At 40.7% G+C, this 114,438-nt stretch overlaps 1 protein-coding gene across 3 annotated transcripts; it reads left to right on the forward strand.

The window, feature by feature from the left end:
• Positions 1-21,918: 21,918 nt before the first annotated feature.
• On the forward strand, positions 21,919-113,432 carry RNF17 (ring finger protein 17). 3 transcript variants are annotated; one of them, XM_070749759.1, is made up of 35 exons: positions 21,919-22,347; positions 23,137-23,295; positions 29,269-29,349; positions 30,870-30,970; positions 31,548-31,719; positions 33,656-33,732; positions 36,056-36,130; positions 39,699-39,940; positions 52,153-52,233; positions 55,422-55,577; positions 56,735-56,924; positions 57,971-58,163; positions 61,203-61,393; positions 62,705-62,843; positions 64,952-65,111; positions 66,081-66,196; positions 67,674-67,794; positions 69,143-69,263; positions 69,458-69,682; positions 69,907-70,057; positions 72,653-72,771; positions 74,697-74,787; positions 77,064-77,170; positions 80,156-80,436; positions 87,528-87,691; positions 88,668-88,787; positions 93,026-93,106; positions 97,264-97,392; positions 102,144-102,203; positions 103,540-103,656; positions 106,597-106,741; positions 108,788-108,923; positions 109,082-109,271; positions 111,833-111,931; positions 113,267-113,432. In XM_070749759.1, exons 2-34 carry the CDS (start codon positions 23,293-23,295, stop codon positions 111,926-111,928), a joined length of 4,431 nt encoding a protein of 1,476 aa, XP_070605860.1. In that variant the 5' UTR covers positions 21,919-22,347; positions 23,137-23,292; the 3' UTR covers positions 111,929-111,931; positions 113,267-113,432. The 3 variants fall into 3 exon arrangements, with proteins under 3 accessions (XP_070605860.1, XP_070605861.1, XP_070605862.1); XM_070749760.1 differs by having other exon boundaries at positions 57,992-58,163; XM_070749761.1 differs by lacking the exon at positions 21,919-22,347 and adding an exon at positions 22,435-22,552 and having other exon boundaries at positions 57,992-58,163.
• The last annotated feature ends 1,006 nt before the right edge of the window (positions 113,433-114,438 follow it).

Raw genomic sequence — 114,438 nt, forward strand, 5'->3', positions numbered from 1 at the left:
ACTCCCTAGATCCGCTCCCCAGCTGGGGAGCGGATATAGGGAGTCCCCAAACGCGCGCGCTTTCCCCAGCAACGCGCGCGCGGTGGGGACTCCCTAGATCCGCTCCCCAGCTGGGGAGCGGATATAGGGAGTCCCCAAACGCGCGCGCTTTCCCCAGCAACGCGCGCGCGGTGGGGACTCCCTAGATCCGCTCCCCAGCTGGGGAGCGGATCTAGGGAGTCCCCAAACGCGCGCGCTTTCCCCAGCAACGCGCGCGCTTTCCCCAGCAACGCGCGCGCGGTGGGGACTCCCTAGATCCGCTCCCCAGCTGGGGAGCGGATCTAGGGAGTCCCCAAACGCGCGCGCACCCCAGGCGCGAGCAACGGGGTGGGCGGGCGAAGGGCGGGCGGCAGTGGAAGCAAAAACACCATCTGCGCACGCGCAGATGGTGTTTTTACTTCCGCACCGCTACTTCGCTAAAAATCGATCATCGCGTGGGGTCCTGGAACGGAACCCTCGCGATGATCGAGGGTTCACTGTATATAAATGTGATATATATATATTGTATATATATAATTTTTGAAGAGTACATAGTCCTACTAAATATAGTAGCTTCAATCTGAAAAACATGTGACCATTTAGTATGAACATAACACTTTTTATGTGCTAATTATCTGAGCTGTAGGAGTACTGCAGGTGGTCTGTGTGTGGGCCAGAGATGAGGGAAATAATATAACATAATTCAATGGTACTGATTATGTATTATATGCACATTATGTTACATTATTATTGGCAATGTAGCTTATTTCATGAACTTTCTTATGCAATATAATAGTCTATAAATTAAACCAGTGTACTGTTCTTTAAGATTAAAATGAACCTATTTTTGCACATCCAAAGGTCAAATGAGGATATACAAAAATGTATTGGTTGTCTATGCTTAAATATTCTACAGAGTAGGAATACTTACAATAGTTTCATTACCCAATGATCCATAAACCTTTCAATCGCTATGTATTAATTTCCACATGGGAAATATTGGAAATCAGTCATTTGGTCAAGGATGGTCACACAATGACTATGCCCATAAAACAATCTGAGCCAAAACAAACAAATTGAATTTCAACTTAACCTGATGGCCTTCTTCACACATGTTATAGTATTAATTGTTTGGATTTGATTTGTTTCGTCTTTTGGTTTGTCATATTCTTGGTAATCTTTGTGATCAATCAGTTTGGGGCCATGGTAAGCAATCTGAGATTAAATATTATCTGGACATCCTCATTAATAGAATCAGCCAAATGTCAGAACATTGCCAGATTGTTCTGGCAATCTCACACTACTTATCAGAGCTTACAAAACTTTTGCCAGACCCATCCTTGAATACAGCTCATCTGTTTGGAACCCATATCGCATCTCAGACATTAACACCCTTGAAAATGTCCCAAGATACTTCACCAGAAGATCCCTTCACTCTTCCACTCGAAACAGAACACCCTATGAGACTAGACTTTCAATCCTGGGCCTAGAAAGTTTAGAACTAAGACGCCTTAAACACGATCTAAGTATTGCCCACAAGATCATATGCTGCAATGTTCTGCCTGTCGGCAACTACTTCAGCTTCAACCACAACAACACAAGAGCACACAACAGATTTAAACTTAATATTAACTGCTCCAAACGTGACTGTAAAAAATATGACTTCAGTAACCGAGTTGTCGAAGCATGGAACTCATTACCGGACTCCATAGTGTCATCCCCAAACCCCCAACACTTTACCCTTAGATTATCTACGGTTGACCTATCCAGATTCCTAACAGGTCAGTAAGGGGCGAGTACAAGTGCACTAGAGTGCCTTCCGTCCCCTGTCCTATTGCTCTCCTATATCTCCTATACCTTTCTTCTATTCCTATATCTCTTATTCTTTCATTGATATATTCTATTACTATACCTTCTTTTCTATTCTTTCTTAGATATATTTTACTATGAGTATCTCCTCTATAACCTTCATCATGTATTTACTATGTGTATATAGATATATACCCACTAAAACCCTCATTGTGTATTGGACTAAGTAAGTAAGTAGGTAGGTAGGTAGGTAGGTAGGTAGGTAGGTAGGTAGATAGATAGATAGATAGATAGATAGATAGATAGATAGATAGATAGATAGATAGATAAATGAGGAAACAGGCCAAAACTGAGGACCAGAGAACAATCAAAACTGCTATAAAATAAAAATCAAATTTTACTGATTTTATTTGTAGCAATAACTTGAAAATAAAATAGCATAGCAAATAATCAAATCAATATATAATAAGACCAGGAAAGTGATTCCTTGGTAGCATGATAGCATTGTTCCAATATCTTAGGGGCTGCCACAAAGAAGAGGGAGTCAAGCTATTCTCCAAAGAACCTGATGGCAGGAGAAGAAGCAATGGATGGAAAATAATTATCAAGGAGAGAAGCAATCTAGAACTAAGGAGAAATTTCCTAACAGAACAATTAATCAGTTGAACAACTTCCCTCCAGAAGTTGTGAATGCTCCAACACTGGAATTTTTAAAGAAGATGTTGGATTTCTCTAAGAGATGTCATTTCCTGCCTAAGCAGGGGGTTGGACCAGAAGACCTCCAAAAATAATACCAAAAATAATTAGTGTAAAATTACGGTAATTCTAATTTCCCCTGGAATTTTCTATCATTGGTTTATGGAATTCACTTCCAGAAGAGGTCATGACAGCTGTCAGCCTGGATAGTTTCAAGGCAGGATTAGACAGATTTATGGATGCCAAGTGTATCGGTGGTTATTGAAACAGATGTCCATGTGCTGCCTCTATGTTGATTGAGGCAGGCAGGATTCTCTTGAGTACCATTTGTTGGGAGTTAAGGGAAAGGGAGGGTTTTGCTTTCTCTTTCTACTCGAGATCCCCACGTACAATTGGTGGGCCACGGTGTGACACAGAATGCTGGACTCGATGGGCTTTGGCCTGATTCAGCCTGGCTCTTCTTATGTTCTATAATTGGTGCAGTATTACCTTCTTCAAACTTCCCTTCCACACTAGACGGCAGCTGTCCAAAAAGCTGGATCCAGAAATGATTTTGTCACGTATGCCCATGTGTGCCCGTGCAAGATTCGGCTTCTGCCCATGCGCAGAAAGGAAAATCTCATTTGAGGATGGGCGCATGCACAAGATTTCACCATTTTTTTTGCGTTTATTTGCTTCCACAATAAAATCAGCAAAATCTCATGCACGTGAGCGTCTTTGCGCAAGATTTCATTTCCTGCACATGCGCAGAAGTTTTGCAGTGCATGCATGTACACAAGCCGGACGTGCGCATGCCCACACCAGTCACCGGGAACACACTGGGAGCACCAGCAATGTGGAGGCCTTTACTGGTGCTAACCTCCTACACCAGTGTTTCCCAACCTTGGCAACTTGGAGATATTTGGACTTCAACTCCCAGAATCCCCCAGCCAGCAAATGCTCGCTGGGGAATTCTGGGAGTTGAAGTCCAAATACCTTCAAGTTGCCAAGGTTGGGAAACACTGTCCTACACTATAATGTGGGTAGCAGTTTCTCTTTGTGATTTAGAATATTGTATGCACTTAAACCCATGTACTTTATTCATGAAAAAACAGTTAGACAAACATAATTTAGCACAAACTCAGTTTATATATTAGCTCTGTATGTGGATGCCAAAACTTCATGGTCCAATTATATTTATGCAGCATGTTTATATTCTATTGTTTCATTCGGCCTTAGAATAATGGGCAGTATACTCTCAATGGATCTGGAGGGCTGAACAATTTCAAGGGGACATAATGCCTGACTAGGCAGATTTTTATTTTGCCTGATCCAGCACAGTCCTTATCGTTTTTTAATTTATTGCACTACTCCTTCGCACTATACATCAGTTTGTCAGGCAAGAGCATTCGGAAAGGCTGTGGCAATTTTCCACAAAGATGTGATGGAGACATTCTTTTCAGATCTGCAGCATTCTATGATGGAGCACCGAATACCTTTTTTCCCCCCAGCCTGATGCCTTCCATATGCGCTGGTGTGCTAGCTAGTAAAACCAAAAGGGATGGAAACATTTGAAAAATTCAGCCATCCGAAGGGCGCCATACTGAAAAAGGGTTATGCAGATGTTGTTTTGAATATCCAAAAGCCTTAAATTGTCTCCTTTTCTTCAGGAGAAGGGGGGAAAAAGGGCGTCCTCAGTTATGTTCTGTATATTTATTTATTTATTAGATTTGTACGCTGCCCCTCTCCGTGGACTCGGGGCGGCTCACAACACAATAAAAACAATTCCTGACAAATCTAATAATTTACAATTTAAAATTTAAAATAGTTAAAAAACCTAATTTTTAAGCAGACATACCTACAAACATACCATACATAAATTATATAGGCCCGGGGGAGATATCTCAGTTCCCCCATGCCTGACGACAAAGGGGGGTTTTAAGGAGTTTGTGAAAGGCAAGGAGGGTAGGGGCAATTCTAATCTCTGGGGGGAGCTGGTTCCAGAGAGTCGGGGCCGCCACAGAGAAGGCTCTTCCCCTGGGGCCCGCCAACCTACTATATATTTCACCTACTTCAGAATTATTTATTTATTTATTTATTCATTCATTCATTCATTCATTCATTCATTCATTCATTCAATCCTATTTCTATGCCGCCCTTGTCCTGAGACTCAGGGCGGCTTACAACAAATATACACATGATAGAAATCTATATAAAATTACAGCTAAAAATCTCCATAGTTTAAAAAAAAAAAAACAGATTTAGACATCATGCATCAGACATTCATTCATTGGGCGGGGCAAGGTATAAAAATTTCAATGGCCCCAGGCTTGCCGGCTAAGATAGGTTTTTCAAACTTCACAAAAGGCAGGGAGAGTGGGGGCAGTATGGATCTCTGGGAGGAGTTCGTTCCATAGGGCTGGGGCCGCTACAGAGAAGGCTCTTTCCCTGGCTGACAGTTGGACAAGGCCCGCCTTACTTGCAGAACCGCCTTCTGCCGTATGAGTCCCAGCGACTGAATAGGTCTCACAAAGTTGGCCTTCTCCATGTCCCGTCAGCCAGACAATGTCGCTTGGCGGGGCCTAGGGGAAGAGCCTTCTCTGTGTGGGCCCCGGCCCTCTGGAATCAGCTCCCCCCAGAGATTTGCACTGCCCCTACTCTCCTTGCCTTCCGTAAGAGTCTTAAGACTCACCTATGTCACCAGGCTTGGGGCAATTAGGTCTCAACCCGCTGGCCAATGAAATGAGATACATGTTGTAGGATTGAGTTGGTATGATTGTTTTTAAACATTGGATTTTTAGACTATAATTTTTAATTTAATTAGATTTGCCTTCTGTGCTGTATTGTTATATTATATGCTGTGAGCTGCCCCGAGTCCTCGGAGAGGGGCAGTATACAAATCTAATAAATAAATGAATAAATAAATAAATAACTCTGTGGGACCTGACCTGTCGCTGGGATGTATGAGGCAGAAGACGGTCCCGTAAGTAATCTGGTCCCTTGCTATGTAGGGCAGAATTAGAAAGAACATCTTTATTAGAAATGATACCGTTACTCACCACATCAACCACTTGAGGTTCTCCATTATTATATAGTACAGAATTATTATTTTATTGTCTGCAGTTATCAGAACAATTTGCCAGGTACTAAAAAGCATCTTAAGTGTAGGAATTCAGCAAGCTGCTTAGACCCTGGCTATTATTGTTCCTAGCCAAGAAAATGTCCATCTTAATTGGCTGAAAGAAACCAGGACACTCACTAGCTCTATCAAGGTTATTCCTAACAGCTGCTTTCTACTATGACCCCAAATACGGACCAATAATTTTCTGACTTAGCCTGATAGACCTCTCTTCATTTGTATATCTCCATTGCAGGTAATTATGTACATTTTTCCATAATCTCAGCCTGCAGTAAAAATCACAGTTTTGTTGGGGTTCTATGTATTCATTATACACATGGTGGGAAAGCACATTCTTCACTTACACATACAGAAGAGAATTGCACAGTATTCAGAGTCGCAGAGAAGTGAGCCTGCTGTGCAAAGCATTATCCCCTATTTTAAATGTGCTAAATCTGAAACAGGCGTTCAAGCAAATTACAAAGTCATCCATTTCAAGGAGTTGTTTTGTTTGGCCATCAGGAAGATTACCCCCACCCCACCCCCAGCCAAAGATGGCTTAGAATAAAGAAAACTCACTGGAAAGGAGCCATTTCAAATGCATCAAAACTCTTATCTGAGCAGCTGTTAGCAGGTAATCCGAAGTAAAATGCGGATGCCTTGATGGCTTAAATGGTGTGATTTTGCTCAATTACAAATGTCTGTTTATTACAGAACTTTCAGGCAAAGCAATTATGGGGAAGCTTATAGCTATTACATTGAACATCTTTTGTCGTTATTTCATTCTACCTCCTCCCACTTTGAGCAGATAACAACAATAAATCAGTAGTTGGGGGAATGATCAAAGGCAACATGAGAAAATATTATTTTACTGAAAGAGTAGTAGATCATTGGAACAAACTTCCAGCAGACGTGGTTGGTAAATCCACAGTAACTGAATTTAAACATGCCTGGGATAAACATAGATCCATTGTAAGATAAAATACAGGAAATAGTATAAGGGCAGACTAGATGGACCATGAGGTCTTTTTCTGCCGTCAGTATTCTATGTTTCTATATTTCTAGTAACATGTGGGTTGGCTCTTTACAAATGTCTAACTTGGTTACTCAATCCATTTCTAAATTTCACATGTGTCAAATTATAAACTAACCAAGTATACGGGTTTGCTCAGAAGTCTGGGCTAAAAAACTCCAAGAACCCTAGATGGCAGTAAAGAGATCCAGTAAGCTAGTCTTCCTTTCCTGCCATCTCGTGGTCATCAGTATTTTTGCATTTTCAAAACCATCTCATGCTTACAATATACCATGTTTTCCCGAAAATAAGACCATCTTATGCTTTTTGAACCTTGAATAAGTGTTTGGCCTTATTTTTGGAGAGGTATTATTATTTGGGGGTGCATGGAGCAAGATTGGGCTTTTATTGTTGTCTTACCTGATTTCCAGCTCTGTTCCCTAACCTTTATCAGAGGAAATGGTATTTTCAACGGAGGACTTAGTTTCGAGGGAGGTCTTATACAGTATTCTGGAAAATTGTATATAAGACCATGTCTTACATACATACATACATACATACATACATACATACATACATACATACTGTTTATATTACATGCTGTAAGCCGTCCCAAGTCCTTGGAGAGGGGCAACATACAAATCTACATAATAATAATAGTAATGGTAATAGTAGTAATAATAATAATAATAATAATAATAATAATAATAATAATAATAATAATACGGTACATACATGCATGCATACTGAGAATTGATAAGTTTTAACACAATAAGGTGAATTTGACCGTAACAGTTCTATATCCACATCTACCCTCCTCAATTTCTCAAAACAGCTTGACGGCTGGATTCTCCTGACTTATTTTGTCTCCCACGAAGTGTCACCTTCTGCTAGGAGAAATAGCCAATCAATTTCCTGGGGTGAGAACAAGCTAGCATAGCAACTTAGAACTGCTGTGTTAGCTCCCTTTCAAATTACCTGTTTAACAGATTGCAGGTGGGCAGTTCTTCAATGGGGTTCTTTCTAAGCATGATCTACAGTTCGGCTAAAAAAAGAGCCTTGTTAAAGTCACAGTGCACAAGGAGCATAACTGAGCAATTGGTAGTAGGTTCTAGCTTCAGCAAGCATAGTAGATAGTTGTTGATTTTGAGTAGTAGACAGTTCTTAACAAGGGAACAACAGTGCTTGCATGTATTCATGGATGGCAGTTATAGCAAGTATTTGTGAAGTAGACTAAATTATGCTTCCATAGCCATAAGACTGGAAGGGACCTCAAAGGTCTTCTACTCCAACCCCCTCCCAGGGCAGGAGACCTCATTCCATCCCAGACAAATGATTGTCCCATCTCTTCTTAAAAACTTCCAGTGATGGAGTACCCATAATTTCTTAAGACAAGCCGTTCTACTGGTTACTTGTTCTCATTGTTAGAAAGATTTTTCTTAATTCTAAATTGCTTCTCTCCTTGATTAGTTTCCATCCATTGTTTCTTGCCTTGCTTTGAAAAATAGCTTTGACAGTGGAAGATATATAGAATAGGGATGGTTGGGAGAGATTATCACACTGGAAATGACAGTGAAACCAAATAGATTAGGGAAGATTATTACCTGGGAATGACAGTGAAAATATATAGATTAGGGAAGATTATTACACTGGGAATGACAGTGAAAATATATAGATTAGGGAAGATTATTACACTGGGAATGACAGTGAAAAACATATAGACTAAGGAAAATTATTATAGTGTTCCCTCGATTTTTGCGGGTTCAAACTTCGCAAATAGCCTATACCACGGTTTTTCAAAATGTATTAGTTAAAAAATACTTCGCGGTTTTTTTTCCTATACCACGTTTTTTCAAAAAATATTAATTAAAAAATACTTCACGTTTTTTTTCTATACCATGGTTTTTCCCACCCAATGACATCATATGTCATCGCCAAACTAATTTTTGCAAATAAATAACAAAAAAAAATATTGTTAATAAATAATTATGTTTATAAATATCAGGATCACTAAGTGTCTTATTCAATGGTGAGTACCAGTAATAATGGTGAGTAAATGGTTGTTAAGGGAATGGGAAATGGTAATTTAGGGGTTTAAAGTGTTAAGGGATGGCTTGTGATACTGTCCATAGCCAAAAATGGTGTATTTACTTCCGCATCTCTACTTTGCAGAAATTTGACTTTCGCGGGCGGTCTCGGAACGCATCCCCCGCGGAAATCGAGGAAACACTGTACTGAGATTAACAGTGAAAATTAAATATATTAGAGAATATTATTCTACTGGGATTAACAATGGAAGATACTTTCAGTTAAAAAAAATAGAAAAATATGTTACACTATAATTATGATTTGCTAAATTAGAAATGATATATTTGTAAAATGAAAGAAATTATATAATGTTTAAGCACAGAAAGAAGATAATGTAATTTAAATTCTTAATGATAATTTTTTCCCCTGTATGGCTTTTCTTATAATTAGATTTAAGGCATGATATGAACCAATATTTTTTCTTTTTTCTTATTGTATGAAGAGAAGTAAATTTGGAACTTTCCTCTTAAAGGGCAGTTATATTAAAATGAGGGTTAAAAAACATGAATGGGATAAGTAAGAATATAAGAAATGGACTGAAGCCCTATGGCATAGTTTTAGTAGAAAAAGGCAAATAACCAAGAAAATTTTTGATAGCTAATAGCATTTTTAACCCAAATGAGAACAGAAAACAATCTTTGAAATCCGGATGACAAAATTAGAAAAGGAGGTAGCACGAGATAAATGATGTATACCGAAATAAAATAGATAAACAATTAAGAATTTTGATTAAGAATTTGTTAATTGATATTATATTGCATTGTATTGCAATTTTAAGGTATGTGAATTTCTATTTCTGTATGGTGTGGAGGAAAAAAATAAAAAATTTATACACCCCCCTTTAAAAAAAATAATAATAAGTTGATCCCCACTTCATTGTGACAGGCCCTCAAATATTGGAACACTGCGTGAAATACCCAATGCATGCTTCAATAAAAAGCACATGTGTCTATGTTTGTGTGTTTAAAAAGCACTGGCAAAGCTAATATTATGAAGAGAAAAGCTCCTTTCCTGTTAGTAAAAAGAAGTTTAAAAGATTATTAATCCACTCTGACCTTAGTAGATTAAAAATAAATTTAAAACAGGCTCAGGCTTCTTCCAAGAGGCTTCATATTAATTTTAATTAAACACTTACCCTAGATGTATGGGTGTTTCTTAGTAGTGTTTCTTGCCTGTGGCAATACTTTTGTTTACCTGCATAAACAGAGCAAACAAAATTTATGTTAATCTTTTACAAATTTTGAAAATGTTAGAAAAGTAATGTTTTCCAAAAATGCTTCATGTTTTTAATATAATTGATTTCCCTGGCTGAAAATTTAGATGTTACTGATCTTGAAGGATTTATCTTACTTTCCTTTCTGTCCATATGAAATAGTATATGCCATCTTGAAAAGGGACCAATATTTTACCTAATTGCATAAGGAATCATGTTTGGGTCGCACTTGCTAATTTTATTCTTTTTTGTTTCATCAGACAATCCATTTTTCAGCATCATTAGGCCAATAATTCTTTTTCTTTCACTTCAACAAGAGGTTTCACTGAGACTGAAATTAGTTATGATTAATGATCAAAACTCAAACCCTAATGTGATTTAGGAGACTACATAGAAACAAATCAGAAGAAACCTCATCAGAAACTAATCCCTTCCTTGAGAGTATTTTAATGTTGAAAAAAGAAGATAGAAATATATAGATAAAATATAATAGCTCTTTCGGATCTGACAGAACCTCATTTATTGGATCATTCAGAGCTAGTTGTAAACATTTCAGCTTGTTCTCTAGTGGCTTCCAGCAACTAGAATTTAAGACTCCCCACCTTGATTTTGTAAATAATTTTTAAAAATCTACCAATACTGGTAACAGTTGATAGATTTGATGATCCATGAATCATCTAATAGTTTTTAAACTACTGAAATTAGCTGCTGTTACAACTGCCAGCAGCAAACTCTGCTATGTAAAAATTATATTCCTCTTCATTTAATGTTATTAGTTGTTCACACATTTTAATATTGTGACAAGAGAGAAAAGACTTCACTATCCATTTGAACTATGCAATGCCTAATATTATATACGGGTGACACTCAAAAAATTAGAATATTGTGCAAAACTTCCTTTATTTCAGTAATGTAACTTAAAAGGTGAAACTTAATACATGAGAGATACTCATAACATGCAAGGCAAGATAGTTCAAACCGTGATTAGTCATAATTGTGATGATTATGGGGTACAGCTCATGAAAACCCCAAATCCCCCATCTAAGAAAATTAGAATATTCCATGTGATCAATAAAAAAAGGATTGTACATAGAACAATATCAGACCTCTGTAAAGTATAAACATGCATATGTACTTAGTACAGTGGTACCTCTACCTAAAAACGCCTCTACTTAAGAACTTTTCTAGACAAGAACTGGGTGTTCAAGATTTTTTTGCCTCTTCTTAAGAACCATTTTCTACTTAAGAGCCCAAGCCTGGAAAAATTTCCCAGGAAATTTGAGAGTGGCATGAAGGCCGCTCCCTCGGGCTTTTCTGGGCTGCCAGAGGAGCCTTTCAGTGGCGCTTAAGGAGGCTTTGGCAGTCTAGAGTGAACGAAGTGTTTTCCTTTCTCTGAGCACTTGGAGAGGGAATAAACCACTTCACTGTGGTGACTCCTTCATGCTGCCTCCCATACACCCAGCATGAAGTTGCCTCCCGGAGCATTTGGACGTGGAAAGGCAAAAGGGGGCGCTTCATCCCGGTGGGATCAACTTGGCTTCAGACAAACTGAAGAGTCACCACAGTGAAGGAAAGGCGCCAGCTACAAAGCGAGCGAGAGGAGAGCCCTTCAGCATGGGAAGGAAGAGGAAGCAGGTAGCAGCAGCAGCCGCCTTTCGGTCAAAGGAATGAGGTTCCCCACTCTCTCCTGCCTGGGTTTCTCTCCCTGGCGCAGTGTATTGGAGGCAGCCTCGCGCCAGGTGTATGGAAGGCATGTGCTCCTCCTCACTGCCTCAGGGTCCCTCTTTTTTAAAAAAAAAAGTCTTAAAATTTTGGATTTTTTTGATTCCCCTCACCTCACCTTCTTCCTTTGGCAGCGACTGTCCTCCTCCTCTTCTTCTTCCTCCTCCTCCCACCCAAATTCCGAGCTTTTATTTCTTTCATTATTTGCTTTTACATTGATTCCTATGAGAAAAATTGCTTCTACTTACAAACTTTTCTACTTAAGAACCTGGTCACGTAACGAATTAAGTTCTGAAGTAGAGGTACCACTGTACTTTGTTTGGACCCCTTTTGCAGCAATTACTGCCTCAATGTGGCGTGGCATGGACCATAACACCTGATGAGGCGCTATGGAAGACCAAGATGCTTCAATAGCGGCTGTCATCTCTTGTGCATTGTTCGGTCTCATGTCTCTCATCTTTCTCCTGGCAATGCCCCACAGATTTTCTATAGGGTTCAGGTCAGGCTAGATTGCTGGCCAATCAAGGACGTGGTCATTGAAGCAGCAAGATCTTAAACTTTTTCTCAACCTTAAGGAGAAGGCATAGCAAAATACTTCTAACAAAGAAAAAGTGCAGGGAATTGTCCCAGAATGTGGCAGGAGTCAAAACTGATTTTTAATAAAATAAAATCATATAGTGCTGCTAAAGAAATACAGTACTTGCATTTTATTTATTTTTTTATTTTTTTATTTTTTTATTTTTTTTATTTTCTATCTATCTATCTATCTATCTATCTATCTATCTATCTATCTATCTATCTATCTATCTATCTATTTATTGGATTTGTATGCCACCCCTCTCCAAGGACTTTGGGCAGCATACAAATTTTAATATAAAGATGCCTGGATTTCAACTTAGACCTACATGAACCATGGCTTGCTTTAAATCTCTTGCTGAGTAAGCCACAGTGCCTGGATTCACGTAAGCGAAAAATCAAGATCAAATAAACTACGTTATGATATTCATTCCATAATATACTAAATATAAGAAAAATAATTGGATTTAAGCTGTCTAACTGATCAGCTAGTGCTGTACTTTAGATAAAATAAGGTGGGTTCACCCAACATACGGAGTCATAGTGGGGCAGGGGTAAAATTCAGCAGGTTCCGGAGAACCGGTAGTGGAAATTTTGAATAGTTTGGAGAATCGACAAATACCACCTCTGGCTGGCCCCAGAATGGGGTGGGAATAGAGATTTTGCAAAATCCTTCCACTGCCACACCCACCAAGCCATGCCCATAGAACTGGTAGGGAAAAGTTTTGAATTTCATCTATCTATCTATCTATCTATCTATCCCATCTATCTATCGCTATCTATCTATCTATCTATCCCATCTATCTATATCTATCTATCTATCTATCTATCTATCTATCTATCTATCCCATCTATCTATCTCTATCTATCTATCTATCTATCCCATCTATCTCTATCTCTCTCTCTCTCTCTATCTATCTATCCCATCTATATCTATCTATCTATCTATCTATCTATCTATCTATCTATCTATCTATCTATCTATCTATCTATCCCACCTATCTATCTATCTATCTATCTATCTATCTATCTATCTATCATATTTGTCAAACAAGTATAGAATTATAGTTTGTATTAACATAACAAAGTATAAAGAAGTGATAAAAAAGGATAATAGGGCAGAAGGACAGGTAGGCACAATAGTGTGCTTATGCATGCCCCTAATTTCACCCTGGTTTGGGGTCTGTTTTAGCTCTCAGCAAAGATGGACAACTTTGGTATGAACAAGGGCTACCCTTTTAATTTTTTAAGCTTAGATTTTGAAAGATATGCCAGTGAAAAGACTGTTACCCGATGAAGTAAAGTTTGGTGTTTTTTAAAATAATTATTGAACTGTAGGATATAGTATCTGTAACAGAGGTACAGGAAATTGAGGGAAGCTGTCAAAATTTATCTCTATCACTGACTTACCCCAGAAAGGAAATGGAGATGATTTTTCCAAACATATCAAGAGAAAAAAAGTCACTAAGCAACGAATGAAGGCTAAAAATTAAGCATTTGCTTTTTGCCATTCCTGATCAATATAGATTTATGTAGCTGAAAATGTTGACATTTAATTCTTGGTAATAAGCATGACATTTTCAGAATTATGGTGACATAATTAAATGTCAGAATACAGTGCCACTATCACATCAATCACAGCGAAAGTGCTACCAGGCATCACCAGTTTATGTTCATCCATCTTTTGTCTCAATCCTTCCATTAACTACTCAAGACTCATTTATACCGCCAGGCATGGGGGAGTTGAGATAGCTCTTCCCCCTAGGCCATTACAAGTTATGCATGGTATGTTTATGTGTATGTTTGGTTTTATAATAGGGGTTTTTAGTTGTTTTTATTATTGGATTGTACATGTTGTGTTTATTATTGTTGTTAGCCGCCCCGAGTCTGCGGAGAGGGGCGGCATACAAATGCAATAAATAATAATAATAATAATAATTATAATTATTATTATTATTATTATTATTATTATTATAGTCAATCCTGAATATCGATAGACTTCTCACATGGTTATCGTGTGTGAAGCTGTCTAAAATACAACGTATCATGGTTTCTAATAATTAAACTTATCCTATCAAACAAGAAAATAATTACAGTATTGAACATGCACGGAAGTGTCTTATGAATCTTGGTGTTCCATAGGACAAGAGAAAGAACTATTATACCATGATTAGATATACACTTCAGTATGTCATCAGGTGGTTAATTGACATTTTGAAGAATTCAGAAGAAGGCATGTATTAAAAAACTAATCAAGTTGCAGTTCATTACAGATAGATTCTTATTTATATAGTGCTTGAAACTCGAGTCCTGTAGTCTATATAACAAGCACTTTGCGACTGATTTGTCGATACTGCTGTATGCTATGACATTTTCAAAAAAAACATCTGAAGCTTTGAAAAGGTCACCTTCTTCGAAGTAACACCAGAAAAGAATTATCTTTCCGAGGAAATGTAAAATTACCACTTTTGATCAGGATGTCAAACCCGCTCCAATAGTAACATGCATGAGAGCCAGTCTGCTACTAACTTGTAGGCACATTTTAAAAATCCCACAAACACATCCCTGGGGGCTTGGTGGAAAAACAATCCAGAGATTGATTGATTGATTGGTTGGTTGGTTTTATTTATGTATGTATTTATTTATTTATTTACTTACTTACTTACTTACTTACTTACTTACTTACTTACTTACTTACTTACTTATTGGATTTGTATGCCACCCTTCTCCGTAGACTCGTAGAGATAATGTGTTTACTGAGCTCAACTACAGTTCAGAATTTTTCCTAAGACAATTTGTTATTAAAAAGGGGGGATGCAGAAGAAATAATACAATATTTACCTTTGCTACCGGTTCGGAAATGTGAGCACGCAGCTTCTGAGCATGTGCAGATCTTCTGTGATAATGTCTGGGTAGGTGAGCGGAGCCTCCAGCTGCTGCCAGTACCAATTTGCCCGAACCGGGACGAACCGGTAGCAACCCACCACTGAAACAATAGCTTATGAGCAACAAACACACTGTGATACAGATTATGGATCTTACTTATAAAGCTTACAAAAGTATTTACAAAAAGCCATATGTTAGTCTTCTATTAAATTAGTAATTTTTTTTTCATGTTATTGAACAGATTTGACGAAGCTGATCAATATATACTCAAAATAATGATTATCTTGTCTTGAGCTGCATTTCAGGTTCTTGAGGGAAAAAATCAGGGAATTAATCATAGGCAGAAGGATGAATATGTTAGAGTCCTGGTAATATTCAATAGTGGATTTACCTCAGCTAAGAAATAAGGGCTGGCTTCGCTCACCGTACTAGGTAATAATAGCTGGTAAACTGAGCCATTGTTCAAAAATCATATTTTATGGATTAGCATAAGTATGAACCTGGCCTATTGTGGTTTATTTGGGGGAAAAAAAGTTAGGCAAATCATGAATTTCAATTCAATCAGTTTCTGAAAATCCACTGAAACTTCATTTCTAACAGCTATGTGAAAAAGTGAAATAGTTTTGCGGAAAAAGTATTGCTTTCTGGAAATTTTCTTAACCAGACTAGACATACCAAATTCCTGAATTTCTCCAGAAGAGAATAAAAAAATAATTTAACTTTAAACTATTTTTAAAAATATTTTTAATATTTTATAATAAATATTTTTAAATACAGTACTTTTATTAGTAATCTAGCTACGGAGAAGCAAATTCATTTCTCTGGGATGTAATACGTTAGCCAATGATCTAAAATAAGTGTAATATAAAGCATAAATGTTTCTAAATATTACCAATATTAATTTTTGCCATAAATCTCAAATCACATTGCCAATGTGAAAGTGCTTTTCCCACAAGGTACAGTACTAATAAGAAAAACACTAAGATTTTGAAAGGATCAGATATAGAACTGTAAAAATCAGTATATAAGCTATCTGGAGAAACAAAACTCATTTGTAGTCTATCAAATTTCCTGTCTGCTTTGTGTGTTATACCTCAAAGAATCTTGACAGTTAATTACAGACATGCAATTATGCAAAGATTCAAAAGAAAATTAACAAGCAATCCCCCTCTCTCCTCATTTAAGTGACAGCCATATTGGTTAAGCTGATTTGTAGGGCTATATTAATATTATTCTGGCATCAGTATGCATACTTAAAATTTTGTAGATACAGTACATGGAGTTTTATTACACTGTTATTCTTTCCATGTCGAGATCATCCCCAATGTGCTCCATTGCTACCCTGTCTTTGGCCTCAATCTGCATGAATTCAAATACATTCAGCATCTGGTTGTACAGCTCAGGGTTTGCTAAGGGCCTTCAGGAAATCACAATACAATGCATGCCAACCAGTGATATGATAGCGTCATCTGTCTGAACAATCAGATTGCTGCTCTCCAGTCTCAAGATAACCATGCTTGGTGTCATGCATTTTCATTACAAATCCAAATAAGGTTTTGGTATGATGTGACAAAGCTCCCATAGAAATTGAATGAATAAATTAATTAACATTTGGTTAGCTTAAAAGGTCTGCCTTTTGTAATCCCATTTAGACAGCAATTTAACAAGAAAAAAAAATTGAACAGTAAGTTTATAATTCCCTCAAACATTGGGCTAGGATGGGGATTGAATTATTTATTATTATTACTATTTATTAGATTTGTATGCCGCACCTCTCCGTAGACTCGGGGCGGCTCACAGCAATAACAAAGACAATGTAAGAACAAATCTAATAATTTAAAAAACCCTAAAACCCCCATTGTTAAAAGCAAGCATACACACAAACGTACCATGTATAAACTGTGTAGGCCCGGGGGAGATGTCTCAGTTCCCCCATGCCTGACGGCAGAGATGGGTCTTAAGAACTTTACGAAAGGCAAGGAGGGTGGGGGCAGTTCTGCTCTCCGAGGGGAGCTATTTCCAGAGGGTCGGGGCCGCCACAGAGAAGGCTCTTCTCCTGGGTCCTGCCAAACGACATTGTTTAGTCGACGGGACCCAGAGAAGGCCAACTCTGTGGGACCTAACCGGTCGCTGGGATTCGTGCGGCACAAGGCGGTCCCGGAGATATGCAAGGGGATTTGGCCTAGTATTAGGAAGCCTATCTTTGTTTTTGTTTTGTAAGGTTTTTGAGTGCAGCTCAGAATCTGGTAAATCCAATTAAACTCTGAACATGAGGCAATCTGATATTCAGGTTTATTTTTGGCCAAAGCAAAACTGGGTGACCTTTTATCTTCTATCTTAAACAGAGCAGGCAGAGAAAGAAAAAGCTGTGCAATAAAACTTTTTCTCAAACTTCTTATAGTTTACACAGCTTTCACCAATCGGCATAGTGTTAGAAACATAATTTCATATCCATTAGTTCATGCAAACCGCATGATTTTCTTAACGCTCTAAAAACAAAGGACCTCAGAATTGGAAAAGACTACATTTTCTGGCATATAGCCCAGAGCTTTGTTAGGGGGTGCTATCTCACATTAGGTTGCTGAGAATACATATTTTGCATTTCACAAGTTACTTTGCTAGGCTACTTGGCAGCCTGGAGGCTTTATCTATGCAGATAGAGCATTGGGTCACAATGAAGCTTCTCTCAGCAGCGCTGAATATCAAACTTTGCATCATATATACTCTGTACATGCTCTAATCCTTTCAGTTTCATGCATTATGAGCCCACCTAGAGTCATAGTATGATATTGATGGCAATGTACATCAAGTCCTGTAAATAAACACAATACAGTGTTCCCTCGATTTTCGCGGGGGATGCGTTCCGAGACTGCCCGCAAAAGTCAAATTTCCGCGAAGTAGAGATGCAGAAGTAAATACACTATTTTTGGCTATGAACAGTATCACAAGCCTTCCCTTAACACTTTAAACCCCTAAATTACAATTTCCCATTCCCTTAGCAACTATTTAGATTATTACTCACCATGTTTATTTATGAAAGTTTATTTAAAAAAATATTTATTAAAGGCGGACGAATGTTTGCCGTTGACATATAACGTCATTGGGTGGGGAAAACAATGGTACAGTGGCACCTCATGATACGAACCCCTCGTCTTACGAACAACCCGAGATATGAACCTGGGATTCAGAAATTTTTTGCCTCTTCTTACGAACTTTTTTCTTCTTACGAACCCACCGCCACCGCCGCCGAGAAGCCCTGCCGCCCGGCTGTCACTTTTTGAAACAGCCGGGGGGCTTCCCAGCGTCCTCCTGTACCTGAACGCCAAACCCGAACTTCCAGGTTCGGCGTTCGGGAGGCCGCTGAGAAGCCCCCCGGCTGTTTCAAAAAGCGACAGCCGGGCGGCGGGGCTTCCCAGCGGCCTCCCGAACGCCGAACCCGGAAGTTCGTCAAAAGTTCAGGTTCGGGAGGCCGCTGGGAAGCCCCGCCGCCTGGCTGTTTTAAAAGGTGACAGCCGAGCGGCGGAGCTTCCCAGTGGCCTCCCGAATGCCGAACCTGGAAGTTCGGCAAAAGTTTGGGTTCGGGAGGCCGCTGGGAAGCCCCGCCGCCCGGCTGTCACCTTTTAAAGCAGCCGGGGGGCTTCCCAGCGGCCTCCTGAACCCGAACGCCCAACCCGAACTGGGTTTTTTGCCTCTTAAGAACCATTTTCTACTTAAGAACCTGAGCCCGGAAAAATTTCCCAGATTTGAGAGCGGCATGAAGGCCCGGCCAGTTTCCTCCCATTCCCCCTTTAATCCCAGCCATCTCGGGCTTTTCTGGGCTGCCAGAGGAGCCTTTCGGTGGCGCTTAAAGAGGCTTTGGCAGCCAGAGGCAATGGAGGGAGGGGCGTGCTCCTCCTTGCCGCCTCAGAGTCCCTCTTTTTTTTCTTTTAATCCTTAAAGTTTTGGATTTTTTTGATTCCCCTCACCTCACCTTCTTCCTTCGGCAGCAACTGTCCTCCTCCTCTTCTTTCTCCTCCTCCTCCCACCCAAATTCAGAGTTTTATTTCTTTCCTAATGGGTTTGCATGCATTACTTGCTTTTACATTGATTCCCATTGGAAAAATTGCTTCTACTTACAAACTTTTATATTTAAGAACCTGGTCACGGAACGAATTAAGTGCCACAAAATTTGAGTAGGCAATGTCATGGGGGGAGGGGGGAATGCCATGCGACTCGATGGGAGTGAGTGACATCGAGTTGGACATACACACCCAGGTTTTGTCTTTTTTTTTCTGTGGGAAACTGGTCCAAATGGCTCTTAAGTGTTTACAGTTGGAAATCTCTGGTATTCACACAAACCATTGCTACAAATTACCCAACAATTTTAGCCTACAAAATTGGGTCAACTGCATTGAGCAACCATTATCAACTATGGTTTAGAATGTAGCACAAGCACACATTGAAAAGTTAAACTGCCCCCTTTTCTGTCATACACCTTTTAATCAGTGGTCTTTTCTGTAAAGGAGTAAGCTTTCTACATTTTTACAGAAACATTCTGTAAAAGAAATTTTAAAAACTTAAGAGGAGCATGTTTATATCACATGCAAGCTGCTGCGTGGGAGCTGAAACTTCAGCATATTTTAGAAGGCATTTGATTTGGGAATGAGATGCACCATGCTCTTCAATGAATGTTAAAGTGAGAGGACTCATCCTAGCTCTTTTCAAAAAAGCAGTGTTGTCCGCTACAGGTTTTGCTGTCTTTTCAGAAGTCCAGCTTTGGAGAGAAAAGCAAGCGTTTTTATGTTTTAAGTCAAGATACTGAGAGCTGCATTCAGAGCACAAAGCACAGGGGGTCCTTGTGTTAAATTGAAACTAAGCATCTTTATGCAACATACTTAAAGGGCCAAGAATGGTGGAAGGTCTTAAGCATAAAACGTATCAGGAAAGACTTAATGAACTCAATCTGTATAGTCTGGAGGACAGAAGGAAAAGGAGGGACATGATCGAAACATTTAAATATGTTAAAGGGTTAAATAAGGTCCAGGAGGGAAGTATTTTTAATAGGAAAGTGAACACAAGAACAAGGGGACACAATCTGAAGTTAGTTGGGAGAAAGATCAAAAGCAACATGAGAAAATATTCTTTTACTGAAAGAGTAGTAGATCCTTGGAACAAACTTCCAGCAGACGTGGTAGATAAATCCACAGTAACTGAATTTAAACATGCCTGGGATAAACATATATCCATCCTAAGATAAAATACAGAAAATAGTATAAGGGCAGACTAGATGGACCATGAGGTCTTTTTCTGCCGTCAGACTTGTTTCTATTTCTATTTAAGGTTTATAAAAATGCTTTACTAATTTGAAGGTTGAGGGTTTTTTTTTACTTTAGGTGGCTTTATATTTTTTTAAAAAGTATATCTTAGTTTATATTAACATAAAAGTCAGATTTATGTGGAAAACAAAACACACAAGTTAGATTTATGTGAGGAAATAATTGACATGGACTGGAATAAATGCTAGAAAAATGAAAAGTCCTTATAATATAGGAGCAGTGAACTCTCGCTTGGAGTTTTGTAGGCTATATTAAAGTTTGATGAATGCAGGGCTTACTATGCCATTGCGCCCCACCACGAAGCGCGCGTCCCACCTGACACCATAGTTCCAGCTGAGCAGTGAGCAATCGCTCACTTAAAAATCATCAACTCAGTTTTCCAAACCTGCCCAGAAGCCGAGGGAAAGAGTGAGAGGGAAGGAGAGAGAGAGGAAGAGTGGAAGAGAGAAACAGATAGAAAAAAGAGAGGAAGGAAAAGAGAAAGAAAAAGAATGGGAGTAAGGAAGAGAGAAAGAAAATCAAAATCTAGTTTGAAATTAGCTCAACTATTTAAGTGGCATTTTGATATTGATAGTTGCCCTATTATGAGCTCACTGTTATAGAAACACAGTACAGTATTTTATTTTGAAATTCTCTGAGGCAAAACAGGGTGTGTTTTTTATTTATTTGTCTGTTTATTTATTTATTATTTCTGTGCCGCCCAGTCCTGAAGGGACTGCCGCTCAGACACTATACTTTTCCGCCCACCCCCCACCCCCCAAAAAAAAAATTAGAGGGAACACTGCCTGACACTTGCAGCTCCGTCACGTTCCTCGGCGTTTGTTCAGAGAAACCTATTGTAAAAAGTCAACTTATCGCGAGTTCAACCGAACTTTTCGAACTCGCGAGTTTTCTTTTTACAATGCGCTTCTCTAGACACGAGGAACGCACGCGTCAGGTAGGACGCGCGCCTCGCGGTGTGGCGCAATTTGGGGTTGGCAGGTCAGGCGAAGCGAGAAAACGCGCGTCTTGCCGAGTTGTAGCTCAGTCACGTTCCTTGGAGACACGAGGAACGCGACGGAGCTACAAGTCCTAAGTAGGACGCTCCATCTCGTGGCTCGTCCAGCCCCGCCTGCCCCTCCCCAAATTGCGCCTCACCGCGAGACGCGCGCCCAAACCTCACACGTGTAGCTCCGTCGCGCTCCTCAGTGTTGCGTCCACTGATCCTCCCGCTCTCTCAAGCGAAGCGGAAGGGGGGGAAAGAAACTCTTGCGGGGGGGGCTGCCTGAGGAAGCCGAGCTGACAGGCAAACTTCGAAGCCGAGCTCGGCGGTAGAAGCAGGCGAGCGGCCGCTTCCTTGTCTCTTCCAAAACGCATTCCTCTCACGCAATACATTTTTCTCCCTTTTCGCTCCAAAAGGTTGCGCAAGCGCAATGAGTCCAACAAAGACGGAGTCGAAAGATTTCTTGCGCGAAGGCTAAAAAGTTCTTCCAGCCCAATCACCCCCAACCTAGAGAGGGGAGCGCGTTTAGAACAGACAAGGAAGCGCGCGCCCGGTTGCTTCTTTGCCGCTGAGCCCGGCTTAGAAGTTGGCCTCTCGGCTTCCTCAGGCAGCCCCCGCCAAGTTTCTTCCCTTTCCCGCTTCGCTCGAGAGCCGGAGGCGGGCCAGTGGACGCAACACCGAGGAACGCCACAGAGCTACAAGTGAAAGACATGGAAGCGCGTGCCCGGTTGCTTCTTTGCCGCTAAGCCCGGCTTAGAAGTTTGCCGGTCGGCTTGGCTTCCTCAGGCAGCGGACGCAACACCGAGGAACGCCACAAGCGCCGGGTGGGACGCTCGTCTCGCGGCGGGGCGCAATTGGAGGGGGGGCAGGTTCGCCCAGGACTAACTAGGACTTGTAGCTCCATCGCGTTCCTCGGAGGAAGAGACCAAGCAGGTGCGTCGGGTGGCTGTTACTAGGGGCCGAGGGTTTCCCACGCACCGCCCTCGCCTGTAAACCCCCCCCCCCCAACGTCTGAAGGACGCGGAGGAGGCAGGTGGAAGAGGAGCAGTTCGAGGCGGGGGCGTGAGGGAGACCCGCGGCCCGGTTATCTCTACTTGAGCGCCGGGCTCTGTAACGTCCGTAGTAGCAGAGGCACAGGGCAAGCAATTGCGACGGCAGCTCCCGGCTCCCTCGGCAAGTGCGTGGAAAGCCTCGGTCGCTGCAGGGACGGGCTGGATGCGCCCGTCTGTTGCTTGTGAGCCCGCTGTAGTAGCCGATCGGTCTCCTTTAAGGAAACGCGAAGAAGAGGCGAGCCTCGGACCCTGTCTTAACGCCGCCTCGCAGACGGGCCGAGCAAAGCCCCGCGGGTTGCGCGCGCATCCGCCTCTTGCTTGCGCGCCCTCCCTCCCCCCCCAACAAAGTGTGCCGGCCGCAAAAAGAGCGGCTCCCGACAGGTCCCCCCCTTACTCATTCCTTTTCCCCTTACTCATTCCTTTTCCCTTTACTCATTCTTAATCTTCTCTTCATATTTTCTATAAATATATACTTTCAAGAATACCACCGGCTGACAATGAACATTTCCCACTTTTACCTCTCTGTGACATAAGCGAGCAGAAGCATTGTTTTATGTAAGGTGTCCTGCCTTGTTGACCGATACTTAGTTTGTTGCAATTGTTGGCGTGCTCCTACTTTCTTTGAAATTACTTTGCCTGCCTTAACATTTCTCCATTTCTCCATTTTTAGAAAGCATTCGGTCAAGTGCGGCCATTCCAGAAAATGAAAATATAGCTTGATTTGACTTTGTAGGATTAAAACAGCTATAGTTGCAGCATTAAGAAATTGCCCAACCCAGTTGGGCTGCAATTTATCAATTTACTTTTGAAGACATTTACAGTCAATATGGTATGTGAACAATCTAACTTTGCTTTATTATTATTATTTATTAAAGAGCATGTTAACCAGCAAGTAGAAATGCTGATTTTATAAAATACCAAGATTTTGTCTTTAGGATTTAGGTGCAAATAATGAATCACAGTTTTAAAATGAATATTATGAAGGTGTCTTAGAGCATATTTGAAAGATACTTTGATTCTGGATAGTGTAGGACCTGTCATATTTATTATTTGAAAATGTGATTATATTTTACTAATCCTCATTTAATGGACTTTAGATACCAAAGGAAAATGTATATAATGTGATTTTACATACATTTTAATATATGGCAATTATATAAATATGGGTTTAATGGTCATAGGGCTTTTGTCTTTAGTTTTACTATAGTTCCATTTTAAATAGAATAAGGCTTCTCCCTAGAGTAGCTTAATAATGTGTTTTGAGTCAAACCTGTGGAAAATGTAATTACAGTATTAATAGGCCATCGTAAGTATTGTCTTTTAAACATGTGCTAATATTAGCGTATAATAATATGTTGAACAATTAAAATGCTTATTGTTACTAGAAGGCCAAGATCTGATGTTAGGGTGCCATGCTTTCTTATGGGATGAGAAAGATAGAACCCACAAATATTTTAGACACCATATTATCAGAAATTCAATATATGAGGTATGGACCAAAATTAAAAGAGCTCACTACCCACAAATGGTTCTCCAGCATGGAAGTCACTATGCATCCAAACACTAAAGATTTAAATAGGCTGGTTAATTATTACCAACTACTGGACGAGAGAGGTGAATTGACGACTAGGGAACAATTAGAATAAAATGAGATAAGAATGGATTGGTGGCCATGTGCCCAGATAAAATCAAGATACCAAGAAGATAAAAGAAAAATAGGGATACCAAAGGGTGAAACAGAACTTGATAAAATAATCCTGGGACAAGAGGAAAAAATGATCTCTAAAATTTATAAATATTTATTGAACTATAAAATGGAGGATTATACAGTTAAAAATAATATTCATAGTTGGAATAGAAATTTTGGTTATAGTGTAAATTTAGATAAGTGGGATATGATTTGGTCCAAAATTATAAACTAACAAAATCAGTGGCATACAGGGAAAACTTATAGAAAATGTAATATAGATGGCACCTCCCCCTGGCAAGATTAGCTCATATGTACAGTATATTGGAATAAAGCCACAGTGCTGGAGATGCAATGAACTCATGGGGACTTACTATCATATCTGGTGGACCTGCCCAAAGATAAAGGAATTTTGGATTAAGATACAAAAACGGATAATGGATATACAGTACTAAAAATTAAAATAAATAGAAGACCAGAAGCTTTCCTCTTAGGAATTATAGATCAGAAAATAGATAAAAATAAATATTATTTAATTATACATATATTGATAGCTACTAGAATAGCGATAGCTCAATGCTGGAAGCAACTTAACTTGCCAGACAACTCGATTGCGCAGAAGCAGACGCATTAACTCTTATATTAAATAATAAAGAAGACTCCATTTACTATAAAATCTGGAACTCTTTTTATGATTGGTTCAAGAGAAGGAAAGAAAGTTTAAATTAAACTACGACAATAACAATTCATTTGCTTATTTTTTTTATTGGTATAATAATATTGGTATGATATAGGTGTAATAGGTATATGGAAATAAAGATCTTTAGGAAATTAAATACTTAACCAAGAGTGTATAGAAGGCGGCTAGAAAATAAACTGTTATTAATAGAATATGGATAACCAAAATGATTAATAATGGATACTGGATATATATACAGTATATATTTACCAGAACAGGAAATATTTAATTACGGTACATTTTCCCTCCTCACACGATGATGTAATGTATACATTGATTGTTATTTGTTATGGTGATGTTGTTTTTGTTCCTTTTCCCCCCTTTTTCTTCTTTTTCTTTTTGTATTCTGTAAATGTATGTTTGTTTATTTTTGTTATATTTTTAAAGAATTTAAATAAAAACTATTTAAAAAAATAATAAAATGCTTAAGAAAAAGTACTCGTTTTCAGTTTTAGTGAAATGCTCCCTATAGGAAAAAAACCCCTGCAGTCTATTTTTTCAATAACTTCAATATTACTTGATACCATGTCATTTAAATATGGAGGATAAGATTATGGAACAATTCTTTTGGTAATAATTTGGGTGTTTATGGCCTTAAAATTATGATAAAATCAGATTTGATAAATATAATTATATTTTTGTGAAAAAATGGTATATTCACAGTTATTCCTTATGGATGTTTTATTTTTGTTTTAATAATTACACTCTTTGGCTATGCATTACATAGTTGGTTTGCTTACATATCTATCTTATTGTAATATGTGATTGCAGGATTTTCCTTTTTCTAAAGTTCTCTTCCCTTAACACAAGAGTGTTTTAGTATAAAAATTGAGGTCATTGATCACCGTTGGAGAACAAAAGCTATCTACCCATTTTAAAAGTCAGTCAGTATTCATAATGTTGTCTAAGAATTTCCTGGGTCCAAATGATCCCAATAGAAAATAAAAACAATGGGAATAGTAGCTAGCTACTTTATTTAGAAGTCTGTATAAAGCCAAAGCTTAGTTAAACATACAGTGTGAGGGGAAAGTAGAAAGGTAGGCAGGTAGAGTTGTGGTGAATTAGTGATTTGTAACCAGTGTTCCCTCTAATTTTTTGGGGGGGTGGGCGGAAAAGTATAGTGTCTGAGCGACAGTCCCTTCGGGACTGGGCGGCACAGAAATAATAAACAAGCAAACAAACAAATAAAAAACCCACCCTCTTTTGCCTCAGAGAATTTCAAAATAAAATACTGTACTTTGTGTCTATAACAGTGAGCTCATAATAGGGAAATTCTATCAATATCAAAATGCCACTTAAATAGTTGAGCTAGTTTCAAACTAGATTTTGATTTTCTTTCTCTCTTCCTTACTCCCATTCTTTTTCTTTCTCTTTTCCTTCCTCTCTTTTTTCTATCTGTTTCTCTCTCTTCCTCTCTCTCTCCTTCCCTCTCACTCTTTCCCTCTCGGCTTCTGGGCAGGTTTGGAAAACTCTGAGTTGATGATGATTTTTAAGTGAGCGATTGCTCACTGCTCAGCTTAGAGGGAACTATGTTTGTAACTGCTTATTTCTTTGTGTGAATAAAGGACCCCACCCAAAGCATTGGTTCTGAAAGCATGCCCATAAGCTAGCTTAACATTTTCAATAAATGCCCTTTGTCTATAAATGGCTTATGAATGAAGGCGGCTATATATGTCCCAGGATAGTGTTGCAGGATCCAATCTGGGTTGATCACTGGAACCAGGTTTTTGTCTTCCATATTAGAAATTCAGTCTCTCTGATTAGTCCAAGAACTTGGAAGACAAAAATATTTGGTCCAAGTGACTGACCCAGATTAGATTTCTGCTCTAATGCATTTAATAGTTCTGTAATGTACAGTTTGATATAGTTTTCCAGTTGTCAGTGAAGATTCTTAGTCATCCAGGTAGAGTTGTCTGACAGTTAAGTTATGGTAACGGGTCATCTTATTATTTGTTTTATTTGTTTTATTTATGTATTTATTTTATTTATTATTTTATTTATTTATTTAATTTGTATGCCGCCCCTCTCCGTAGACTCGGGGCAGCTCACAACAGTAATAGAAGAAAAAACCCAATGTAGAATACAAATCTAATAATTAAAACTAAAAACCCATAATTTTAAAAAAACATGCATACAACATACCATACATAAACAATATAGGCCTGGGGAAGTTATATCAGTTCCCCCGTGCCTGACGACAGAGGTGGGTTTTATGGAGTTTACGAAAGGCAAGGAGGGTGGGGGCAGTTCTAATCTCAGGGGGGAGCTGGTTCCAGAGGGTCGGGGCCGCCACAGAGAAGGCTCTTCCCCTGGGACCCGCCAAACGACATTGTTTAGTCGACGGGACCCGGAGAAGGCCAACTCTGTGGGACCTAACCGGTCGCTGGGATTCGTGCGGCAGAAGGCGGTCCCGGAGGTATTCTGGTCCGATGCCATGAAGTTCAATTTGGTTCAATTTTTAGTTTCATATTTCTCTGATGTTATGTTCCCTTCTCATTAAATCTAGCAGAGAAAGCATATTGCAGATACAATCCGCCAGGGACTTATATTTGGTAGGACCTAAATTGCAAGCCTTCTCTGCCATGGTGGCCACCTTATGGAACATCCCCCCGCCCTCCCTCCCTCCCCCCTGCCCAAATTAGATTAACTCATTCCCTCTTGATGTTCCAGAAATCCTTTATCATCTGGTTATGTTACCAGGGTTCCACTGTTGAGCTGGATTATACTCATTCTCCCTCCCCCTTCCCATATTTAAAAATGTTTAATTAACTTCTGATTTTTTTAATGTTGACTTTTTTTATTTATTTATTTATTTTGTCCAATACACAATGCGGGTTTTAGTGGGTATATATACAGTATATATATGTTAAATGTTTTTTTTAGCTGGAATTTTAAAATTAAGGGAGACTAGGATGGACCCATTTCGGCCTTGTTCTGGCCTCATCAGCTAGCCACACCCTTTCCTTACTGGGATTCCTTACTGGTATATATACACATACATACATACATACATACATACATACACATAGTAAAATACATGATGAAGGTTATAGAGGAGATACTCATAGTAAAATATATCTATGAAAGAATAGAAAAGAAGTTATAGGAATAGAACATATTAATGAAAGAATAGAAGAAGAGATACAGTCAACGAAGCAGTGGAAGTGATGTGCCGGTGTCTGGAGGCTGTTGGGGCCTGGATGGGTGTCAACAGACTCAAACTCAACCCGGATAAGACGGAGTGGCTGTGGGTTTTGCCTCCCAAGGACAATTCCATCTGTCCTTCCATTACCCTGTGGGGGGAATTATTGACCCCCTCGGAGAGGGTCCGCAACTTGGGCATCCTCCTCGATCCACAGCTCACATTAGAGAACCATCTTTCAGCTGTGGCGAGGGGGGCATTTGCCCAGGTTCGCCTGGTGTACCAGTTGCGGCCCTATCTGGACCGGGACTCACTGCTCACAGTCACTCATGCCCTCATCACCTCAAGGTTCGACTACTGTAAAGCTCTCTACATGGGGCTACCTTTGAAAAGTGTTCGGAAACTCCAAATCGTGCAGAATGCAGCTGCGAGAGCAGTCATGGGCTTACCTAGGTATGCCCATGTTTCACCAACACTCTGCAGTCTGCATTGGTTGCCGATCAATTTCCGGTCACGATTCAAAGTGTTGGTTATGACCTTTAAAGCCCTTCATGGCACTGGACCAGAATATCTCCGAGACCGTCTGCTGCCGCACGAATCCCAGCGACCGATTAGGTCCCACAGAGTGGGCCTTCTCCGGGTCCCGTCAACTAAACAATGTCGGTTGGCGGGCCCCAGGGGAAGATCCTTCTCTGTGGCGGCCCCGACCCTCTGGAACCAACTCCCCCCGGAGATTAGAACTGCCCCTACTCTCCTTGCCTTTCGTAAGCTCCTTAAGACCCACCTTTGTCGTCAGGCATGCGGGAACTGAGACATTTCCCCCGGGCATATACAATTTATGAATGGTATGTCTGTCTGTATGTTTGTTTAGAAAATGGGTTTTTTTTAAAAAATATTTTTAAACTGTAATTTAGATTTGTTGTAAATTGTTTCACTTTGTTGTGAGCCGCCCCGAGTCTGCGGAGAGGGGAGGCATACAAATCTAAATAATAAATAAATAAATAATAAATATAGGAATAGAAGAAAGGTATAGGAGATATAGGAGAGCATTAGGACAGGGAACGGAAGGCACTCTAGTGCACTTGTACTAATATATTTTGTTATATGTTTTGTTTTTATTTAATAAGTGTATGCTATTGTCATTTGTCAGATAGAAACTATATAAATTTGATGGATGTATGGATAGAGGTCTAGAATAGCACACTTCTAACTCTTTCCTTTTGACTCCTCTTAGGACAGCAAAATTCTGCAAGACGTAGAAAAAGCCCTCAACAAGGCTAAAAACAACCTTGAGAATTTAAAGGATTTAGAGGAGGTAGGTGGGCCAACTAAACTTTGTATGAGTTGTTATTCTCTCCCATAACTCATATTCTGGGAATTGAAAATTTCCTTGTTAAAAAAGAATTGAAAATACTACTTCAACATTTGATGGTAATTAAACTTCAGAAGTGATAATACTAGTGATGGCGAACCTATGGCACAGGTGCCAGAGGTGGTACATGGAGCCTTATCTGCTGTCATACAAGCCGTTGCCCTAGCTCAGCTCCAGTGTGCATGTGTGTGCCGGCCAGATGATTTTTGGCTTTCATAGAGGCTCTGGGTGGGTGTTTTACACTACTGAAAATGCATTGGAAGAAGTGCCTTATGTGCGTGTTTACATATACAGTGATACCTCATCTTTCAAACGCCTCGCCATACAAACTTTTCGAGATACAAACCCGGGGTTTAAGATTTTTTTGCCTCTTCTTACAAACTATTTTCACCTTACAAACCCACCGCCACCACTGGGATGCCCCGCCTCCGGACTTCCGTTGCCAGCGAAGCGCCCATTTTTGCGCTGCTGGGAATCCCCTGAGGCTGCCCTCTATGGGAAACCCCACCTCTGGACTTCTGTATTTTTGTGATGCTGCAGGGAAATCCCAGCAGGGGGATCCCAGCAGCGCAAAAACAGGCACTTCGCTGGCAACGGAAGTCCGGAGGTAGGATTTCCCATGGAGGGGAGCCTCAGAGGAATCCCAGCAGAGCAAAAACGGGGGGTTTGGCTGGCAAAAGGGGTGAATTTAGGGCTTGCACACATTAATCGCTTTTCCATTGATTCCTATGGAAAACATTGTTTCATCTTACAAACTTTTCACCTTAAGAACCTCGTCCCGGAACCAATTAAGTTTGTAAGACAAGGTATCACTGTACATGATTATATTTCTTTAAAGCACCACACTGAGCTTTTCAACTATGATAATCCGTTCCGAGTCTATGGAGAGGGACTGCATACAAATCTAATAAATTATTATTATTATTATTATTATTATTATTATTATTATCATTATCATTATTATTATTATCATCATTATTATCATTATTATTATCACAAGTGGTGACTAAATTTCAATGGCATTCCTATTGACTTCTCGTTCCATTCCTATTGGCCATATTCTATGGTTAAAGAAAAGTCAACAGGAATGCTAATGACTTCTCTTTGACCATAGGATATTTTTCCAAATTCAAATTCATCTTGAAAACATGTGGGACTTTTTAATTGTATTTAGCTATCTCTTCATTTTATTTAGAATATTTAATTACCAGTACAGTTTAAGCAGCATTGGATAAATCATATCAAACAAAATTCTGTTATTAAAATCTATGTCCAAAGTGTTTGGAAGAAAAGAACAGAAATATTAATTTTGTATTGCTTTTGTTATTTTAGTCAAATAGTCCTTATGTTGCTTTTAAATTCTATTGACAATGTGTGCAAGTGTGGATATATTTTTAATTATTATTATTTAAATGAATTATTTTAAATGAATTATAAATTAATTATTTGTTTTAATGTATAAGCTACTTCAACAGTTGATCACCGAAACAAAACAGGAAGAAAGCAAGATTGTGGATGTTATCACTGCCAAGTTTACAGATTGTTTGGCTTCTCTGAACTCAAGGTAACATGATTAAAAATATAATATTGATTTTGTCTGAATTCTACAGTACATATTTCTGTATGAATTAACTTTATGGCAAATTTTGGCAAAGGACAATTTCTTCAAATTATTTACTCATTGGGAAACAAATATTACAAAATAACTACCTTCCATTTTTCCATTTCCTTTTCTACTATTTCTACTGTTACTTCCTTTATTTCTTGCACCTTGATTTGTTTAGGTTATAATTCTTATTCTAATACTGTACTATGGCTTGTTAGTTTGGAGAAATTGTTATGCTGTCACCTAATTTAAAAGTGACTTTTAAATTTTTTATCAAAATGCTAGTTTTTGAAGCATTCCATCAAATGTTAAACTACTGTATTTCAGAGTCAGTTTTATTTATCTTTCAGAGAAATGTGAGTTTATGATGATAAACAGATTTATGATGTAATTATTTTGTGACCATTAATTTATAACTTTGTTTTTAAATGGGATAATATGTGTTTTTCTATGTTATAAGTTATCTACTGAGATGCCCAAATTATGTGGTACTTTTGTAGGATATGACCATTTTTAATAATGTATTTCTAATCAGGAAAAGGAAGATTGAGGCAGAATTGGTAATGAACACCAGTTACTATGTAACTGATATACATAGCATTCAGGTTGCTGTTATACAGAAAAGAAGCAATTTGATTGATGCAATAAAGAAAGCAAAGGAACTGAAAACAACTCATTCATTAGAATCCTGCCACAACTTCAATCAGGTAAGATAAACTCTGTATTGCATTTCTTGGCTTTTTGGTTGGGGTTTTAATTATGTAATCTATGTAATTTATTGACCCCCTCGGAGACGGTCCGCAACTTGGGCGTCCTCCTCGATCCACAGCTCACATTAGAGAAATATCTTTCAGCTGTGGCGAGGGGGGCGTTCGCCCAGGTTCGCCTGGTGCACCAGTTGCGGCCCTACTTGGACCGGGAGTCACTGCTCACAGTCACTCATGCCCTCATCACCTTGAGGCTCGACTACTGTAACGCTCTCTACATGGGGCTCCCTTTGAAAAGTGTTCGGAAACTTCAGATCGTGCAGAATGCAGCTGCGAGAGCTATAATGAGCTTTCCCAAAAATGCCCATGTAACACCAACACTCCGCAGTCTGCATTGGTTGCTGATCATTTTCCGGGCACAATTCAAAGTGTTGGTCATCACCTATAAAGCCCTTCATGGCACCGGACCAGGGTATCTACGAGACCGCCTTCTGCCGCACGAATCCCAGCGACCGGTTAGATCCCACAGAGTGGGCCTTCTCCGGGTCCCGTCAACAAAACAATGTCATTTGGCAGGGCCCAGGGGAAAAGCCTTCTCTGTGGCGGCCCCGGCCCTCTGGAACCAACTCCCCCCGGAGATTAGAATTGCCCCCACCCTCCTTGCCTTTTGTAAGCTCCTTAAAACCCACCTCTGCCATCAGGCATGGGGGAATTGTGATATTCTTTCCCCCTAGGCCTTTACAATTTATGCATGTTATGTTTTGTTTGTAGCGATGTTTTTTACTTGTTATAATATTGGATTTATATGATGTTTTTTATTACTGTTGTTAGCCGCCCCGAGTCTACGGAGAGGGGTGGCATACAAATCCAATAAATAAATAAATAAATAAATAAAATGCCTTCAGTAATCAGAAATGCATTTTAAGAGTTTCTGTAAAGCAGTAGTGGGTTGCTGGTCACTGTAGGTTGCAAAAAAAAACACCTTTGCACATGTGTAGAGTCATTTCCATGAAGTGATATGTGAATGAAGCAAGCGCACAAAATGTGCACTTCCATCGCAATGCGAACAGGTGGAAAAGGTAAGTAGAACCAACCCCTGCTGTAAAGGTAATTTCAACAGTAAAAAATCCTCTATAACATAAAACAAAATAATACAATTAAAATAAACATCAGAACTAGTTTTATTGATCTTATTGTTTTAGAATTCCAACCTGAGGGGTAAAATACAAATGTTTCTAAATTTAATTAATTAAAATTGGTCATAAAAATAAATGCATGTATGTTCTGTACTAATCAAGTAATTCCAATAACAAAAATGAATTTATTTTTAATTCTATAAAACTATGTTGGCTCAGACACCATTATGATCCTGAATACCCCGTTACATATACAGTGTTCCCTCAATTTTTGTGGGTTCGAACTTCGCGAAAAGTCTATACCACGGTTTTTCAAAAATATTAATTAAAAAAATACTTCGTGGGTTTTTTCCCTATACCACGGTTTTTCCCGCCCGATGACGTCATATGTCATCGCCAAACTTTCATCCGCCTTTAATAAATATATATTTTAATAAACTTTAATAAATAAACATGGTGAGTAATAATCTAAATGGTTGCTAAAGGAATAGGAAATTGTAATTTAGGGGTTTAAAGTGTTAAGGGAAGGCTTGTGATACTGTTCATAGCCGAAAATAGTGTATTTACTTCCGCATCTCTACTTTGTGGAAATTTGACTTTCGTGGGCGGTCTCGGAACGCATCCCCCGCAAAAATCGAGGGAACACTGTATTCTTTGTATTTGTGTGTATGCATTATCAGTGTAAAACAAATATAAGGCAAAATATGAATTGTGGCAATCTTATTCTAAATCATGTACTGTCTACATAATTGCTTGCTGTAGTGTATTGAAATTTGAATAAGGACTCATTATTCTTTTAGGCTCTTTGCAACTTAAATGTATCAGTTGAAGAAGAAGTCTTAAAACTAGATAATCTGAAAAAAAGAACACTTCCAAGGTATGTTTCTGGAAAACTAAGAGTTTAAGTACATTCATTTTTGTGCATAAGCAGTATTAAAACAAAATGTAAGTTGCTAGTTATTTATTGAAAACTTATTTATTGAAAATAAGCTCAGATGATTTTAGATGTGCAGTCTTCCGAATAAACCAAAATTGCACACTAAGAATGGTAAAGATTCTACATTTAAAATAAAGTCTATCATACCAACATAGCCAAATTAAAATCATTGAAATCGTAAAAGATATTTCAAAAATTGTAGTCATATCTATTGTTTAACAGCAGATGATTTAATAAATCAGGGACCGTCTTCTGCTGCATGAATCCCAGCGACCGGTTAGGTCCCACAGAGTGGGTCTTCTCCGGGTCCCGTCAACTAAACAATGTCGTTTGGCGGGACCCAGGGGAAGAGCCTTCCCTGTGGCAACCCCAGCCCTTTGGAACCAACTCCCCCCAGAGATTAGAACTGCCCCCACCCTCCTCGCCTTTCGTAAACTTCTTAAAACCCACCTCTGCCGTCAGGCATGGGGGAACTGAGATATTCTTTGCCCCTAGGCCTTTACAATTTACGCATGGTATATCTGTATGTATGTTTGGTTTTTATAATAAGGTTTTTTAAAAGTTATTTTAGTATTGGATTGGATTGTTACATGCTGTTTTTATCATTGTTGTTAGCCGCCCCGAGTCTACGGAAAGGATACAAATCGGAAAGCATACAAATCCAATAAATAAATAATTAATAAATAAATAAATCACAAATTAGGTTTTAATGATAAATATAATTCATGATTAACTAACTGAATTCAATATTTGCTAATTTATCATGTGCCATTAAGTCATTTTCATCTTCAAATGACCCAATAGACATATTTTCTCCATGATGACTATTACTAACTTGTTCTTATAATGGTGTATTCACCTGCCACTCTGAGTTCAACCATCTTACTGCTAATCAATCTCTTCCCTTCCTCAGCATTTTTGAGAGAGAGCTAGGTCTATATATTATGTATGTGAAGTACAGATTAAATTGAGATTGGTTATTTGTGCCTTGAGTGAAAACTCTGGATTGATTTGTCTAATAATCTATCAGTTTGGGGTTTTTTGGCTGTCTGTGGTTTACTCAGGACACTGGTCGGCTGCTGCCGGAATGGCTAATTGCGCGTAGTCCCGTGGTTCTGGCGCACGAGTGCAGGATTGAACGCAATTTTGCTTCCTGCACCTGTGCAGGTAGCGAGATCTTGCACGGGGATTTACGAGCCTGCACGTTTTGGTGAGTTTGTTGCTTCCCTATAAGCAAAAAAACTCACCATAACGCACACGCTCGTGCATTCCCGTGCTGTGGCGGCAAGCCCAATTTGGCGTTCCGGCTAGCAGCCCACCCCTGTGGTTGATCTTAAAAGATAAAAGTTACAACACCAATTCAATATCTTCATTGCCAGTTCTAAGACGGTTGTTCTACCTGTTGTCATTAGTTTTGTGGCCTTATGCAGCTGCGAGAGCAGTCATGGGCCTACCTAGGTATGCCCATGTTTCACCAACACTCCGCAGTCTGCATTGGTTGCCGATCAACTTCCGGTCACAATTCAAAGTGTTGGTTATGACCTTTAAAGCCCTTCATGGCACTGGACCAGAATATCTCCGAGACCGCCTGCTGCCGCATGAATCCCAGCAACCGATTAGGTCCCACAGAGTGGGCCTTCTCCACGTCCCGTCAACTAAACAATGTCGGTTGGCGGGCCCCAGGGGAAGAGCCTTCTCTGTGGCGGCCCCGACCCTCTGGAACCAACTCCCCCCGGAGATTAGAACTGCCCCTACCCTCCTTGCCTTCCGTAAGCTCCTTAAGACCCACCTGTGTCGTCAGGCATGGGGGAACTGAGACATCTCCCCCGGGCATATACAATTTATGAATGGTATGTGTGTATGTATGTCAGTTTAGAAAATGGGGTTTTTAAAAATATTTTTTAGTAAAAATTTAGATTTGTTATAAATTGTTTTTTGCACTTGTTGTGAGCTGCCCCGAGTCTGCGGAGATGGGCGGCATACAAATCTAAATAAACATAAACATAAACATAATTTTAGTCCCATTTTTAACTGTACTTTTTGACTTTTAATGCAGTCAAAATGTGATATTAGCATAAAACATGCTATTGATGTTTTTCCCCAGTTTTAAAACCACTTAATATATATTCTCATACAACTGATGAAACTTACTCTGTTGTGTATCAGTTTGGAATAATCAATTAAGTGCTAAAAACTCACCTATATGCTTAAAACTGTGTCCAGAAAATATATTTGTAATATGGATAATATATTCCTAATACAGGTTTTACATGGACTGTGATGAGATAAGCCATCTATTTGAAAACATAGGTAAACTTTCCTATGATGCCTCAAATGTGTAAGTATTTTGTGTGTATTTGAAACAAGTGGTTTTGTTCAGCCACCTTAGAATACCTTCTTTGAGATATTCATGGGTATAAAGAACAAACAATACCAAGAAAAGCAAATTAACTGGAAACAACCCCTATGCAAACATGGCTGATTTAAAAAAAATAAAAGATAACTAGGATTAATTTTTTGTTTGAAGAACATAGGAAAATTCCAAGGCTTTAGGTATTAAAGTTGTGCAAATAAATAAATTGGTTAAAAAAAAACCTTGGAAGAAAGGAATGGAAACTACCCCTATTTGTTGAAAAAAGAAACATTGAAATTCAACTTGAGAGAAATTTTATCTAATGTGAAAAGAGCCAATTGGGGCAGTAATTACAAGTTGCATTTGTATTTTCGATCATGCTGTCTGTCAATGAACTTTATTTAGAAATGTTTCCATTATTAAATACTGTGCAGAAGCAACTGGAATGAAATGAACAGTTTGGTTGACAGATAGAAAGAAGCAATTGAAATTTTCTGTTAGGATCAGTATATGTATCTATTTGTTGATTTTCATTGGTAATTCCTATGAATAGCTATTATGAGATTGTTGATATTTTCGGACCAGCAACAGAAAGATTCAGTCTGTGGCTCCTTAAAATCTTGGTTGTATTATACTCAACAAAATATTCTCCACACTGTAATTTTTAGTTGAATGGGGAAAAATATTAAATATGTGAGATTCAGTTATGTTTTAAATTAAATAATATTGAATAATGTTTATTATACAGTTAGGGCATTGTTTTTCAACCAGTGTGCCGTGGCACACTAGTGTGCCGCGAGACATGGTCAGGTGTGCCGCGAAGCTTAGAGAGAAAGAAAGCAAGAGAGAGAGAAAGAGAGAAAGAAAGAAAGAGAAAGAAAGAGAGTGAAAAAGGGAGAGAGAGAAAGGGAACAAGAGAGAGAAAGAAAGGAAGAGAGAGAGAGAAAACAAAAGAAAGAGAGATAAAGAGATAGAGAGAAAGAGAGAGAAAGAAAGCAAGAGAGAGGGGGGGAGGGAAGGAGAGAGAGAGAAAGACATAGAGGGAGGTAGTGAGGGAGAGAGAAAGAGAGCAAAAAAGAGGAAGGAAGGGAGAGAAAGAGGGAGGGAGAAAGAAATAGAGTGAAGGGGAGGAAGAGAGAGAGAGAATTTTTTGTCCAAACTTTTTTTAGCCCCCTCCCCCCCGCTCAATGTGCCCCAGGGTTTCGCAAATGTAAAAAATGTGCCGCGGCTCAAAAAAGGTTGAAAATCACTGAGTTAGGGAGTGAAGCCTCCATCAAGCATTTGTGATCAAATGCAATCCCTGCAGAGTTATATGCTTCTATTCAATAAAATGGGCTTTGTATGAAAAGCCAAGGTTTGTTTTAATGAGCCATTAAAAATGTCTTGGTCACATAGAGTAAAAAATCTATAAATTATTATTTACAAATTACAGTGCCTAGGATGCAAATTTAAATATGAAGAAATTATAGTTTTATGTAATACAGTGAACCCTCGAGTTTCGCGTCCTCAAGCATCGCGAAAGGGCTATTTCGCGAGTTTTCAACCCGGAAGTAAACTCCACCATCTGCGCATGTGTGCCTTTTTTTCTATGGCCACGCATGCGTAGATGGTGGAGTTCCCCAGCTGGGAAGCTGGGCGGCTTCCCTGGGTCTTCCCCCTCTTGCCCCGTAAGACCCCAGCGGCGGCGCGAGCAACGGCGTGGGCGGGCGGGCAGCACGCGCGGGGACACCCCAGCTCCGCTGCCCAGCTGGGGAGCGGAGCTGGGGTTTCCCCAAGCGCGCGCGCGTTGCTGGGGCCGCTCCCCAGCTGGGGAGCGGAGCCGGGGTTTCTCCAAGCGCGCGCGCGTTGCTGGGGCCGCTCCCCAGCTGGGGAGCGGATCTGGGGTTTCCCCAAGCGCGCGCGCGTTGAGCGGATCTGGGGTTTCCCCAAGCGCGCGTGCGTTGCTGGGGCCGCTCCCCAGCTGGGGAGCGGAGCCGGGGTTTCTCCAAGCGCGCGCGCGTTGCTGGGGCCGCTCCCCAGCTGGGGAGCGGAGCCGGGGTTTCTCCAAGCGCGCGCGCGTTGCTGGGGCCGCTCCCCAGCTGGGGAGCGGATCTGGGGTTTCCCCAAGCACGCGCGCGTTGAGCGGATCTGGGGTTTCCCCAAGCGCGCGCGCGTTGCTGGGGCCGCTCCCCAGCTGGGGAGCGGAGCCGGGGTTTCTCCAAGCGCGCGCGCGTTGCTGCGGCCGCTCCCCAGCTGGGAAGCGGCCCCAGCAACGCGCGCGCGCTTGGGGAAACCCCGGCTCCGCTCTCCAGCTGGGAAGCGGCCCCAGCAACGTGCGCGCTTGGGGACACCCCGGCTCCGCTCCCCAGGAAACCCCAGGCGCGAGCAACGGGGTGGGCGGGCGAAGGGCGGGCGGCGGTGGAAGTAAAAACACCATCTGCGCATGCGCAGATGGTGTTTTTACTTCCGCACCGCTACTTCGCGAAAAATCGATCATCGCTTGGGGTCCTGGAACGGAACCCTCGCGATGATCGAGGGTTCACTGTATATAAATCAAGCTTTATATGCTATGTACATTAGTTTTCTATTCTTGTCCATGGATGGGGCAGCTGTAATAAAATTAGATTTTTTTAAAAAAAAATGTTGAATCTGAAATTGTTACAACCACAGTTAGACTTAATATAGATTACTATATTAAAGTAAATTCAGACCATGAAAAGCTGCCTATAATGTGTCAAGGTATATAGAGATGATACATCAAATTAAGTTTCTTTTTCTGACTCTCTGGTTATGTAAGAGAAGTAGGATATTTAAGGAACAAAGGACATATTTATATAACACTGGAATTTATGCTATCACGTAGCTGAAACTGAAAGTTAAAGGTTTTGTGATAAAAGATAATCCATAGAAAATAGTCCATAAGAAGCGCTACACAAAATTAAACTTTGATATATGTTTTTGAAATTGTACTGTATAAGAAGTATAACATTAAATCGACTAATGTTACCATTCATTTCTACTTTGAGTACATATTTCTTTAGACTACTATCTTTGAAAAGATGGGAATTTGGTTCAAAAAGGGAAGATAGTATTGAGGTTTTTAAAAATCAAGTTGAATATACTGTAGATTTATCTTAGTCACTTGTTAACCGTACTGACGATTTTTTCTGAAGTGATTTCTTCGTGTTGTACAGATTTCTTCCTGGATAGACACATTCAATACAAGTGAATAAGTTTTATACCGAGATACATGGATACCATACCTCATTTGTTTAGCTTTTTTAAAAAAAAATCTTTGTGGGGGAATTTTCTGTTTTTTATATACTTTTTCTTCTGATAAAAGAAGTTTAAAAAATTAAAACATGTTGAAAAATTAGTTATTTTGCTGTAAGAGTTTGGTGAAGAAATCTGAAAGCGTTCTGTGATTGAAAAAAATTATTAGAAGATGTATTTAGCCTTAAAGATGGTTCTTAAAGTCAAAAGCCTTTTTTCATTATGTGTTGTTTTATTTGATCTTTTGTACTAATATGTTTAATGAACAAACAGTATTCAGTGAATAATTGGTCGATTTTAGGTACAACTTTGAAGAGAATTCTCTAAAAATGAATAACCTTGGTACTCTACATCAAGTAAATGTAAATCTTGTTAAAGAAGTTGATGTAGTTCCTCCTTCGGAAGAATCTGATATATGTTCTGAAGGCGCCCACCTGCGAGCAATGAGTCTGTTATCCATTCAGAAACACACTGCTGCATTATCTCAGGCCACATCTACACCAGATGTTATCATTGAAGAAATAATTGAAGATGATCAAGATAGTGAGTAAGGGGCTTTAAAGCCCTCTAAAGCTCTTTATGTAATTCCTTATATTACAGCTATAATATCCTTTCTCTTTCAAAGTGTTCATAGTGTTTTAAAAAATACACTGCTCAAAAAAAATAAAGGGAACGCTCAAATAACACACCCTAGATCTGAATGAATGAAATATTCTCATTGAATAATTTGTTCTGTACAAAGACGAATGTGCACAACAGCATGTGAAATCAGTGTTGCTTCCTAAGTGGACAGTTTGATTTCACAGAAGTTTGATTGGGGTTATATTGTGTTGTTTAAGTGTTCCCTTTATTTTTTTGAGCAGTGTTCATAGGACACACACCCAAAAGAGCTTTGCAGTAGCAGAGCAAACACCAGATGCTGAACTATAGTTCTGAGCATCCCGTCACCAATGAGTATGATGAGCAGAGTTCCTGGGAACTGTGGTTGACCAATCAAGAACAACAAATTGTCCACTTCTTTTAATTTAAGAATTGCATATAAGCTCATTCTAAGATTGAGAATGCTTTTCCCTGGTAAATAGCAACTCATGGACACCTTTTGTTATGTTGATATGTTGTACCCCTGTTTGTAATATGCTATATTTATTATTTATTATATTTATTATTTGTTTGTTTGTTTATTTGTTTGTTTATTTATTAGATTTGTGTGCCGCCCCTCTCCGGAGACTCGGAGCGGCTCAAAACAATTATAATTATATTTATATGTCTGCCCATTCCACAAGAAGCACTCTTAGACATCGGTGTTGAAGTTTCTATAAATAGTAGTATTTATTATTATTATTTAATATTTATTAGATTTGTATGCCGCCCCTCTCCGGAGACTCGGAGACTTATATTCAATTTAAATCGAATATAAGTAAATCTATATGATGTAAGTAAGTGAGGCTAACGTAATCAAAACAGGATTAAAAACATGACCATAACTGTCTTCTAAAAATCGTGTGGATTAGCCACTCAGCCTTGAAAGTGTGTTAAACTCTGTGGATTGTGATTGCCACTGCTGCTCTGGTTTCCAAAGCTGGGCCAGCTTAACCGAGGTCCCTATGATCAGCATTCATTCTCTGAAAGCTTCCTTGCCTCACTTTCCAGTGCCTGCCTAAAACACATTCTTCTTTGCGCATGCCCGCCCTGAGTCCCACAGGATTGGGCAGCATAGAAGTCAAATAAATTAATAAAATAATAAAATAATTAAGTTTAAGTTTAATCAGATTTGTATGCCGCCCCTCTCCGCGGACTCGGGGCGGCTCACAGCAATAGCAATACAATGTAAGACAAATCCAATATTTAAATTAATTTAAAAAACACCAAAAGTTAAAAACCAATCATACACACTAGCGTACCATGCATACATTTTAAAGCCTAGGGGGAAGGAACATGTCAATTCCCCCATGCCTGACGACAGAGGTGGGTTTTAAGGAGCTTACGAAAGGCTAGGAGGGTGGGGGCAACTCTGATATCTGGGGGGAGTTGGTTCCAAAGGGTCGGGGCCGCCACAGAGAAGGCTCTTCCCCTGGGTCCCGCCAAACGACATTGTTTAGTTGACGGGACCCGGAGAAGGCCAACTCTGTGGGACCTAACTGGTCGCTGGGATTCGTGCGGCAGAAGGCGGTCCCAGTTAGATAGTCCTAATCTAACTAATCTAACTAATAGAAATTTACAACTACACTTAAAAAAAAAGGGAACGACACTCCAACGATAAATGTGAATTTTATGTCGTAAGGATACGATACACCAGCCGTATATTCTCTATATGCTCTCGTCCTTTCTTCTCTTAGCTATTTTATTTCTCTCCCTTCTTCATTTCTTGCTTTATGCTCTTCTCTCTTCTCTTTTTCTTTCTACCCCTCTTTTTTCTTTTTCCCTGCTCTTACTTTTTATTTCCCTTTCTCCGTACTGAAGGAGCGGGTCCAGCAGTCACATGGGTTGCTCATGTCCAATCCGGTGGAACTGAGCCTAGTGTTAAAAAAGCTTGCCGGATCCGCCCCTTCCCCAGAATTCGCTCAGTTCGCATATCCTGCGGTTGTATTGTGATAGCTCGTTCAACATTCTAACACCTTCCCTTCGATCTTTTTCTTCAAAAGTAGTAAGAATTGTTTTATCATTATTATTTACTTGCACTAATAGCGCCAGCCGTTTGCGGCTCGGCTTTTTTCCTTTGGAGAAGTTGCGGTTTCGTTTTCCCCCGGCGGTTTTGCCGTGTACGATCCCCGCGGCCGCTTGTGGATTCTTTTAATCCTTTGGCCTGGAGGTTCTGGTGCAAGTATTAATCTATTGATTTATTGATTCTTTACTGTATATATAAATATTAAAGGGCTTAAGAATACCTCCTGCGGAGTGAGACGCCTCTATAGTCTCCTGGACTTAGTCGATCGCTTCCCCTTTAAGAGAATTTTACGGAGCGATTTTTCGGCGCGAAGGCCTTCGCGCCCTTTTTAAATCTAGGCCTCTCGTGTTGGCCTCCTGCCAGCCGCGTAGGCCTCAGTCCACCGCGTGGATCCCGGAGCGGGCCTTGGGGGTCCCAGGCTAAATTCTCCACCGGCTAAGCCTCCAACCAGAGTGCCTTGGTTTACTTAATTAATAAGTTTAGGGAGGCTGGCCCCGCTGGATCTGGGGACACGAACTCTGGGTTTGCCCAGATTGTCCTCAAGTCTCAGCAGCTTCGAGGCCTCGAAGCAGGATCCATTCCTCTTGGGAAGTCCTTGAAACTCTTCTCCTTATTTATTCAGTTATTGGCTCAGCCTTGTCTTCTGTTAATTGTCAGACTATGGCTACCTTTCCCAAGAGAGGCACAACTAAAGGTCCCAGAGAGGCCAGGCCTACAGGCGATGAGATTACTAGTATCCCCCAGGCCTCTTCCTCCTCTTCTCCAGGGGCCCGCCCCTCGACCAAGGTCACCAGGGCCGAGAAGAGAAGGGACCTAGCCCTTCAAAGAATCCATGACAAATCAGCTAAACGTTTGAAAGTGCAGGCCCAAGTAATCAGTAGTCAAGACCCCCCAGAGGCTGCTAGTCTACCTCCTTCTGGGGTCCCTGTGTTATCTCTGGATGAGCCTAACCTAGACAGACCCCAACCTAACCTATGGGGCATAGGTCCAGAGGAACCAGATATTATGGAAGATTCCCCCCAGCCAGGATCCTCCCAGGCCTTTAGGGATTCTTCTGCCATCCCTGCTGATATTTCCAGTTTACCTCCTGAGTTCCAATCTATTTTTGCTGTGTTGTCCAAGGCCATTGATGCCAAACTCTCCACCATCAATGAGCTTCCCTTACCTCCTCCTCCTTCTCGTCCCTCCCGCCCCTTGGGTTCTTCCCCAGCGGTTAGAGCTCCTATTCAGGATGATTCAGATTCCTCTCAGGACGAATATGAGGATATGGAGGATGATGAGGATCCTTTTCAGGGCCTATCAGATGATGAGGAATCCCAAATAAAGGTTCCTTCTCCAATTACCATTTTTCCTTCTCAATTATTCAAATCTCTCCTCCTCAAAGCTAGAATTTCTACGGGATTAGCGGCCCAGGAGAAACAAGCCTCCACTTCCACTGATCCCCCGGAGGAGAATTTACCTTACTTCACAGAGGAACAGGAGGATAACGAGGTAATTCCTATGCCAAAATTGTTTAAAGATGCTTTACTCAAACAGTGGGATTTCCCAGCCTCTGGCCTTAATCCCTCCACCAAGGACAGAAAGTTGTACAAACTTTCCTCTTCCTATGAAGAGCTTCTATCCTTTCCCAAACCGGATGAACCTGTCAAGATCCTTCACTCGGCAGCGGCTGTGCCAGGCGAGGCGGAGGAAGTCCTCCGCCCAGAGGACAAGCGCATTGAACAAATGCTCAAAAGAGGATTCACCGCAGATTCCTGGGCCATTAAAAGTTCTGCAGCGGCCTCCTTTTTCTCCAGAGCCATGCTGCTGTGGCTTCGCCAACTTCAACAGCATATTCCTCCCGATGACTTGAGAGGTCAACAAGACTTCAACAAGGTCTTTGCAGCTGCCCAGTACGTGGCTGATGCCACCTTGCAATCTACTAGATTTTCTGCTAAGTCTATTGCAGCTTCTACAACGGCAAGAAGACTCCTATGGATTCGCCCTTGGCAAGCGGGAGTACGCCAGAAGTGGCAGTTATCCCAGGGACCCTTAAAGCGCGACCTTCTCTTCGGTGATCTTCTGGATCCACTCCTTACGGAAACCACGGACAAGAAGAAGGTTTTGGGTCCAACCACAAAAAAGGCTACCAAAACGCAGTCCTTTCGTCGCCCAGGGCGCCAGCAAGATCAAACGGCTTCCTATCAGAGATCTCCAGGTCAGTATTCCCCCCGCTTTCGTTCCCAAGGTAGGAACTCCAGGGGTAGAGGTTTTCGCTTCCAAAGGGGAGCTTCCTCTAACAGGGCTTCAAAAAAACCTAGATGGTAATCTCTCCTCTATTCCCATAGGGGGTCGCCTAGCCCATTTCGCCTCTAATTGGCGTCTCACCTCCAAGGACCCCTGGGTCATTGACACGGTTCAAACAGGCCTTCTTTTAGAATTTATTTCTCCTCCCCCTAAACGTTTTATTTCCTGCCCTTCTCCCAGGTCCTCCTCAGATTGTAACCGTATGGAGGAGGCCATTTCTCATCTATTGTCCATCAGAGCCATTCAACCGGTTCCTTCCGGTCAGAAGGGCCAAGGTTTTTACTCCATCCTATTTATGGTTCCAAAGTCATCCGGAGGTTGGAGAGCTATTTTGGATTTAAAGAAACTAAACCTATTCATCAAATATAGGAAGTTTAAGATGCACTCCTTATCTTCTATTCTGGCCGCCATTCACACGAGAGATTTCATGGTCTCCTTAGACCTCACTGAGGCCTACCTCCACATTCCTATAGCCAAATGCCACAGAAAATTTTTACGTTTTTCCTTTCAAGGCAGGCACTTCCAGTATAGGGCGATGCCATTTGGCCTTTCCTCGGCCCCTCGGGTCTTTACAAAGCTCTTGGGGTCCCTGGCGGCCTATATCCGGGCGTCTCCCATTCACATTTTATGTTATCTTGATGATATTTTGATTCATGGGAACTCCCTACAGAAAGTGAAAACAGACCTTTCTATCACCATGTCAGTCCTTCAGGACCATGGCTTTTCCATCAACTTTGAAAAAAGCCACCTCCAACCTTCCACATCCATTTCTCACCTGGGTTCCATTATCGATTCAGAATCCTCCCAGGTTTTTCTCTCTCCCGAGAGAAAACTCAGTATAGGGGAGTTAATTTCTAACATTTTATCTAATTCTTCAGTATCCATAGTAACTCTGTCTTCCCTTTTGGGGAAGATGGTGTCATGCATAGGCATTATTCCCTGGGCTCGCCTTCATGCTAGGGAACTCCAGTGGCTCCTATTACCCTTTCAGAGATCGGGGCACAGCAACTCAAATCGGCGCATTGTCATCCCGCCAAGTGTTCGCAGATCCTTCAAGTGGTGGAAGTCTCCGGCCATGGACAAAGGATCCCCGTTCAGGTGCCCGGATCAATTTGTCATCACCACAGATGCCAGTCTATCGGGATGGGGCGCCCACGCCCAGGGGATGATAGCCCAGGGCACGTGGTCCCCGGAGGAAGCTTCCAGGCCAATCAATTGGCTAGAGTTAAGAGCCGTTTCCCTGGCTCTGAAGCATTTCTCTCCTCGCATTCCCAACCGGCACGTTCTCATTCTCACCGACAACATTGCCACAAAAAGCCATATCTGCAGACAGGGGGGCACGAGATCCAAGGCTCTCATGAGGGAGGCCCTCAAGTTAGGCCTTTGGGCGGAAAAACATCTTCGGTCGCTCCTAGCCGACCACATCTCGGGGAGCCTCAACGTCCAGGCGGACTGGCTATCTCGAGCAACGATAGACCCAGGAGAGTGGAACCTCCATCAGGACCTGTTCCATCAAATCAGCCTCAGATTCGGCCTACCAGTCCTGGATCTCTTCGCGACCAATGCGAACGCCCAACTCCCTCGCTTCTTTTCCAGATTTCCATCCCCGGGAGCGGAAGCAATCAATGCCCTCCGGAGTCCATGGCCCCCAGGCCTACTCTACGCATTTCCTCCAATTCCAATTCTCCCGGACGTGATTCACAAGGTCCTCACCGAGAGGGCCCGAGTAATCTTAATCGCCCCTCATTGGCCCCGCCGGCCCTGGTTTGCGGATCTCCAACAGCTGTCCGTCCAGGACCCTTGGCGACTCCCCGTTTCGGGGGATATGCTGCGGCAGGGGGCCTCATTCCATCCAGACCCGGAGTGGTTCCACCTCACCGCCTGGCTGTTATCAGGAGAGACTTAGAACTGCGTGGTCATGACCCCGATTCAGTGGAGGTCATTTTAAAGGCCAGAAGGGGTTCGACCAATCGAATCTACGACCACACGTGGTCCAAGTTTCACCAGTGGTGTCTACAGGAAGGTCTCTCCCCTCTGTGCATCCCCATACACAGAATTATTTCCTTCCTTATGCAAGGCTTCCATAAAGGTCTTTCCACCAGCACCCTCCGGCGTCATCTGGCAGCCATTTCATCTGTCCTAGGGGGTCCCCGCAGACAGCCTCTCCGATCCTTCCCTGAAGTTCAGGAATTCCTCAAAGGCATAGCCAACCTCAGACCTTCCAAGGTCCACAGGTATCCATCCTGGGATTTGCCACGGGTTCTCCATTCCCTCACGCAGGCACCATACGAACCCCTAAAATCGGCGTCCCTCAGGTACCTATCCTTTAAGGTAGCATTCCTGGTGGCTATTACCTCTGCCCGACGCATTTCGGAGCTGGCTGCCCTCTCAATCAGGCAGGACCTTTGTCAATTCCATCAGGACAAGGTAGTCTTGCGACTGGACCCCACCTTCTTACCCAAGGTCAGTTCCATGTTCCACAGATCTCAGGATATTGTCCTACCTTCCTTCTGCCTCCAACGAGACCATCCCTTGGCAATTAGATGGCACACCCTGGATCTCATCAGAGCGCTGAGAATCTATATCCAACGCACAGGACCCTTTCGGAGGTCAGAAGCACTTTTTATAGCCTATCACCCCAGAGTCATGGGGGCCAAAGTGTCTTCAACAGTAATAGGCCGTTGGATCAGAGGGACTATATCTAAGGCCTATGAGTCGGCCTCCCTCTCAGTTCCAAGGAACATCACAGCGCATTCCACCAGGAGCGCAGCCACCTCGGCCGCTTGGGCGACTCAAGCCCCGTTGGAGGAGGTCTGCAAAGCAGCCACTTGGGCCTCGCCAAATTCCTTCATCAGGCACTACAAGATTGATTCTTACGCTTCAGCGGACGCTGCCTTCGGCAGAAGGGTACTCCAATCCGTTATCTCACACGATAGCAATCTAATCCCACCCTAGGGACCATCTATTGGGTATGTCCCATGTGACTGCTGGACCCGCTCCTTCAGTACGGAGAATAGGCGTTGATTGCTTACCTGAACGCCTCTTCTCGTACGGTGAGCGGGTACAGCAGTCACTTCCCGCCCTTGTATGTGTCTTCTTTACCTTTCTATATCTTCTTTCTCTAACAATGAGAGTTGAACACTACAGAGCTTCACAGCTGAGCCTAGTCTATGGATTCGCGAATTCTGGGGAAGGGGCGGATCCGGCAAGCTTTTTTAACACTAGGCTCAGTTCCACCGGATTGGACATGAGCAACCCATGTGACTGCTGTACCCGCTCACCGTACGAGAAGAGGCGTTCAGGTAAGCAATCAACGCCTATTTTCTCCCCTATGTAAATATGTATACTATTTTAGAATTGCATACTTTAAAACTGCACGAATTTATGCCAATGTCTAAATAGACCTTTTGTTTTTTGTATTCACTTCCCACATTTATTTGTAATAAAGATTATATTTAAAAATAATAATAATAATAAACCCAGTAGTGGGTTCTAAAGCTCTTTACTACCGTGTACCATCTCAGGTGGGTGGGCAGAGCCTCCGGCTGCCAGCACTACCGGCTCTAAGAACCAGTCCAAACCAGGAGCAACACACCGCACCTGCGCGCGCCACACACACACACACACACAGACTGAGACAGACATCCCAGCACACCATTCTGAGCTTCGGGACTTTTATTTGTAATCAAGCTGGCAGGCTGCTAGCCCCCGCCCAGGTTTAGGGAGAAGAACCGCCTTCAGCATATTGTGCTGGATCCTTACAGCTCCCAGAGGGAGAGAAATGCAAGCAGGGATGATGACAGACGCGAGGTGACTCACTCCTGTTGGCCATTGCCGTAAGGGTTGTCCCCACTGAATCTCCCAGCCCAGAACAGTAATTCCAGCATAGCCCACCTGCACTCCTTTTCCAAAGGCTTCCTCACCTTGTTTTCCAGTCCACGTCCACCCCCCCAATACACACACACACACACATGTAAAAGGTGGACTAATATGGAGTTCTTGTCCAGGTTGGGTCACCTTGTACCGCCCCTGCTTTCTCCTCTCCCCGCCCCGGAGCCATCAAGGTTCAATGTAGCACACCGAAGAAGTAGTCCTTCTCCCTAGGCCCAGGCACAATTGGCAGCTTACTGGCTCAGGTTTATTTATATATATATTTATTTGCATTTATATGCCGCCCCTCCCCGAAGACTCAGGGTGGCTTACAACACATAAAAAAGAACAATACAATATGATGAGCTGGGGTGGCGCAGCAGGTAGAGTGCTGTACTGCAGGCCACTGAAGCTGACTTGTAGATCTGAAGGTCAGCGGTTCAAATCTCATCACCGGCTCAAGGTTGACTCAGCCTTCCATCCTTCCGAGGTGGGTAAAATGAGGACCCGGATTGTGGGGGCAATAGCCTAGCTCTGTTAAAAAAGTGCTATTGCTAACATGTTGTAAGCCGCCCTGAGTCTAAGGAGAAGGGCAGCATAAAACTCAAATAAATAAATAAATAAATAAAATTGCCTAAATCCAATTAATTTTAAAACTAAATGTACTAGTCTATAAAACCCAGTATTATTAAAAAACCAATCATACCCATTCAAACAAGATGTGGAAAAATGTCCCTAAACCTTTGTGCGTATGTGTAAAATCTAATTGTCAATCTAATCTTGCGTAGCAGCTTCTACATAACATACAACTATGTAACATACAACTGCTAACCAGAACTCTAAAATACTGCTCACCTGTATTGAACCCGCACTGCATATCAGACAATACAACTGAGAGAGACCAGAAATATTTCACAAGAAGAGTCCTTCACTCCTCCTCCCGTAACAAAATACCTTACTCCGCTAGACTTGAAATACTGAAAATAGACAATTTACAACTACGCCGCCTCCGAACTGATCTAACCATGTGAGTATTCCCTGTCAGCCTCAGGAAGTGCCAGATTCGGAGGAGGACAAAGAGAGAGAAGCTTTAATGTACCCTGATTTAAGAGAGTTGTCAGAGAGCAGTGGGGATGAGGACGAAGGAGAAAATGAATTAGACGTTAGCATGGAAAGCAGTTCATCTTCCGAGAGTGGGTGGGTAGCTGACAATCCCCGGGTGAACCTGAAATTTAGGAGATTTGCAAAAAAAAAAGGGAGGAGGTGTTTGGGTAAAAGTTTTGAATCTGCAATTTAGAACTGTGTAAATCAACCAATATGTCATTTCCTGCAAGGTAGCGAAAATGAAGCCGCTTTCATGCAAACTGCGTGTTGAAATATGGTCGACATTACTCGCTTCTGAGAAGTAAGCTTTTGATAATAATTATGATAAACTCTGCAAATTTAGACTTGAAATGACTCATAGATAAACCGCTAGCAAGGAGGTTCTCCTCTGCTCACTAGAAAGGATTTATAGCTTTGCAAACTCAGCTCGTTAAATTTGGAATGTGCCTTTGCATAGCGGCATTGTAACCATGACAATCTTCCCAGTGTAAGAAGAGAAATAAAAGATTTACTAGTTTGAAAACCAAAGCCTTGAAAAGAGAGTTTTTGGAGTCGCTTCAGCTTGACCAGAATGCAAAATCATATATCAAAATGTCCTTCCTGTTAATAACTACTTCACCCTCAACCACAACAACACAGAAGCAGGTAATAGATTCAAACTAAATTTAAACCGCTCCAAACTAGACTGCAGAAAATATGACTTCAGCAATAGAGTGATCAGTGCTTGGAATTCACTACCTGACTCTGTTGTTTCTTTCCCAAACCCCCAAATCTTCAACCTTAGATTGTCTACAGTTAATTTCTCCCCTTTTCTAAGAGGTTTGTAAGGGGTGGGCATAAGCGCTCCATTGTGCCTACCATACCTGTCCTACTGTCCTATTGTTTTCTTTTATCATTACTTTCTATGTTATGCTTATATAAACTACTATCTTATACAGTGATACCCTGTCTTACAAACTTAATTGGTTCCAGGACGAGGTTCTTAAGGTGAAAAGTTTGTAAGACGAAACAATGTTTCCCATAGGAATCAATGGAAAAGCGCTTAATGCGTGCAAGCCCAAAATTCACCCCTTTTGCCAGTCGAAGCGTCCGTTTTTGTTCTGCTGGGATTTCCCTGAGGCTCCCCTCCATGGAAAACCCCACCTCCGGACTTCTGTGTTTTTGTGATGCTGCAGGGGAATCCTAGCAGGGGATTCCCAGCATCGCAAAAATGAGCGATTTGCTAGCAACGGAAGTCCGGAGGTGGGGTTTCCCAGCAAAGAGAGCATCAATAAAATCGCTCCATCGCAAAAACACCGAAGTCCTCGAAACCCCACCTTCGGACCTCTGTGTTTTTGCGATGCTGTGATTTCACTGAGGCTCCCCTCGCTGGGAAACCCCACCTCCGAACTTCCGTTGCCAACGAAGCGCCCGTTTTTATTTATTTATTTATTTATTTATTCATTCATTCATTCAATTTTTATGCCGCCCTTTTCCTTAGACTCAGGGCGGCTTACAACATGTTAGCAACAGCACTTTTTAACAGAGCCAGCCTATTGCCCCCACAATCTGGGTCCTCATTTTAGCCACCTCGGAAGGATGGAAGGCTGAGTCAATCTTGAGCCGGTGATGAGATTTGAACCACTGACCTACAAATCTACAGTCAGCTTCAGTGGCCTGCAGTACAGCACTCTACCTGCTGCACCACCGGCTCTCTAGGATTCCCCTGCAGCATCACAAAAACACAGAAGTCCAGAGGTGGGGTTTCCCATGGAGGGGAGCCTCAGGGGAATCCCAGCAGTGCAAAAATGGGTGCTTCACTGGCAATGGAAGTCCAGAGGCAGGGCATCCCAGCAGCGGCGGTGGGTTTGTAAGGTGAAAATAATTTGTAAGAAGAGGCAAAAAAATCATAAACCCTGGGTTTGTATCTCGAAAAGTTTGTAGGACGAGGTATCACTGTACTTGATTGACAAACAAATAAATAAGTAGATGATTCCAGCTAGCACGAATTTCATGGGGGGTTGGGACAGCAATGGGGGACTGGGTTAGCAAGGTAAGGAAGCCTTCCTCCCTTAAGTTGACCTGACTTTGGAAACCAACGCAGAAGGCCCAGCTTATGGTTATTTATATCCACAGCAAGTTAGCCAGAGCAAGGTGGTGGCAGTAAGGAGCGAATTGTCTCTTTCTGCCCCTTCCATACAATGAAGATACAGTGTTCCCTCGATTTTTGCCAGGAATGCGTTCCGAGACCGCCCGTGAAAGTCAAATTTCCGCAAAGTAGAGATGCGGAAGTAAACACACTATTTTTGGCTATGAACAGTATCACAAGCCTTCCCTTAACACTTTAAACCCCTAAACTGCAATTTCTCATTCCCTTAGCAACCATTTAGATTATTACTCACCATGTTTATTTATTAAAGTTTATTAAAAAAAATATTTATTAAAGGCGGACGAAAGTTGGCGATGATGTATGACGTCATCGGGCGGGAAAAACCATGGTATAGGGGAAAAAACAGCAAAGTATTTTTTAATTAATATTTTTGAAAAACCGTGGTATAGCCGTTTCGCGAAGTTCGAACCCGCGAAAATCGAGGGACCGCTGTACTGTCAAAAAAGGCCAGGTGGCATCTCCTACTATCTTGCTGGTCTTAATATACACAATCTCCCCAAGATGCCCATTGCTTGTGACTCCTGGGATTTCTCAGAATAGACTTCTTGGGCAATAAGATTGACACCTGAACTTGGCTTTAAAAGACTATAAGTTTCAGTTTTTTATAGTCAGTCCTTCAATTTGTTCCAAGTGAATAATATTCACATATGGAGTTGATATATCCTTGTTTTTCCCCCCAAGCATTTTCCGCAGAAGGTGGCAAATCTACATATCAGAAGAGTTTTTTTGAAGCACAGCAGGTCCCGTTTGAGTTAAAGGCTGGTATGTAGCTGTGATATGGCAAAATAAAATGTCACAATGATTGATTTAATAGTTTGGTTTTTGAAATGTAGAAAGAAGTGCTACCATCTCTCTCTTTTAAATATTAACTTTGAAGATAAAGATCAAGTGTATAAGAGGAAGTTTATTGAATAGACATGCATTTTTTTTCACAATAAATGGTTGTAAAGCAAAAAAAAATGCTTGATTTGGAATAATCAAGTGTTTGACTTAATATTTCAAATGTTAAATAACTATTGAGAGATGAAAGTAGATTATGATTGATGCTAAAACAGTTAACTGTTGAGCCAGATGTTGCTATTTTGAAGTAAATGTTTTGCAATTTCATTCATTCTGTGTAGAAACCTAGTTGGCTAATTGCTTATGAATATCATGTTGATATATTCATGTTATTTACTTTTCCATTGTTTATTTTATTCTATTATTTTGCTTCTGTTTTGTTTCATTTCTTTGTTTTTATTATTGTAAGCAACCTAACCCAAGGTAAGAGAGATGGCAAATAAAATAAATTTCTGTACAAATAATTTGATTTTTCATGTACAGTGATACCTTGTTTTACAAACTTAACCCTGCTGTTCTGTTCGGGTCGTATGTGACCCGAAGCCAAGTTTGAGTCCCTGTAAAAAATTTTCCCTGCATATCTGAAACTTGAAATTTCATGACTTTTCATCATTTCAGGGGTTCTCTCTATGAGAATTTTTTTGGGGGGGTGGGGGGCTTAGTTTTTGCTGAGCAAAAAAAGTTCCTAATGTTATGTTCGGGTCACATACGACCCGGACCGAAAACACTTCATTTGAAGTGCTTATGTTTGGTCAATTTGAAAACTTTTTTCACTTGGAAAGTAGTCTGAACATTTCTGCACACAATGATATGAAAATTGAAATGAAAAAATTAATCCTTATTGGTTTATTTTGCACATAAATGTGCCCCCCCCCCCCGTTTTTGTGATTTTTTTTTCAATTTATGGATAGTTTTGCTTGCAAAATCCATTCTATTTTACTGGAGTTGGTGTGGGATTGGTAGCTTGAACATTTCTGAATATAAGAAAAATATAAAGGAACTGAAAAAAATGATTCTTACTGGTTTTTTAACATCAGAAATAAGGCCTCCCCCCCCCTCGGCTGCTTGCAATCATTTTCACTTTTTATTTTTTTATGCTCCAAATCCGAAATATTCTTTAAAATCTTAGGCATTCATTTACTCAATTTAACAATGCTGGTCATCAAAAAATATTTTTGGGGTGGTGGCTAATTGTTTTCTGGGCAAAAAAAAATCATAACTTCAAATCTGTTTCTGTTCGTATATGACAGGACCAAAAATATTTTTTTTAGGTACTTGAATTTAATCTTTTTGAAAACTTTTTCAACTGGAAAACTAGTTTGAACATTTATGAACATAATGATATGAAAATTGAACTGGAAAAATTGAGACTTATATTTTTATTTTGATCAAAAAGCCCCTCCCCCCATCCTTTTTGAATTTCGTGTCAATTTATATTTTTTAAGGCTACAAATCCCTAAGGAATTTTCCCCCAAAAGGTTTGATATACTAAATTGAACAATCCTGAACATAAGAAAAATATAAATGAACTGAAAAAAATGACTCTTATTGGTTTATTGTTTTATACTCGAGTATAAGCCTACTCGAGTATAAGCCTATTTGAGTATAAGCATGGGGGCCCATTTATGAGCAAAATAAACCAATAAGGATCATTTTTTCAGTTTAATTTTCATATCATTATGTTCAGAAAGGTTCAAGCTACCAATCCCACACCAAAATAGAATAGTAAAATAGAATGCATTTTGCAGGCAAAATTATCAATAAACTCAAAAGTTTTGATATACTAAATTGAACAATCCTAAACATAAGAAAAATAGAAATGAACTGAAAAAAAATTATTCTTATTGGTTTATTTTTGAATATAAGACCATATCATTTTATACTCGAGTATAAGCCTACTCGAGTATAAGCCTATTTGAGTATAAGCATGGGGGCCCATTTATGAGCAAAATAAACCAATAAGGATTAATTTTCTCAGTTCAATTTTCATATCATTGTGTGCAGAAATGTTCAAGCTACCAATCCCACACCAACTTTAGTAAAATAGAATGGATTTTGCAAGCAAAACTATCCATAAATTGAAAAAACTTTCACAAAAACGGGGGGGGGAGGCACATTTATGTGCAAAATAAACCAATAAGGATTAATTTTTTCAGTTCAATTTTCATTCCATTGTGTGCAGAAATGTTCAAACATGTTTCCAGGTGAAAAAAGCTTTCAAAAAGACCAAACATAAGCACTGCAAATGAAGAGTTTTCGGTCCGGGTCAAGGTGACCCGGGAACATAACATTAGGAACTTTTTTCGAACAGAACAGCTTAATTGGTTCCGAGACAAGGTTCTTAAGGTGAAAAGTTTGTAAGACGAAACAATGTTTCCCATAGGAATCAATGGAAAAGCGATTAATGCGTGCAAGCCCAAAATTCACCCCTTTTGCCAGCCGAAGCGCCCGTTTTTGTGCTGCTGGGATTCCCTTAAGGCTCCCCTCCATGGGAAACCCCACCTCCGGACTTCTGTGTTTTTGCAATACTGCAGGGGAATCTCAGCAGGAGAATCCCAGCATCGCAAAAACAAGCGCTTCGCTGGCAACGGAAGTCCAGAGGTGGGGTTTCCCAGCAAAGGGAGCATCAGTGAAATAACAGCATCGCAAAAACACCGAAGTCCTCGAAACCCCACCTCCGGACCTCTGTTTTTGCAATGCTGCAATTTCACTGAGGCTCCCCTTGCTGGGAAACCCCACCTCCGGACTTCCGTTGCCAGCGAAGCGCCCGTTTTTGCGCTGCTGGGATTCCCTTGCTGGGATTCTCCTGCAGCATCACAAAAACATGGAAGTCCAGAGGTGGGGTTTCCCATAGAGGAGAGCCTCAGGGGAATCCCAGCAGCGCAAAAACGGGCACTTCGCTGGCAATGGAAGTCCAGAGGTGGGGCATCCCAGTGGCAGCGGTGGGTTTGTAAGGTGAAAATAGTTTGTAAGAAGAGGCAAAAAAATCTTAAACCCCGGGTTTGTATCTTGAAAAGTTTGTATGACGAGGTATCACTGTATAAGGTATAAAACCTTGCTTATTACTGTATTTGACTTTATTCATTCATTTTATATTCTATCTTACACAGACGTTCCTGAATATGTTATTGTCAGTTCTGTAATAAATCCATGTCATTTCTATGTTCGGAAAGTTTCCCAAAAGAAAGCTGCAATCTATTTGGAAAAAATGTTGAAACACTATTGTAGGAGTAGCCATTTGTCTCCTACTGACATTTTGGAATTAGGTAATATTTCAGATAGGTTATAATTTCAGAATCTTTTAAACTTCTGTGGAAATGATAAAGGTTTTCCCTGTCCACCATGTTGGTTCTCATCTCTGCTTCTTATCTGTGATCATGTGGCCACAGGCTGAGGCACATGAAACATTATCTTCCATTGGAGTGGTACCTATTTATCTACTCGCATTTGCATGCTGTTGAACTGCCAGGTGGGCAGGAGCTGGGCAAGTAACGGGAGCTCACTCCATCACAGAGCGTTGGAGTCTCAAATCTGGGCTGTCAGCTTTCCAGTAACAAGCTGAGCATCTTTAACCATTGAACTATAGGGTCCTTTGGGTTTTGCTAAACACTCTTCCCATTCTTTGGGTTTTGCTAAACACTCTTCCCATGCCGCACGAATCCCAGCGACCGATTAGGTCCCACAGAGTTGGCCTTCTCCGTGTCCCGTCGACTAAACAATGTCGTCTGGCGGGTCCCAGGGGAAGAGCCTTCTCTGTGGCGGCCCCGACTCTCTGGAACCAGCTCCCCCTTGAGATTAGAATTGCCCCCACCCTCCTTGCCTTTCGTAAACTCCTTAAAACCTACCTCTGCCGTCAGGCATGGGGAAACTGAAATAACTTCCCCAGGCCTATATTGTTTATGTATGGTGCGTTGTGTGCATGTTTTTAAATTATGGGTTTTTGGTTTGAATTATTAGATTTGTATTACATTGTTTTGCCACTAATGTTGTGAGCCGCCCCGAGTCTACGGAGAGGGGCGGCATACAAATTTAATTAATTAATAATAATAATAATAATAATAATAATAATTCTCAAGTTTTATTGTTTATTTTTTCATGGTTATTAAATTCAGATTTTGCTTGGAGTTACTTCATTTATTCCGAAATTGGAAAAAATATTTAAGTTTGCTAGTAGTACAAATGCATTTTTTAAAGTAAAACCTTATGCTTATCACATGATTTATTGATGGAATTTTGCTGCCATCTCATGATTAGTCAGTCAGAGTTGTGCAGCAGTAAGTAAAACCTCTGTTCTTACTTTCAGACAAAACTTTTAAGTGTCGAAGATTGAATTGAAGAGTGAGACCATTCAACAGTTCTATAAATATCCTTTCTTAAGAATGCTTAAAAGTAGTAATGATGTTTAAATTTTAATGTGTTTCAGGCACAAGGATTTTAGTTAAAAGCAAAGAGCATGGAATGTGGTGCCGTGCTGAAATAATTGAACTAATTCCGCTCCTGAATATAAATGAGGAGGAACCCTGTGATCTGACAAAATACAAAATTTGTGATATTGCCGTAATGAAAGTATTCCTTATAGACTTTGGGCATCCAGAAGTTTTAATTATTTCAAGGTATGAATAATTGTAAATTAACTTGTGTCCAAATCTATCACGTTTAGATTTTCCTTTTTTTTTTTTTGTAGTTATAAACTGGTTTTGAAATTATCATTTCATCCAGAGATGATTTAGTGAATGGTGCTTCACCAGATGCTCCAAAGCGAATTTGATTTTTAAAAAAAAATCTTATTTCTGCCTGTAGCATGATGAGATGTTATTGGTTATCCTATTGCACAGTTTGATAGGTGTGCTGGCCACCTCACCCCCAGTTTAATGAAGGGGCGGAAGTTGCGATACATCATGTTACGATGTGTCATTGGAAGTTTGACAACCCTGGACTAAGGTATAATAGAAACATAGAACATAGAAACATAGAAGTCTGACAGCAGAAAAAGACCTCCTGGTCCATCTAGTCTGCCCTTATACTATTTTCTGTATTTTATCTTAGGATGGATATACTGTATGTTTATTTATCTACCACGTCTGCTGGAAGTTTGTTCCAAGGATCTACTACTCTTTCAGTAAAATAATATTTTCTCATGTTGCTTTTGATCTTTCCCCCAACTAACTTCAGATTGTGTCCCCCTGTTCTTGTGTTCACTTTCCTATTAAAAACTCTTGGACCTTATTTAACCCTTTAATATATTTAAATGTTTCGATCATGTCCCCCCTTTTCCTTCTGTCCTCCAGACTATACAGATTGAGTTCATGAAGTCTTTCCTGATACGTTTTATGCTTAAGACCTTCCACCATTCTTTGGACCCGTTCAATTTTGTCAATATCTTTTTGTAGGTGAGGTCTCCAGAACTGAACACAGTATTCCAAATGTGGTCTCACCAGCGCTCTATATAAGAGGATCACAATCTCCCTCTGCCTGCTTGTTATACCTCTAGCTATGCAGCCAAGCATCCTACTTACTTTCCCTACCGCCTGACTGCACTGTTCACCCATTTTTAGACTGTCAGAAATCACTACTTGCATATATACATTATACATTCAGTATTGGGAAATGACCTCTTAATGTATGGTATTTTTAAAATGCAAAATAAACCCATATGTAGTTTTTTTTCTCCCACCATCAGAGTTCCTAATGAAGTTACTGTGAATCCCGAAGACGTTACTCTTAAATATATGATGATTGAAGATCTCTGTTTGGTTGTGAGAAAAATGGATTTATCTTTAGAGACTCGGATCAGAGGTGTTAGTAAATTAGCCCTACAATGCTCATTAAAGGGCATTGTACCTAAGGATTCGGTAAGTGAGAATTATATTGGATGCCTTTTTTTCCATTTTTTATTTAAATGGCTTTTTATAGTCTAACATTAGTCATCGATTTTCTTCTTTTTATCGCAGTTATAGACAGATTTTTGATATTTCTATAAATGTGGATAGTGACAGAGATATCCTGAATCAAGGGGAACTGATATACCTAATATTCCAGAACCTTCTGGAAAGATTCTCTTTGAGCCAGATAATGTACCTCTAGATACAAGCTGCTCCACATGCGAGTATTCCAAGTTACGAGCCCCCAGGGGAGAGAAATTGCTGTTCCAGACCCGAGCTCAAATTCGGGATACGAGCTGAGCGTCCACTAGGTGGCGCAAGAATCCTTGCTTCTGGTTATCTCGGAGGGGAAAAACAAAGTCTAAAGCCATTTGTTCCAGATACATACAAGCTCCCTTCTGGAACGAATTAAACTCGTATCTAGAGGTACTACTGTACTGTATTCAATATTTTCTGAGGTTTGGTTTGAGGTAAACCATATTTCACAACCATTATGCTTCTACAAACTACTCTGCTAATGAAACGAGAGTGTTCTTTTGAAACAGTATTTCAAGAGCAGAGAAATAGAAGGAAATGAGTGGCTATAAAGCATAATTTATATTAATCACAAAACTCAAACCACTGTTCAAGTTTGTAAGTTCATACAAACTTGAACAGTGGTTTGAGTTTTGTGATTAATATAATTCATAATGGAACATGAAATCTGAATTGAGCATTTGAGAATTTTATCTCTAGTCCACTGCCAGTTGTAAGCTTATTTTATGAGCCATAGTGACACAGTGGTTAGACTGTAGTATTGCAGGCTAGTTCTGCCAACTGCCAGCAGCTCAAGGTTGATTTAGCCTTCCATCCTTCGCAGGTCGGTAAAATGGGGACTCATTGTGGGAGGCAATATGCTGACACTGTAAACCACTTAGGGTTGTTAAGGACTATGAAGCCGTATACAGTGGTACCTCTACTTACGAACTTAATTTGTTCCGTGACTGTTCTGTCTGGGTTCCCCCAGACGTCAACACCAACTAAAAAGAGTAGCCAGACACGCTGGTAAAAAGCAAAGTCATTTTATATCTTTGAAAACAAACACAGATAACAAAAACTGTTCTTACACACTGGAATGCTATGAAGCTTCACAGAAGAGTCACGACGGCCAGACAATACAACAGGCTTCTTGCTGGCACACACACCACTGTAGATAATAAAACCCACGCCTCCCCCAAGTTTTCAGCCTTCGAGGCCACAAGCCAGAATCAGAGTCGCCAAGGATCGAAGCAAGGTCACAGGACTCCCAAAAGATAACTCTCCACAATACAGGAAGGGCGGGCCTGCCTTTTCAACCTTTCTGAGGAGAACCACACCCAAACCCAGCTGTTGCCTATTAGGGATGGAAATACCTGGCTAATTGTCCCCTTCGTTGTGCTGCCCTTCTCTGCCTCATATCTATGATGGCTTGTGCGTTCTCATCTAATGACTCCAGGCTACTCGCTGGGGAGAGCTCCCCCCCGGGGGTCTCAGGCTGTTCTCTCTCCTCCTCATCCTGACATTCCTCTTCCCCGTCTGCCTGGTCCTCCTCCTGTTCCTCGTCCTCCCCCTCTGAGCATGGAGCCGACAGAGTTCCAGCCGTTCCCTGAGGAGCCTCAGACTGAATCACAACAGTGACCAGGTTCTTAAGTAGAAAAATTTGTAAGAAGAAGCAATTTTTCCCATAGGAATCAATGTAAAAGCAAATGATGCGTGCGATTGAGGAAACCATAGGGAGGGTGGTTTCCTCCCTGTTTCCTCCCAGGAGATTCCTAAAGTGGCCCCACGGAGGCTTCTCCCTGCCTTTTCTGGCCCTGTTTCCTCCCAGGAGATTCCTAGAGATTCCTAGAGTTACAGTTTTGGATGCTCGGGTTTGTAAGTGGAAAATGGTTCTTGAGAAGAGGCAAAAAAACCTTGAACACACGGTTCTTATCTAGAAAAGTTTGTAAGTAGAGGTGTTTGTAGGTAGAGGTACCACTGTATAAGTTATTGTTAAATATCCTCAAGAAATAACATCCAGTAATCCACTTCTATCATTAGAAGCTATTTTTATTCACAGAAAAAGATGGAATGATTGTAGCCTCTCTGCACTTTAAATTTTCAGAATATATTTTGATAGCATAAAAAGGGTTGGAGAAAGGATTTTGCTACTCAGATATTAGGCAAAACATCTTAAACTATTTTTATTTATTTTTAAAATAGATTTTTGTGTTCTATTGTTCCTCAAGGAGTATGTCACTTTTTTCTAAATTGATTTGAAAAACAGAAGTTTTCATAAATCTGTACATATTTTTTATATTATATTTTGTGGCCAGTTAAACCTAAAACACTCTAAGTTCCTTTACTGATTTAACACTTAGAACGTAAACTTAAAATAAGTTCCTTTACTGATTTAATCTTAAATACAACACATTTAGTGCTCTGAACTGTCTACCTAAGATAAAAGAGATCTTGCAAAAGGTACAAAATAGTTTGGATTAAATTCTAGAAAGCTGCAAGTTTGCTTCTTAGAAATTTTAAGCACATCATTTCAAAAGATGACCTCAGTGAATTGTTTGGCTTTTCTCACCTGCTACCGCACGAATCCCAGCAACCGATAAGGTCCCCACAGAGTTGGCCTTCTCCAGGTACCGTTGACTAAACAATGTCATTTGGCGGGCCCCAGGGGAAGAGCCTTCTCTGTGGCGGCCCCGGCCCTCTCCCCCCGGAGATTAGAACTGCCCCCACCCTCCCTGTCTTTCGTAAACTACTCAAGACTCATTTATACCGCCAGGCATGGGGGAGTTGAGATAGCTCTTCCCCCTAGGCCATTACAAGTTATGCATGGTATGTTTGTGTGTGTGTTTGGTTTTATAATAGGGTTTTTTAGTTGTTTTTAATTATTGGATTGTACATGTTGTGTTTATTATTGTTGTTAGCCGCCCCGAGTCTGCGGAGAGGGGTGGCATACAAATCCAATAAATTATTATTATTATTTTCTGCCCACAATAGGAAAATGGCTGGGGTAGAAGAGCACGGGCAGAATTTTTGAGAATGGTAAATAGCAAAGCTGTTCTGATGAAAATTTTTAGAGAAGAGAATGGCGTGCTTATTGTAGATCTTATGAAGCCTCCAGCAAACAAAATAAGCAGTGACATGCCTGTATCCCTCAGAGATGCTCTAGTTTTCTTGGATTTAGCAAGGTATGCATAACTAAAAGCATTTTAAAGTCATAGCATAAAACAATAATGACATTAAACATGTTTTCAATAGAGATTTAACTTAGGTTACCTGACATATGATTTAAGATGGAATATACAGTGATACCTTGTCTTACAAACTTAATTGGTTCCGGGACAAGGTTCTTAAAGTGAAAAGTTTGTAAGATGAAACAATGTTTCCAATAGGAATCAATGGAAAAGCAATTAATGCTTGCAAGCCCCAAATTCACCCCTTTTGCCAGCCAAAGCTCCCATTTTTGCGCTGCTGGGATTCCCCTGAGGCTCCCCTCCATGGGAAACCCCATCTCTGGACTTCTGTGTTTTTGTGATGCTGCGATTTCACTGAGGCTCCCCTCGCTGGGAAACCCCACTTCCAGACTTCCGTTGCCAGCGAAGCGCCCGTTTTTGCGCTGCTGGGATTCCCCTGCAGCATCACAAAAACACGGAAGTCCGGAGGTGGGATTTCCCATGGAGGGGAGCCTCAGGAGAATCCCAGCAGCGCAAAAACAGGTGCTTCGCTGGCAATGGAAGTCCGGAGGCGGGGCATCCCAGCGGCGGCGATGGGTTTGTAAGGTGAAAATAGTTTGTAAGAAGAGGCAAAAAAATCTTAAACCCCGGGTTTGTATCTCGAAAAGTTTGTATGACGAGGCGTTTGTACGACGAGGTATCACTGTATTTCCTTCTGAGTTTATAGATTGATTAGATACTGTTTCTTAGTGAATAAAATTGCTATTTCTCCCTTGAAATTTTCTGTTGGAAGTTGCAACCTGCTTTAAAAAGGAGGCTTACAGCCTGGATCCATAGAACCTATTAGAATATTCTAATAATATTCTATTAGAATATTAGATAGATAGATGTTATTAGAATATCCCTAATGGTATCTTTTTCAGTTTTCCCATAGAAACCAATGGAATATATTGACTTACACTGGAGAAATTAAAAGATGTACTTACAGATTTGTTTGAAATGTGAATTAGCCTACATTTTGGATTAAATTCTAGAAAAAGATTTTAGCCAAGTCATGGGTTTTTTTCCTTCTTTGTCTTTTTAGGGTGGGGATTGACATAAAGTAGCAGATTAAATGCTGTTCCATGGTGTTCCTGTTTAAATACATTATGATTTATAAGATTGTGTTAAAATAAATGTAAGGCGAGTATGAATAGGTTTTCTGTGTAATTCATATCTTCAATTGTGTTTCATATTCAAAACTACTAACAACAAAGTAAAAAAAATAGTCTCAGATTGCTTTCTCTTGCATACTAACAGTTTATTTTCATCTCTTGACCTTATTAGTTTTCAGAATGAATTTTCTGATTGGTCAAAAAATACAGTACCACTGGAGTACTACCCACCTCTTATGCCACGTGAAAATACAGAGGTTGCTGCTGTTGTTAGTTACATTAATAGCCCTGGTGACTTCTACATTCAGATGGTAAGTGTTGCATTTTAATGTTAGGGTTCATGTTAGTACAGGTGGTCCTCGACTTATGATTCCAATTGTGCCCCAAATTTCTGTTGCTAGGTGAGAATTAGTTAAGTGAACTGTGCCCCTTTCTTGCCACAGTTGTCAAGTGAATAACTTACAGTTGTTCAGTTAGTCACATGGTTGTTAAATGAATCTGGCTTGACTTTGCTTCTTAGAAGGTCGCAAAAGGTGACCACATGATCTCGGGGATACTTCAACCGTCATAATTATGAATCAGTTGCCAAACGTCCCAATAGTGATCATGTGATTATGGGATGCAGCAATGGTTGTAAGCAGAGGTGGGCTTCTAAGGTTTTTTTAATTATTATTAATATTTTTATTGATTTTTATAATATAAAACACACACACAACATATAACATGTGCTCAGTGATCCCACCACCAGACAATCATACCCCACCACCAGTTGGGGCTATTTCTTGTATAAACCATTTAAACCCAAGAGTGAAATATTTCTTTACATATTATAGAGTGATTCCAACTTGTTTCTTATAGCTTGGTCTCGGATCCTACTCGCCATATATCGTCTTACCTTGTCCCATCTCCCCATCAGCTGTTGCAAATCAGTTTCATTAATCAAATTCATCCTTTTATCCATAATCTCGATTTGAATGTGGTTCAACATATACCTATACCAATTTTGCATTGTCCGTTTTGTCGCGTCTTTCCACCCCAAGACTATTACCGCCTGAGCGCTTTCTATCGCTGCTTGTTTTATTTCTCTGTATTCTCCCATCTCACTACTTTTTACTAATACTGCCATTTCCTTAGTAATCGTCCATCTTATATTTAATATGCTATTAATATCCTCTTGCACTTTTTGCCAAAAGTTCTGCACCACTAGGCATTCCCAGGGCATATGCATAAACTCTCCTTTATCTTGGCAAGGTGGGCTTCTAAGGTGGAACGGTGACGTGTGCTCGCCCCCATGGCTCTGAGTGCTAGCGGAGTCCAGCACAATTATGCTACTGCACCTGGGCAGGTAGCGAAATTGCACACAGACGCTCCCAGGTACAGTAGCATAATTGCGCTGGAATCCGCTAGCACTCAGAGCCACGGGGGCGAGCACACATCACCGTTCCACCTTAGCAGCCCACCACTGGTTTTAGATGTGAAAAACAATCATAAATCACTTAGTTCAGTGATGTAACTGCGAATTGGTCACTAAATTAATTTTATTATTTTTATTTTATGTATTAGATTTGTATGCCGCCCCTCTCCGTAGACTCGGGGCGGCTCACAACAGCAATAGAACAATTCATAACAAATCTAATAATTTAAAAAATATTTTAAAAACCCCGTTATTAATCAAACATACATACAAACATACCATACATAAATTATATAGGCCCGGGAGAAATATCTCAATTCCCCCATGCCTGGCGGCAAAGGTGGGTTTTAAGGAGTTTACGGAAGGCAAGGAGGGTGGGGGCAGTTCTAATATCCGGGAGGAGCTGGTTCCAGAGAGTCGGGGCCGCCACAGAGAAGGCTCTTCCCCTGGGACCCGCCAAACGACATTGTTTAGTCGACGGGACCCGGAGAAGGCCAACTCTGGGACCTAATCGGTCGCTCGGATTTGTGCGGCAGAAGGCGGTCAGGGAGATATTCTGGTCCGATGCCATGAAGGGCTTTATAGGTCTTAACCATCACTTTGGTTATGAAAGTGTTGGTTATTGGTTGAGCTTTTGTAGTGTTGGTTGAACTATTGTAAGTCAAGGACTACCTGTAATGTTTTTGTTCATATTGGTATTCTTTTTAGTACTAATATAAAACATTAAAACTGTTCTAAAGTTATCTTTTTTAAAATTAAAAGTGAAAGGATTCATTGTTGAGGACCAAAATATAGCAGGTGGCTTATACTTGGCTTTCAGATTGACAGCTGATGTTGGTTGCATCCTTTGCATCTTTGCTAAACCTTTTACCTTTCTGAGCCCTTCCTGTGGCATTAGTTACAGTGCCACCAAATTCAGCTAAGAATAAGCAATATGATGATGCAAATTAGTATATTAGTGCCAAATGTTAGCATGAAGTAATTATTATTTTTTCATTGTTATAGTTAGAACAAGGTCCCGAATTTGCAGCTTTTCTAAAGAAAGTTGAAGAAGTGTATGAAAATGAAGCAGGACCAGACTTGCAAATTCTTTGTCCAACCCTTGGCCAACCGTGTGTGGCCAAATTTGAAGATGATGGTGTTTGGTACAGAGCACAGGTGATTGGTAAGTGTCTGGCATGCATAATTATTCTGAACACACTCTGGATCAAAAACTTTTTCCAGTGAAATATTGCAGTGCGTTTCATTTATCCAATATTGTGATTATTGTAGTCCAAAATTATATCTGTTTTGACACTGCATCATAAATGTATAAATAGACACATTATTCTCTGGGAAACATATAACTGATGTAATAATTAAGGGGTTCAACTTTGAAAGATATGTCTGGGGACAAGATCCCTTCACCTTTGGAGGTAATTTTATTTCTTTTTACTATTTTTTTAGTTCAATCTTTTTTATAGGGTTAGGATTATGAAGTTATTACTGTGTAAGTATAAAGACTTACGGTTAATAAATGTTTACAGTTAACTTCATAACCGTACAATAAAGTTTGTTCACTTGTAGCAATGGCAAATTTTGCTATGTTTTTTCTAAGATTAATTTTTGCTTCCAACCTGGGGACTTTGAGTCCTGATATTCTGGTTTATGTTAAACACCTCTTTGCAGTTGAATTAAAAAAAAAACCCAACCACAAGCTTACACGTTTTTCTATGTGAAAATAGACTTTGGGTTTTGGTTTTCAGGACAGGTACATGAGGGTAATATGCCACTATGAATTTCTATAATGACAATTATATTTTTAAAAATCTTAAATTCATGCAGGATATTATAACTTTGTGAAATATTCATTCAAATCAAGCTAACAAATGCCGAATTTTGATGCCGGAAAAGAATATGCAACAGACTTTTTGATTTCCTTGGATTTTCTAGCATTAAACCAAAATCAGGAATAGAATTGTAATATAGATAATAAGACGTTTTCTTTAATATAACTTTGGAGAAATAAGATGATGGGTACATGAAAAGAATATGGCACATAAATAGTTGTGCAGATGTCTTTCATTTAGATAAATATACTTCTTTTTATCCTTTCAAGGTCTAATTCTTACCTAATTTCATTTCCTCCCCAAAGGATTGCCAGGTCATCAAGAAGTTGAAGTTAAATATGTTGACTATGGTAATACTGCTAGAATAAATATAAAAGAAATGCGTAAAATAAAAGATGAGTTTTTAGTTCCCCCAGAAAAGGTAGGAAAGCCATATGTTTTATAGACTCTAGTTAAACTGCCAAAATGCCTTGTTCAGTTTTTGGATCTTCTTTCATAATACGTGATAATGTTAATATCCATTAATTTTTAATGTTTATTTACTTTAAGGTATATTTCAATTTAAATAAATCTATTAAAATATGATACTCAAAATAACTGTAAACTAACCAAATTATTTACTTAGAAGAGGTTCGACTACTGTAATGCTCTCTACATGGGGCTACCTTTGAAAAGTGTTCGGAAACTTCAGATTGTGCAGAATGCAGCTGCGAGAGCAGTCATGGGCTTACCTAGGTATGCCCATGTTTCAACATCACTCCGCAGCTTGCATTGGCTGCCGATCAATTTCCGGTCACAATTCAAAGTGTTGGTCATGACCTTTAAAGCCCTTCATGGCACTGGACCAGAATATCTCCGAGACCGCCTTCTACCGCACGAATCCCAGCGACCAATTAGGTCCCACAGAGTGGGCCTTCTCCGGGTCCCGTCAACTAAACAATGTCGGTTGGCGGGCCCCAGGGGAAGAGCCTTCTCTGTGGCGGCCCCGACCCTCTGGAACCAACTCCCCCCGGAGATTAGAACTGCCCCTACTCTCCCTGCCTTCTTAAAACCCACCTCTGTCGTCAGGCATGGGGGAACTGAACTGAAACACCTCCCCCGGGCATGCACATTTTATGTATGGGATGTTTGAGTGTATGCTTGTTAACAAAATGGGGTTCTTTTAAATGTTTTAAATTATATTTGGATTTGTTACAAACTGTTGTGTTGTGCTGTGAGCCGCCCCGAGTCTGCGGAGAGGGGCGGCATACAAATCTAAATAAATAAATAAATTTTGCCTTTAAGCATTCTAATATATTGTCCCTGGTATCCATTGTGTAAATGGACGAAGATCCTGTAGTATAAAATCTGAATAAGAGAGCTAGCTTGGTCTAATGGTTAAGGCACCAGGCTCCAAACTGGTAGACCATGCGTTCAAATCCCACCTTAGCGTGGAAGTTAACTGGTTGACCTTGAGCCAGGCATTCTGTCTCAGCCCATTTTACAGAGTGGTGGGCGTGAGAAAAATGGCAAGAAGGAGTATTAGGTGTATTTACGGCTTTGAGTTATTTGTAAAAAGCAAAAGGTGGGTACAAATAATAAATACCAAAATCCAGTAATAGCTGTGGAAATACCTAATAATACAAAGAATAAGTTGTGTGAATCTAACCTTTGTTGTTTTGGAGACCATTAGGGTTTCTATACATTAGAGCAGTGTTTCCTAACCTTGGCAACTTGAAGAGATCTGGACTTCAACTCCCAGAATTCCCCAGCCAGCATTCGCTGGCTGGGGAATTCTGGGAGTTGAAGTCCAGATCTCTTCAAGTTGCCAAGGTTGCGAAACACTGCATTAGAGAATATGTTTCTAAGTATTGATGAGAGTGATTTCTCACCTAAACAGTCTATATTTCACAACCTAGGCTATCAGGTGCAAATTGGCTTATATTAAACCATGCAAAGGAGCCACTGAATGGACTGTCCAATCAAAGAACAGATTTGAACAGCTGATTCAGAACAAATGCATGCTCTGCTTTGTTACTGGTAAGTATTTCTCTCTCTGCCCCGATGACATTGAGTTGACTGCTGCAAAAAACCTTAGGGATGATTTTGCAAACAACCTGAACATTTCACCTTGGCACAAAACTCTGTGTCGGTTGCCTGTGTAAAATACTGTTATATTGTTATATAGACAGTAGGCTTCCAGGCCCCATTCAAAATGCTGGTCATTGTCTTTAAAGCTGTGTAAATTACAGCATCAGAATACATGAGCAACAAAATTAAACCCATGCTTATTTCCACTATCTTGCTAAGCCAGTGGTTCTCAACCTGGGGGTCGGGACCCTTTTTGGGGTCGAACGACTGTTTCACAGACCATGGGAAAAGACAAATTCCCCATGGTATTAGGAACTAAAACTTCTATTCCGGTGCCTTGGAACATATTTTTACAATCCGACCAATCAGGTGCTTAACAGTGGATGTGTCCTTCTGACCTTTCTGCCAATCAGCTTAAAGCTCTTTTGGGAGAATTGGCGCTAGACTTATGTTTGGGGGTCACCACAACATGAGGAACTGTATTAAGGGGTCGCGGCATGAGAAAGGTTGAAAATCATTGTGCTAAGCTATCTTATTTGGAAATTGTTAGGTAGTCATATATGTCTAAACAACAGTGCAGGAAGAATTCATCCAGTACCAGTTCATTTAATATGTATCAATTCATTTGGTTGCAATTACTTAGAGTTCAGGCTTAAAAGATGCTGGGTGATTATAGGACATAATGTTATTTTCATAGTTATTTTCTCTTAAGCCACAATTAGGTGGGTTCACACAATATTAAACAATAAATCACTGCTTATAAAACTCATTAAACCAAAAAAAACCCCATATTATAACCTAGAGAAAAATATTAATGTTCTTAATTTGGAATAGAAAGTACAGTGCTCCTTCAATTTTCGCGGGGGATGCTTTCCACGACCGCCTGCGAAAGTCGAATTTCCGCGAAGTAGAGATGCAGAAGTAAATACACTATTTTTTGGCTATGAACAGTATCACAAGCCTTCCCTTAACACTTTAAACCCCTAAATTACATTTCCCCATTCCCTTAGCAACCATTTAGATTAGTACTCACTATGTTTATTTATTAAAGTTTATTTAAAAAATATTTATTAAAGGCGGACTAAAGTTTGGCGATGACATATGACATCATCGGGTGGGAGAAACTGGTGTAGGCGGAAAAAACGCGAAATATTTGTTAATTAATATTTTTGAAAAACCGTGGTATAGACTTTTCGTTGAGTTTGAACCTGCGAAAATCGAGGAAACACTAGTTGAATCCGATAATTTTTCCCCTTAAAATTCAGTGGATTTGAATGTTTTTTTCCTCCTTTTGTAGAAAAATCAGAAGATAATGTGCTATCTGTTGAGCTCTATCAAAGTTTACATGTGTCCCCAAAGCAGTCCGGCAGTGTGAACAGTCTTTTGGTTAAAGAGGGCTTAGCATCTCACATAATAGGGTAAGTATGCTTCTTAGCTTTTAATAGCAACTGTACTGAGTTTGTATGACATTTCAGCATATTTCTCATAGGAACTTTGAGCTAATTTATAAGTTTTAAAGTATGCATAGTAATTACTGTGGACATGTTTCAGACTTTTTGGGATTGGTACTAGGTATGTGCCAATATAAATGAAATTGATTTTCTTTTTATAGTAATAACAAAATGGTTGTTACACCATATAATGAAATATGGGATCCTGGTATGGAGGATATACTCAAAACAGATAACTCTTCATCAAAACTTGAGATTGAAGACTTGACACAGATGGAAGATTTGGTTTTGGAAAGCAATAAAGAATTGGAAGTGCAAATTAATCACATTGTATCTCCTAGCAAGATATTTGTGCATTTTATGTTATCAGAAAAAATATTAAAAAGGTAAGGGAGCAATTTGGTGCCACAAAATATATTTTTGATGAAAACATATAGAAACTACATCATTGTGCCATGCTTTTTTCGCTAGTACTGATTGGCTTGATTGACAGGGACTTTAATAGTAAGGAATAACAACTTGACACTTTTGCACAGATCTGCAAAATTAATTTTTAGAATCATTTTGAAAATCTAGATTGATGATGTGATTCGTTTTTTAAAAACTTTAGTTTACAGGAAAAGATGACTGCTACTTATTTTGAATCAGAGAAAAAAGCAATTAAGTGGGAAGTTGATATGAATTGTGCTGCATATATACATGAACAAAATCAATGGCAAAGAGGCCAGATCATCAGGATTGTTTCTGAAAATGTTGTAGAGGTAAATAATTTTAAGAACTTGTTTCAGATTAAAACAATTCCTTATAACTGGAAGGAATTCATCAGTAAGTATGTTTTGCAGCATAGTTTTACCCTGGTCTAAACTTAATTTAACTATTTGTTAAGCAGACAAAAATAATAATCATTATTAACTAAAACGTATCAGGAAAGACTTAATGAACTCAATCTGTATAGTCTGGAGGACAGAAGGAAAAGGGGGGACATGATCGAAACATTTAAATATGTTAAAGGGTTAAATAAGGTTCAGGAGGGAAGTGTTTTTAATAGGAAAGTGAACACAAGAACAAGGAGACACAATCTGAAGTTAGTTGGGGGAAAGATCAAAAGCAACATGAGAAAATATTATTTGACTGAAAGAGTAGTAGATCCTTGGAACAAACTACCAGCAGACGTGGTAGATAAATCCACAGTAACTGAATTGAAACATGCCTGGGATAAACATATATCCATTGTAAGATAAAATACAGGAAATAGTATAAGGGCAGACTAGATGGACCATGAGGTCTTCTTCTGCCATCAGTCTTCTATGTTTCTATGTTTCTAACTATGGTTTGAATCTATTAACTATTAAATCAAACTAACCAAATTCTAGCTTAATATGGCATATAAATGAGATACTAGTTTATAGTATAGCTTGAAGTTAGAAAATACTGTAAATGGAATGTACCAGATAACCCCTTTCTTCTTCCTTGTTGATGAACTTTTAATCAGTTATAAAACTGTTGGGCTTAGAAAGCTGTGAATGAAGAAGTCTATATTAAAAAATTCAGGTTGCATTGTGAATCTTGAAAAAAGAACAAATTGGAAGGGACTTATAAGTCTTTTAATCCAACTCCCTGCTCAAGCAGGAGATCCTATACCCGTGATGGCAAACCTTTTTTCCCTCGGGTGCCGAAAGAACATGAGTGTGTGCTATTGCGCACGCCGAGTGCCCACATCCATAATTCAATGCGTGGGAAGGGCGAAAACAGCTTCCCCCGCCCCCTGGAGGTCCTCTGGAAGCCGGAAACGGACTGCTTCCCAACTTCTGATGGGCCCAGTAGGCTCATGTTTCAGGCTCCAAAGGCTTCCTTGGAACCAAAGCAGTGTAAAATACCCTCCCCCACCCCCCTGGAGGCTCCCTGGAAGCCAAAACACCCTCCCAGAGCCTCTGTGCAAGCCAAATATCATCTGCCCAGTACACACATGCACGTTGGAGCTGAGTTAGGGCAACGGCTCATGTGCCAGCAGATATGGCTCTGTGTGCCACCTGTGGCACCCATGCCATAGGTTTGCCATCACTGCCCTATGCCATTTCAGGCAAATGGCTCTTCAGTCTCTTTTTAAAAACATCTAGCGATGGAGCATCCACAACTTCTGATGACAAGCCATTCTACTTGTTAATTGTTCTCAATATCAAGAAATTTCTCCTTAGCTCTGTGTTGGACCTCTGCTTGATAGGTTTCTATACATTCATTACTTCTTATCCTGCTTTGGATAATAGGTTGACTACCTCCCTTTTCTTTATGACAACCCCTTGGATATTAGAAGACTGCTTACCAGGTCATTCCCAATTAGACTAAAATCCAAGAATATAATAAATAAAGATGATTTATATACCTTAAACTAGTGACTTTCAACCTTTTTTGAGCCGCGGCACATTTTTTACATTTACGAAACCCTGGGGCAAATTGAGCGAGGGGAGGGGCGCTAAAAAAAGTTTGGACAAAAAAATTATCTCTCTTCCTCCCTTTCGCTCTATTTCTTTCTCCCTCCCTCTTTCCCTTCCTCTTTCTTTCTCTCTCTCTCCATCCCTCTTTCTTTCTCTTCCTCTCTTTTTTGCTCTCTTTCGCTCTCCCTCCCTACCTCCCTCTATGTCTTTCTCTCTCTCCTTCCCTCCCTCCCTCTCTCTCTCTTGCTTTCTTTCTCTCTCTTTCTCTCTCTTGCTTTCTTTTTCTTGTTCTCTCTCTTGTTTTCTTTCTCTCTTGTTCTCTTTCTCGCTCACTCTGTTGCTTGCTTTCTCTCTCTCTCGCTTTCTTTCTTTCTCTCTCTTTCTTTCTTTCTCTCTCTGAGCTTCGCAGCACACCTGACCATGTCTCGCAGCACACTAGTGTGCCGCGGCACACTGGTTGAAAAACACTGCCTTAAACAATATGTTAAAATTAATGCCACAAAAACCATTTCTTTATTGATATGTGTGGCTGCCCATTTCAGATACTGCACACCACGTCTTTAAGTTGTCATGGAACTGTTCAATTTGGCAATAAAATATCTGAAAAATGAAATTAAAATATATACCTAAATAATCAAGTTCAATATGATTTGCTGACTTTGGCCTTGGTCTTTTGTAAAAAGTCAACATTACAAATTAGAAATTAAAATAAGTCCAACATAATAAATATTATCTAACATATTAATTTTTAATTAATGTGCTGTTTATGTTAAGTTAGTAATCATATGTTGTTGCAGTATTGAGAAGTAAGGTGAGGTTGTTCTCACATCTAGTAATAATGGGTTAATTGGCAAAGTCATTCAGAATTAGTAAGCAATAAAAAGCTCATATTACCTATTTTTTTGTTAAATGTTTCTTTTGCAGGTATTCTTTATTGATTTAGGCATAGTCAAAACTATGGATATTACCCATCTAAGAGAACTTGAACAGAATCTGAAGAGTATCAGACCCCTTGCAGTGGAGTGCTCATTAACAAATATAAGGTAATAAATCCATTTACTACATACTGCAGTAAACTACTACAAGCCCATGTAGATTAAGACAAAACCAAAGCAAAAATAAAAATCTGCTTGCAAAAAAGAACTCTGTATAATAAGAGATGTATAATTTTACTATTATACTACCTCAGATAACAATGACAATTGGGACCAAAATTTACCTCACCAAGTTGTGCAGACTTAAAGTGTGATGTCACATGACTGTATTCCTTAGCAACAGCAATCCCACAGTTCCTCTTGCTCTTATTAACTCAGAGGTGCTAAGAACGGTGACGTATGCTCGCCTCCGTGGCTATGAGTGCTAGCGGAGTCCAGCGCAATTATGCTATTGCACTTGTGCAGGTAGCAAAATCACATGTGGAGTTGTGTTTTGGCGCATGCGCGAAAGCAAAAAAACGTACCGAAACACAGGAACACCTGCATCTCCGCGCACAAATTTGCTACCTGCATAGGTGAGAGCAAGAAAACTCAAAATATTACCAGATTTGGAATGACTTTTACACATGGTTGAATAAAAAAATAACATAAAAAACAATTATCAGTAGTGCTGCGTTAAAGCAAAACCAGTCAAAGAATTAAATATATATTTTTTGTCTTTCTTAATATAATATATTTTATAAGTTATATAGTAATAATTTAAATCTAGTATCACAAACTATAAACTATATCCTATAGATAAAACCAATGGTTACTATACCGCTAAGAATATAAAAGGAGGTTGTCGATGAGTCAGCCCCAGGAGGGGAGGGGATGTGTATTACATGCTTGTCTTCAATTGCTTGTTTGTATTGTGTATTGTTTTGTTGTAGATGAATTGTCCGTTTTTTATTGTCTATTGTTTATATGTAAATAAAAACTTTAAATAAATAAATAAATTAAGCCCTAAATGACTCAGGGCCAGACTAACTACAGGACCGCCTCCTGCCTCATACCTCACTGCAGCCAGTTATGGCCCACAGAGTTGGTCTTCTCCAGGTCCCATCCGCCAAACAATGTTGGCTGGTAGGGCCTTGGGGAAGAACCTTCTCTGTGGTGGCTCCGACCCTTTGGAATCAACTTCCCCCAGAGGTCCGTACTATCTCCACCCTACCAGTCTTCCAAGACCTGGCTTTTTCGGCAGGCCTGGAATTAGGACTGACTAGTATGTACATGGTTTTCATGATGATGATATAATAATAATAATAATAATAATAATAATAATAATAATAATAATAATAATAATTTATTAGACTTGTATACTGCCGCTCTCTGAAGACTCGGGGCGGCTCACAACAGCAATAAAACAATACAACACAAATCTAATGGTTAAAACTACAGTATAACTAAAAACCCGCTATCTTAAAAAACAGTCAATATTGTACAGTCATAATCACACATAACTCTTAATGGTTAGAGAAGGGGATATATTAGTTGCCCCATGCCTGGCAACCTAGATAGGTCTTCAAGGTCTTGTGCAAGGCGAGGAGGGTGGGGGCAGTTGGTGGGGGCAGTTTGAATCTCCGGGGGGAGTTGATTCCAGAGGGCCGGGGCCACCACAGAGAAGGCTCTTCCCCGAGACCCCGCCAGACTACATTGTTTAGTCAACAGGACCTGGAGAAAGCCAACTCTGTGGGACCTCATCGGCCGCTGGGATTCATGCGGTCCCATATGCATTCTGGTCCAATACAATGTAGGGCTGTATAGAAATTTTTTGTACTATTGATTTTATGCCTGTATTTTCTTTTTAACTGTTGTTGTATTTATGACTATTGTTAGCCGCTCTGAGTCCTTTTTGGAGTGAACGGCATATAAATACAAATATTGTTTGTTTGACTTCTATGCCATCCAATCCCTTGGGATTCAGGGCTGGCTTTCAATATATATAATCTGCATAACAATATCCCCCCTCTGTCTACAACTTTTCATTCTAGACCATCTGGTGGGACCGAACAGTGGACAGCAACTGCTTGTGACGTTCTAAAGTCTTATTTAACTGGGGCTGTTGTAAACTTAATAATACAGGTTTGTACTGGCTAATGTTCCATTTTTTAGTGTAGATTATATTTCAGGGGCCAGTAATTCAACTGAAAGTATAAGATATTATCACTTTGATACTAATACTGTATATTGTAAGTTATTTATACAAGACTTAATGGACACCCTTCCCCTCAGTTTTCTGTAAATCAAGATTTTAGTATATTTGGTATTTTCAGCAAAATCAACATTTAGGCTATTTTTCTATACAGGGCCATGGTATTCTTTTAAGCTAATGCCTATGGTATTTTACTGGTCTGTCACAAACTATTTAAGATTGTAAGATAATACAGTAAATTTCAGAGTTTTGTAAATTTTGTTAGTTTAAATGAGGGGATTTTGAGCCAATACCTGCATATTGCTTTTAATTTTGCTAAGTATCCTCCTCCAAAGAATGAATGAACCCAGGACAAATAGATTTAGTTAAGTTATTATGAATACTATTGTTAATGTTATTTGCCCCATATTTGTTTCTCCATCACATTAAATTTTTTGATTTTGGTAGCACCCTCAGGATGAGTGGCAACCAGTGAAGGGCTGAAAATTTTTTACTACCACACTGTGAGCATTGCTTATTTTATGAATGTGGCTTGCCAGCCATGTGACCAGGTGGGAGTGGCTTGATGATCATTTGACCGAGGGGTGGCGTGAAAGTCATGTGATTGGCTTAAAGGTGGCCAACCTGACATCACTTATGTCAAGGGTTTGGGTTAGGGTCACTGTACCCTCTAAGCTGTGCGCGTGTGCACGCGCGCACCCCAAAACACCCCCCCCGCGCACCCTTTTCCAAGGGCGCGCAAGGAGCCGCCCCAGCGCCTCCCGACCCCTCGCGCCTCTGGTTTCTCACCGTTGCCCCCTGCCCGATCCGCCTCTCTTTATCCTCCTCCGCTTCCCACCTTGGGGCGCGGCTCCTCCCACGGCGGCGGCTTCTCGTCCTTATCATCCGGCTGCTAGCCGCTCCGAGCGCTTTGGGAACGCCCGCCCCGCCCCTCTCGCAGTCCCTTCGCCGAGAGTGCTTTTGTCCCGGGCTGTCAGCAAGGGGGCTGCAGAAGAGGTGGGGCAGGCGTTCTCACAGCGGATGCCGGCAAAGGTGATTCTCAATGTCAGGCGCGCAGGCGGGCGCACTCCCCATCCCCCTGCCAGCCCGCCCGGAACATTCAAAATAAGAAAAACCTTCGCCGGCGAAGGTTTTTCTTATTTTGAATGTTCCGGCGGGCTGGCAGGGGGATGGGGAGCGCGCGCCTGCGCACCCAACATTGAAAATCACCTTCGCCGGCCTCTGCTGTGAGAAGAACGGAGAGAGAATGAGAGAAAGTGAGAGCAACAGACAGAGCAAGATAGAGAGAAAGTGAGAAAGAGAGAGATAAAAAGGGGGGAGAGAAAGAGAGAGAGAAAGAAAAGAAGAGAGAGAAAGTGAGAAAAAGAGAGAGAGCAAGAGGGGGACAAAGAGAGAGAAAGCAAGAGAGAGAAAGAGAGAGATAAGAGAGGAAGGAAGAGAGAGAGTGAGAGAGCAAGAAAGAGAGAGACAGAGAAAGCAAGAGAGAGAGAAGAGTGGAAGGAAGAGAGAGAGAGAGAGAAATGATAGAAAAAAGGGGAGAAAAAAAGAGAAATGAGAAAATGATTGAGGCAGAGAATGACAGGAAAGAGAGAGAAACAGAAAGAGAAGTGACTCTTGATTTAAAGCATATGGTAAAAGCACTTAAATAATAACAGAGAAAAAAAAACCCAGCCTTCACCTGTTTTTATTAATAGTTATGTTTTTGGTTTTGCTGGTTGTTTTAGTTTTAATAGTAATGGATTTTTAAAAATTATTAATTTCCTTTAATAAAAAGAAGGGATTTTTTTTTCTTATTTATTTATTTTTCTATGCCGCCCAGTCCCAAGGGGACTGCCACTCAGACACTATACTTTTCCGCCCACACCGGGAAAAAATTAGAGGTAACATTGGTTAGGGTTAGGGTGCCTGGCATCCTCACCTCAAAGAAATACAATTTGCTTTTCAATTAAATGTTTTTCAATTTTAAAAGCTTGCATTTTTACTACTGTTCTGTGTACAGGCTAAGTTGCCCCAAATTCCATAATAACTACCTAAATTTTGTCACTGGGCATGTAGTCTGCGGAGAGGGGCGGCATACAAATCCAATAAATAATAATAATATGTCTGAAAATTGGATGTTTGCAATATCTTGAAATTGGATAGCTGCACATTTTCTTTTTTAATGAATAATTGATTTTTACCCCTAAACGTTCTTGATTTGTCCCAGGATACCAACTTGTCACCTTTGCCTGTAAAAATATTTTGCAAAAATGAACGACATTGTACTGATGTTTCAGAATACATGATTCAAGAAGGCTTAGCCCTTAGAAAAAGGTATGTTTTTTTAAGTGAATAGTGTTTTCTATATTAAATTAATGCTTTAATTTTATCTATAGTTTACACAATTATAAATCAACATAAAAACGTACGTTTGGAATGGAACAACTCGTTGCAGCCAGCTTGCTTCGGACAATTTGCTGTGGCCAACTCCCCACAGGATAACTCATTACGGGACAATTCAACAATTTAATATAATTATTTAAAGTAGATAAAAATTATTTTGAGTTTTGTTCTTCCTTTGGCATCCTTTCTTTAATGAGAGTATTCCACTAATTACAGTGGTACCTCTAGTTATGAACTTAATTCGTTCCGTGACAGGTTCTTAAGTAGAAAAGTTTGTAAGAAGAAGTAATTTTTCCTATATGCATCAATGTAAAAGCAAATAATACGTGCGATTGGGGAAACCACAAGGAGAGTGGAGGCCCTGTTTCCTCCCCGGAGATTCCTAGAGAGGCCCCACAGAGGCTTCTCCCCACCTTTTCTGGCCCTGTTTCCTCCCAGGAGATTCCTAGAGAGGCCCCACGGAGGCTTCTCCCTGCCTTTTCTGGTTACAGTTTTGGAGGCTCGGGGTTGTAAGTGGGAAATGGTTCTTGAGAAGAGGCAAAAAAAATCTTGAACACCCGGTTCTTATCTAGAAAAGTTCGTAAGTAGAGGCGTTTGTAGGTTGAGATTCCACTGTATTTCTGCAATGTTAGTGTTAACTCTTGTCCTGTGTTGAGTTGGCCATGGCAAGTTGTCTACGGTGGATTGGCCATGGTGAGTTAGCTGCAGGTACAGTATTTAAGGGGAATAATATAGAATAGAATTTTTATTTGCCAAGTGTGATTGGACACACAAGGAATTTGTCTTGGTGCATATGCTCTCAGCGTACATAAAATAAAATATACATTTGTCAAGAATCATGTGGTACAACACTTAATGATTGTCATAGGGGTCAAATAAGCAATGAAGAAGCAATATTAATAAAAATCTTAGGATATAAGCAACAAGTTACAGTCATACAATCAACATGGGAGGAAATGGGTGAAAGGAATGATGAGAAAAACTAGTAGAATAGAAGTGCAGATTTAGTAGAAAGTCTGACAGTGTTGAGGGAATTATTTGTTTAGTAGAGCAGTGTTTCCCAACCGGTGTGCCGCGAGACATGGTCAGGCGTGCCGCGAAGAAATAAGCTCAGCTTCTGGTCTCACAACTTTTTGCGAAGAGAAAAAAGTTGTGAGACCGGAAGCTGAGCTTGCTTCTTTGCGCCTTCCAAGTTTTCCAGCAGCTGCGGCGCCCCGCCCGGCTGGAGCTTCCCTGTCAGCAGGTGAGCTTTGGGGCTTGGTGGGAGGGCAGCGGCAGCGGGAGGGCGGCGCGCAGCGGGAGGGTGATGGCAGCGGCAGCGGGCAGGAGCCATGCCGTGGGGCGATGGCAGGGTGGTCCCTCTCTCTCTCCCCCTCTCTTGCTTTCTCTTTCTGTCCCCCCTCTCTCCGGAGGGGAGCTCCGGAACAGAGGAACAGAGGCACCGACGGCGGTGGCTGGAAATGCTGGAATTGCGTGGCTGGCACTTGCCTGCTGGCTGGACCAGGACGGAGGCTCAAGCCCCACGTCCATGCCCAGCGCAACGCCAGAAATGTACGGCGTCTAGCCACCGCCGTCTGTGCCTCCGTTCTGGAGCTCCGCTTCACAGCTGATCACCCTGCCGTCGCCCCACGGCTTCTGGGAGAAAGAAAGAGGGAGAGAGGGGGGAGAGAAAGAGAAAGCAAGAGAGGGAGAGAGAGAAAGAGAGAGGGAGAGAGGGGGGAGAGAAAGAGAAAGATATAGCAAGAGAGGGAGAGAGAGAAAGAGAGGAAGATAGGGGGAGAGAAAGAGAGAGAAAGAGATAGCAAGAGAGGTAGAGAGAGAAAGAGACGAAGAGAGGGGGGATAGAAAGAGAGAGAAAGAGATAGCAAGAGAGGGAGAGAGAGAAGGAGAGAGGGAGAGAGGGGGAGAGAAAGAGATAGCAAGAGAGGGAGAGAGAGGGAGAGAGGGGGGAGAGAAAGAAGGAGAGAGGGGGTAGAGAAAGAGAGAAAGCAAAAGAGAGAGAGAAAGAGAGATAGCAAGAGAGAGGGAGAGAGAGGGGGAGAGAAAGAGAGAAAGCAAAAGAGAGAGAGAGAGAGAGAGATAGCAAGAGAGAGAAAGAGAGAGGGAGAGAGGGGGGAGAGAGAAAGAGAAAGACAGGAAGAGAGAGAAAGCAAGAGAGAGAGAGAAACGGGGGAAGGAGGGTGAGGGAAAGACAGAGGGAAGGAGGGAGAGAGAAGAAGGGCAAAAAAGAGAGGAAGGAAGGGAGAAACAAAGAGAGATGGAGAGAGGGGAAAGAAAGAGGAGGGAAGGGAGAGAGGGAGAGAAAGAGGGAGAGAGAAAAATAGAGCGAAAGGGAGGAAGAGAAATATTTTTTGTCCAAACTTTTTTTTACATACACACACCCGCCACCCGCCACCCTGCTCAATGTTCCCCAGGATTTTGTAAATGTGAATAATGTGCCGCGGCTCAAAAAAGGTTGGGAAACACTGTAGTAGAGTGATGGCGTTCGGAATAAACTGTTCTTGTGTCTAGTTGTCTTGGTGTGCAGTGCTTTGTAGCGACGTTTTGAGGGTAGGAGTTGAAACAGTTTGTGTCCAGGATGTGAGGGGTCAGTAAATATTTTCCCCACCCTCTTTTTGACTTGTGCAGTATACAGGTCCTCAATGGAAGGCAGGTTGGCAGCAATTGTTTTTTCTGCAGTTGTGATTGTCCTCTGAAGTCTGTGTCGGTCCTGTTGGGTTGCAGCACCAAACCTGACAGTTATAGAGGTGCAGATGACAGACTCAACGATTCCTCTGTAGAACTGTATCAGCAGCTCCTTGGGCAGTTTGAGCTTCCTGAGCTGGCACAGAAAGAACATTCTTTGTTGTGCTTTTTTGTAAAAATATGTGTTTGATTTTGTAAAATTTGCTGACTTGTTCTGTTGAATCCTAACAGGGCCCCTAAAATTGATCCAAACCAAGCTTCCCCTAATGAACTACGAAAGGATGTGGACGTAAACAAACTGGTTTCAGAAACAGAAAGTCCTTCTCAACTGAAAAAGAACGTTGGCCCTTCAGATACTGATGATAAGCCACAAGAAGTGAACATGTCAGTGGCTAGACCTCTAGCGGTTGAGGCCTATAAACCACCAGCTCTTCCTGTCCTGGATTGTTTCAATGCTATGGTTAGCTGTGTTTCAGAAAACGGAACAATTTATGTGATTCCCATCTCACAAGGTAAAGCAAAAAATACATTTTGTACAATTATGATAGGTGTTAACATGATGTATATCAATGTAATAAGTACTGTTACAGACAATCAAGTCAAAAATGACTCCATGATAACAGAATCCACAGCAGTTTTCTCTACATTTTCAGGGCCTTTCCAAAACCTTATTTTTAGGATATAGGATATTTTGTTGTGAGCCACCCTGATATTATTATGTAGGTGTAGATAGTCCTGGCGGAGAGTTGGGGGGGGGGCACGAAATGTTTACTTCTTCCTAGGGTGGGGTGTAACAGAAAATAATTGAGAAACAAGGCCGTAATTCAAAGCTCCTACTCCAATTACAGTGTGTGAGTTTGGCCTAGTGCAGGGGTAGGCAAAGTTGGCTCTTCTATGACATGTGGACTTCAACTCCCAGAATTCCTAAGCTAGCATGATTGGCTCAGGAATTCTGGGAGCTGAAGTCCACAAGTCATAGGAGAGCCAACTTTGCCTACCCCTGGCCTAGTGGTTAAACTGCTAGATTAGAAACTGGAAATCCATGAGCTGTGCCCTAAATATTTGAGGATCATTGAACTAGCATAGTAGCAGTATAAGAGTTTATTGTTTTATTATTATATTTATTTTATATTTTTTGTTATTTTATATTTTATAATTTTATAAATAGTGTTACAATGTGACCGAAATGCAATTCTTATCTATAATAATTCTTAGCCATAAAAGCCAGTTGGGTGTTTTGGGGTTAGTGACTTTCTCTCAGCCCAGCTGAGAGTTGTTGTGGGGCAAATAGGAGGAAGGTGTGTTAGATATGCTCATTGCCCTAATTTATTTGTAAAAAATAATAAATTTTACAGATAATGATAATAATAATTATTATAATAATGATGATAATGATGATAATCATCATAATCATCATTATTATAATTATTGTTATCATTATCATCATATAATAATAATAATAAGAAGAAGAAGGTGGTGGTGGTGGTGGTGGTGGTGGTGGTGGTGGTGGTGGTGGTGATGATGATGATGGTGATGGTGATGATGATAGTGACTAGCCCAAAGACACCCAACCTGCTTCTGTGCCAAAGGCAGGATTACAGTTTATGGATTTCCAGTTTCTAATCTAGCAGTTTAACCACTAGGCCAGGGGTAGGCAAAGTTGGCTCTCCTATGACTTGTGGACTTCAACTCCCATAATTCCTGAGCCAATCATGCTAGCTTAGGAATTCTGGGAGTTGAAGTCCACATATAATAAAAGGGCCAACTTTGCCTACCCCTGCACTAGGCCAAACTCACACACTGTAATTGGAGTACGAGCTTTGAATTATGGCAATGTTTCTCAATTATTTTCTGTTACACCCCACCCTAGGAAAAAGTAAACATTTTGTGCCTCCCCTCCCCCCCAACTCTCCGCCAGGACTATTGTTTGCAATATTCAGCTGAAAAAAACTCAAGTGGTTTATCAGCATGATCGGGGTATACAGTGATCCCTCGATTTTCGCGATCTCGTTCTTCGCGAAACGCTATATCGCAATTTTTCCCACCCGATGACGTCACTCTCTTCCTTCCTTTCTCATCTTTCTTTCTCTCTCTCTTTCTCTATCTTGCTTCTTCCTCTCTCACACTCTCTTCCTCCCTCTCTCATCTCTTTCTTTCCTTCTCTCTCTTTCTCTATCTCTCCCCCTCTTTCTGGCGGGCGGGCGAGCGGGGGCATCAGCGAGGAAGACCCAGGGAAGGTTCCTTCGGCCGCCCAGCAGCTGATCTGCTCGGCAGCGCGGCAGCAGCGAGGAGCCGAATCGGGGTTTCCCCTTTGCGTGGGCGGCGGGGAAACCCCGATCTTCGTCTGCTCGCTGCTGCTGCTCTGCCGAGCAGATCAGCTGCTGGGCGGCCGAAGGAACCTTCCCTGGGTCTTCCCCGCCGCCCACACAAACTCCACCATCTGCGCATGCGCGGCCATGGAAAAAAAAGGGCGCGCATGCGCAGATGATGTTTTTACTTCCGCAACCCTACATCGCGAAAAATCGATTATCGCGAGGGGTCTTGGAACGGAACCCTCGCGATAATCGAGGGATCACTGTAATGCGTTTAAGTGACGCTTTAATTCATTTGGCTTCATGCTGTCCAGTGCCAACATTTTTAGACACAGTAAACATACTGATCTTTCCTCGTCTTCCACTGTCGTCACAGTGAAGCCAAGTGCGACATAGGCTTCGTTATATTTCCTCATCTTAGCTTTTGGGAGACTTACGTTTGTCTAATTATCTCCGTCTCTCTGCTCCTTTCTTTTCATCCCTGTTAAATATTTTTCTATAGTGTCTCTTAAGGATTTGTTATATGCACTTCATATCTCTTACTCTGTGCTGTGTGTTATTGTTCGGTGCAAAAAGCCCCTCCTCCCTGCGACAAAAAAAAAAAGCACATTCCCTGGGGTCACGCACCACCCCCTGGCATTGCTCCGTGCCCCTCGGGGGAGGGGAGCGTCCCACTATTTGAAAAACACTGAATTACAGTAACGTCATCAATCATTCAATTAATAGATAGCTGTATTTTTAAAAAATTGGAGAGATTCTCATACCAAATGTGTAAAGAATATAAGTGACTGACTTCATAGACTATTGTGAGAAGGAATGATATGCATTATTATTATTTATTATTATTTATTATTATTTATTAGATTTGTATGCCGCCCCTCTCCGTAGACTTGGGGCGGCTTACAGCAATGATAAAAACAATATATAATGACAAATCTAATAGTTAGAATCTAAAATAACAATAATACATTTAAAAGGTCTAAAAAACAAGAAACCCCAATATATAAAAACATACATACAGTCATATCATACACAAAAAACTACATAGACAGGGGTAGATGTTTCAGTTCCCCCACGCTTGACGTCAGAGGTGGGTTTTAAGGAGTTTACGAAAGGCAAGGAGGGTGGGGGCAGTTCTAATCTCTGGAGGGAGCTGATTCCAGAGGGTCGGAGCCGCCACAGAGAAGACTCTTCCCCTGGGTCCCGCCAAACGACTTTGTTTAGTTGACGGGACCCGGAGGAGACCAACTCTGTGGGACCTAACCCTAATTGTGAGAAGGAATGATATGCATACATATATAGGCTCTATTGTTTCATTTATTTGAATATAGAATATATACTATATATTCATGTTTCCTGTATACTAATCAAGTTTTAATTGAATTCAATGCAACCTGAATTCACTGGTATTTCATAAAGTTCTATATAGTGGGAGATGTAGATTATATATATATATATGATTAATAATTCTTTTAAAATAATTAAAAATATAATATATTTAATTTAATATACCGTATATACTCGAGTATAAGCCGACCCGAGTATAAGCCGAGGCACCAATTTTTGCCACAAAAACTGGGAAAACGTATTGACCCGAGTATAAGCCGAGGTTAGAAAATGCAGTGGCTACTGGTAACTTATAAAAATGGAAAACAATAAAATTACATTAATTGAGACATGTTTTAGAATATTTATTTTAAAGAAAACCAGTAAACTAGCTCTGTAAATTTAAAAGAGGGTAAACAAATTAACAATATTAACAATAAATTAAAAAGTAAAAAAAGTAGCTCGATCAGGAACAAAGCTAAAACCTAAGAGTTAAAATCCTTCAAAACTGGATTCCTTCTCATCATTAATTGGATTTACATTATTGTTCTGTTTTTATATATGCTGTGAGCCACCCTGAGTCCTTGGAGAGGGATTGCATACAAATCCAATTAAATAAATAAACAAACAAACAAACAAACAAACAAATAAGTGTATCCAAAGAAGAGCTTCAGCATTAGCTGCTGTGAGGTTATCAGCATAGAAAACCAAATAGATAGATAGATAGATAGATAGATAGATAGATAGATAGATAGATAGATAGATAGATAGATATAGATAGAAAGATAGACAGACAGACAGACAGACAGACAGAAAAATAGATAGATAGATAGATAGAAATAGATAGATAGATAGATAGATAGATATAGATAGAAAGATAGATAGACAGACAGACAGAAAAATAGATAGATAGATAGATAGATAGAGATAGATAGATAGATAGATAGATATAGATAGAAAGATAGATAGACAGACAGACAGATAGAAAAATAGATAGATAGATAGATATAGATAGAAAGATAGACAGACAGATAGAAAAATAGATAGATAGATAGATAGATAGATAGATAGAAATAGATACAGATAGATAGATAGATAGATAGATAGAAAGAAAAATAGTTAGATAGAAAAATAGATAGATAGAAATAGATACAGATAGATAGATAGATGATAGATAGATAGATGATAGATAGATAGATAGATAGATAGATAGATAGATAGATAGATAGATAGATAGACAGATAGATATAAAGATAGACAGACAGATAGAAAAATAGATAGATAGATAGATAGATAGATAGATAGATAGAAAGAAATAGATACAGATAGATAGATAGATAGATAGAAAAATAGATAGATAGAAAAATAGATAGATAGAAAGATAGACAGATAGAAAAAGAATTCCTGTCTAGCTCTGCCTCATAGCACATTATTAGATCCTATCCAAGCAAGGACAGCAACTACCACAAAATACCATTTTTTAAACAGTTTAAATCCTTTCAAAGGAGGGGGAGGAGAATCTGACAGCAGGGGGCCTTTTTAATCCGACTCACCATTGCAAATGGCTGCCTTCTTTGCTTGAGCTAGGAAGAGGAACTACGGCGTGCCAGAGGGGACAAAAGCTGGTGCCTCCTCGCTCTGGCTGAAGCAATGGCGCCCTCGTGTGGTGACTTTGTCAATGACCCGAGTATAAGCCGAGGCTGTGTTTTTCAGCCCATTTTTGGGGCTAAAAAACTCGGCTTATACTCGAGTATATACGGTAAATATAATAACTAATAATAATAACCATCTTGAGTGCAATCCTAAAACATTTGGAATTCCCTTTGAACACCATCAGCAATGATAAAATCATCTTTAGTCCGTTGCAAAAGGCATGTCTATTTGGAACAGCTTACATCCTACACCAAAATTTCTAGCAGCATCTTCTGCCTAAGCCAGATCTTTGGGAAAAACTCAATAAGTGGTTAAAAATATCAAACACAATTTAAATAACTTGCTGACTGTCAACCAGGTATAAATATATTAAATTTACATACTGCCCAATTCCCAATAACTCCAGATGTTTACTTCCTTGTTTTTAATAAACAAGAATAAAGATGACAAAACTGGACAAGAAAAAAGGAAGGAAACAACCACTACAATCTAAAAAGGCCTTGGTCTGACCAGGCTAGGGACTAGCCAGATAAATACCTGGTAGGCAGAAATAAACTAGGAGTTTCCTCTCCCAAACTAAGGTGCATCTTATGCTCCAGTGCGTCTTATACTGCGAAAAATATTTTGTGTGTGTGTATAATTGTTAAAAATATTGGAGAAAAGGAACATTGCCAACGATGATCAGCCTGGAAGACCACAATTGGAGAATATACAACAGTGTCAAAATGGATGATATACCTGTACTGTATATCCATAATAGGAGTTGAGCAAAACTGAAGCAGGAGTGGCGCCCTTTTATACGAGACAGCAAGGCAAATTGAAACAGTTGGAATATCGTTTCTGGGGAAAAATTAGAAATAACAGATGAAAACTTTGGGAAAAAAGCTATCAATTCCTTAACGATCAGTTTAAAGTAGAAATATTTAAATTGCAGCTAGTTGAGGACATGAAGGGAAGGGAAGAGATCTATGTATTACTAGAAAGTTTTTCCACAATGCTTTTTATTCATAGTGGAGTGGGTGGGTTGTATCCATTTATATTTTTCCCTTTGTATTGCATTGTCTCTCTTTCTTTAATACTTTTTATTAAAGTTTTACAATGGACATAAAAATTAACACAAATTATTTTAAAAAACAGAAAAGAAAAAATCCACTGGAGAAGTCCATTGGAGAAGGGTGGCCCATAAATTTGATTAAATATATAAATAAAATAAAATAAAGAAGATAAAAGTGCAGAAGGAAAGAAGAAACGGAATGCATTTTTTCCATTTTACAAAAGTCTATAATGTGTTTCTACTCAGCCATAAATAAGATTATTATTATTATTATTATTAATTAGATTTGTATGCCGCCCCTCTCCGGAGACTTGGAGCGGCTTACAACAACAATACATAGTACAAATCTAATGGTTAAAAAAGGACAGTTTAAAACCCTTTTTATAAAGACAGTCATGCATCCCAAATAAACGATAAAATGAAATGGCCCAGGGGAATCAATTTCCCCATGCCTGATGGCAGATATGGGTTTTTAGGAGTTTGCGAAAGGCAAGGAGGGTGGGAGCAGTTCTGATCTCCGGAGGGAGTTGGTTCCAGAGGGCCGGGGCCGCCACAGAGAAGGCTCTTCCCCTGGGCCCCGCCAGATGACATTGCTTCATCGATGGGACCCAGAGAAGGCCAACACTGTGGGACCTAATCGGTCGCTGGGATTCGTGCGGCAGAAGGCGGTCCCGGAGATATTTTGGTCTGATTCCATGAAGGGCTTTATAGGTCATAACCAACACTTTGAATTGTGACCAGAAACTGATCGGCAACCAATGCAGACTGCGGAGTGTTGGTGTGACATGGGCATATCTGGGAAAGCCCATGATTGCTCTCACAGCTGCATTCTGCACGATCTGAAGTTTTTTCTTCTAAAAAAAAGAAGTTAATTCAGCCAACTCTGAAAGTTCCACCATCTTTACCAACCATTCTTCCATTATGGGTATTATCATAATTATCCATTTTTGAACATATAATAACCTCACTATTATTGCGATATTTAAAAACAGTACCATGACATTTTTCTAGCTACTTATCCATTCATCCCTAAAGGAAAAACTTTTATTTCAATTGTATTTTAACCTTTACAATTTTCAGAATTAATGTAAGTATTTGTAACCGTTTTTAAAAGCTTTTTATACATATCCACCAAGCAAGATAAAATATTACCTCATGTTCACATTTCAAGCATTGTATACTGCATTATTTTAACAAAAAAAATTAAATTGTTAAGAGACATAATGACCTTAACACCATTTGCTTGGATTTTTCCTAGAGCAAAAGTTAAAAGAGTTAATGTGTAACATACAAGATAACGTCAAAGGTTTAGGCCTTCTGAAATCCTATAACTGGAAAAGTGGGGAAAGTTGTGTTGTAAGAGCAGCAGATACACTGTGGTACCGAGGTGAAATTAAAGAGGTTTGCGCCGGCATTGTAAAGGTAAGATTAAAGTTTCTAAGAACATTCTGATTTTCACCATTGCTGGGGGGGTTTTATTTTCTTTTTGTTAAAATGAAGGCAGTGTTGTCTATGAAGATTCTCAGTCAGTCCAGGTCATAGTGGCTTCATAGGTGTTTTTTCAAAACGCAACTGGACTTCTTTTGTTTTTCCTTGAAGATTTTTCGCTTCTTGCATCACAGCATCTATCTCCTCTTTACAACATAGTCCTTCCAGCAGTTCGGTTCTGCCGGCGTGTCCCAACCGCCCGTAATTACAGGGTAATTAGTCCAGAAAGACACACACCACACGATAGAAGGAAAACCAAAAGTTTTTAACAACAGAAAAACAGAAAAAACTCCCTTTTTAAATGTCAAAGGGATTTTCTGGTACACACAAGGCACAGGTTAAATGCAATCCAATTTCTCACCCAGTAACTGGGAAATTGAGTCCAAATTCCAAAATCCAGAAAGTCCACATACAATCTTGAACAGGGAAACAGCAAAACCACGACCTTGACGAAACTATGAATCACATAAACTTCCACAAGGCTAAATCAGCACGCTGCTCTTTTTATCTGTAGCATTAATTACAGCCGCCCCACCCAACCACAGGTGGACTCACTTATCTCCTGTAATAATCCTTCAGTTGTTCTCTTCTATGCATCACTCTCCACATGCGTGGATCTGTCATAAGTTCTTGTTCAGAATCCAGGGATGATAAGGAAGATTGATCTCCTGGGCTGTTTGCCAAACTCCCCTCTTCCCTGTCACTCACGCTCCCTTGGTCAGAGGAGACTTCGTCGGGTGATTCTATTGGGAGCAAAACAGGCCTGTGGCATGTGGATGTTGCCCCCACATCCACCTCCACATTCCTTGGGGCAGGAGCTGGACCAAGCTAAAGTCTAGTCTCATAGGGTATTCTGTTTCGAGTGGAGGAGTGAAGTACTGATGTTATTGTGTATTGTTTCTTTTCGTAGGTACATTATGTGGACTACGGATATACTGAGAAAATTCCTCCATGCCATCTGTACCCCACTATGTTGTATTTTGATATACCTCCATTTTGTATACCATGTCATCTGTATAAAACCATACCAGTGAGTTAAATTTTATGATTTGAACATAATGTGTTTCTACAAGACAATGTACGAAAATGTACAAATAATTTACTTGCATGATGCAGTGTAATTGTATCAGTATTGTACTTCATGCCTATCATCATCAGAATTGGGAATATATTTATTTTTTCCCCTTTCCACATTTAGAGAAGTGTTAGATACATATTCCACACTGTAATGATAAAATGTTTGGGGAATTCTATGATTTTCTGAGGCTCACTTTTCATAGAAGTAGGCTACTAGAAAGGTGCTAGGCTTTAAATGCATATAAGCTGTATATTAGATGGAAGTGTTCAATGTTAATGAACTGGTGGTGTCAGAATGCAGTACAGTGGTACCTCGACATACGAGTTTAATTTGTTCCAGACCCAAGCTCGTAAGTCGATCAATTCGCATCTCGAACGAATGCCTTTAGACTTTGTTTTTCGTGCCCAGATAACCGGAAGCAAGGAGATTCTTGCGCCACCTAGTGGCAGCTCGGCTCGAATCCCAAATTTGAGCTCGGGTGTTGAACAGAAATTTTGCTCGCGTCGCGGCTCGTAACTTGAAATACTTGCATGTGGAGCAGCTCGTATCTAGAAGTACTACTGTATTGCAGGTTAAACTCTGCTCACAGCCAGGAGTTTTATCCCCTGATATGGCTCAAGGCTGACTCGGCCTTTCATCCTTTAGGGTTCAGTAAAATGAGGACCCAGATTGTTGTGGGCAATATGCTGACATTATAAACTGCCTAGAGAATGATGTAAAACACTATGAAGTGGTATATAAGTGTTATTGTTATTGATTGCTATTGATAACTCAGGGTTGTCAAACTCATAAGAACATAAGAAGAGCCATGCTGAATCAGGCCAAAGCCCATCGAGTCCAGCATTCTGTGTCACACAGTGGCCCACCAATTGTAAATGGGGATTTTGAGCAGAAAGAGAAGGCAAAACCCTCCCTTTCCCTTGACCCCCAACTAATGGTACTCAAGGGAAACTTGCCTGCCTCAACCAACATAGAGGCGGCACATGGACATCCCTTTCAATAACCACCGATACACTTGGCATCCATGAATCTGTCTAATACTGCCTTGAAGCTATCAAGGCTGACAGCTGTCACGACCTCTTCTGGAAGTGAATTCCATAAACCAATGACCCTCTGGGTGAAGAAATATTTCCCTTTATTTGTCCTCACTTTCTTACCTATGAGCTTTAGGGAGTGCTCCCTCGACCTAGTATTGTATGATAGAGAAAATAATTTTTCTCTATCCATCTTTTCTATCCCATGCATGATTTTATACACTTCAATCAAGTCACCTCTTAAACACCATCTTTCAAGGCTGAAGAAACCAAGGCCTTGCAACCTGGTTTCATAAGGGAAGTGCTCCATTTCCTTGATCATACTTGTTGCCCCTTTTTGCACCTTTTCCGGTTCCATTATATCCTTCTTGAGGTGCGGTGACCAGAACTGTACACAGTACTCCAAGTGTGGTCTCACCATCGATTTGTAAAGAGGCAATACAACACTTACTGACTTATCCCATGGACCTATCAAGGTCCGTGGGCTGAATCCTCCCTGCAGGTTGCTTAGATCTGGCCCGTGAAGGCGCCCTGGAAACAGCAAAGGACTGGGCCACAGTGCCTCTGCCAGCATGCCCCCCCCCCCAAGTTCTGTTTTCAATTGCATAGGGTTGTAGGAGGCTGTCACAGCCAAAAATGAAGATAGGGAACCTGTTTGCCAGAGCACTCAGGTCACCATAGACACCCCCGATGAGTGATGTCAAGCTAGTTGAGCCGGGGTGGCGCAGCAGGTAGAGTGCTGTACTGCAGGCCACTGAAGCTGACTACAGATCTGAAGGTCAGCGGTTCAAATCTCATCACCGGCTCAAGGTTGACTCAGCCTTCCATCCTTCCGAGGTGGGTAAAATGAGGACCCGGATTGTGGGGGCAAGATGCTGGTTCTGTTAAAAAGTGCTATTGCTAACATGTTGTAAGCCGCCCTGAGTCTAAGGAGAGGGGCGGCATAAAAATCGAATAAATAAATAAATAATAAATTAAAAAATAAATAGTCATGCTCACCCCAGCTTTTCCGAGGTCAAACACAACCCTTATGTGTCCCTTAAAAGTTTGACACCATGTCCTTGGGCCCAAGCTTATGTCTAGGGCAAGCAGAATATTCTAGTTCCAGCACAAATCACCTACCTGCTTCATATGGAGATCTTGTTGCTTATCTCATCTAGTAAAGCAAACTTAATTAAATCTTCTAAGATGTCATCTACACAGAGTGAAAGCAGCACACTTGTACATATTTCCCTCTGTATTAAGTGTTTTAATATTCTCCGGGTTATTTAAATTCTGTTAAATGACCAGAACATTTTAGTAAGATTGTAAAGTCCAGTCTTACCTCCTCGAGCTTGATTTGCCCGAATGTCCTGGATGGAACCAGATACTTTTCAATGAAAGAAAAGTGAAATGTGCTGAAAGGCTTTGTGTATAGCAGTTCCTACAACATACAGAACACAAAAATAAGGAAAGGGTGTGTAAGGAAAAGATAGACGTGGGCTTATTTGTTTGAAAGTAGAAAACAGGAACCAAGAATTCAGTAGAGAAAAATGGGTTTTGATCTGGGAGAAGCAGCATGGAGATTAAGGCTCAAGTAGAGATAACAGGATAAACAAGGAGAAAATGTGGATGTGTTGGCTCTTGGATGAGTTATGATTGTGCTAAAGAACAAGTGAAATACTGAAAATGTGGAATGAAAAATAACAGCGTTAAATAAGAGGTGTTACTGAAGAAAAAAAATCAAAAGTTTGTATTTAGAGAGTTAGGTTCAACTCCTTCCTCTTTCTCAGATGCTTGGTAAGTTATTGCTATATAATCCCAAAAGTTTTCCTTTTTTATGAAATGTAAATAGTTGTATCCTATAGGAGCTAATTTGTGATAGCATCTAAGACAGTGCTTTGAAATTCCAACTGGCTCCCAAGATTGTTTTCCAGTACAGTGGTACCTCTACTTAAGAACTTAATTTGTTGCATGACCAGGTTCTTAAGTAGAAAAGTCTGTAAGTAGCAGCAATTATTCCCATAGGAATCAATGTAAAAACAAATAATGCGTGCAAACCCATTAGGAAAGAAATAAAAGTTTGGAATTTGGGTGGGAGGAAGAGGAAGAAGAGAAGGAGGAGGATAGTCGCTGCCAAAGGAAGAAGGTGAGGTGAGGTGAATTTTAAAAATCCAAAACTTTAAGGCTTTAAAAAAAAAGAGGAACTCTGAAGCGGTGAGGAGGACCATGCGCCTCCCATATGCCCAGCGCGAGGCTGTCTCACATGCACTGCGTCAGAGAGAAACCCAGGCAGGCGAGAGCGTGGGACCTCCCACTCCTTTGACCGAAAGGCTGCTACGGCTGTTGCTATCTGCTTCCTCTTCCTTCCCATGCTGAAGGGTTCCCCTCTCTTCTTGCTCACACGCACCCAGACACTCCGGGAGGCAACCTCGCGCTGGGTGTTGGGAAGCAGCGCAAGGGAGTCACCCCAGCGAAGTGCTCTCCAAGCGCCCAGAGAAAGGAAAATGCTTCTTTCACTCTGGACTGCCAAAGCCTCCTTAAACTCCACCAAAGGTCTCCTTTGGCAGCCCAAAAAAGCCCGAGATGGCCAGGATTAAAGGGGAAATGGCAGGAACTTCGTGCCACTATCAAATTTACTGGGAAATTTTTCCGGGCTCGGGTTCTAAAGTAGAAAATGGTTCTTAAGAGGCAAAAAAATCTTGAGCATCCCATTCTTATCTCTTAAGTAGAGGCGTTTTTAGGTAGAGGTACCACTTTCTTTGCCTTTTTGAGACATTATAGCTCCAGAATAACAGTAACTCTTTAATTGCCATTTTCAAGCCTTAAAGAATATACCAGATGTTAATTCTGAATGATACATAAGGCTTCCATTAAGCCTTTCTTTCCTTAAGAAACAGTTGGAATTACAAATATTCCATGAGACCATTTTAGCCAACACAGTAGCTCATAACGTTCACATGAACATAGCTGATCTTTGGGCTGAAACATCTTGGTATGTAATGAAAAAAATACAGTTGTGCTTACCCTCTGCTTTTGGGTGAACTGGAACTTGGTAATTTTCTGCTTCATGACAATTCTTTCTCCAGATTAGTTAATCTTGTGAATGGAAGTTTTGGATCAATGGTTTTTCGTAGTTGACAATCGATTGATGTATTTTTCTTCATGATCTCTTAGGTTGGCAACAATTGGCAGCGTGATGCAGTTGAATTGCTTAAAGAACTACTTACAAAAAGATTTGTTAAAATACGCATAATGGTATGTCTAAATACTGTATCTTTTATACCCTGTTCAAAAAAATAAAGAACACTTAAAGAACAGAATATAGTTCCAAGTAAATCAAACTTCTGTGAAATCAAACTGTCCACTTAGGGAGCAACACTGATTGACAATCAATTTCACATGCTGTTGTGGAAATGGAATAGTTGTGCAAATGAAATATTCAGTGAGAATATTTCATTCATTCAGATCTAGGATGTGTTATTTGAGTGTTCCCTTTATTTTTTTGAGCAGTATAGATTAGATTAGATTAGATTAGATTAGAATTCTTTATTGGCCAAGTGTGAATTTGTCTTTGGTTTATATGCTCTCAGTGTAAATAAAGGAAAATATACAAAATATATCAAATATACAAAAATATATTGACAAAATTGAACGGGTCCAAAGACGGGCTACAAGAATGGTGGAAGGTCTTAAGCATAAAACGTATCAGGAAAGACTTAATGAACTCAATCTGTATAGTCTGGAGGACAGAAGGAAAAAGCGGGACATGATCGAAACATTTAAATATGTTAAAGGGTTAAATAAGGTCCAGGAGGGAAGTGTTTTTAATAGGAAAGTGAACACAAGAACAAGGGGACACAATCTGAAGTTAATTGGAGGAAAGATCAAAAGCAACATGAGAAAATATTTTTACTGAAAGAGTAGTAAATGCCTGGAACAAACACCCAGCAGACATGGTTGATAAATCCACAGTAACTGAATTTAAATATGCCTGGGATAAACATATATCCATCCTAAAATAAAATACAGGAAATAACACAAGGGCAGACTAGATGGACCATGAGGTCTTTTTCTGCCGTCAGTCTTCTATGTTTCTATGTTTCTATACATTTGTCAGAACCTTAAGGTACCACACTTAATGATTGTCAAAGGGTACAATCCATATAAACCATAAGGATGCAAACAACAAAGTTACAATCATGCAGTCATGTTACGGGAGAAGATGGCTGATAGGAATGATGATAAGATTAATAGTAATAATAATCCAGATTTAGTGAATAGTTTGAGGCTGTTGAGATAATCAATTTGCTTAACAGAGTGATGGCATTCGGGGGGAAAACTATTCTTGTGTCCAGTTGTACTTTTGTTGTCATTTTGAGGTAGAAGTTGAAACAATTTATGTCCAGGATGTGAGGTAAATATTTTCACTGCTCTCTTTTTGATTCGTGCAGTATACAATTCCAAAATGGAGGGCAGGTTGGTAGTAATGGTTTTTTCTGCAGTCCAAATTATCCTCTGAAGTCTGTGTCTGTCTTGTTGGGTTGCAGAACCAAAGCAGACAGTTTCAATCGTATTTGAATTTGCAAATAATTCAAATTTCAATTAGATTCCCCCCCCCCCTTACCAAAGGCTTGAGGGGGAGCTAAAAGTAAAAACAAAAACAATCCCCTTAATCAAAAAGAAATAAATTTAACCAATAAAATAAAATAAGTAGAATCCCAGTATTGTATGGAAAGAAAATTCACAAAAAACCCACACACCTATCAAATAAGGTCTGTAATACGGCCTACATATCCATGATCTAAAATGATTAATAAGGTCCAAAGACGGGCTACAAGAATGGTGGAAGGTCTTAAGCATAAAACGTATCAGGAAAGACTTAATGAACTCAATCTGTATAGTCTGGAGGACAGAAGGAAAAGGGGGGACATGATCGAAACATTTAAATATGTTAAAGGGTTAAATAAGGTCCAGGAGGGAAGTGTTTTTAATAGGAAAGTGAACACAAGAACAAGGGGACACAATATGAAGTTAGTTTGGGGAAAGATCAAAAGCAACATGAGAAAATATTATTTTACTGAAAGAGTAGTAGATCCTTGGAACAAACTTCCAGCAGTCATGGTAGATAAATCCACAGTAACTGAATTTAAACATGCCTGGGATAAACATAGATCTATCCTAAGATAAAATACAGAAAATAGTATAAGGGCAGACTAGATGGAACATGAGGTCTTTTTCTGCCGTCAGACTTCTATGTTTATATGAATAATCTGCAATGCCTTATTGAAATCCTATTGAGTGAGGAAGATGAGATTCCCCTTTCAAAAATAGGCTACCTGGGTTTCAGCTATGATACCAGATATGATACCAGCCAAAAGACTGGGTGGCTTGTGTAGCCATTGCTGACTACCAGCTGTGCTGCTCTACAAATAAACACATATGACCGGGATAGCAAACCTGTGGCACGTGGAACCATATCTGAGAGCACTGGTTTTGGCCTTTCGGAAGGCCGTTTTTGCCCTCCCTGGGCTTGAAAAATGGTCCAACAGGCAAACTGGAAGTCCATTTTTCTAAACTTCTGGTTTGTCCGTTGGGTTGTTCTTCAGGGGCGCATGAGTGGGGATGCACACATGCGCAGGGTGGCATATGTGGAATGGTTTTGTGCCTGGCTAGCATACACACGCTCCCGTTTTTTGGCACGCAAGAACAGAAAGGTTCGCCATCACTGACAACATGAGATTCTGTGAAGCTGGACCTTAAGAATCAGATGGGTTTCCTGATTGTGTATGAGCCTCCCTATGCTTAATTCTGTGACAGATTGGCAGTAATAGTTCTGGAGTTCATGGCCACCATGGACCTGATCCTATTCGTCATAGGGAGCCAAAGTATGGAAAGTATTAATACATGGCATTGGACAAGATTACCTCTGGAACCGCCTGCTACCGCACAAATCCCAGCGACCGATAAGGTCCCACAGAGTTGGCCTTCTCTGGGTCCTGTCGACTAAACAATGTCGTTTGGCGGGCCCCAGGGGAAGAGCGTTCTCTGTGGCGGCCCCGGCCCTCTGGAACCAACTCCCCCCGGAGATTAGAATTGCCCCCACCCTCCCGTCTTTCGTAAACTACTCAAGACTCACTTATACCGCCAGGCATGGGGGAGTTGAGATATTCCTTCCCCCTAGGCCATTACAAGTTATGTATGGTATGTTTGTGTGTATGTTTGGTTTTATAATAAGGGTTTTTAGTTGTTCTTTATTATTGGATTGTTCGTGTTGTTTTATCATTGTTGTTAGCCGCCCCGAGTCTACGGAGAGGGGCGGCATACAAATCCAAGATATTATTATTATTATTATTATTATTATTATTATTATTATTATTATTATTAGTCCAAAATTCCTGCTTCCAAGGGATCATACGATGGCATTTTCACATAGACAAGACCAGGAGGGAGTTGACCTTTTTTAATTGGATTGGAGGGACAAATACATTCACTTGAGTCAGAAGAAAAAAGTAATGTAGCTTCCCATTCTTTTTTCTTCATGAGTTCCATATGACATAGTACAGAACCACACAGGGCCTTATAAATGGCAACCATTGGAAAGAGTCCTGAGGCAATCTACAAAGTAGAGGTGTCGTTCTCTTCTCCTTCAACAACACCGATGGAATTTAAGAACATTACTCTTCACTCTGATTCTGTGGGTGGGAATATTGAAAACCTCTCAGCGACTTAAAGATGTCCAGCATGGTTGTGTCTATAGAGGTTATCTACAAATGCAACCGATGGCAATTTTTGGGATGCATCCTGACCTAAAACCAGACTGCCAAGGGCCTGTTTTGCTCTGCAGATGTAAATACGGAGTGTGCTTCTTCAACAAAAAATAATTTCTTTTAGGGTTGTTGTGCTGTCCCCAGAGACAGAGATAGTTGGACTGTATTTAGGCATGTCTCTTTAAGATATTGCATTAGCGGAAATGTAGTGAAATTGCGCTCTGGGTAATGTAGTTCTACATGTGACCACATTTGTGTATTCTTATTGGCTCTGACTCCGAGTGGTAATTGGAGAGAACATTCCAGAGGGTTTTTGTCTTCACTCTTTCAATAAGCCAGCCAACATGTAGATGCTCCACCTAGAGCCTGGGTCAATTCAACCTCTTTTTACCTGCACAATGGGAAAGATTATACTGCAGAAGAATCGCATCATAACTGTGAGTTATTGTGAGAATTCCTGTAATAAAATGATCTGTGATATTTCATTGTGCTGAGTTATCTGACTGGGAAAAGTTGAGCTTGTACCAGAACAGTTGTCATATGTGAGCATTATAGCAAGTATATCAAATTTACAACAGGCTTTCAGCTGTAAACACATGCCTGTTTTTAGAGCTGGTAGTAATGAGTTTTTTAATCTTTCAACAGGAGCAATCAAATCCCCCTTGGGGAAAAGTGTCTGTCAAACTCTGGTTTTCCGGGATGTCGCTATCTTATTTTATGGCATTCCATAAACATTGTATTACTGAAGACGATGGTGATTCTGAACCAACATGGGTATGTTTTTTTCCCCCTCTTTGCAATCAGTAACTGTTTAATTTGAACATGATCTAAGTATTGCCCACAAGATCATATGCTGCAACGTCCTGCCTGTCAACGACTACTTCAGCTTCAACAACAACAACACAAGAGCACACAACAGATTCAAAGTTAATATTAACCGCTCCAAACTTGACTGTAAAAAATACAACTTTAGTAAGCCGTATAACTATTGTTTCTGGGGTAAATATAGATCATCTGTTCAGGGCCAGACATTGGTTCCCTTGTACTTTTTTTTAAATATCAATTTTTATTTGAGCTTTTATAATCTATATCACTATCTATTATACCATTAAAATCAGCTATTAAGCATATATTCTCTCTATCTCTATCTTTACTAATTTTGGTGTAATTTGTGGGAAATGTTTTTTTGATTTATACTTGGTGCGTATAAAACTACAAGTGCAATTTGGACATCATAAATTGTTACTAATAACACTAAGATTCTTCTTTTCCTATCTGCATATATTTTTTCTGCTTCTAATTCTTTTTTTATATAAACTGCTATTCCTCTCTTTTTTAATAATAATAATAATAATAATAATTTAATAATTTAATAATTTATTAGATTTGTATGCCGCCCCTCTCTGAAGACTCGGGGCGGCTCACAACAATAATAAAAACAATATTATAGTAGAACAAATCTAATATTAAAAAACATATAAAACCCTATCATATTTAAAAAAAACAAACAACACATTCATACCAAACATAAAACAAAATATAAAAGAGCCTGGGGAAAAGGTGTCTCAACTCCACCATGCCTGGCGGTATAAGTGAGTCTTAAGTAGTTTACGAAAGACAGGGAGGGTGGGGGCAGTTCTAATCTCCAGGGGGAGTTGATTCCTGAGGGCCGGGGCCGCCACAGAGAATGCTCTTCCCCTGGGCCCCGCCAAACGACATTGATAATGCTGTAAAGTGATAATGCTGTAAATAGTCTTCCTAACTTGTTATTTTCTAGCTGGTTTTTGTCTTGTTGCGATATGTGTACTTCTTGTAGACCGAATACTAACATTTTGTTTTTGCAGTTTTGTAAAAATTAATTTCCTCTTAGCATGTGAATTTAATCCCTTGTACAATTTTTGAATGCTAAGTATTCTCTTTGGAACCACAAACGCTGTGCCTAATGAACTGGTTATGCTGTGACTAATTTATTTTCTATAAATTTGCTTTAGAATCCTTTGGGAAGCCTTCAGCTCTGTCTTACTACAGAGTAAATGGCCCTTTTCTTTTTAAAATTCAGTAGTCTGTGGCTGACTTCTATTTAACTTATTTGAACATTTCTTTGGCTGTGCTCTCAGATTTTATCCCTTGCTGGTAGGTTTGGATTGCTTATATTATTTAGTATGCAATTTGGGGTTTGGACTTTGTAATCTGTATGTAGGATAGGATAGAATAGGTTAGGATATGATACAAATAGAATACGGATAGAATACAAATAGAATAGAATAGAGCTGGAAGGAAACTTGGAGGTCTTCTAGTCTGCCCCCTACTCAGGCAGGAGAACCTATACCTAAACTGTTTTTTTCACTTTGTTGTGAGCCGCCCCGAGTCTGCAGAGAGGGGCGGCATACAAATCTAAATAAACATAAACGTAAACATACCAGTGATGGTGAACCTATAGCACAGGTGCCACAAGTGGGGCATGGAGCCGTATCTGCTGGCACACAAGACGTTACCCTAGCTCAGCTCCAATATGCATGTGTGTGCCGGCCAGCTGATTTTTGGCTTGCTTGGAGACTCTGGGAGGGCATTTTCAGCTTCTGGAGAGTCTATGGGGGTGGGTGTTTTTGCCTCTGAAGCCTGGGGAGGGCAAAAATCGGTATACCGAGCCAGCAGATTTTGGGAAATGGGCTGTTTCTGGCCTCCAGGGGAGGCAGGAAGCCATTTCTGCCATCCCCAGGCATTGAATTATGGGTGTGGGCACTTGCGCATGCACACACACTTTCGGCACCTGAGTAAAAAAAGGTTTGTCATCACTGACCTATACCATTTCAGATAAGTGACTGTAAAAACATCCAATGATGGAAGTGCCCACAATTTCTGAAGGCAAGTTGTTCCACTGGTTAATTTGGCCTCACTGTTAGGAAGTTTTTTCCTTAATTCCAGGTTGCTTCTTTGATTAGTTTCCAGCCATTGTTTTTTGTCCTGCCCTCTGGTACAGTGATACCTTGCCTTACGAACTTAATTGGTTCCAGGACGAGGTTCGTAAGGTGAAAAGTTCGTAAGACGAAACAATGTTTCCCATAGGAATCAATGTAAAAGGTGCAAATCCTTCAGGAAAATCCCAAACTTTAGAAGGGAAGCGAACGGAGGGCAGGAAGGTGCAGCGAAAGGGGGCGGGTGGAAGAAGCAAGGCTAGCGGAAAGGGTGATTGGGAAGGAAGAAAGGCAAGGGAGGCGCCCCTCCCTTTTCTTTCTTCAAAACACACCCTTTCATTACCTTTGCAAGCACTCCAGTTCTCCTTGCTTTCTTAATGCAAACTCTTTCGCTCTCTCCAAGCCGCTCCTCCCTTTTCTTTCTTCAAAACACACCCTTTCATTACCTCTGCAAGCACTCCAGTTCTCCTTCTTTCACACAAACCTGGCAACAGAAGTCGGGAGGCGGGACATCCCAGCAGCGGCGGCTTGTGTTCGTAAGGTGAAAATAGTTCGGAAGAAGAGGCAAAAAAATCTTAAACACCGGGTTCGTATCTCGAAAAGTTCGTTAGAAGAGGTTTTCGTAAGATGAGGTACCACTGTACTTTGGAGAATAATTTGCCCACCTCTTCTTTGTGGCAGCCCCTCTAATACTTGAATACTGCTATCTTGTTACCTCTAATTATTATTTTCCTTAGGATAGCCCAGTGTTTCTCAAAAAGTGGGGCGGGGCCCCTTGGGGGGGGCATGGAGCAATGCCAGGGGGGCGCGTGACCCCGGGAAACATGCTTTTTTGCCGCAGGGAGTGGTGTTGTTTTGCACCAAACAATAGCACACAGCACAGAGATATGAAAGTGCATATAACAAACCCTTGAGAGACACCATTGAAAAAGATTTAACAGGGATGAAAAGAAAGGAGGAGAGAGACGGAGATAATGAGACAAATGTAAGTCTCACGTAAGCTAAGACGAGGAAATATGATTAAGCGTATGTAGCGCTTGGCTTCACTGTGACTACAGTGGGAGATGAGGAAAGAGCAGTATGTTTACTGTGTCTAAAAATGTTGGCCACGGATAGCATGAAGCGAAATAAATTAAGGCGTCACTTAAATAAATTATACCCCAATCACACTGATAAGCCACTTGGGTTTTTTCAGTGAAAACGTGCTGAATATTGCAAACAATAGTCCTGGCAGAGAGTTGTGGAGGCGTGAAATGTTTCCTTCTTTTTGGAGAGGGGGGGGGTGTAACAGAAAATAATTGAGAAACACTGGACTAGCCCAATCATACTAGCTCAGGAATTCTGGGAGTTGAAGTCCACATGTCATAGAAGAGCCAACTTTGCCTACCCCTGGACTAGCCCACCCGAGATCCTGCAGCCATTCTTTATATATTTTATTTATTTATTTATTTATTTTTATTGGATTTGTATGCCGCCCCTCTCCGCAGACTCGGGGCGGCTAACAACAATGATAAAAACAACAACATGTAACAATCCAATTTAATAAAACAACTAAAAACCCTTATTATAAAAAACCAAACATACACACAAACATACCATAGTATGTTTCCAGCTCTTTGACTGTCTTAGTTGGTCTTCTATGAATTCTTTACAAGTCTCAACATCTTTTTTTGTACTAGGTAGCAGTATTCCATGTATGGTTTTACTAAGGCTTTTTAAAGTGGTAAAGTATTTATTTATTTATTTATTTGTCCAATACACAAAACATATTGAGGGGAATAGGCATGAAGTATTACATATAAGGAAAAGATATGAAAATAGGGGAGAAGATATATGAAAGGGAGGAAAGATATATGACATATGGGATAAGAGGAGACAAATTGGACAGGGGGCGAAAGGCACACTGGTGCACTTATGTACGCCCCTTACTGACCTCTTAGGAACCTGGCGAGGTCAATCGTGGAGAGTCTAAGGGAGAAATGTTGGGGGTTAGGGGTTGACACTACTGAGTCAGGTAATGAGTTCCACGCTTCGACAACTCGGTTGCTGAAGTCATATTTTTTACAGTCGAGCTTGGAGCGATTAATATTGAGTTTGAATTTGTTGCGTGCTCTTGTGTTGTTGCGGTTGAAGCTGAAGTAGTCATTGACAGGCAGGACTTCATGTTCCTTGCTTGCTTCTCAATGCATCCTTTCTGCAGTAATTAAGTCACCTTTAAACTTTTTGAACTCCTGGCCAGTAAGTCACTCCAGCTTCTGAAGCTGATCCTTTCATTTTATGACTGCAAGACATGCTGGTGACCAAGCAGATTCAAAATTTGAGCTTTTTGAACCATATGGCATAAGGCAAAGCCATGGTACAATCTTACTCTTTTTGTTACCTGATGCCTCCAGTTTTATAGAATCTTCATGATGTTGTTCAAATGTTAAGGTATATAAATACCTTTATATTAAGGTATATAAAGTTTCTGGCTATTTTGTAGTATAGATAGTCCTACATTTTCTAGCTGAAAAACATTTTTGATGCTTTGTGTGTATATCAAAGAGCTTTCTAAATGTGAGTCTGCAAAATTAATAATACTGTATTATGATTTGAATTTATATATTCTAGGATTCAAAGGCAGAATGCAGTAATGAAACCTTGGAGGAAAATTGTGAAATCAGTTATGAGGTAAGGTTTAACACTAAATCAATGTCAGAATATTTATTTATTTATTTATTTATTTTATTAGATTTGTATGCCGTCCCTCTCCGTAGACTCGGGGTGGCTCACAGCAATAATAAACAATATATAAAAAATCTAATAAAGTAATAATTTAAGAGAAACACTAAAAACCCCATTATTTAAAGCAAACATACACACAAACATACCATACATAAACTGTATAGGCCCGGGGGAGATGTTTCAATTCCCCCATGCCTGACGGCAGAGGTGGGTTTTAAGGAGTTTACGAAAGGCGAGGAGGGGGGGCAGTTCTAATGGGGGGAGCTGGTTCCAGAGGATCTGGGCCGCCACAGAGAAGGCTCTTCCCCTGGGTCCCGCCAAACAGCATTGTTTAGTTGACGGAACCCAGAGAAGGCCAACTCTGTGGGACCTTATCGGTCACTGGGATTTGTGCGGCAGAAGGCGGTCCCGGAGATATTTAATACCTTAAATAAATGGTATTAGCTCCTACTTTTATCCTGCCTAGCCAATATCACATTATCTATAACTGTTTGTTTCCAGGCTCAAGATGGATCATAGGTTTGTGCTTTGTAAAATGGAATTGCCTTGAAAATTGCCTTGGATTACTTCCTCTATAGTGGTCCAGGAATGTTCATATGTTCAAGTGGCAATAGTCCTCCAATTAACATTCCCAAAGCCTGTATTTCTCAGTATTTAAAACAGCAGAGGAAATTGCTGCTACCCTTCATGGCACTGGACCAGATTATCTCAGGGACCGCCTTCTGCTGCACGAATCCCAGCGACCAGTTAGGTCCCACAGAGTGGATCTTCTCCGGGTCCCGTCAACTAAACAATGTCGCTTGGCGGGACCCAGAGCAAGAGCCTTCTCTGTGGCGGCCCCGGCCCTCTGGAACCAACTCCCCCCAGAGATTAGAATTGCCCCCACCCTCCTTGCCTTTCGTAAGCTACTTAAAACCCACCTCTGCCGTCAGACATGGGGAAATTGAGATCCTCTTTCCCCCTAAGCCTTTACAATTCTATGCATGGTATGTATGTATGTATGTATGTTTGGTTTTTATATTAATGGGTTTTTAATCGTTTTTAGTATTAGATTACTATTGTACACTGTTTTATTGTTGCTGTTAGCCGCTCCGAGTCTCCGGAGAGGGGCGGCATACAAATCAAATCAAATAATTAATGAATTAATGAATATGTGAATGTGTATAGGGCAGCTGTATACAATAATCTCCAGGACAGGTTGTTCCCAGTGCCTTCAGAAGCCCTTCTTGGCATTCTCAAGCTTTGTTTTGCAAATTGTGTTCTAATAATTTGCTTATTTTAGGGATTACTGAAGACTGAACTAAAGACTCCTCTTTTGCCACCCTATACTTCTCCATCATTGCCTAACCTTGGAGAACACTTTCCAGTGAAAATAACACACATTGTGTCACCGAATGAGGTATCTTAATTAAAAATGTTGAACAACCACCCATCATTAACAAGTCTGTTTTGCGACCTCCGTTCACAAAAATTGATTTAAGTATTTTGTTCATATAAGTGCTTATAATTGAGCTACATAGAGCAACTTACCTCATGTGAAGAAATAATTTTGTACAGTGGTACCTCTACTTATGAACTTAATTCATTCCGTGACCAGGTTCTTAAGTAGAAAAGTTTGTAAGGAGAAGTAATTTTTCCCATAGGAATCAGTGTAAAAGCAAATAATGTGTGCGATTGGGGAAACCACAGGGAGGGTGGAGGCCCTGTTTCCTCCCAGGAGATTCCTAGAGAAACCCCATGGAAGCTTCTCCCCGCCTTTCCCAGCCCTGTTTCCTCCCAGGAGATTCCTAGAGAGGCCCCACGGAGGCTTCTCCCCGCCATTCCCGGCCCTGTTTCCGCCCAGGAGATTCCTAGAGAGGCCCCACGGAGACTTCTCCCCGGCTTTTCCGGACCTGTTTCCTCCTGGGAGATTCCTAGAGAGGCCTCACAGAGGCTTCTTCCTGCCTTTCCCGGCCCTTTTTCCTCCCAGGAGATTCCTAGAGAGGCCCCACAGAGGCTTCTCCCCGCCTTTTCCGGCCCTTTTTCCTCCCCGGAGATTGCTAGAGAGGCCCCACAGAGGCTTCTCCCCACCTTTTCCAGCCCTTTTTCCTCCGAGGAGATTTCTAGAGAGGCCCCACAGAGGCTTCTCCCTGCCTTTTCCAGTTACAGTTACGGAGGATCAGGTTTGTAATTTAAGAGTTTGGGTTTTGGAGGCTCGGGTTTGTATATTAAGAGACACCTATGCAATCCTCAATCGTCTGGAAAATGAGTAGCTGAAGAGCGGCATTAGAAAGAAACTGAACATATCTCCACCCTCAACAAATGAAAAAAATAAACTAATTTCTAAAATAAATGTAATGCAGTACAGTGTTCCCTCGATTTTCACGAGTTCAAACTTCACGAAAAGTCTATACCACGGTTTTTCAAAAATATTAATTAAAAAATACTTTGCGGGGTTTTTCCCTATACAGTGGTACCTCGAGATACGAGTTTAATTCGTTCCGGACCTGGGCTCTTAAGTCGAGCAGCTCTTATCTCGAACGACTTTTCCCCATAGGAATTAATGTAAATAATTTTAATTGGTTCCAGCCCTCAAAAAACTCACAAAGTTAGTCTAAATTATGCAGAAAGACATGTTTTTAATGAAGAAATGTACATGTACATATAAATGAATAATGAAGTTTCTTTCACTTAACTTGTAAACTTTCTTAAACTTTTAAATTTACATATGTTCAACTTCTCTGCCACCCAATCCTGTAGGACAGAGGTCCCCAACCCTTTTTGCACCAGGGACCGGCTTTAAGCGATCAAGAGAGGAATGGGTGAATGAATGGACGGAGGGTGGGAAGGAAGGAAGGAAAGAGGGAAGGGACAGGAACAGAGGAAGGAAGCAAGGAAACTTATGAAAGGGGAGAGTAAGAGAGGAATGAGTGAAGGGAGGGAGGGAAGAAGGTGGGAAGGAGAAAGAAAAGAAGAAATAGAGGAAGGGAAGGTAAAAGAGAGAAAGAAAAAGAGCAAGAAAGAAAGAAAGAAAGGGGGAAGGGACAGGAACAGAGGAAGGAAGCAAGGAAACTTATGAAAGGGGAGAGTAAGAGAGGAATGAGTGAAGGGAGGGAGGGAAGAAGGTGGGAAGGAGAAAGAAAAGAAGAAATAGAGGAAGGGAAGGTAAAAGAGAGAAAGAAAAAGAGCAAGAAAGAAAGAAAGAAAGAAAGGGGGAAGGGACAGGAACAGAGGAAGGAAGCAAGGAAACTTATGAAAGGGGAGAGTAAGAGAGGAATGAGTGAAGGGAGGGAGGGAGGGAAGAAGGTGGGAAGGAGAAAGAAAAGAAGAAATAGAGGAAGGGAAGGTAAAAGAGAGAAAGAAAAAGAGCAAGAAAGAAAGCTACAAGCACCTCCCCGAGCCCCCCAGGCCGGCTGCAACCTTTTAAAACACGCGCGCCGCTTCGCAGCTGTCTCCTGAAGCCGAACGCGGAAGTTAGCGTTTGGCTTCAGGAGACAGCTCCTTGGCGCTTGTATCTCGAATTTGGGCTTGTAAGTAGAACAAAAATATCTCTCCCCTCCCAGCTCTTATCTCGAGTTGCTCTTAAGTAGAGCAGCTCTTATGTCGGGGTTCCACTGTACCACGGTTTTTCACGCCCGATGACATCATATGTCATCGGCAAACATTCATCCGCCTTTAATAAATATTTTTTTTAATAAACTTTAAAAAATGAACATGGTAAGTGATAATCTAAATGGTGGCTAAGGAAATGGGAAATTGTAATTTAGAGGTTTAAAGTGTTACGGGAAGGCTTGTGATACTGTTCATAGCCAAAAGTAGTGTATTTACTTCCGCATCTCTACTTCGCGGAAATTCAAATTTTGTGGGCGGTCTCGGAACGCATCCCCCACGAAAATCGAGGGAACACTGTAATGCAAATTGTAGTAACCTGCTCTCCTCCCTGCTAAGAAATGAGCACTTTGCTCTTAATGAAATTTATTTATTTATTTTATTTATTACTTAGATTTGTATGCCGCCCCTCTCCGAAGACTCTGATTGCTAAGGAATCATAAATACATAACCCAAATCATGATTGATTTGGTTTTCAAAGTAGAGCCTTCCAGAGAAGGAAAGCCATTCCCTTCAGAAATTCCTTTTTCGCCAGCATGTGGTTTTGGTTTAAAAAAAAATAATAATCTCTGTTGCTGTCGTACTAGGTTTTCGTTTACTTTTTGGCTTACTTACTGCTCTCCTTTCTTTGGTTAAAATCAGGAAGGTTATCTCTCGATAAATTATTATATTTAACAGCCTTTGCTTTTACATGAACAAACATATTTCTAATCTTACAGCCTTCTAATACAGATACTTTCCTCTGCCGCAGGTGTACGTTTCCATTGTTAACTCACACAGCGCCAACCAACAGAGAGAGATGGAGGACAGCTTGGATTCTGACACTCTAGAGAAAGCCTTGGCTCAGTATAACAAGAACATAGACACTCTTCCACATCTAACTGATTTTCAAAAAGGTGTAGTACTTAGAACCTAAGAAAATAAATATGTTATGGCCTGCTTTGACTATTTCCAGTTGTATTCAAGGTGGCTAACTCGTGTTTGCTTAGAAGCCTGAGAATCCTGTGTTCTACTTTGCATGAGCTCCTTTCCAAGGAACCTCTTCCACATTTAAAAATAGAAGGAGAATCTTGGCATGCCAAATGAAGAAACTCGCATTGGGGAAACTCACAACCTTCTCCACTGTCACTTCGCAGCAAACCAGTCCTTAAGGCTTGGGGACTGGGATTCAGCAGTTAGAATAGAATAGGATAGAATAGAATTCTTTATTGGCCAAGTGTGATTGGACAAGGAATTACACAAGGAATTTTCTTGGTGCATATGCTCTCAGTGTACATAATAGAAAATACAGATTTGTCACGAATCATGTGGTACAACACTTAATGATTGTCGTAGGGGTCAAATAAGCAATGAAGAAACAATCAATAGAGTGATCCCTCATTTTTCACAGGGGATGTGTTCCAAGACCACCCATGAAAAACGAATTTCCGTGAAGTAGAGGAAAGATAGTTTTTTTATGTATTTAACGAGTATTTGGACTTTTAAAACCCATTAAACAGTCATTCTGTAATGTTTCTCAGCTGGAACTACATGTGATATCCTACCAGTTTCTTTAATAGAGTACAGTAGTACGGTAGAAGAATTTTAATGGATTTAAAATATTTAATGGATTTAAGCCCCCTTTGAAAACCCGTGAAGTAGCAAATCCGCAAAAAGATGAACCATGAAGTAGTGAGGGATTTTTGTATTAATAAAAATCTTAGGATACAAGCAACAAGTTACAGTCATACAATCCTAAGTGGGAGGAAAAGGGTGATAGGAATAATGAGAAAAACTAGTAGAATAGAAGTGCACACTTAGTAAAAAGTTTGACAGTGTTGAGGGAATTATTTGTTCAGTAGAGTGATGGCATTCGGGGAAAAACTGTTGTTATATTTATTTATTTATTTATTTATTTATTTATTTATTACTTAGATTTGTATGCCGCCCCTCTCCGAAGACTCGGGGCGGCTAGTTGTCTTGGTGTGCAGTGCTCTTTAGCGATATTTTGAGGGTAGGAGTTGTAACAATTTGTGTCCAGGATGTGTTGTGTTTGGGCTTGGGCCAGCCGTTGCTCCTACAGATGGGAGAGACGCCGCACAAAGTGAATGCGAAAGCCTGGCTGACAGCCAGGAAGATGTGGCAGACAGCCAGGAGGACGAGGCCACTGGGACCCAGGATTCAGCAGACAGCCCAGGGGATTTGGCATGCAGTCCCTCAGACAGTCTTTCGTCCCTGGGTTCTTCTGCAGATCAATATATTGATCTGCGTAGCCGAAGAGCTATGCAAAGAAGGGATCGCTTTAAGGAGTATTACAAGTCATTATAGGAGCACCCGGGCTGGGTGTGGTTCTTATACTGAGGGCTGGGTGTGGTTCCCTTAATGAGGGCTAAAGGGATAAAAGGGAACAAAGGCCAAGGCAAACTGTGGCTGTTTATCTGTGTTATTTTGTGGTTCCTGCTCTGAAGTTTCTGTTCTGTGCCGTTGGAGTTTTCAACCCAGCTTTTTCAGACAAGTGGAAGGTGAAAACTCTGGGACTTGCTGTTTGCTCCAAAGATTCAAAAGGACTCCTGAAACGTCTTTGCTCATTCCAGGTTGTCTTTGTTTGTTTTTTCCTGTGTTTTTGTATGCAGCTGAAGTAAGCCTTGCACTATCATTGTTTCCGGATACTAAGAACTGTTTTTGAGTAAACCTTTTTTGTTTATCTAATACAAGTTTGCTGATTAGCAGAGCACGTGTGTGTTTGATTTCTTTTCCTTGAACTGTTACGCATTGCCTGAGCCAGTCAGGCAGAACAGGATGTGAGGTTAAAATGGGACACTTATCAATTAACACAAATTTGGGGCTTAATTATGGTCCTAACTTGAGGACTACCTATAATTTTGTGCTATCGACCTAACTGTCATTTCATCTTTCTCCTATAACCAAAGACTTTCCAGCTAACTGAATGGCTTTCCTTGTAGACATGCCCTGCATCGCAGAATATAGTGACTGTCTGTGGTATCGAGCAAAACTCGTTTCTATTCTCGAGTTCAATCCTATTTCAGTTCTTGTGGAGTTTGTTGACTATGGGTCTACCAAAACATTGCCTATAAGCAGGTAAACCTAAAGATGTTTTTTTTCCAAATCACTTTATCAGGATTGATAATTCCGTTAACTAGAAATATTGTGCTACAATTAGTGTTCCTGTTTTAAATTTAACTAAGATCATCCTAAACTATCAGCTTGTATAGTTTGACTTGCAAACTATGTTCCAGGGTGCGTCAAATTCCGCGCAAGCTCATGCAATATCCTGCTCAAGCGTTCAGAGTGTTACTGGCTGGATTTAAGCCTGCTTTATATGATTCCGCAACAGAGAGAATTCCTTATTGTCCAGAATGGAGTCTGGATGCTTTGTGGGCTGCAATGAATTGCTTTGAAAGCAAAAATCTCAGTGCCTCTTCAGTGGTAAGCCTTTTTTGTTTTAATCCTTCTCAATTTATCTCACTTTCTGTATATTCTGTATAGAAGGAACTGTATATTCCTTCTATGTATAAATCTTTCCATTGAAGCTGTTTGGAAGAAATAAAGTCAAGGAAGAAATTAAAGCTACACTCAAAGTCCTTAATAAGTAGGGTTTGTATTCAAAGCCTCAAATGTTTCTTTTTCATCTTTGTGAAAAGTGATATACAATGGTACCTCTACTTATGGACTTTATTCGTTCCGTGACCAGGTTCTTAAGTAGAAACGTTTGTAAGAAGAAGCAATTTTTCCCATCTGAATCAATGTAAAAGCAAATAATGCGTGCAATTGGGGAAACCACAGGGAGGGTGGAGGCCCTGTTTCCTCCCAGGAGATTCCTAGGAAGGTCCCCGCCTTTTCCGGTTACAGTTTTGGAGGCTCGGGTTTGTAAGTGGAAAATGGTTCTTGAGAAGAGGCAAAAAAATCTTGAACACCCGGTTCTTATCTAGCAAAGTTCATAAGTAGAGGTACCACTGTAAATGTTTTGAATTTATAATATGGTGGTCAAAATCCATTACAGTAGTACCTCATGATACGAACCCCTTGTCATACGAACTTTTCGAGATATGAACCCGGGAGTTAAGATTTATTTACCTCGTCTTAAAAACCCTTTCCGCCTTACGAACATGAGCCTGGGTACTTGGGCTCTCTTACTGCGCGTGCGCTCACTTACTGATGCAGGGATTCCCCTGCCTTGTGACTACACCCGATGGGATTTCCCATTGGTTTCCCACCCCCGCCGAGATTCCCCCCCTCCTGACTGCCAGCTGAAGCGCCTGGGATTTTCCCCTGGCTTTCCAGCGGCTGGCCAAGTTGCCCCCCTTCCTCCTCCTTCTGGCTGGCGGAAGGCAAAGCGCTGGGGGGCGGGGTGTCAGGCCGGCCCTCCTGCCCCCCCAGTCGAAAACACAGGTGGATCGCTGCCGCCACCAGCTTCAACCTCCCATTCCTCCACGCCACTTCACCCTGCCTGTCATCCTGGCTCAAGCTGCAGGCGGCAGACCGCCTTTGTGTTTTCGGCTGGGGGGGGAGCAGGAGGACCTTCCTAACTCCCTCCCCCCAACGCTTCGCCCAGGACAACAGGCAGGGCGAAGCAGCGTGGGGCAAAGGGAGGTTCAAACCGCCGGCGGCTTCAGCTTCCCATTGCTCCACGCCGCTTCGCCCTGCCTGTCATCCTGGCTCAAGCGGGCGGCGGCAGACCGCCTTTGTGTTTTTGGCTGGGGGGGAGCAGGAGGACCTTCCTAACTCCCTCCCTCCAGCACAACAGGCAGGGCAAAGCAGCGTGGGGCAAAGGGAGGCTGAAACCGCCGGCGGCTTCAGCTTCCCATTGCTCCACGCCGCTTCGCCCTGCCGCCGCCAGCTTCAACCTCCCATTCCTCCACGCCGCTTCGCCCTGCCTGTCATCCTGGCTCAAGCGGGCAGCGGCAGACCGCCTTTGTGTTTTTGGCTGGGAGGGGGGAACAGGAGGACCTTCCTAACTCCCTCTCCCAGCACTTCGCCCAGGACAACAGGCAGGGCGAAGCAGCGTGGGGCAAAGGGAGTCTGAAACCACCGGCGGCTTCAGCTTCCCATTGCTCCACGCCGCTTCGCCCTGCCTGTCATCCTGGCTCTAGCGGGCGGAGGCAGACCGCCTTTATGTTTTTGGCTGGGGGGGGAGCAGGAGGACCTTCCTAACTTCCTCCCCCCAACGCTTCGCCCAGGACAAGCAGGGTGAAGCAGTGTGGAGCAAAGCCGCAGACCTCCGTTGTGTTTTCAGCTGGGGGGATGGAGCAGGACCTTCCTGACTCCCTCCCCCCAGCGCTTCAACCAGGATGACATGCATGGCAAAGGGGCGGGGATGATTGGGAGGCTCAAGCCTCCTTCGGTGGTGGTGGCCGGCTTCCGGGTTTCTGAGTTTTGGGCTTGCAAGCATTAATCGCTTTTCCATTGATTCCTATGGGAAACAATGTTTCGTCTTACGAACTTTTCACCTTACGAACCTCCTCCCGGCACCAATTAAGTTCGTAAGACAAGGTATTACTGTATTTTCTAATTGTTTGCTGTTTCCTATGTTTGCATTGTGGGAAAGCACAAAAGGTCTTGAACTGCCACTGCAATCTTCCAGATTTCACCAGTGGTGAAATCTAATTTTTTTTACTACCGGTTCTGGGGGTGTGGATTGGTGGGCGAGGCAGGGGAAGGATACTGCAAAATCTCCATCCCCACCCCAATCCCGGGACCAGCCAGAGATGTATTTGCCGGTTCTGTGAAATACTCAAAAATTCCACTGCTGGTTCTCCAGAACCTATTAGAACCTGCTGGGTTTCACTCCTGCTTGATACCTAGATGTTTATTGCTCTGCCATTAGAGGGGAAAATCATTCTCCCCAAATTTTTCAAGCAGACATGCAAAAGCGTGTTGCTGCAGACAAGATTTATATGGTGGGAGGGAAAGGGATTTCTTGCCTATATTGTGCTTCTATTGGAAATATTGATGTTGCTTCTGAAACTATATTTCTTGTCGCTTCCAAGACACATTCACCAGAGCACATTATATTTTTATATGAAGAAGGACGATTATTTCATATGAAGCTTGTGGAAATGGGATTTGCAGAACTGACACAATGATAGGTAAGAAAGCAGCATTGGTTACCAGCATTAAAAAAAACCTATTCAGCTTGCTGAAAATTTGCCAAAAAAAGGAAACTTTATGACTGCATTGCCTAATTTTGATTAGTGTTTTTAAATAAATAAATAAATAAATAAATAAATAAATTGACCTTTATTACAGTCAAAGACCATCAATATAATAAAACTTAGTGGTTTTTTAAAAACTGGAATTTTTGTAGAAAATGTTTTTAAACTCTGTAAGCCCTAATGTTTCTAGGAATAAATAAAATAAAATTGCAACTTTCTTTTTTTAACTCGGTTTTAAAATCAACCAGATACAGAGATGGATTTAAATTGAAGGTGTTAAGACCTTTATTTGAATTGTAGCCCCCAGGTTGGAGAATAAAGATACTGGAAAAGACTGAATTAAAAAATAAACTGGAAAGTTCAGTAAAAGAGAATACTTTTATAAGTGTGTGTGAATAATAACTGCATTATTCAAATGATTCTTTTTTTTTACAATCATTAATGCAATAAGATAAGCACCCAATAGCAATACTACCGTGTTTCCCCGAAAGTAAGACAGTGTCTTACTTTCTTTTTACCCCCAAAAGCCCCACTACGTCTTACTTTCGGGGTATGTCTTACATTGGAAAAAAATTGAAAGGGTCGCGTTCCCGAAGGCATCTCCCCAGAGTCCAGAAGGGCAGCCGCGGGACAGGAGCCTCGTGAGCCCTTTTCCAAGTTCAACCTCAGGGCTCCAAGCGGCGTGCACGCATGGAGCCACAGACGCGTGTCGGGGAAGAGTGTGTCTGGAGGGGAGGAGCCGCTCTGCACAGTTGGGCAGCCCCACCTGCCTGCCGGAAAGGAGGCGGGCGAAGGAGGGCGCAGCTCCGGCCGCTTGCCTCGGAGCTGGTCGGCCTCGCTGGCCGCTTGCAGCCGAGCCTCGGCAGGACTCGGTTGCTGGGACGAGCACCTTCGCTGCAAGCCGCCGCCCGCTCAGCTCGCTTCGGACCAGCGCCGTCCTTCGCTTTGCCAAGCCGGGGAAGAGGCGGTGGCGCCGAGGCGAAGGCGAGGGGCGCGCGGGGAGCTTGGAAGCAACGTCATCGGGCTCCCCCCCCGGCAATACCCCATTGTTTCCCCGAAAGTAAGACATATGTCTTACTTTCGGGGTACGGCTTATATATTAGCCGACCCCCCTGAAACCCCCGATACGTCTTACAATCGGGGGTTTCTTACTATCGGGGAAACAGGGTATGTAGAAGTTGATTGGTTGAAAGTTTGTGGGTATCTATTTTTATATTCCCAGGTATTGATATATGGGAATAATATTGATTTCTTGTTTGTTTGTTTCAGATGTGGACTACCTCGATTTCAAAAAAAAATTGAATTTATTTTGTATTAAAATTGAGAGTTATAGTTTTATGTAAATTCTGGGAATTCTACACAGAAGTGTAAGTTTTTTGTTCACGTTGTCCAAGTACTAATAGTTTAAATAAAAAGAGTTGGATTTTCATCAAAAGGTCTTTACATTATTTCATGTTTTATTTATAAATAGGAATAGGAAAAATATTTCAACTGTTTTGAGCATGGAACTTCCTGACCCAAGAGCAAAAAAACTGTCCCTTCAAATGCTGCATAAGAATTCTGGGGATTAAAGTCTACAGATTTTAAACTTGCCAAGTTTGAACACCACCAATGTAAATTGTCCAACTACAGAATGATTGTTAACCATCCCACTTAGCCATCTAGCAAAGAAAGACTCTTGGTCATTTGTTTTGCCAGGAGTACTGTATACTTTACTGAAACTTAAATGATTGCAAAAGTAGCGTAAGATGAATCTAAGGTTTTCCCAGGCAAACAATACAAAGGAAAATTCTCTCTTCCCCCTTCTAGCCATCTCCTGGTTATCTGCAAATGTCCAACCAGGATATTTTCTTCATATTGCTCAGAAAATAGGTGCTTGTTGCCCAGCTCTGCATATCGTTACTTGAAACACATACATACCCCTGCCACTGACATCAGGCTATCAGCTCATGAACCTTGGATAGGTGAGATGCAGCTACGACAACGTTTTTTTAGATTTCAGTAAAACCATTTTCCACGAATCATTTACCTACTATCACTATTGTAAGATTTTTAATTACTATTCACAAGTTTAACCTATATTTTTATGCAGTCTTTTGTTACTGTCCAATAAATCAGTTTAATGCAGATCACCTCCATTATATCATGTCTTAAAAGCTATTACAGACTAGACTACCAAATACATTTGCTAATATGTCATCAACAAATAATTTGACACCCATGTCTTTAATTTTGCCCAAAAGTTGAAATTTTTTCAACTATTCCAGGTGGTTCTGTTTTTCTAGGCTTAAAAATGATTAATCTTATAGTAGATTTTCCTTAAATCCTTTCATTTTAATTAGAATACTTAAAAACTGTATTAGAATGATGTGATCTAATAACGTTTGAAATTTAGAGTTCTTTACACTTGGTTGCAGTTTTTTTCTTCTGATGATTCATAC

This window comes from Erythrolamprus reginae, chromosome 4 (assembly GCF_031021105.1).
Source record: "Erythrolamprus reginae isolate rEryReg1 chromosome 4, rEryReg1.hap1, whole genome shotgun sequence".
In the NCBI taxonomy this organism is placed as follows: domain Eukaryota; kingdom Metazoa; phylum Chordata; class Lepidosauria; order Squamata; family Dipsadidae; genus Erythrolamprus; species Erythrolamprus reginae.

Coding starts and splice junctions, on each gene's coding strand:
- RNF17 (XM_070749759.1), top strand. Junction 61,394..62,704: donor GTTTTCTTGGATTTAGCAAG/GTATGCATAACT, acceptor TGACCTTATTAG/TTTTCAGAATGAATTTTCTG. Junction 109,272..111,832: donor ATCTCAGTGCCTCTTCAGTG/GTAAGCCTTTTT, acceptor GTCGCTTCCAAG/ACACATTCACCAGAGCACAT.